Raw genomic sequence first — 144,179 nt, 5'->3', positions numbered from 1 at the left:
AGTCCAACCCCCTGCACAATGCAGGAACTTCACAACTACCTCCCCCCCCTACCCCCAGTGACCGCTACTCCATGCCCAGAAGATGGCCAAGATGCCCTCCCTCTCATGAACTGCCTAAGGTCATAGAATCAGCATTGCTGACAGATGGCCATCTAGCCTCTTCTTAAAAACCTCCAGGGAAGGAGAGCTCACCACCTCCCGAGGAAGCCTGTTCCATTGAGGAACCGCTGTTAGAAAATTCTTCCTGATGTCTAGATGGAACATCTCTGATTCAGCAGAGGAGTTTTAGCACCCCAAATTCTCGATTGCTGTCTCTGGCTTCCTTCTACAGCCTCAGCTGTTGGCTTTAGCAATGCCCATGACCTCTGCTGCAAAGAACAGGATAATTCCCTCCCCACCCCACCTCCAGCTGAGCTGTGGCCAGTTTCCAGGGCCTGATGCAGAAATCTCACCTCAGCATAATGGAGCAGCCAAGCCTCCTTCTCCCCTCCAGTAGCAAATTAAACACAACTTTGCGGCTTTGGTGGTTTGCTGCCAAGCATCAGTACAGATCTCCCTATTAATAGTCCATGACAGGGTTCCTCTAGAGTTTCCTTGGCAGCCGGGAACTCTTTGGCCTTAATTCCACTTGTAGCCGAGCAGAGGATGCAAAACAAAACAGAACTTCCCAATACGCCCACGGTAAAGTCCCCCGATGAACTGCGTGGCATTTGCATAGCCGGTTTACTACCCTTCATAACTGGAAGATGGGTTGGTCTTCAAGAGCCAGTGAATGTGGTACTAGCAGGGTTGCCAGCCTCCAGGTACTAAACCAAAATAGCAATCACCCGATGCCGTACTGAGAGATACTCAATCGAAACAACAACATTAATTATTAATCAAATACGGCGTATTAATAACAAAATTGCAAGAATGAAGAGAATACCTCACTAACTAGAGCATGCAGAAAGTACAGATACAAGATACAACAGATACTGAACAAAACCATCACTAGAAATATATACACTATATACAATAAGTATACAAACGTGGTCCCATGGTTCACTTGTGCAAATTCAGTAGGGAAAAAGTCTTTTCAACCCTACGGGGCTCTGCCCTGCTCTTCCACCATGGTAGGGTTGCCAACCTCCAGGTGCTAGCTGGAGATCTCCTGCTATTACAACCGGTCTCCAGCCGATAGAGATCAGTTCACCGGGAGAAAATGGCCGCTTTGGCAATAGGACTCTACGGCATTGCAGTCCCTCCCCTCCCCAAACCCCGCCCTCCTCAGGCTCCACTCAAAAAACCTCCCGCCAGTGGCAAAGAGGGACCTGGCAACCCTAGGTACTAGTCTAGAAAGGCTATAAGCATTTTAACTGTGGCAGATAAACAGCCACCCTTCCACAGGTGGGGTTGCTGTAGAGTTTCTGGTGATACCTAGAGAGACATGGTATCACTTTTTCCTGGAAGTGATGTCACATCATCACAGCCATCTTAAACAACATCACCACCAACAAATTTCTCCTGCCAGCTGCTGGGCACTGCCCACTGGGGGATGGAGATCTCCTGCTCCCAGCAAGCATACGACAACCCTAGCTGAGCTCCTGTACCTGAAGAAGCGAGCTCGGGTTTGGGAAAGCTTATGCTGAAATAAATTTTGCTTCTCTGAAGCATGACCCTTTTAAATCCTCATGGCAAAAAAATCTTAGATGAGAAACTGGCGTTGTTGGGCTTCTCGCAGGATATGTTATTAGATCTTGGGAAAACTGAAGCTTTTACCAAAATTAAAAAGCGCATTAAAGAGCTCGATTATAACAGCGCTACTTTTCGTGCTCGTCGCGTCTGTTCATCCCAGTTCTTCGGAATACCCCCTCCACGTGGTCTGCCTGCCTATACATATTATCTGACAACTCCTCGTCTCTGTAGAGCTTTTTGCTTGGCTAGATTGAATGCTAACCCTTCTATGGTAATGCAGGGCAGAATTCTGAATAGACCCTACTCAGACAGGACCTGCCCTTGCTCTTCTGGCTCTATTGACTCATTAGCCCATGCCCTTTAGGAATGCAGCTTTTACAAGGAACTTCGATCGCACTATATTTCCCCCCTTTTAATATACAAATCCAATGCCTCTGTGACTGACATAATGCCTTTTTTACTAAGCGACAGGGACCCCAAGGCTACATTGTCAGTGGCAAGATTTGTTTCAGTCCTTATATCCCTCCAACACTAGATATATGCTGCTCAAGATCAATTGATCAAGGAGCTTCTAAGGGATAAAAGGAAAGGAAATAAATTTTATTAGTCTTTAGGGTGCTGCTGGGTTTATTTAGCAGGAAACCTGCTGGATTTCCATGTTTGTTATGCTGTTCTGCAGGCATAACCCCCGGCTCAGAGGCTACACTGATTCTGAATCTGGGAACGGTCAGTAGGGTTGCCAGGCTCCTCTCCACCACTGGTGGGAGGTTTTTGGGGTGGAGCCTAAGGAGGGCGGGGTTTGGGGAGGGGAGGGGCTTCAATGCCATAGGGCCCAATTGCCAAAGCGGCCATTTTCCTCCAGGTGAACTGACCTCTATTGGCTGGAGATCAGTTGTAATAGCAGGAGATCTCCAGCTACTACCTGGAGGTTGGCAACCCTAACGGTCAGTTTGCTTACATGGGTGAGCTCTGAATATTGGTGTTTTAGGTATAGCTGCCATGAGTGTAAGGTGATAAGCTGGGATACGCATATTCTAAATATGATAAAATACAATAAAATTTTATTTACTGGGTTAGTTCCTTGGAGGCAGAGGCTGCAGATGGAGAGGTGTGGGGAAGGCGGGACCTTAGCAGAATATAATACCAGGGTGTCCTCTCTCCCCATGGCACAGAGTGGTAAACTGCAGTACTGCAGTCCAAAGCTCTGCTCACGACCTGAGTTCGATCCCGACGGAAGTCGGTTTCAGGTAGCCGGCTCAAGGTGCACTCAGCCTTCCATCCTTCCGAGGTCGGTAAAATGGGTACCCAGCTTGCTGGGGGTAAAGGGAAGAGGACTGGGGAAGGCACTGGCAAACCACCCCGTAAACAAAGTCTGCCTCGGAAACGTCGAGATGTGACGTCACCCCATGGGTCAGGAATGATCCGGTGCTTGCACAGGGGACCTTTACCTTTACCTTTTACCCCTCTCCAAAGCAGCCATTTAGGAGGTGGATGGAGCGACCCCCTGCACCATCTCCCAGGTCCAAAAACCCATCTCATATATGGTCCTCAAACAGAGGTTGTATCAGATATTAAATTGATAAGAACAGAATGGCTTTTATTTAGAGAACGTTTCAAATACAGGCACAAATGGTGGGAAATGGAGCGAATACAAACAGGTCCTGGAAAATACGGGCGCATGCATTGCTAGGGTTGCCAGCTCTTGGTTGGAAAATACCTGGAGATTGTGGGGGTGGAGCCTGAGGAGGGTGGGGTTTGTTGAGGGGAGGGACTTCAATGAGGTATCATGCCACAGAGTCCACCTCCCCAAGTGGCCATTTCCTCCAAGTGATCTCTGTCGCCTGACCATCAGTTGTAATAGCGGGAGATCTCCAGCCACCACCTGGAAGTTGGGAACCCAAAGCAGAACTGATTTCTGTAGTCTGGAGATCAGCTGGAATATTGGGTGATCTCCCAGCCCCACCTGGAGGTTGGCAACCTAGTGGCTTTGGTGTATAAAGGTTTGATGGTCTTTCCTTTAAAAAATGCCTCTAGAAATTATATATATATATATATATATATATATTAAAAAACCCTTTTCTTTGGGCCTGCTTTTTAGAAGTCACTAAACGATTTAGTTTCTCCTAGTGTCGCCTATTGATAAATCACAGTCGTTCCCAGAGCCGTTAGCTGAAAAGCCGGCGCTTTTGCTGTTGCCATTAGCTTGGTGGGAATAGGTCACCGAGGTCTCCCGAGAGGTTGCGTCTGGTAATCTTTCTTCTTATTGCTGTCATGGTTGGCCACATCCGATCACAAAGATGACAAGCGGAACCAAATGGGCTTTGACGATGGGCGAGGAGCGACGGGGGAGAAAAGAGCCTGGGTGAATGAACTGAGACAACACCCCGAGGAATAAGACCATTTGTTTCCTTTACTGCTGCTTGGTCAGTGAATCTCAGCTGCCATGCAGCTGGCTTTTCCCAAAAGCTGCGTTTGGGGCGCAGGTACAAACCTGCCTGGTGCTGAGCCCACCGTTGATCTGCCATCTACTCTGAATGGCTTGGATTCTCAGGCAGAGAAAGGCCTTTCCCGTCACCCGGAGATAATCTGCACTGCCAGGACCTTTTAGGAGGAGGAGGAGGAGGAGGAGGAAGAAGAGTTGGTTTTTACATGCCAACTTTCTCTACCACTTAAGGAAGAATCAAACCAAGGTCCTTCAAGTCCAGCAGTCTGATGTGGGGAGAGGAAGGGAAGGAGATTGTAAGCCAGTTTGAGACTCTTTAAAGGTATAGAAAACCAGGGTATAAAAAAACAACTTTTCTTCTTCTTCTTCTTCTTCTTCTTCTTCTTCTTCTTCTTCTTCTTCTTCTTCTTCTTCTCCGCTGTTGCGGAGCGGCACGGAAAGTATGGGGTTGCTTCTGCTGCGTGGGAACGTCAGTACGAGCGTGGGTTGCCCGGTCCTCGCTGGCCAATGGTGGGGTGTAATGCTCCGCATTACTTAAACGCCACCTCTGGTGTTTGCTCCGCAACAGCTGCCGTCAATTACGGGCAAGAACTTTAAATATCTTGTGGTCTGTGCCTTGGGATTAGCCACACCAGCTTCCTCAAGCGGTGAAGGGGGCCTTTTGTTGAAGAGCTCGCCTCCTCGGCCCGATGGTTGCAAATAGCTTTGGCAGAGCTGCAGGGGCGAGAGAAGTCAGCTTCTTGTTCGGAAGCCGACGACCGGCCCAAGCTGGAGTTCTTGCTTAGGGCGAGGCTGCATGAGCACATGAGGGTGCCTTAGACCGTTTCCCTCGCCGTCACCCCTCCGATGACTTCGGGTCTTTGTTCGGATTATGCACCCCGTTTCCGGCTGTCAGAGGTCACCTCGCTCTCCCCCTACGTTTTCCCCCACATTTCCCCCACGTTTTCAGGGACCTGTTTTATCTCTAGGGTTGCCAGGTCCCTGAGAGCCGGCGTGGTGTAGTGGTTAAGAGCAGTAGTTTGGAGCAGTGAACTCTGATCTGGAGAACCGGGCTTGATTCCCCACTCCTCTACATTGCTCTTTTCTGCACCTTGCTCTTTTCTGCACCTTGTCAAGCTGGAGAGCCAGTGTGGTGTCGTGGTTAAGAGCGGTGGTTTGGAGCAGTGAACTCTGATCTGGAGAACCGGGCTTGATTCCCCACTCCTCCACATGAGCGGCGGAGGCTAATCTGGTGAACTGGGTTTATTTCCCCACTCCTCCCCACGAAGCCAGCTGGGCGGCCTTGGGCTAGTCACAGCTCTCTCAGCCCAACCTACCTCACAGGGTGTCTGTTTGGGGGAGGGGGAGGGAAGGTGACTGTATGCTGGTTTGATTCTTCCTTAAATGGTAGAGCAAGCCGGCATATAAAAACCAACTCTTCTTCTTTGCCACCAGTGGGAGGTTTTTTGGGCAGAACCTGAGGAGGGCGGGGCTTGGGGAGGGGAGGGACTTCAACGCCACAGAGTCCAATCACACTCTATGGTGAGACCACCCTTGGAGTACTGTGTACAGTTCTGGTCACCACACCTTAAAAAGGATATTACAGAGCTTGAGAAGGTGTAGAAAAGAGCAACCAAAATGATTAGGAGACTAGAGCAACTGTCCTATGGGGAGCAGTTAAGACGCTTAGGGCTGCTTAGCTTGGAAAGAAGGCAGCTAAGGGGAGACATGATAGAAGTCTATAAAATTATGCATGGTTTGGAGAGAGTGGACAGGGAGAGGTTTTTCTCCCTCTCCCATAATACTAGAACACGGGGTCATCTGCAAAACTGGAGGGTGAGAGATTCAAAACAGATAAAAGGAAGTATTTTTTCACACAACGCATAGTTAAATTGTGGAACTCCCTGCCCCAGGATGTGGTGATGGCTGCCAGCTTGGAGGGCTTTAAGAGGGGAGTGGACATGTTCATGGAGGAGAGGGATATTCATAGCTGTTAGTTAGAATGGATACTAGTCATGCTGCATACCTATTCTCTCCAGGATCAGGGGAGCATGCCTATTATATTAGGTGCTGTGGGGCAAAGTCAGGATGGTGCTGCTGCAGTCGTCTTGTTTGTGGCTTCCTAGAGGCACCTGGTTGGCCACTATGTGAACAGACTGCTGGACTTAATGGGCCTTGGTCTGATCCATCAGGGCCTTTCTTATGTTCTTATGTTCTTACCAAAGCGGCCCTTTTCTCCAGACGAACTGATCTCTATCGGCTGGAGATCAGTTGTAATAGCAGGAGATCTTCTGCTATTACCTGGAGGTTATTTCTGTAACCTTCATACAGAAGGCTAACGTTTTGTTTACCAATTACCTGGAGGTTGGCAACCCTATGTGCAGAGAGGGAGAGAAACTAACCACTTCTTTCTCTGTCATGTTCTTGCTGGGGGGAAAGCCCTCCCCCCCAAAAAAAACTGCTTTTATTCCTTTTGAACAGGTACATAAAGGAACTCGTCTGTGGCTTTTTTTCAACAACAACAAATAGCCAGGGATGACATGGTTAAATTTTCCTTCTTTCTCCACACTATTCTCCTCCAGGGTAAAGCCAACCTGGCACCTAAACTCGCAAAAGCAAAGAATGCCATTTAAAATAAACACTTGAAGAAAGTTTTGAATATCAGTCTAATTTACAAATATGCAAGCTGAGCATCGTGGAAGCAAACGCACACTCGTAAGCAAGCAGCCCAGTCAATATCCGGTATAAGATTAGCAGAGAGCAACGGTGTGACCCCCCCCCCCGCTTGCAGCTCTCCAGTTCCTTCCAGCGCAGCTAGCTCCCAAATTCAAACTGTTCCTGTTTTTCTCCCCCCTGCAGAGCACTGATCTCAGATCCCTCATACTGCAGGTAAGTTGCCCATTTGGGAAAACACCTTCTAACCATTTTCTTCCATTCAGGGGGCATCGCTCTCTTGTCCCTGACTGTTAGCCAGCAATTGTCCTAAGCAATGATGGTCACTCAGCAGCCCTAGCCTTATGGAACACACAGGTCTCAACAGGGCCTAAAAGATGAAAAGCCAGGGAAGAGCACGCATGCCTCTGTCGGTGGCATTAGGAGAGAGAGAGAGAGAGAGGACAACTCTGGAGCCCAATTCTTCCCTGGTGAATAAAGGGAGAAGAGAAAAAGACAAGGAGTCACTGCAAAATAAATAGAGCGTTTTGCCAGCAAGCAAGCAAGCAAGGACGAAGAGAAAGAGGAAGAAGAAGAAGAGTTGGTTTTTATATGCCGCCTTTACCACTTAAGGAAGAATCAAACCTGCTTACAATCACCGCCACTCTTAACCACTACACCATGCTGGGAAAGAAAGAAAGAAAGAAAGAAAGAAAGAAAGAAAGAAAGAAAGAAAGAAAGAAAGAAAGAAAGAAAGAAAGAAAGAAAGAAAGAAAGAAAGAGAAAGAAAGAAAGAATAAAGAATCAAACCTGCTTACAATCACCGTCACTTTTAACCACTACACCATGCTGGGGAAGGAAGGAAGGAAGGAAGGAAGGAAGGAAGGAAGGAAGGAAGGAAGGAAGGAAGGAAGGAAGGAAGGAAGGAAGGAAGGAAGGATGGATCCATGTCCATTACATTTACTGGAGCCAAACTCACAACCACAAACAACCCAGTTGATGCTGCAGTAGGAGCATAACATGAAGGTTCCCAACATGAGAACCACCGAATCATGGGAGTTTCAGGGCATTTGTCCGATTGAGAAATAATGGTTCCAATTACATTGCACACATGTATGGTTTTATTTTGCCCCGACCTGGAAGGCCCAGGCTAGCCCAAACTTGTTAGATCTTGGAAGTTAAGCAGGGTGCCACCAAGGAAGTCCAGGGTTGCTGTGCAGAGGCAGGCAATGGCAAACCACCTCTGTTCGTCTCTTGCCTGGAAAACCCTACGGTGTCAACATAAATCGGTTGCAGCTTGATGTTACTTTCCACCAGCATGGTTTTATTTATTTCTTACATTTACAGATCACCCTTCCCCCTGTCATATTAAAGGCAGTTTGCAATTCAAAATAACACCTGCAATTTGATATGCACTAGACAAAAGACACGGGGAGTAGTAAACGGAAGGGGACAAACAAGCACAAACAGACCATAACTCTTAGATAACTTGTGTAGCTATTCCATTTATTTACTTGTTTACTTAATTTATAGCCTGCCTTTTTTTGTGAGCCTAAAGAAAGATTACAAATTTTATTAAAATGCAATAAAATAGTCTAATACACAAAGTCAGAATTCAATAAAAATTTTGCACAGATGTCATGACCAGATGGAACAGTTGATGCTACAGGATACTGTTCTGGGATAGAGCAGAGCCAAATGGCAGTTGGTTGCAGGCAGGCCAAAGGAAGGGGGGGGGTTTCACTGTCTCTTCTCTCCCTCTGTGGAGCAGCCAGGTGGAATGGCTGCTGATGGGAACAGATTGGCTGCCCAGGTCAGATGATCCCTGAATTTATCTGGGTAACAGAAATGAGGGACACGCTTACTGGATGGGGGATGCACTTCTGGGTAGCAGTGTGTGTGAACTAGATCTTGGGGTACGGGTGGACCACAAGTTAAATAGGAGCAGCCAGTGTGATGCAGCGACAAAAAAGGCTAATGCGATCTTGGGGCATATCGACAAAGGCATAACATCCAAATCGCAAGATGTCATAGTCCCCTTGTAGATAGCATGAGTCAGGCCACACCTGGAGTACTGTGTGCAGATCTAAAGGCCTTTTGGCCCGAGAAATTTTTACGCGACCCCCAGGTATATAGGTATATAAAATAGGTATACAAATCAAACATTTACTGATAAAAGGTTCAGAAACCTTTTACTGTTGCCAAATTTTTCGCAACCCCCACATTCAGTAATGTGACCCCACATGGGGTCACGACCCACAGTTTAAGAAGCTTTGATTTAGGCCACTGGAGAAGGCAGTATGGCCGAAATGCATATGGTCTGAGTTTGATTGTATGATTCTATGTCTAATGGTGAGATATGAGTATATTTATTTGGCAGGCTTTTGCAGGGCTGTATATGTGTTATATGCGTTATTAGCTTTAAGCTTGTAATAAATTTATATAGACATTGTGCACTGACATAACCTTTTAATTGTTTAACTTTTAATTGTACAACTTTTGGCCTTGAAGGTTTCTTTTTTCTTGACCTTCTGGGTACTTAATTCTGTTTTGGGGGGGTTAAGTTCCTCCCCACTTTTGTGGGTTCAATTTAAACCTGACCAGAACACGTCCAAACCAGCGTGGTGTAGTAGTTAACAGCGGTGGTTTGGAGCGGTGGACTCTGATCTGGAGAACCGGGTTTGATTCCCCACTCCTCTAAATAAGTGGCAGACGCTAGTATGGTGAACTGGATTTGTTTCCCCACTCTTACACATGAAGCCAGCTGGGTGACCTTGGGCTAGTCACAGCTCTCTTAGAGCTCTCTCAGGGTGCCTGTTGTGGGGAGGAGAAGGGAAGGTGACTGTAAGCCGGTTTGAGTCTCCCTTAAGTGGTAGAGAAAGTTGGCATATAAAAACCAACTCTTCTTCTTCTCCTTCTTCCTTCTTCCTTCTTTGCTTGGTAGGACTAGAAAGATGTATACAGTGTGATAGGGACGATTTAAAGTGGCCCTGAGCAGAGGGGCACCATGAACAAAGTAGCCATCCAAGCTTTGTTTGCATGCTGCTTTGCCTCTAACCAGGTCAATCTGTTGCCCATTCGCAAACCATGCGTCCTGGAACCCCCCCCCCCCCCAATCCATCTGCGGCGGGGATCCGAAAGGAACAGCTTGCCGCTCACCACTCGCAGGGCCTCGAGCCAACTCTCGCGGCTTGTAAATCTTGAAATGTTAAAAGCGTGCGGCCAATCAATCATGTGGGGAATTCGAGTCCGCTGAGAGGGGACTGCCAGCGACCAAACCACGGCAGCCACCCCGCCGTCCTTTCCCCCACGCAGAAACAAGTCCCCAATTATGCAAAGGTCACTGCCTACAGATGGAGCTGGAATCCTGACCAATTTTGCAATAATGTTTTGGCTTGCCTTCCTCATTGTTCTCAGTCCAGAATGCATATCTCGCTCTCCCTTCACCCCAATGTCTTTCCTAAACATTGAACACATGAAGCCGCCTTATACCGAATGAGACCCTTGGTCCATCACAGTCAGTATTGTCTACTCAGACTGGCAGCGGCTCTCCAGGATCTCAGGCAGAGGTCTTTCCCATCACCTATAAGGAGTCCCGTGGCACAGAGTGGTAAGCTGCAGTACTGCAGTCCAAGCTCTGCTCACAACCCGAGTTGAATCCCAGCGGAAGTCGGTTTCAGGTAGCCGGCTCGAGGTTGGCTCAGCCTTCCACCCTTCCGAGGTCGGTAAAATGAGGACCCAGCTTGCTGGGGGTAAAGGGAAGATGACTGGGGAAGGCAATGGCAAACCACCCCGTAAAACAAAGTCTGCCTAGTAAACATCAGGATGTGACATCACCCAAAGGGTCAGGAATGACCCGGTGCTTGCACAGGGGACCTTTACCTTTTACTTGGCTAGTCCCTTTAACAGGAGATGCCAGGGACTGAACCTGGGACTTTCTGCATGTCAAGCAGATGCTCTACAAACTGAGCCACAGCCCCTCCACTTTATCCATTATATATCAGGGACTGCCGCGGCCAAATTACCAGCAAAACTATATCTGTGCAGGACAACCAGAAAGTGCAAGTGGGAACCCACGAGAAACTTGCAGGGAGGGTGCATCCCATCCCATCCGATGCTTCTTTCCCTCTCCCCCCTTCTCTAATAACCTTCACCGTCTTTCTCACCCTCTCCCTTCTGTCAGACTTCTCTCCCTCTCTTTCTCCCCCTCCCCTTATCTGTCAACCTACCCCCTCTCTTTCCCCCACCTCTCTTTTCTCCATCTATCTCCCCTTTCCCTTCTCTGTTCCCTCCCCTTCTCTGAAAATCATCTCTCTTCCTCCCTTTTTCTCCCCTTTTATTCCCCTCATCATTCTTTCTTAGGGTTGTCAGGTCCCTCTTCACCACTGGCGGGAGGTTTTTGGGGTAGAGCCTGAGGAGGGAGGGTTTGGGGAGGGGAGGGACTTCAGTGCCGTAGAGTCCAATTGCCACCGAGGCCATTTTCTCCAGTTGAACTCATCTCTGTCGGCTGGAGATCAGTTGTAATAGCAGGAGATCTCCAGCTACTACCTGGAGGTTGGCAACCCTATTCTGAGCAGGTGCTTCGTGCAGCTTCCAGCAATAGGTTTGTAAGTATACAGCACAGGGAAACGATAAGGAACTAGAAAAATTGCATTCACGACTGAAAAAATTAACAGCAATTTCTTTTTCTTTTGTTGCTCGTAAAGAGATGGGGAGAACGAGGAGAATCTGGGTCAGGGAATTTCGTCCCCTTCCAAAGTGGAAGAAAGGGCTTTTGTCTTAAACACTGATGCATAATGTTTGAGGAAAGGGGAAACCAAAGGGGTTGATCAACCAATACACCTATTTTTATTATATATTATGCACAATTGTATTTAAAAACACGGGGCCTAAAATACAGGCTTCCTGAAAAGCACAAACACAGATACAAACATTACCAACACATAACAGTTGATGTTAGTACTTAAAATGACCAAAATCTTACCAGAAGCGCTTCAGCCTTTTAGAGGCCTTCCTCAGTGGTCATACACACACAGTTTGTGGTCATACACACACCCTGACATATACACAGACGTCATACATGGTAAATATATAAATATATATATAAATATTTTATATAAATATAAAAGCCTTTTATTCTGTGTGGCTTTATGTTAAAATACTCTTGTGTATCTTAAAACATGGCTTATGGCTCATACCTTGTATATGGTGTACAGTGTTTCAGGTAGAGTTGCCAGGTCCCTCTTTGCCACCGGCGGGTGGTTTGGGGGGCAGAGTCTGAGGAGCACAGGGTTTGGGGAGGGGAGGGGAGGGACTTCAATGCCATAGAGCCCAATGGCCAAAGTGGCCATTTTCTGCAGGTGAACTGATCTCTATCGGCTGGAGATCAGTTGTAATCCACTTTTGTCCCACCGAAATCCACTTTTGCCCCTGCTTCTTGCGGGCATTTAATCTCTACTTTTCAACATTTGGTTTTGAAAGATATACAGAAACTTGAACGGAAAAAGAAAACCTATCAGGACAATCTAACACCGGAGGATCGAGCCATAGTTTTAGATCTGATTTGATAATTAAGGAGGCTGACAAAGGAGGCGCCATTGTTCTTATGAATCGCAACGATTATGTCCAAGAGAACTTTAGATGATTAGCACACAACCGTGTGTACTAGAAATTAGCGGCCGATCCTACTAACCACATTATGACCGCCATTAAAACAGTAGTACAGGAAGGACTGGCCCTAGATTACATTAACAAACAGGAAGCAGATTTTCTAATTAATTCTTTCCCTACAATTCCTGTATTTTATACACTACCAAAGATACACAAGGGTATCAACCCGCCTCCAGGTCGCCCCATTGTGGCGGGTAACAACCCTTTAACTCTCTTCTTTTCTGTTAAAGTTGTGCTGATGTTTATGAATTTCAATGGCACAACTTTAACAGAAAAGAAGAGAGTTTAAGAATGAATAAGGCTTGGCTTCCTGTCCTGAAAATCTCCAGACTAACAAAGACTACAGTCCACAATAGCCATGCAGATTAGCTTTGGATTTCACACATTAACATCACTTCAGGATACAGTGGTTCCATATTAACATACCACACCCTCATTAGCACATTACCTTTGATACTTTTTGCAGAACAATGATTCAGCTCAAACCCAACCCCTTTCTGACTATATCTTACTCTTCCTACACACTTGACGCTGAGAGACACTGTCCTTCAGTGTTACTCCTCTGAGGATGCCTGCCACAGCTGCTGGCGAAATGTCAGGAAAGAAAATACCAAGACCACGGTCACACAGCCGGATAACCTACAAGAACCAATGAACTCTGACTGTGAAAGCCTTCGACAGTAAATGGGTCGTTTACATTATTCGTTGCCCTTATGGATTACTCTACGTAGGAAAGACAAAACGCCCTGTAAAACTTAGAATAGGAAAACACAGGTCTCGTGTGAGAAACAATAATTTAGAAGCTCCGCTCACCACCCATTACAAAGAGATGAAACATGCCGACCATGAGATGCAATTTTTTGTAGTGTGGCAGTACCGAGGTAGACTCTATCAGATTCAAAACTTTGACCGTATTTTAGCCCAACAGGAGGCTAGATTCATATTTTTATATGATACCTTAGTGCCAAACGGCTTGAATACCCATTTTGAATTATCCAGTTTCTTATAATTTCTTAGATGCATATCTTTGTTTAGACACTAAATATCTTGCTGTTACTCTTGTAGACTTTAACATATTATCTTATTGTTACTGTTAGAGTCTTTAACATATTTGATTTATGTATTATTATGGGAACACTAATGTTGTAAGTATAACAGCTGTTCCTAATTTGTGTGACTTTAAATATGGGAGGGAATATGTTCCTCAGCAGATGACGTAGATCCGCCATCCGCTTGTATTATATGGCTACATGCCTTGATCCTAGGTATGTATGTACTTACTTATGGGCTTGTTAGCTTTGATTTGTTATGCCCCTGTACATAACATTTTTCACTTATAATGATGTATATATGTATTCTATAGAACACAAGTTCTGAGGAATAATGATTGATCATCGTGGGATTGCCAGAACTGAAAAAGCCTGTGCGAAATAGGACTTAAAACCGGAAACCTATCTTATTCTTTGCATTCTTGGACCTTACCATTCCTATGTTGTTATAACAGGGACATTGTTCCTATGTTTTGTTCTTATACTCATGTTTCTATATTACATTGATATTTATGGTTAAAGCTTTGAGTAGTTCTCTGCTTTTTTTGCCATAAGCCGTTCTTTTTGCTAACTTCCTACTTCAGGCACTAGTTTGTAGTTTGATTTCCATACCACCTGGAGGATGGCAACCTTAGTTTCAGGATGTGTGTAACATCAACAAGCGTGAAGAAAAAAATGGCTGAGATGCGGTAATCAAGATCTTGGGAACTGAAAAGGTGTCTTCTGGTGCATTATACATTGGATGTAACTAGGGTTGCCAATCTCCAGGTGCCAGCTGGAGATCGTCTGTTTTTACAACTGATCTCCAGCTGATAGAGATCGGTCCACCTGGAGAAAATGGCCACTTTGGCTATGGGACTCTGTGGCATCAAAGTCCCTCCCCTCCCCAAACCCCACCCTCCTCAGGCTCCACCCCAAAACCTCCCGCCAGTGGCGAGGAGGGACCTGGGAACCCTAGATCTAACTCTCATAAAATACAGGGTGTTTTTTCTAATGGATACTAGTTGGCGTTAGAGAGACAGAGAGCTGCAAAGGTGGTGGCGGCGGTGGGGAGTTGTTCCCTATCCATGCAGGGTGTGGGGGGTGCTGAGGGGGCAGCGAGGGCTGAATAGGCCTGGCTTTATCGCCTTGGGTCCAGCACGGCCGTCCCTTTTGTCTCGCCCACCTCTTTGCTGACACTGTTCCTTGTGAACAGCGGAGCGTTTTCCAATCCAGGAGGAGGGGGAGGAAAATGAGCGGCTTTGTCTCTGCTGGTGCCAGCCATGAGCCGTGGGCACCAGGGGCGTGTAGGAGGAGGGAAAAGCTAACAGAAAAAAATGGACCCCTTCATCACTGAGTTCCTAGTGACCCATCCATCAACGCTAACAATGGGAAACCAGTTCGGAGGACGTGGGCAGCTGCTGCCGGGGAGCAGCAACGTTAATTTGATCTGGCAGATGTCCTTATCTGAAACGGCAGTCTGGTCTGCAAAGGCAACCATCAAAATTTGGATCCACGGTGCTCACCGTGTTCCAAGCTTTATGGGCAGGCATGGCAGGGTGCGACAAGAAACATGGGGCTGCTGCCCAAAAAACAGCAGCCCCGTGTCGGATTCCCACCCTCCGTTAAGCATATTGCACATGAACACATGAAGTTGCCTTATATGAATCAGTCCCTTGGTCCCTCAAAGTCAGTATTGTCTACTCAGATCGGCAGCGGCTCTCCAGGGTCTCAGGCAGGGGTCTTTCACATCACCTACTTGCCTGGTCCCTTTAACTGAAGATGCTGGGGATTGAACCTGGGAACCTTCTGCATGCCAAGCAGATGCTCTACCTGTCGAAGGCTTTCACGGTCAGAGTTCATTGGTTCTTGTAGGTTATCCGGGCTGTGTAACCATGGTCTTGGAATTTTCTTTCCTGACGTTTCGCCAGCAACTGTGGCAGGCATCTTCAGAGTAGTAACACTGAAGGACAGTGTCTCTCAGAGTGTCTTCAGTGTTACTACTCTGAAGATGCCTGCCACAGTTGCTGGCGAAACGTCAGGAAAGAAAACCAAAGATGCTCTACCACTGATCCAAAGCCCATCTCCATGGCTCTCCAGGGTCTCAGGCTGAGGTCTTTCACATCACCTACTTGCCTAGTCCCTTTAACTAGAGATGCCAGGGATTAAACCTGGGACTTTCTGCATGCCAAGCAGATGCTCTACCACTGAGCCATGGCCCCTCTCCTTAAATAAAGGTGAATTGTGGAGCATGCAGTTGAACACATGAACACATTAAGCTGCCTTATACTGAATCAGACCCTTGGTCCATCAAAGCCAGTATTGTCTACTCAGACCAGCAGCGGCTCTCCAGGGTCTCAGGCAGAGGTCTTTCACATCACCTACTTGCCTGGTCCCTTTAACTGGAGATGCTGGGAATTGAACCTGGGAACCTTCTGCATGCCAAGCAGATGCTCTACCACTGATCCAAAGCCCATCTCCATGGCTCTCCAGGGTCTCAGGCTGAGGTCTTTCACATCACCTACTTGCCTAGTCCCTTGAACTGGAGATGCCAAGGATTGAACCTGGGACCTTCTGCATTCCAAGCAGATGCTCTACCAATGAGCCACAGGCCCTCCCCAAATGGTCCCTGTCTCCTGGCATCCTTACAGTGTGGGTTTCCCTGCTTTCATGTCAGTGGTTGCTGCTGGTCGGGATGGGAAAATGCTCGGCACGAGGACGTTGAGACGTGATGAGGCTCGTTCCATTATGTGATGGACAGGGTCGCCACTTTCCTAGTGGGGAGAGCGTGCTTGGCCCAAGGTTACCCAGCGAGCTTCCATGACAGACTGGGGATCTGAACCTGAGTATTATTTTTATTTATTGAAGGAGGAGGAGGAGGAGGAGGAGGAGGAGGAGAAGAATCATCCCCTGCTGCGAAGAATCCCCTGAAGGAACCATGCAAAATAACAGCGTCGTGTTAGCTATGCACATGCTAATGGCTATGCGAACAGGAACAAAAGAGCAGGCGAGCGGTGGGGTGGGGGGGTGGAATTTCTCCTTTTGCGTCAGGACTGTGAATAGACATTTTTAATGTCTCATTTAAAAAAAGAGCTTTGAGGGAGCATCAAAACTGATGATGCATAAATGGCCTCTGCTTTAGGAGCCGTTTCAAGTCTTCACCATTTTCTGCCAGTCACGTGGTGTCGTCTGCATATCTCAAATTGTTAGTGTTCCTTCCGCTGATAGGAATTCAGTAGTGACAGTTGAACCTTTCTGGGGTAGAGCTTGTCTGCTGTTTCTGATTGCCTCATAGAGGAAGTCTTGGTGTGGTTTTGAGGAAGCCTGAGGTTCCTAGATCTGCAGGCAAGCTGTTTTTGTGCAGCTGTTTGTCCCACTTGGTTATGCAATATCAGGACCTTGGTTAAGGCCGCTTCTTCTTTCTCCAAGATCGAGGGTCAAACAGCTGCTATCATCCTGGCCTTGTAAAAATTTATGGTGAGACCACCCTTGGAATACTGTGTACAGTTCTGGTCACCACACCTAAAAAAGGATATTGCAGAGCTTGAGAAGGTGCAGAAAAGAGCAACCAAAACGATCAGAGGACTGGAGCAACTTCCCTATGAGGAGTGGTAAAAACGCTGAGAGCTGTTTAGCTTGGAAAGAAGGCAGTTGAGGGGAGACATGATAGAGGTCTATAAAATTATGCATAGTGTGGAGAGAGTGGACAGGGAGAAGCTTTTCTCCCTCTCTCATACTACTAGAACACGGGGTCATCTGCTGAAGCTGGAGAGAGACAGATTCAAAACAGATAAAAGGAAGTATTTCTTCACACAACGCATACTTTCACACATGCTGAATAATGCACTTTCAATACATGTTCAATGCACTTTGAAGCTGGAGTTTACTGTGTGAACTGGCAAAATCCACTTGCAAATGATCATTAAAGTGTGTGAAAGTGCCATAGTTAAATTGTGTAACGGCCCTGCCCCAGGATGTGGTGATGGGTGCCAACTTGGAAGGCTTGAAGAGGGGAGTGGACACGTTCATGGAGGAGAGGGCTATCCATGGCTACTAGTCAAACTTGATACTAGTCATGATGTATACCTACTCTCTCCAGGATCAGAGGAGCATGCCTATTATATTGGGTGCTGTGGAACCCAGACAGGTCAGTGCTGCTGCAGTCGTCTTGCTTGTGGGCTTCCTAAAGGCAACTGGTTGGCCACTGTGCGAACAGACTGCTGGACTTGATGGGCCTTGGTCTGATGCATCATGGCCTTTCTTATGTTTCTTATGTTAAGGCTTGAAGAGGCAAGTGGACATGTTCATGGAGGAGAGGGCTATCCATGGCTGCTAGTCAAAATGGATACTAGTCATGACTGCACACCTATTCTCTCCAGGATCAGAGAAGCATGTCTAAGCAGGAGGTTGGACCAGATGGCCTCTATGGCCCCTTCCAACTCCATGATTCTATGAAGTCGGATGCAACTTCACAACAAATGTATGTGTATGTGTGTGTGTGAGAGAGAGTGCATTGTCAACCAATAAAAGGACAAACACTCTCTTTGCTGTTAAATCATGTCACCAGATGCGCAGATGAATGAGGTTATGTGGATGAGTGCACACACCCTATGAAGTTCTGGACGAGAAGATCAGAAGCAGGGCAAGGTCCGACTTGGGATTATTTCAAAGGGACATCAGAGTAGAACCGCTTATCAAAACGCATGTCGCAAAGCATTAGCAGCTCTCCAAATACCCAACATCTAAAACTCCCCTTTTGCAGATCAGAGCTGAACGGGGCCCCTGCAAAAGGAAGAAGAGTGAACGGCTTTGTTTGTATTCCTCTGATTACTTGCGGGAGCCAACTTTGGGATAACCTCAGGGGCAGAGAAACTCAGCACAGGGTTAATGCGTTTTTTGTTTCTGAAAAATGTTTGTCTGCCGTGTTGACAGTGACTTATGCGGAACTATCTCAGCGGGCGCGCGAGGCCAGCAAAGAGGGTGAGCGGCAGTAATAGCCTCTTCATCTGGAAATTACATTTTCTCTATTTCTGACCCGAGAAAGGAGAGGGTGGAGGGAGAGGAGAGAAGGAAGGACCGGCATCTGGCATCTTCCTGTCCTCTAAACATTAAAAAGGCAAGGAACGGGTGGGTCTTGAACGAATAGAGGAGCCAGATTTTCCTTCTCTCATGTGGTTGTGATGATCTGTGACGATGATAATCAATAGTAATTAGGGTTGCCAACCTCCAGGTATTGTGTGTAGGAAAAAGGCACCTCTATGCTAGTACCTGAGGTTTGGAAATCAGCATAGATGCGAAAAGATTTAAACAAAGTGCAAAAAATTTATAATGCTACACAATAACACAAAACACAACAAATTATATACACAAGTGTGACACAAGCAACATAGACATGTGCATCATCAACAAGCAGTCCAAGAACAACATATATAGTCCAAAAGTTATACAGTCCTTCAAAAGGTAAGTGTTCAGCAAGCCCTTGAAAGGTAAGTGTATACAGTCAACAATGGTCCCACGAAGGTTTCCACGAAGTGAAGATATAGACTGATGGGGATACGGCCGTTTCGATTTCTTATATTAATCTCTTCTTCAGTCCCCAAAAACAGCTTATTCTCACTTCAAATATGACTGCCAGCAATATTTTTTTGATCAACGTCAACCAGCTCCACGCAGGGATACAAAAAGTGTAGCAGCAGTCTGCTGCATCAAAAATGCGCCATAAGGACTAAGGCATGGATAGGGGTTGCCAACCTCCAGGTACTAGCTGGAGATCTCCTGCTATTACAGCTGATCTCCAGCCGACAGAGATCAGTTCACCTGGAGAAAAAGGCCGCTTTGGCCATTGGACCCTATGGCATTGAAGCCCCTCCCCAACCCCGCCCTCCTCAGGCTCCGCCCCCAAAACCTCCAACCGGTGGCAAAAAGGGACCTAGCGACCCTAGGGAGGAGGCAGTTGTGAATTTCATGCATGGTGCAGTCGGTTGGACCAGATGACCCTGGAGGTCCTTTCCAACTCTACATTTGTGATTTGGATGTTATGCCCATTGGGTGATAACACACCAATGTCCCAAACTTTTTTGGGGCTATATAAAAGCCATATTTTCAGGACTCAACGCACCTTTCCCCCCCGTTTGGTTGTGGAGCCATTTCCAAAGCGCAAAAAAGTCGTACTTTCCGGAAACCCTTTCTCCGCGATCCCTCCCACTCCAACTCCATGACGTCTTCTCCGTAGGTGCGAAGGGTTCAGAGCGTTGCTGCGAATCCCAAACTCAACACCCACTTTTCCCATGTTACCCCTTGCTGACTCCGCTCCCCTTTCCAGTTCGAGTTTCCCGGCGGCCATTTCACCCACTTCTTCTTTTTTTAACCCAGTTATTTGAGTCTAGCGCTGGGAGGAAAGAACGTTGGGACAAAAGAACAAAAGGACGTAGCGCCTTTGGTACAAACGGTCCTGCTCCATAAATCGATTTCTTTTTCTTCGCATTCCACCAGAAGCCGGGGGGGAAAAGGTAAGTGAAACGTATGATGCTATGTTCCTTTTGGTACCCTGTCCCAGGTATCTAAAGATGCTGAAGGATGAGCGGAGGCCCTGGAGCTTCAGGCTTGTCTGAAATATATTGGTGCACCTATGGGAACGGGACATTCGTTTGATTTAGAAGGGCCGAACGTCGTCTGCAGACCCAAATCCCATCCGCATTGGGAGTAAAAGGCAGAAAATACGGGAAAGCGCGATGAAGGATGGCTTGCGGGTTCCACTTTATTTCTCACATGGTTTACCAAAAATGTGTTTGTGACTTACGGCCGAGCATGCCGAGCGGCTGCCTCGGCCTAATAAAGAAGATAAATCTGCAATAATTCAGCTCCCAGTTTTTAATAAAATCTCATCCTTCTTCTTTCTCCCTAAAGAAGATAGGGAAAACCCTTGGTGTTTGAAGATTAGCTGCTGCTTCTCCCCACCCCCTCACCCATCCACCCTTATCACAGGAAAATGACAGGGGCAATATCGGCACCGAGGTAATGAATGGCTGGGTATAGCTCCCGGCAGAGCAAAGCTATAAAACCTTTGGCGACGCAAGCCGAGCCATGGATTGCTTGCCGTGTTGGCGCTGGCTTGAACATCCCATCCTGAGGTTAAATCTTGAAAGCCAGTGTGCTGTGGTGTCAGACTAGGATCTGGGAAGACCCAGGTTCGAATCCCCGCTCTGCCATGGAAGCTTCTTGGGTGACCTTGGGCCGGTCAAGCACCTTCAGGCTATCCTATCGCACGAGGTAGGAGAAGGGGCGAAGGTTGTAAGTCAGTGGGTCCCCACTGGACAGGAAAACGAAGTATAAATGAAGTAAATATATAAAATCAAAAGGAGCATTGTGAAGGGTTGCCAGCTCCAGGCTGGGAAATACATGGAGGTTTTGGGGGTGGAGCCTGAGGAGGGCGGGGTTTGGAGAGGGGAGAGACTTCAGTGCCATAGAGCCCAATTGCCAAAGCAGCCAGACTATAAAGAAGTAGAAGAAGAAGAAGAAGAAGAGTTGGTTTTTATATGCCGGCTTTCTCTACCACTTAAGGAAGACTCAAGCCGGCTCACAATCACCTTCCCCTCCCCTCAACAGACACCCTGTGAGGCAGGTGGGGCTCAGAGCTCTAAGAGAGCTGTGAGTAGCCCAAGGTCACCCAGCTGGCTTCCTGTGTAGGAGTGGGGAAACAAATCCAGTTCACCAGATTAGCCTCCGCTGCTCATGTGGAGGAATGGGGAATCAAACTTGGTTCTCCAGATTAGAGTCCACCGCTCCAAACCACTGCTCTTAACCACCACACTACGCTGGGTATAAATAAATAAACCCTATTAGTAAACAAGCAATGCAAGTCTACAGTTCCTATCTCAGCAGTGCCATCCTGAAAGGAAAAATATACAACCCTTGGAGCTAGGGTTGCCAGCTCCGGGTTGGGAAATACTTGGAGATTTTGTGGGTGGAGCCTGAGGAGGGTGGGGTATGGAGAGTGAAGGGACCTCAATGCCATAGAGTCCAATGGCCAAAGCAGCCATTTTCTCCAGGGGAACTGATCCCTATTGGCAGGAGATCAGTTGTAATGATGGGAGATCTCCAGCCTGGTGGTTGGCAACCCTACTTGAAGTAATCTCTCCTTTGTCTTTTAGCCTCCAGGATCTTCACGGTTTGATCAGCTACTTTTATCCAGCAGGTGGAGAAAGACAAAGGGAAAAAAATGTTCCTTTAAACAAAAAGAAAGAATACAGACAGGAGGAAACAGCTCCCCAAAGAGAAGAAGCCAAAAAGCTCAGGATACTCATTAAAGCTGCCAAGATAAAACAGCATATAAATGACTCCAAAGTGGAAACATGGACTTTTAAAACATTTGCACTTTAAATTGTTCATAAAAAGAGTGTGACTTTTTTTGGGAGGGGGGATAAAATAATAAAACTCCCTGAAGAACAAAGAGCCCAGCAGTTTAAGATAATTTATTTTAGTCTTAGAAGAATGGAAATGGCTGAGACCACAGACTTTAAACTGTCATTTTCAATTGCAGATAAATTAAAGCCCAGAAAAAAAAAGTCTTTTACTTCAGCTAGAAGCTTAACAATTTGATCCAGCCCCCCTCAACAGGTTCAGCTGGATTTAATGTGGCACCTCTTTTCTACCTTTAATGCTTGACTGTGAGGAGCTAAACTTTCCTTTCCCCTGATTTTTTTTTCTTGTTGAAAAGCAGCCTCCGAGGGCATTACTAGGGTTGCCAGGAGGGTTGTGGGAGGAACTTCAATGCCATAGAGTCCAATGGTCAAAGCGGCCATGTTCTCCAGGTGAACTGATCTCTGTCGGCTGGAGATCAGTTGTAATAGCAGGAGATCTCCAGCTGGCACCTGGAGGCTTAGCAAAAATAAAGCACCGATACTAAACAGACAAGCTGTGTGAAATAATAGTATCAAGCTCACTAAGTTATATGCAGAAGTGTGATTATATTATATACAAGTGCAAGGAGCCAACAATGATAAGGATACATACATGAACATATATACAAAGATAAAATGTAGCTAGCAAGCTACCAAACAAGATGGTCAGTTTCAACAATTTCAACAGTTTCATTCATGTATGTATCCTTATCATTGTTGGCTCCTTGCACTTGTATATAATATAATCACACTTTTGCATATAACTTAGTGAGCTTGATACTATTATTTCACACGGCACCTGGAGGTTGGCAACCCTAGTTGCCAGCTCCTGGTTGGGAAATACCTGGAAATGTTGGAGGTGGAGCCTGAAGAGGGCGAGGTTTGGGGTGGGGAGGGACTTCAATGGGGTATAATGCCATAGATCTAGGATTATCAACCTCCAGGTGGTGGCTGGAGATCTCCCGCTATTACAACTGATCTCCCTCCCAAAACCCCACCCTCCTCGGGCTCCTCCCCAATAACCTGCCACCGGTGGCGAAGAGGGACCTGAGAACCCTACTTTTCACCCAGACTTTTAACTGAGAGGTTCCATTTTTTAAAGCTGTTTTTAGGGTCCATTTGTATCCCGAGGGCTGTTTTTTGGATATCACTGTAGGCTAATGAATTGTTTTTATAGCTTGGTGTAGCCCTGTCTCATCAGATCTCGGAGGCTAAGCAGGGTCAGTACTTGGAAGGGAGACCTCCAAGGAAGACTCTGCAGAGGAAGGCAATGGCAAACCACCTCTGCTCCTCGCTTGCCTGGAAAGGCCCTCGCTGGGGTCGCCATAAATCGGCTGTGACTTGACGGCACTTTACATGCACGCATGCAAACGTTAATATGGATACTTTTATGCTTGCTGTTATGACTTTATTTATTTATTTATACTTGTCAGCAGCCTCAAGCAGGTCTCTGGAGAGGGAGCATAGACATCTTGCCGAAGAGGGCTCTCTGCAAACCATTACCTGGCATCTACTATTCAGAGGTAGACTGTCCCTGAACATGGAGCCTCTCTAGTATTGAAAAAGCATGCTGGTGTTTTGGCATTAGAATAGGGTTGCCAGGTGCCCGCTGGTGGCGGGCAAACCCTCGGCAATTTACCCCTCTGCCCGCCGACCACCTGAGGGTCGGCGGGCAAACGTGCATGTGCATACCGCGTGCGTCACTTCCGGTTTAGAACTGGAAGCTCCGCCTCACGAGGGGCCTTATACTTCTTAGTTTGAGTGGTAAAAGGCCGCTTTACCACTCAAACTAAGAGGTAAAGGCCCTTTGCGAGGCGGCACTTCCGGTTCTAAACTGGTTCTAAACTGGAAGTGATGTGCGTGTGTTGGCGCGTTTGTGCGCTTTCCGAGAACAGCCTCCCGCCGGAGGAGAGGAGGGACCTGGCAACCCTACATTAGAAGAAGAAGAGTTGGTTTTTATATGCCGACTCTCTCTACCGCTTAAGGAAGAATCAAACCGGCTTACAATCCCCTTCCCTTCCCCTCCCCACAACAGACACCCTGTGCACTAGGTGGGGCTGAGAGAGTGTGACTTGCCCAAGGTCACCCAGCTGGCTTGGTGCGTAGGAGTGGGGAAACAAATCCGGTTCACCAGGTTAGCCTCCGCCGCTCATGTGGAGGAGTGGGGAATCGAACCTGGTTCTCCAGATCAGACTCTGTTCTTAACCATTACACCACACTGATGTAGTACATATATTGGCACTCATACAATAACTTGATTTTTTTATTCACTCAAAAAAATCTTCCAGGCTTGTGGAATGCAGTGCAAATGCTGCTGTTTTTATAGAGGTTTATTTTTATAGTCTGGCAAGCAAGCCAGGCTGCCAGCTCTGCGAGGCAGATTATTTCTTCAGAGTACAATGCTGAGGCCTATGAAAACAGGATGAACTTGGTCAAGGGAGGAGACGAAAGGACAAAAGCCCAGCCTAGGGTGTGAATAGTTGTCCCCAGCCCAGTCTCTCTAGGGTTGTCAGCCTCCTGGTGGCCGCCCGGAAATTTCCCACAATGACACTTTCCCAGAATTACTGTGAGGTTCTCCAGCCAACCTCGGCAATCCCAAAAAGTCACTCGCTCAGACAGGCAGGTCTAAAGCAGGTAAACGTTTATTCAGGAGCCGCAGATACAGCATAAGCAACCCACAGGTTCAAAGCTGCTAATGGCAAACCGAACTACAAAGCATAACTTTAAGCACAGAATCATCCCAGGTGCAAAACCAAGCGGCCTGGGAATTAGGAGATAATGGTGCCTGGTAGGAAGTAGGGAGTGAGCAAGCCATAACACTGAAGTTGCCTGCTAGAGGCTCAAGGTCAGAGCAGGGGGGGAGGAAAGGAGCGGGGACAGCTTGAACAGCTCAGAGAAACCAAACCAAAGGATAACACTTGAACAGAAATGGGCCTAACTCATGTCAAGAGCCTGCCTGGGCAGCATGACTCCTGACACCTTGAACATCTCAGAGAAACAAAACCACTAGATACACTTGAACAGCAAAACCAATAGCTCATACCCTACCAGAAAATATTTTTGTTAGTCTTTAAGGTGCTACTGGACTCTGGCCCTTTTTGACTACTGCAAACAGACTAACACGGCTACCCACTGTGAATTAGCAAAACCAATAGATACACTTGAACAGAAATAAGCATGACTCTTGGCAGCATGACTCTTGACAATTACAGGATTACAACTGCAGTCTCCAGTCTGCAGAGATCAGTTCCCCTGCAGAAAACGGCTGCTTTGGAGGTAGGGTTGCCAGCTCTGGGTTGGGAAATACCTGGAGATTTTTGGGGCGGAGCTGAGGAGGGCAGGGTTTGGAGAGGGGGAGGGACTTCAATGCCATAGAGTCCAATTGCCAAAGCGGCCCTTTTCTCCAGGCGAACTGCCATAGTGTCCAATTGGGAGGGGACGTGGCTCAGCGGTAGAGCATCTGCTTGGCATGCAGAAGGTCCCAGGTGCAATCCCCCTCCGCCGGCATCTCCAGTTCAAGGGACTAGGCAAGTAGGTGATGTGAAAGACCTCAGCCTGAGACCCTGGAGAGCCGCTGCCGGTCTGACTAGACAATACGGACTTTGATGGATGGAGGGTCTGATTCAGTATAAGGCAGGATGTGGTGATGGCTGCCAACTTGGAAGGCTTTAAGAGGGGAGGAGACATGTTCATGGAGGAGAGGGGTATTCATGGCTACTAGTAAAAAGGGTTACTAGTCATGATGCATACCTGCTCTCTCCAGGATCAGAGAAGCATGCCTATTATCTTAGGTGCCATCTTAATCTGATGCTCTAACCACTAGGCCATACTGTGAAATAGGCAACTCTAGCCTTAAAATATTGTCGAAGGCTTTCACGGTCAGAATTCATTGGTTCTCGTAGGTTATCCGGGCTGCGTAACCGTGGTCTTGGTATTTTCTTTCCTGACATTTCGCCAGCAACTGTGGCCGGCATCTTCGGAGGAGTAACACTGAAGGACAGTGTCTCTCAGTGTCAAGTGTGTAGGAAGATAGCCTTAAATTTCCAATGCAGCCTATGCAAGTTGATGCAGAAGTAAAAACCCCTTTTAAAATATCTTTTAATTCTTTTTTTTTTTTTTAATGACCCTGTATGATAGGAAAGAGGTAAAGGAAGACCTCAGAATGTCAGAAAAACAAAGGTACACAGTACCAGAGGTCAACCACAAGGATCTAAAAAAAAAGAATTTTACAAAAATTGTGTATAAAATTTATGAAATACAAGAATAATTAAATTTGTGTCACAATACGACAGACAATTCCTCAGTACATCGGACACAAATAATTTAATTATTCTTGTATTTCACTTTTTATCCAAAAAAAATCAAAAGAATCCAAAATCCAAAGGACCTAAAGAAAAAGTATTTTACAAGAACTGTGCATAAAATTTATGCAATACAAGATTAAATTTGTGTCTCATCAGAGACAATTCCTCAGCACGTCAGAAACAAATAATGCAATTATTCTTGTATTTCACTTTTCACCCAAAGAAAATCCAAAGAAAAAGAATTTTACAAAAACTGTATAAAATTTTTGAAATACAAGAATAATTAAATTTGTGTCACTGTACAACAGACAATTCCTCAGTACATCCGACACAAATAATTTAATTATTCTTCTATTTCACTTTTCATCCAAAGAAAATCCAAAGGATCCAAAGAAACAGAATTTTACAAAAACTGTGTATAAATTTTTTGAAATACAAGAATTAAATTTGCATCACAATATCACAGACGATTCCTCAGCGCATCAGACACAAATAATTTAATTATTATAATATTGCACTTTTCATCCCAAAAAACCCCAAAGGACCCAAAGAGAATTTTACAAAAATTGTGCATACAATTTATGAAATACAAGAATAATTAAATTTGCATCACAATATCACAGACGATTCCACAGCACATCAGACACAAATAATTTAATTATTATAATATTGCACTTTTCAACCCAAAAACCCCCAAAGGACCCAAAGAGAATTTTACAAAAATTGTGTATGAAATTTATGAAATACAAGAATAATTAAATTTGCATCACTACATCGCAGACGATTCCTCAGCCCATCAGACACAAATAATTAAATTATTCTTGTATTTCACTTTTTATAAACTTTATGCACAATTTTTGCAAAATCCTTCTTTAGGGTAGGAGGCACGGATCCATCTCTTGCGGGGGCCCTTTAAGAGCCGCCCCTCCCGCCTCCCCTTTACTCCATGTTTACATAACAGGCCGGACCGTACCATCGCTCTCTTAAAGCGAAGCCCGGGGGGGGGCCGTGTCGCGAAAGAAGCCGGGGAAGGGAGGGCGGAGCTTTCCACGCCTCCCCTATGACGAAGCCTCCTCCCCGCGTCCGAGGCGCAGATTGGTCTCTCCGGCGGGCAGTTGCGGCCGTTGCCGTCGAGCGAGCGCTGGCTGGCTGGCGCGCGCGGCGGACGTTGAGTCGGGGAAGGAGCAGCAGCAGCAGCAGCAACGGGAGGAGGGGGATTCCGCGCCGGCGGGCGCAGGAAGCCGAAAGGCGCATCGAGCGGCGGAAACAACAAGAAAGAAGGAAACAGCCCGCCCGACCGCCCGCTCGCTCTTTCGACGCGCGGCGGCCGTGCAGCGCGCGGACTTTTCCCCTCCCTTATTGACTTTATTTATCGGGCGTCGTCTCGCCTCTCCCCCCCCCTCCAAAATCTCCGTCCCCCCCCTCCCTCCTTATGGGATTATAGCGGCGTTTGGCGGCGGCGGCCCCATGTTTTCTCCCGGCCAGGAGGAGCACTGCGCGCCCAACAAGGAGCCCGTCAAATACGGCGAGCTGGTGGTGCTGGGGTGAGTGGGGGGCTGCTTTTTTTGGGGGGGGGATAGACGTGCTAATGGGGGGGTGAAGGAGGGAACGAGGGGGGGGAAGTTGCCTGCATGGGGAGGGGGCGCCCTGGGGGGTCCCTTAACGAGGGTGGTTTTGATTGGGGAGGGGGCTGGCCGAGAAATCGTGACTGGTGTGTGTGTGGGGGGTCGGCTTGCCTTTTCTTTATTTTGCACAATTCTTTATTTTGCAGAATTCTTTTGCACAATTCTGTATTTTGCACAATTCTGTATTTTGCACAATTCTTTTGCAGAATTCTGTATTTTGCACAATTCTGTATTTTGCAGAATTCTGTATTTTGCAGAATTCTTTTGCAGAATTCTGTATTTTGCACAATTCTTTATTTTGCAGAATTCTGTATTTTGCACACTTCTTTATTTTGCAGAATTCTGTATTTTGCACACTTCTTTATTTTGCAGAATTCTGTATTTTGCAGAATTCTTTATTTTGCACACTTCTTTATTTTGCATACTCGGGGACGCATAATTGGAGGGAGGGGGTTCGAAGGGGGCTCTCCCCCTTCCCAAAAAGGGGGGGGTCCCCGAAATCAGGACCTCCCCAGAAGGAGGGGGGAAGCCCCGAGCGCTCCCCCTTGCAGAATATCCCTTTTGAATGAACGCCCTTCCTTGAGGAGAACAGGGATCTCCCCCCCAAAACTCCCCCCGATTCTCCCAGTATTTTCCTTGCAATCAAAAAAAAAAAAAAAAAAAAGGACCCCCCCCCCCAAAAAATGGTACCTGAAAACTGGCCACGTTGATCTCTCCAGGAAACCTTTTCGGAGTCGCACAGCTGGCTTCTGCACGCGCTCAGAGAATCTGGGACTTTGCTGTGGGGCATGGCTCTCTCTCTCTGTGTGTGTGTGTGTGGGGGGGGGGTGATTGGCAAAAAGAGATCCCCTTTTAGAGAGTGGGGTGATAATTTGCAAAGGGGGGGCCTCTTCTGTGAGTGATAATTCAGGAAGAGGACTCCATTTTTTGTGGGGGTAGGATGGTAATTTGCAAAGGGGGTGCTTTTTGGACAGATAACTTGAGAAGGGGAGCTGGAGCGGTGATGGTTGGCAAAGGGGGATAGGTCTCTTTTGGGGTCCAGGTGTGATGGCTTGTGAAGGGTGGCCTCTTCTTGGTTGAGAAGGGGACCCCATTTTTTGGAGGAGGAGGGAATTAAAATTTGCAAAAGGCTGGACTAATTTTTGTACTGATAACTTGAGAAGGGGGACCCCATCTGGAGGGGAAATGGGGGGCTGATAGGCAAGGGGTATGGACCTCTTTTGGGGACGGGGTGTGACGATTTGCAAAGGGGGGCCTAGTTTTGAAGGGATAATTTGAGAAGAGGGTTGCTTTGGGAGCTCTTTTTGCGTGGGACTTGGAGGGGGCATGATGTTTTGCAGAGGGGGACTTTGTGTTGGGAGTGAGTCTGGTGATTTGGGGAAACACACATGAAGCTGCCGTATACTGGATCAGCCCCTTGGTCCATCAAAGTCAGTATTGTCCACTCAGACCAGCAGTAGCTCTCCAGGGTCTCAGACTGAGGACTTTCACATCACCTACTTGCCTGGTCCCTTTAACTGGAGATGCCTGGGATTGAACCTAGGGCCCTTCTGCATGCCAAGCCACGGCCCCTCCCCAGAGAACAACCTTTTTAGCCCAGGGGAGGGGGAGAACTGTTTGGAGTCAGGGATATGGTTCAAGTAGGAGGGGAAGGCCCTTGGGAGTCGGGCTGGCAAGGAAGGGATTGGGTGAGTTAAGAGGGGCATCCAGGGGCAGGTAGCAAAGGAAGCAGCTAGGGTTTGGGAAGCAGAGAGGGTCCAGGGAGCTGGGGCTTGCAGGGGTGTGTGTGTGATGGGGAGGGAATTAAACTGAAAGAATTGAGTGCTTTTTGGCATGGAGCCTGAAGACACTGGCATGGTGAGGGTGGGAGAAGATGCCCCCTGGCAGATGCCTAATAGGAATTTTGGACTGGGGAAGGGATTTTTGGGGTGCGAGGGGGAGCAGTGACTTGGACAAAGCCCCTGATGAGGCTGGGGAGAAACAGGAAGAATTTATTGTCCTTTCCAGGAGGAATCCTGGGGGTGGTTGAGGGTGAGGGGTTTCTCGAACACGTCAAGCTGCCTTATACTGAATCAGACCCTCGGTCCATCCAAGTCAGTATTGTCTGCTCAGACCGGCAGCGGCTCTCCGGGGTCTCAGGCAGGGGTCTTTCCCATCACCTACTTGCCTAGTCCCTTTAACTGGAGATGGCCGGGGGGTTGAACCTGGGACCTCCTGCATGCCAAGCAGATGCTCTACCACTGAGCTATGGCCCTTCTTGTTGGTGGGGATGAAGAGAGCGCAGGGTTGTTGGGCAGGCGGAGCGGTGCTGGCGAGAACGGCTTTGTGTGGGAGCTGGATGGCTTCAGAAGGCGGAAAGCGAGGCGGGTGGGCTCGCCTGGGCAAGACATCTGGCAGGGCCGTGGGGGGTGGAGAACCCGCAGGGTCAGCTGGGGAGGAGGAAGGCCTCAGAGGTGTTGGCAGGGGAGGTCCCTGGAGGAGGGGTGGAGGGGCTTTGGTAGGAGGGATGTGTGGGTTGAGCAGAGTGGGTTTCCCCCTCCCCCCCAAAAAATGCCCCCCTCCAACTGTAGGAGGATCAGTGGATTGTACTGGTGGGGAGGGAGTGCTTTTGTACTGGGAGAAGTTGGAGGGAGGGAAGGGTACACAAGCAGGTGATAGCTAGCCGGTGTGCCTTGACTTGCAAGTTAACAAAACCAGATGGAGCATAAAGGCAGTCTGCTCCCTGGGAACTTTGGTTCACGTTTACTTTAGGAGACGAAGAAGAAGAGTTGGTTTTTATATGCCGACTTTAATGGAATCAAACCGGCTTACAGTCTCCTTCCCCTCCCCACAACAGGCATCCTGTGAGGGAGGTGGGCCTGAGAGAGCTCTAAGAGAGCTGTGACTAGCCCAAAAAGAGAGCTGTGACTAGCCTAGGAGAGGGATCTCTCTCTTTGTGAGCACTGGGTGCTTACCTTCCGCTTGCTTCCTCTTAGGAGTTGATCCTTTGGGGGAGAGTTAGAGGGAGAAGGAACGGGGGAGCGCAAGGAGCTTTCTAAACCTGGGGCACACTGGGGCGGCAGTGGGGTTCTGGGGTCAGGGACTGGCTGTGCGGCCCTGTTGTTGTCTCGGTGCCTTGCTTTTTCCAGATGTTGGGCACAGCTTGGAGGGCACGTGCTCGGGCTAATCCCTGCTCAGCGGCCGAGCCGGTTTCCTTGGAGCCTCGCGTTTGCCTGCAGGCTGATACGTATCTCAGAGCTGGTTTTCCTCCTCCTATTTGGGCTGAGTCGTGGGGTTACCAGGCAAAATAGTCGTGCTTGTTGCATGGGGGGCACTCTAGAAAGGGGTGGGGTGGGGTGGGCCGGGCTCCCTGAGCCGTGGACGTCAGATTGGTGCCCTTAAGCCGTAGAAGTGTCTTCCCACTGAGCCGGCTCTTTGTTTACCCGTCCACGGTATTTCCAACCGTGCATTGGAACATCGGCGGAGATGTACGCAAACAACTTTTCTAACTTGGTATTCACATTGAACACATTAAGCTGCCTTATCCTGAATCAGATCCTCGGTCCTTCAAAGTCAGTACTGTCTACTCCAGTGGTTCCCAACCTTTTTTTGGCCAGGGACCACTAGGACTTTTTTGGTTCGGAGCAGGGACCCCAAGGTTCAAAATAAAAATTCCGAGGATTTGAAAATAAACTTTAATCAGCCTTTCAGCAAATGGTTTCCGATCTTATGCGCCACCTATGGTTTTAACAGGATTTCTGTGCTGTGTTTTAGTATTTGTTTTATTGACATATTTATTTGATTTTATTGCTGTTGTCGCCCTGAGCCTGGCCTTGGCCGAGGAGGGCGAGCTATGAATTGAAATAATAAACAAACCAAATTTTAACCAAGTTTAATTTAAACATTAAACTTAGAATAATATTTGAATATATGTTTTTATAATAGGGAACTTTTAATTGAAAATAATAATTTATTATGGGTTTATAACTTTGTTTCGTGGACCTTAATTTAGTTCTCGCGGACCCCTGGGGGTCCACGGACCCCCGGTTGGGAACCAGTGGTCTACTCAGACCGGCAGCGGCTCTCCAGGGTCTCAGGCAGAGGTCTTTCCCATAGCTTACTTGCCTGGTCCCTCTAACTGGAGATGCGGGGGATTGAACCGGGGACCTTCTGCATGCCAAGCAGAGGCTCTACCACTGAGCCACGGCCCCTCACAGGAGTGTGGGAGGAGATTACCCTTCTCCGCACAGATCCTGGTCTGCAGATGGCTGGCTGCCTGCCTTTGTGGTGCTTTTTCTAATTAAAGACTTCATGCCCTTCACTTCCCAATTTCTCTGGCAGCATATTATTCACTGTGATGGATGTTCTGTTCCCCCCAGATGTCAAGGGGTGGGGGGTGGGTGAATGCAGAGCGGGGAATGGGATGTGTGCAAGGCTTCGAGGCATGCTCTGTTTAGTGCCAGTTCATAGCAGAGTGGTTATCTCTGTAATCGGCTTGGTGTTATGCTTCTGCCCTGCTGTTCTAGCTTGGAGCCTCTCTGCTGAGCGCCGGAGAAGCCGGATGATGAGCGTACGGCGTTTAAGCCCTTGTTCACCGAGCCCCGGCAAGCCCTGCAAACTTGTTAAATCTTGATAGTCGAACGTGCATAAGATGTAACAGCAGAGAACGCACTCGATCAGATAAACAAAGCACGGAAACTAGCCGGAGTCTGGCTGCATTGAAAACCTGTCTCCCTCGCATGCCTTCTATGCAGTTGTGCTATCTGGTACATTACAGTAAGCGTTCGCTGTTTTGGGACATATTGGTAAGGAAAAGAAGATCAGTGGATTTGAATCGAAACCAGTAGGAGAAAACCGCTCTTTACTTTAGCTTTGTGTTCTTAGGGAAACCTTTGTCGCCTGCGGTGTGGATGACACTGTGTTTGGCAGCGAGGAGAATCTGTCAAAATCGGGTTGCTGGAGAATGGATTATTTTAGCTGTTGCTGTGAGAATGTAGCACGACTTCACATGCTCGAAAGGCTTGAGTTTGGGCGAAGCTGTTTATCTCAGCACTTTCAGGTGGAAAAAATCCATGTTCGGTTGCTAACAGCCGAGAGTGGTTTGGAGTGGTGGCATGCTGAAAACAGAGGGGGACCTCAGCTGTGCCGCTCTGGCTGTTATCATTTGTAGAACCCCCCTCCTTATTTAATGTTTAAACCTTTAATTTAATTAGGTGCGAGGAATTCATTTTGTGCTGCAGCTGCTAGCTTGCTTGGAACTGGAGTATCATTCCTTTTTATGATGCTGTGTTGGTTTTTAATAGTAGCAGTGAAATGTTCTGACTGCTTCTAATACTTTTTTCCCCATTTTTAAATATTTGCTTTGGGGCATCCTTACTGATTGCCTTGCGTTAAGTTCTCGTGTCCTAACACCATAGACGCTCAGTATTTCCCTGTGAAATGTTTCCCCCCCTTCTCCCCCCGTTAGCCTGCAGTCTCCAGAATTTTGCTTTGTTCTGCATATGCTTATGACCTTTGACTTCTCCCAAGTGAATAAAGTGTGTTTAACGGAAGCACATGGGGCTTTTCATACTGCAGCTATATAATGGCTTATTTTTAGACAGTTTGGAGATTGCTTTGAAATGTGGTGTTGGAGGAGAGTGTTACGGATACTGTGGACTGCCAAAAAAAAAGAATCAGTGGGTTACAGATCAAATCAAGCCTGAACTGACCCTAGAAGCTAAAATGACTAAAATGAGGGTGTCGAACTTTGTTCGCATTATGAGGAGACAAGAGTCACTGGAAAAGACAATCATGCTAGGAAAAGTTGAAGGCAGCAGGAAAAGAGGAAGACCCAACAAGGGATGGATTGACTCAATCAAAGAAGCCACAGCCCTCAATTTGCAAGACCTGAGCGAGGCTGTTAAAGATAGGATGTTTTGGAGGAGATTGATTCATAGGGTCTCCATGAGTTGGAAGTGACTTGATGGCACTTAACACACACACACACACACACACACACACACACACACACACACACACATATGGAATGTATGAACAAACAGCGTTCATAAGACATACCATGATAACATGGGGATTGTAGTTCTGCTATGCTAGTGATGCATCTAGTCTTATTTTGGGTAGATTGCAGCAAGATGCATCTGAAAACTCAGTGAGGGTTGCCATTCTCTGTTAAAATTATATCTAGTAAGAGTTGGGTGTGTGTGTAAAGTGCCGTCAAGTCGCAGCCGACTTATGGCAACCCCTTTTTGGGGTTTTCATGGCAAGAGACTATCAGAGGTGGTTTGCCAGTGCCTTCCTCTGCACAGCAACCCTGGTATTCCTTGGTGGTCTCCCATCCAAATACTAAGCAGGGCTGACCCTGCTTAGCTTCTGAGATCTGACGAGATCAGGCTAGCCTGGGCCATCCAGGTCAGGGGGCAAGAGTTGGGCACTGAGCCCAAAATAGCTGAAGGTAGCCTTCTTCAGGGAAATGGTTTACTTGAAGGCAGAGGTTCTTTTATTCTCAGTCTTTCCTCAGACCCCCCCCTCAAGGAGTCAGTTTATCATTCAGTAGTGTCACAGATAACATAATGCTATTCCCCCCCCCCCAAAGAACTGGATCATTAGTAGGGAATCATCACAGAACAGTTTGAGCAACTGTTTTGCATTCATAAAATAAAACAATTGACAGAATAAGTAATCTTTGTGTAATATTAAGCTATTACCAGTGCATGGAAATGAAGATCTCCTGGTAACAAGGTTTTGAATGAGATAATCACATCCTTGGAGGATAAGTTGAATGGTTTGAAGTTTGGGAGTGTTAATGTGACAACTAGATGCACTGTTATAATACAATTGCTGAATTATGGGCATAGTAAAATGACCTGTTCAGTCATTTGTATTAGCTAATTTTCCTTCTGTTGAGAGCTTTTGAAAGACTGCCTCGCAAGGCTTAAACAGCCAATATTTGGTGTGCATCAGTGACAAACTGTAAAACTGAACAATTAAATACTGATACCAAAGGAAATTGTGCTAGATCTAATATGTGGGCGAATGTTTCTTTTCTTTCATTTGCTTATTCACACTTTACTGTTCTGATGTATCCATTTCTGGATAGCTCCCTGTGTGCATTGAGGCCTTGAAAAAATGATTTGTGCTGAAGGGAATATCGTCACTTGCAAAGAAGACGAATCTTACTGAATCTATGACTGTCTTCTGTCACAATGTGCTCATCTGCAGTGTCTAAAGCATTATAATTCTGCCGCAACTCCAAATGCATTTTAATTACCTTTCACTGATAGTCCAAGTTGTATTCTTTGGGAATGTAAGCGGTGTGGCACTTCATGCTTGGGGAAGGTTTTCTTTTGTACGTTCATGTGGCCGATATTGCGGTGAACAAAATGAGCATTTCTATAGATTAAACCAGATAGGTTAAAAATCACTAAGAAAGGTGGGTTTTGTGATTGGAAGGAGCACCCCACAGAGTTGCCTGACCCTCAGGGCCCTGGAGGTTCTTCATGAAGGGCAGTACCAGAAAAGCCATGCTGGATCAGACCAAGATCCATCAAGTCCAGCAGTCTTATTATCAACCTGGTAAAACACATTGTTTTACCAGGTTGATAATTGCACACATATTATATGGAAGACATATGGATTTAGCTTGCTTGTTCTGCCTTAGAGAGCCAGCGCATTGTAGCGGTTAAGAGCGGTGGTTTGGAGTGGTGGACTCTGATCTGGAGAACCGGGTTTGATTCCCTGCTCCTCCACATGAGCGGCAGACGCTAATTTGGTGATTTGTTTCCCCATTCCTGTACATGAAGCCAGCTGGGTGTCCTTGGGATAGACACAGTTCTCTCAGTGCTCTCTCAGCCCCACCTACCTTACAAGGTGTCTTTTGTGGGGAGGGGAAGGGCAGGTGATTGTAGGCCGGTTTGATTGTTCCTTAAGTGGTAGAGAAATTCAGCATATAAAAACCAACTCTTCTTCTTCTTCTTAGCCACCTAAGCACAGCCTCAAAGTACTGTTCAGATGCAAGACCGACACATCTGGAGGCTCGAATAATGAAATGCAGAGCTGGGTGTCATCTGCTTATTGGTGACGCCCAACCTCAAAGCTCTAAACAATCTAATTCAGCGGCCTCATATGTATATTAAAGAGCATGGGTGAGAGAACAGAGCCCTGCGACGCCCCACAAGATAAATTCCACCCGGTTGATCCTGCATCTCCCGTGGTGACCTGTGTCCAGCCAGACAGAAAAGAGAGGAACCACTGAAGGGCTGTGCCCTTAGTACCAACTCCATATTCATGTTGGATAAGAACAATCAACTTTCAAAGGCTGCTGAGAGGTTTTTTGAGCAGAGGGCTAATAACTGCCTCCTTCCAAGGCCTGGAGAGGGCCCCCTCGATCAGGGAGGAGTTGATGGTTTTCACTAACAGCTCCAGAATCTTTTCCCGGCAAGATTTCAAAAGCAACGATGGGCATGGGTCCAGAGCGTAAGTGGAGGCCGTCACGCTCCCAAGGACCCTGTCAGCTCGGGTTGCCACCCTCCAGGTACTAGCTGGAGATCTTCTGCTATTACAACTGATCTCCAGCCAACAGAGATCTGTTCCCCTGGAGAAAATGGCCGCTTTGGCCATTGGACTCTATGGCATTGAAGTCCCTCCCCAAACCCCGCCCTCCTCAGCCTCCGCCCCCAAAAAATCTCCAGGTATTTCCCAGCCCGGAGCTGGCAACCCTACTGTGGCCACACCCTGCAGCAGGCTACCAGAGGAGCAGCCATGGAGGTCTGCTGCATCAAAAATGCACCGTAAGGACTAAGGCATGGATAGGGTAGCCAACCTCCAGGTACTAGCTGGAGATCTCCCGCTATTACAACTGATCTCCAGCCAATAGAGATCAGTACCCCTGGAGAAAATGGCCGCTTTGGCAATTGGACTCTATGGCATTGAAGTCCCTCCCCAGACCCTGCCCTCCTCAGGCTCCACCCCCAAAATCTCCAGGTATTTCCCAACCCTACTGGCAACTCTCTTGTCAGCATCTATAGGTAGAATCAGTCTGAAACTATCCATAACAAAGGGACAGGCACTCAGCTTGGCCTCCACCAGCCATTATTTTGCCCGTAGGGTAAATTCATTTTTATAATAGACAGTATTTCCTGGTATGGCTTTGGGTGATGTTTTATTTAAAGCTGAAATATTGACAGTGGCCTGCTGCCCTGAAATTATTTTCCTCCTTTGGGGCTACTTAAATATTCAGGTGACAGATACTTGGTAGAGACGAGAGCCCTTAATGAGCGTCCTCGTCTTCAAAGTGTCTGTTGTTTCTGAAGATGTTAAAGGGGCACTGCCTTTGGCGTGGACTCGGTTATTCAGGCATCAGCTTATCCTTTGGCGTGGACTCGGTTATTCAGGCATGATGCTTTGATGCGGAGCTCGTAAACTTCAGAGGGATTTAAAATCTGGCAGTCGGATTCGGTGGTCCTGCTGAAAGGGCAGCTCCTATGGCCGCACTTTCTGCCGTTCAGTCTAATTATTCTCATATGACCAGCCAACAAAAACGGTTGTTCTGGTTAGAGTTGTAGCCTGCCCCTTAGAGGCCATAGTAGTGACACATTATCTGGGTGAGGGTCATACGCAAGGCTGCTTCAGAGCATGGCTTGGCATTCAAGCCCCTCCCCTCTCTTAGGCAAATTCCTCTTATAGGCTTAAAGGGGGGGGGAATCTAGCTGTGTCACATGAATACATGAAGCTGCCTTATCCTGAATCAGACCCTTGGTCCATTAAAGTCAGTATTGTCTACTCAGACTGGCAGCGGCTCTCCAGGGTCTCAGGCAGGGGGTCTTTCACATCACCTACTTGCCTGGTCCCTTTAACTGGAGATGCCAGGGATTGAACCTGGGACCTACTGCATGCCAAGCAGATGCTCTACCACTGAGCCACAAAGTCAGTATTGTCTACTCAGACCAGCAGCAGCTCTCCATGGTCTCAAGCAGAATCTTTCAGATCATCTACCTGCATGGTCCCTTTAACTGGAGATGCCAGGGATTGAACCTGGGACCTTCTGCATGCCAAGCAGGGGCTCTACCACTGAGCCACCGCCCATCCCCAATATTACAGTATTACAACTGGAGATCAGTTGTAATAGCAGGAGATCTCCAGCCACCACCTGGAGGTTGGCAACTGGAGTCCGCAGCCAACACTGTTGGAAGGGGCCATACTGGCCATCTAGTCCAACAACCTGCTCAATGCAGGATCACATGAAGCTGCCTTATACTAAATCAGACTCGGTCCATCAGAGTCAGTATTTTCTACTCAGACTGGCAGCAGCTCTCCAGGGTCTCAGACAGGGGTCTTTCACATCACTTACTTGCCTGGTCCCTTGAACTGGAGATGCCGGGGATTGAACCTGGGACCCTCTGCATGCCAAGCAGATGCTCTGCCATTGAGCCATGGCCCCTCCCCTGTCCTGCTCACAAGGAATGCCCAGCGCTGCCTGTGCCTGACTGCAGGAAGAGCAAGGTGTATTCCAGCCTCAGAAGCGCTCCAAGCTGCCCAAAGGATGGATGGTGCCTTTCAATCCAGCTGTGCGATTCTGTGCCACTCCCCTCACTGTGCCACTCCCCAGGCAGCATCGATGGTTCGAGCTGCCTGGGCTCTTCCCAGGCAGCACGCATAACCTGTCCACCTCTCTTCTTGGCTTGAGTCTGCCTCTTAGCACATACTGAAGCGTTGCAGTTGATGTAGCAGATGCAGCATCTTGGCTGGCACGGTGTAGTGGTTATGAACCAGCGTAGGGTAGTAGTTAAGAGCAGCGGACTCTAATCTGGTGAACCGGGTTTGAAATCTCCGTGCATAAGGCACAGTGCGGGACATGCAAGCTTAGTTTCGCTCACAGCCAGTTACAAAGCAGCATGTCTAGAGGGAGGGATTCAAATGCTTCCCACTTCCTTCTTTCTCTGAGCTCTTTCTGAGCAGAAGGAAGGCTTTTTAAAACCAAGGCTTGGATTTCTCCCCCCCCCTTTCTTTTCAGATAGCTCCGTTTTTTGTTTTATGTTCTTAAAATGCTTTTTTATGCAGCGACTGGGTTTAGGGGGAAGAAGGGAATTTCTCTCTCCCTACAGCCAGTTACAAAGCAGCATTTCAAGGGGCAGGGACTTGATTTGAGTTTGCAGACTGCTGGTGTATGGATTCCCAACAGGAAAGTGTGGGTCCAGGGAGCAATGAACCTCAGGTAAAACTCCCATGCATAAATGACCTATGTGATAATTTCATTTGTTCCCCAATATGGTTTGAACTGTGCATCTTCTCTTTGGTTTTGTGAACCTGATTCATCAAGCTGGAAGGGGCCAGAGTTCATTCAGTCCAGCCTTCTGCCCCATAGATGGGACCATTTAATCACTAGCCCCCATTGACCACCCGGTGCTGCAAGTCATAAAACAGCAGGAGGGTGCTTGCGGAATTGAAGCTTCGAAGTTATTTATACCTAAGTCGATGCTTCAGGTTTGTTCAAAAACTTTTTTGTTGGTCTGTAGAAAAATTCCAGAAACAGTGGTGGTACCTTCTTTAATCTCTCTGTCTCACACATGCATGTGCAGACACATGCACAAACACAAATAGTGAAAGCTTTTGAGTTCCCTAGATCTGTTAATTCTGCTAGATCTTGTTCAAAAAAAAGGTTAGAGGCTGAGAAGAATATTTGAAGGCTTTTTAGAAAAGAGTAGGCTTTTTCTCATGCACTAAAATATTATGTTATTTTCAAATACGCTGAGCAACTTTCCCTTCTGTTTCTTTCTGTCTGAGGTGTTAGGAAAGAGCTCTGCCGAGTTCATTGATGAAAGAAATGGGGTACATCTGCAGGAGCCAGAAGGTAGATGGGGGTTGCTATGCCTGTACCTGACTCTAAGGAAAGAACCTGTATACAGCAGGACTTCAGAAGCAGCTCCAGAATCCACAACTATTTGCACTTGAGATGACCATGTGTTGTATTTCTGGCATGACTTGAAAATGCTGTTTCTGACACTGCGTGGTTTTGTAGGGTTTTCAGGGTTGGTTTGCCATTCCCTTCCTCTGCACAGCGGCCCTGGACTTCTTTGGGTGGTACCTCTTCGAAATGTGAGGAGTGACCCTGTGCAGACTAAGGGGGAGGGCTGGGCTTTTCCAAGGAGACTTGATTTGTCTGTATCCCCCTTCAGTAGACTATGCAAGAATATTGCTTTGACCGCTTTCCTTCCTCTCCCTCTTCCCAATATTCTGTAAAGTAAGCTGGGTTCATCATGTGGCAAGATCATTGTTTTTGAATTTTGTGCAAAATGATATGAAGCTCTGAGCGTGATTCCGAGTACAATCTATCACTTGCCTTTGCTCCCTCATTCTTTGAAGTAAAATGGTGTGTCTTTTACCCTGTTAACCTGTCTGTGCTGGGCAAAATAAATATTAAATGAAGCAGAGGCTTTTAAATATTATTCCAGCAGTTCGGTCTTCTTGATCTGTAATTTAGAGTTTGAAAAAGAAGGAAGTATGAAATGAAGGGTTTGACTGTGTATCTTTTGCCTTGGGGCAGAAAACTGCAGTGTGGTTTTCGCATATTCTTGGCTCTTGAGCAATTTTGTACAAGTTTTGTAGCCCTGAGGCTGGAATTTGGGTACCTAGAGTCCTCAGGCTTCTGCTTCACTTCAATTTCTGCATTGCCCTGCCCTTCTGAAAAACTCCATGTAGGGCAGTTACAGTTAAACTGAGTCACAAATTTGCAGTGTCTTGGCAGTGTTGAAGTATTCCGTTGTTTCCTGTTAAAACCAAACTTTAGAATAACACATTAATTCATGAAGCAGCCTTATACTGCATCAGATCATTGGTCCATCAAGATCAGTATTGTCTAGTCAGACTGGCAGTGGCTCTCCATGGTCTCAGGTGGAGGACTTTCACATCATCTCTCACCTGATCCTTTTAACTGGAAATGCCAGGGTTGAACCTGGGACTTTCTAAATGCCAAGCAGATACTCTGCTGCTGAGCTGCAGCCCCGCCATAACAAGATGAGGCGGAACAACCTCACTCACCAACAGACCCTGTTCCATCTTGCCTTCTGAGGTGTTTGGTCACCAGCAGCTGTCCAAGTCTCTGCCTGTTCACAACCAATTGAGCAAAGAATCCAAGAACAACAACCAATTGAGCAAAGAATCCAAAAGAAAAGTGTAAACACACAGTTCCTCTGACCCTCACTATTAGGATACCAATAACTGTGAATAACATGCTGCAGAGGTGGAGAGGTATATATGGGGTTAATTTATTTGCAAAGTTATTCAGTTGAGGGTGTGTGTGTGAGACGTTGCCTAGTAGCTCATTGGGCCTTAGAAGTTTCTTCTAGTTTCTGTTTTGCTTGTTCCTTCCTTTGGTGCTTGCTGGATCTGCTGCAGATGAGGAGAGAGGTCTGCACTACCTGTTAATTATTTGTTAAGTAAAGGCTTTACTTCTTGAAAGAATGTTTAGCCTGGACTCATTTGTATTTCCAAACTGCAACATCTGTCACTCGTTATGCACATGCCCTACCTGGTCTTACTCTAAGGCAGGCTCTTTCACTTAGAAGTTGTAGTGTTTTAAAAGTTTCTCATTACCTTGGGTTCTTTGTTCAGCCATACAGCCCTTTGCATGGCAATGGTAGCCAGCAGGAGCACAGATGCAAGAGCTCCTTCCTCCTAGATAGAACCAGCCAAAGAGAACTTGCCCCTCTGAGCCAAAGATTTTATTTTCTCCGTTTTCCAACCCCTCGCGGGTCGAAGAAACCTTTCCTCAAGTCTTCAGGAGGAGACTTTCTAGTATTTTAAACCTCCAAAATTTCGCTTCCTTGTCTTCTAGCTGGAGGTGTGACTTGCCCATCTCATTGTCTCCAGCAAGGGAGCCGTTAGTGTTTCCGAAACATTGGGCTGGATGAGGCTTGACTCCCGACCCCTGCTTGTTCTCTGCTAAGAAAGAGAGAATTTTAACACTCAAGGTGAAGGTTTCGTGCAAACCAAACCTCCAATGTAAAAAGCATTTCTCCACACATGGTATACTAAAAAGCACGTGTTGATTATAGTTAACTGCCTTTTCTGAACTGTCTTCCAAATCTTCTGGTTATTAACATAGAGCATGTGTTGTGTATAGCGCTGTGTTTGTGTGTGGTGAACGGCGTGTCGGCCAGTGTGGGCATTGTCCCTCTGGTGTGTTGCATCTAGGTGGTACAGTGACTGGCCCAGATTCCTCAACTGAGCTATTTGGCTGAGTGGGGATTTGAACCCCTTGGGCTGGCCTACGGCTTAGTGATAGAGCATCTGCTAGGCATGCAGAAGGCCCTAGGTTCAGCCCCCCAACACCTCCAGTAAAAAAGGTTCAGGCTAGAGGTGATGTGAGACACCTCTGTCTGAGACCCCAGACAGCCGCTGCCAGTCTGAGTTGGCAATACAGACGTGGAATCAGTATATTGCACCCAGGCCCTCAGAAGTCTTAGTCCAACACTCCATCCACTACTGTATTCTGGCTCTCATATTTGCAGATTACATAAGTGATAACCTTGTGTTAAGATCTTAGGTGTTACGTCTAGTAAAGTGATACACACTGGGAATGAAAAGTTTCCCACTTGCTGTATTTGCCGATTAGGATTTTTATTATGTGCTTACTTGGATGTCGGTATTAGAATAATAGAGTTTGGAGGGGCCATAGAGGCCATCTAGTCCAACCCTCTGCTTAATGCTGGATCAGCCTAGAGCCGTGTTGGTGAACCTATGGCATGCGTGCCAAGTCCGGCACGCCGAGCCCTCTCTGTGGGCACGCGCAGGGGCGGCGGGGGCTTTGAAGGGAGCGCGGAGCCGTTCAAAGCCCCCCCTTCCCTGCAGTGGCACTTTGCGATAAATAAGTGGGTTTTGGGTTGCAGTTTGGGCACTCGGTCTCTAAAAGGTTCACCATCACTGGCCTAGAGCATCCCTGACAAGTGCTTGTCCATCCTCTGCTTAAAGACTGCCGGTGAGGGGGAGCTCACCACCTCCCTAGGTAGCCGATTCCACTGTCGAGCAACTCTTACTATAATTCCCCCCCCCTAATATCCAGCTGGTACCTCTCTGCCCGCAGTTTAACCCCATTATTGCGAGTCCTATCCTCTTCTGCCAACAGGAACAGCTCCCTGCTCTCTTCCAAGTGACAGCCCTTCAAATAGTGTCCTGAAGCTGTGAACTCTCTACATCTGCGCCTGTAAAAAGAAAATCATGCAAATTATGCAAATTCAAACATGCATACATTTCCTTATTTAGATCTCCTAGTTGTGGGGGAAAGAGCAACAGGCTGGGCATTGAAACTAGTATCTCCTATTCAGTAGAAAACCTTCACAGGCCTCTGTTTTTCTTTTGGGAATTTTATCAGTCATTACCTACACACAAGACTGATTTTTGCAGCCATGAAGGCTATAAACTTTTTTTAAAATAGGGAAGCTTAGATTTTTCAGTATGTTACATTCTGTAGCAATTTTGCACAGAATTTCGAAACACAAGGTCGTTGTTACGTTCAGCACCACAAAAAGGGTGGTGGGGGTTTATTTTCAGAGTTTTGTAATTGTCAGTTAAGCCCCAAACAAAAGCGGAACATTTGGGCATTGTAAGTTCTAGGCTGCTACTGATAAATGTAAATTACGGCCATGTGGCGGAAAACGTCTGAGCACAACTTATTTGGGGTTTTTTTCTTTTGGCTTCTCTGATTTCAAAGGGCAAAAAACCTCCCAAGCTTTCTCATCAAAGTTTTATCTTTGCTTTCTGATCTACGAGATAGCTGGTGATGCAACATGCCTCTAAGGAAAGAGGGCCGTGCTTAGTCAGTTAATGCCTCTGGAGTGTGCAGTCACCTTGTTAAGAGAGCTTTAGGAACGACAGCAGGATTATGGAGATGCAGTATGGGAAAGCGTGATCTGCTGGAATTCTTGCCTCTTGGAGTCTGCCAGGAGAAGCCTGCAATGCTAACCTTAAGGCGTCTTTGTCATTCTCATTTAATAGTCGCTACAGCCTGTTACAGAAGGTTAACGAGAGTGCACAGACTATTTATACTTGCCACTGACCCTTCTCCCTCCCTCTCTCCCGCCCTTTGCATGCACAGAGGAGAAGCGATTGGCAGTGAAAGGCTCTTGTGGGCAGAAGCAGCACGGGGCTGGCATCCAAAGCTTAGCGCGACAGGAGCGGCCACCTGCAAATTCTCTGCAGTTCTGAGATCTCTGTGCCGCTCTGTACCCTAACCAGGCCGTGAGCCATCGCTCTAGTGGCCAGATTTGTGAGAGCTGGTTAAAAGAACACCATAAGCAGTTTAGACCTCTGCAAATGCCATGTCAGTATTGCAAAGAGGGTGGTGGCAAATGCTTCCTCTGACTGTCCTGCTAGCAAACCTTGTTATGACCATCAGGGGAGCCCTGCTGGATCAGAGCAGTGGTCCACCTAGTCCAACATCCTGTCTCACACAGTGGCCAACCGGTTCCTCTGGAGGGCCAGCCACAGGACACAGAGGCAGTGGCCTTCATAAGAACATCAGAAGAGCCCTGCTGGATCAGACCAGTGGTCCACCTAGTCCAGCATCCTGTCTCACAGAGTGGCCAACCGGTTCCTCTGGAGGGCCAGCCACAGGACACAGAGGCAGTGGCCTTCATAAGAACATCAGAAGAACCCCGCTGGATCAGAGCAGTGGTCCACCTAGTCCAGCATCCTGTCTCGCATAGTGGCCAACCGGTTCCTCTGGAGGGCCAACAACAGTAGAGGCCAGGGCCTTCCCCTGATGTCACTTCCTGGCACTTGCTCTTGAATACAAAGAAGAAAAATTTCCAAGTTTGCTCAGTTTGAACATACAGGCCTACCTCAGATATTGCGGGCTCGCAATAAGGCAAGTTACTGAATGTTTTGGTTTCCCAGTGCCTATAAAAGTGATGTTTACACTTTACTGTAGTCTATTAAGTGTCTAAAAAAACCCCAGTGTACATACCTTAATTAAAAATGCTAACCATCATTTGAGCCTTCAGCGAATCGTAATTTTTTTTGCTGGCATAGGGTTTTGCCTCAATGTTGATGGCTGCTGACTGTAAAGAAACACAATATCTGCGAAGCGCAATAAAGAAAAGCAAAGCCCCTCTTTGGCAAAGCCCCAGAGTTGTGAGAGGTTGCCTATATTTAGGAAGGTACTGAAATATGGGTAGTTAAAACATTGATTTGAGGGTTGATTTTCACGTTGGCTGTGAATTTCTTGTCTGCCCCTGCCTCCCTGGTTATGGGAATCTTTGCTGCTCACCCCTTTGATGCCTCATTTTTTCCCCCTTGGGTGACGCGAGGGTTGGTTTCTTTGGCCAGCAGTGTGGTGGTTCAGGTGCAGACATGGAAATAGGCTGAGGAGTGCAGGTTAGGAGGCAAGGTTCAAGTCGAGGTAGATTGCACTGGTTGCTGAGGTGCCAGATTAAGGAAATGGAGAAACTGTGGCTGGGTGAGAGGTGGCGGCGACAGGACCCAGGGAGCTTAAGAACAGCACGGTTAATGCCTTGCTGCTCGAGGTGCATGAGGTGAGAACCTTGGGTTGTGGCTTCCATCAGTGGAGTCGCCTGGAGCAACAAGGCTAATCTGAGTTATGAATGAAGCTATGTTGAAATGAAAGATCTAAGTAAGCCCCTTCACCCTGAGCACCGTCTACCTAGGACTGAGTTCTGCCCAGTCCAGCTTCGCACTTCTGCTGGCTGTCCCTTTTTAAAATAACAAGCATGTGAGAGAAGAAGAGTTGGTTTTTATACCCCACTTTTATCTACCTTTAAGGAGTCTCAAAGCGGCTTACAATTGCTTTCCTTCCTCCCCCCCCCCCACAACTGGCACCTTGTGAAGTAGGTGGGACTGAGAGGGTTCTGAGATAACTGTGACTGGCCCAAGGTCACCCAGCAAGCTTCATGTGGAGGAGTGGGGTTTCAAACTCGGTTCTCCAGATTAGAGTCCACCACTCCTAACCCCTACACACTGGCTCTTGAGAGAGTTGTCGGGGCGGGGGGGAAGCTGTGCGTTTACTGGGGAAGTGAGCAGAAGCACGCAGTGGAGACAAGTAGTAGCTTGACTCCGCCTTCCCACTTATTTCACTGGTCATGGCATGCATAGCAGTGCCTGGGGACCGCATGAACTTCTGGCACCACAACCATTCCTCCTCCACCACCACTTCCATGATTGCTTGAATCTCCACTGGAAGGGGGAGAACTTTTCAGGAAGCCCCTAGCACTGGGGTGCCAAGGCCGCATTAAGGAAGATGGCTAGGGAAACACCACCAGGGGCAGACAATGATGGCTCTGCTGTGGAAAAGGGGACAGGCCTTCTTCCCCCACACTAGAAGTCCTCTACAGTCACATGAACACATGAAGCTGCCTTATACTGACTCAGACCCTTGGTCCATCAAAGTCAGTATTGTCTACTCAGACTGGCAGCTGCTCTCTAGGGTCTCAGGCAGAGAGAGGTCTTTTACATCACTTACTTGCCTGGTCCCTTTAACTGGAGATGCCGGGGATTGAACCTGGGACCTTCTGCATGCCAAGCAGATGCTCTACAACTGAGCCACAGCCCCTCATCACCACAGTCTACTCTCATCAGTCTTCTCCTGAGTGCTTGCCTGTTTGCATCTTTTCCCGGTTCTTCCGATTTAAATTTTCCGTGCTGTCTGTCTTGATAGTCAACAGCTACTGTTATGTCATCTGCCCATAAAGGGTTAAAAAAAAGGATTCCCTTAATTGTTAATACCATTCAAGACCCGTGAAGTGATTGTAGGGGTTAAAAACTTACTATGGCAAAAATATCAGCGGGTAGAACCTGCAGGGACTTTGCAAACTGTTCTTTTTATATGGGTTGATGCATCTGTTTGAAAATTTATGGTTCCTGATGTGGGGAATGGATTGAAGGGGGAGGTGACATCCTTGAGACAGTTTGAGAAGCGTTGTATGAATTCATTTAACTACTGGCCAAATAGCATATATGTGTGCACACCTTAGATTCTCTAACAGTATATATCCACCGTAGTGCCGATAGTGCCATTAGGAAGACGTTGTTTATTGGTGTAATCATTCAGTGAGTAAAGGTCTCTGGGCCGTAAGACCTGGTCTTCATCTTTACCATTACAGATGTTCTCCTTGGATCTGCAGCCATGTCCTTTTGTCCTGCGCCTGTTATCAGTGTAAGGGAAAGCTGTGTAAATATACGCTTATACCCTGCCTTTGGTTGTAAATCATGGGTCCTACGGCAGCTCTCAGCCCTCTTTTCACAGCCTGAGGTCTGCAGTAGGCAGCTCATTGGATCATAGAATCATAGAGTTGGAAGGGACCACCAGGGCCATCTAGGCCAACCCCCTGCACAATGCAGGAAATTCACAACTACCTCCCTTCCCACACCCCCAGTGACTCTTACTCCATGCCCAGAAGATGGCCAAGATGCCCCCCCATCATCTGCTTAAAGTCATAGAATCAGCATTGCTGACAGATGGCCATCTAACGTCTGCTTAAAAACCTCCAGGGAAGGAGAGCTTACAACCTCCCGATATGCGCTTGTTTTCTTTATCTTAATTATTTAAATGGTTATGTGAGCTGGAATTTGCTGTAAGCCACTTTGGGTTCTTTTGGAGAGAGAGAGGGAAAAAAAAGAAGAGTTGGTTTTTATATGCCAACTTTCTTTACCACGTAAGGAAGAATCAAACCGGCTGACAATCACCTTCCCTTCCCCTCCCCACAACAGACACCCTGTGAGGTAGGTGGGGCCGAGAGAGCTGTGACTAGCCCAAGGTCACCCAGCTGGCTTCGTGTGGAGGAGTGGGGAAACCAACCCGGTTCACCAGATTAGCGTCTGCCGCTCCAAACCACCTCTCTTAACCACTTCGCCACGCTGGTGTAGAAATGCTGCAGTAAACAGATACAGTGGCAGGACTGGAAACATTATTTTAAAAACTTGTATTCAGCACAGCTCAGCCACTGCGGGCGCTGCTTCGGGTGCTCTCGACCTCTGAGATTATGTGTGGGGCCAACCCAGGAGAGCTTCTTTTCGGTCATGACACCTAAACCCTGGAACTCTCCTCCCAGGGAGACTCCTCGGTTCCCTTCTGTGGCCATCTTCCACCAGTGGAAGCACAGTTGCTTTGTTTGGTGTTCCCTCAGTGATTCCCTCCTTCCTGGCCAATGTTTTAATTGTTTTAATGTTTTTGTATGTTATTTTAGCGCTGGTTCTAATTTTTTTTTTAAATGATGTGTTTTCGTTGGTTTTTAAAGTTTTTAAAATGCGTTATTATTACGTTTGCATTAATTTGTTAGCCACCTTAGTGGTCCTTGTGAAAGCAGAAAGAAATGTTTTTATTTAACAAAATGTAACAAAAAAAAAAAGAGCCACCTTGGAGTAGTGGTTAAGAGTGGTGGTTTGGAGCTGTGGACTCAGATCTGGAGAACTGGGTTGGATTCCTCACTCCTCCACATGAGTGGTGGAGGCTAATCTGGTGAATTGGGTTGGATTCCCTACGCATGAAGCCAGCTGGGTGACCTTGGGCTAGTCACAGTTCTCTTAGAGCTCTCTCAGCCCCACCTACCTCACCTACCTCACAGGGTGTCTGTTGTGGGAGGGGAAGGGAAGGTGGTTGTAAGCCGGTTTGATTCTTCCTTAAGTGGTGGAGAAAGTAGCATATAAAAACCAACTCTTCTTCTTTTAGCTCTTGAGGTAGTCACAGTAGGATATGAACATTGTGTACAACTAAGCCATCTGGCAGACGAGTTAAAAAATCAACAATAGAATAGCATAATGCTTAAAAATTAATCAGAAATAGCAACATGCAAATATAAAACAAATTTCTTCAGGCCAATGAGAAACATACATTAAAAGAATGCGGAATACAGCTTAAAAAGAAAGGTCTGACTTCCTGTAACTGACAAATCCTAAACATATGCAAAAGAGCAGCAATTGAGGTTCCTGTAACTGACAAGTTGAGGTTCCTGTAACTGACAAGCCCTAAAAATATGCAAAAGAGCAGCAAAAAAGATCCAACAATAAATTATGACGTTTGTTATATAATTAGTAATGTCTCATTTTACCTGGGGACTTTTGGGTATGTACTTTTAACAAGGTATTTTCATTGGGTCGGTAAGTTGCCATATTTTGTCACTAATAAGTGACGTGTAAGCAGAACCTTGAGATGGGACGGGAATAGAAGTGTGGATCTCAGCCAATGCAAAGACAAGAGACGGAGGTCGAAATCCTTTATTAATTTTTAAGTTGTTCAGTGCTAACCTCAGTCAATGTTACAAAATTCTAACTTGCCCGGGGCAAGCAAATGCTCCTACAGAAAGCGACCATGAAACCGAGGGTGCTGTCAGTGAACGTTAAGCTCGATTGAAATAGATTAGTGAACAATTGTTGTATGTCATGCGCAGGCTAGAATCAGTTTCAACTGTTTTCAGTATTTCAGTTTTTTCTTAAAATGTAAACATTGTAAAGGAAGTATGTATTAAGCTACTAGTGAATTTTCCTGAACATTCAAACCAAATTAAGGCTGCTTGGTTAATTTTTTTTAAATCTCCAAATATAATAGTGGGCCATAAGGACCTATAGTCTTTTTCCCACCTACCCTTGCTCCCAATTTGTTTCTGGGCCCAGTTCAGTGTGCTGGCTTTGGTCTTTAAAGCCGTCTACAGATTGGGATCACCATACCATAAGGACTGTCTACTCCTACATAAACTTACCTGACCATTATGGTCATCCTGAGGGGCCCAGCTTTGAGTACCCCCAAATGATCTGAGGCAAACTGGGGAAGGGCCTTCTTGGTTGTGGCACCAAAATGATGGAATTCCCTGTCCAGTAAAAGAAATACCTTCACCCACTGGCAGAAGACAGTGATAGAGCACCCTCTATCACTGTCTTCTGCCAGTGGGTGAAGGTATTTCTCTTTTGACTGGTGTTCCCTGTGTATCCTGCCTTATATTTTAATTTGCCATATTTTAAACTTTGGATTTAAATTGGGGTTTTGATGCATTTTATTATGCCTGTTTTGATTGTTGGCTCCCTCGCTGACCCTGATTGGGCAGCAAGGCAGGGTATGATTGTTGCAAACAAATGAGTTAAAACTTTTCATTGTCCCATGGTTATAACAAGTCTTTTGCGCCTTCTTGTGAACTTCTGTTATCATGCAAAGTCCTGGGGGGGGGGGAAATGAATCAATAGTTGCAGCGATGTACAAACATCTTGATTGTTGGCATTCATAATATTTCCATCACTTGGTTTGCTCACCACAAGATTCTCCTCTCTGCGTTCCCTGGGATTGGTTTGGCCATCAGTTTTGCTACCAGAGACCTTCAGTGCTGTAGTTCTTTCAGTGGTTTCTTGCATCCATACATGAGAAGCAGACCTTTGCTCTTAACCTCTGATGCTTTTTCCTGAAGCATCTCCTTCAGCCTTTGTTTGGTCCAGTTTTCTGTGTTATTATTATTATTTTTTGTAGTTTTGAAAAGGTGTTATATAAGCCATAAATAAGTACTGTAGAATTCCGACGACAGCTGACTTTGGGGTTCGGGGCTGGCGTATACACAAAATTAAAAGAATGCTAATGATCTTTCTGCTGAGATATGTATGGCAGAAGGTTGGGAAAGCATTGTAATAGCTTGAAGAGGGGTACACTCTTGACATCCTGTTGAACAAGAATTCCTGTAGATTTTTTCTGACTCAACCAGGCCGTGCTTTTCAGAAGGAGTTGCGTGGCAGGAGGGTTAAGGATTTGTTTTTAAAAATATATCCCACAACGTCGAGCATACCTGCTCCCATGAGTGCTGCCAACAGTCAGTTATTTTAGTATCTAAAATGATGAGAACAAACATTGGAAAAACCAGCGGAAGATCAGATGAACGGTAACAGCATTGGGACCAAGGGTGGATACAAAATCCAGTCAAGGAAAGGTGAAGAAACAATCGTGTGTGTGTGTGTGTAGGGGGGGGGCTCTCATCTGGCTTTTTACCAGTCGAATCACCGAGGAGACAGAATTCAATCATTAAGAAGCCAGAATTTAATCATTAAGATGCCACAACAGAAAAGATTGAGTCCGATGTGCAGTCATTTTTTTTTCCTGATGGTGGTACACAATGCAGAGCATATGAAGCTGACCTTAGAGGAGGGGCCGTGGCTCAGTGGTAGAGCATCTGCTTGGCATGCAGAAGGTCCCAGGTTCGATCCCCGGCATCTCCAGTTAAAGGGACTAGGCAAGTAGGTGATGTGAGAGACCCCTGCCTGAGGCCCTGGAGAGCCGCTGCCGGTCTGAGTAGACGATACTGACTTCGGTGGACCAAGGGTCTGATTCCATATAAGGCAGCTTCATGTGTTCATGTTTGTTCAATTGGCAGGCAGGCGGGCTTGTGTGGGTGAATCTAGCCCCTGTAACCAATCAGCACTTGGAATTTTGCCAGAAAGCAGTTTGGGGACACGGGTAGATCCTTCAGGACTGGTAAGGCATGTTCCTCATAATTTGTGCCTGCAAGTGTCCTTGCTGCTTTGTTTTGCTCTGGTTGAAACTTCTAAGTTGTATTCAGAGGCAAATCCTTATAGGATCCCATACAGTGATTTAACGTGGGTGTGATCAGAGCATGGAGACCTGTAGCCAAATTATGCTTTTAAGGAAGGGCTGCCGGCAATGCGCTTGCTGGAGTGAGTGAAAGAATAGAAAGAAAACATGAAACCTCCCCCTCTTCTAGAGAGCCAGGGTGGTGTAGTGGTTAAGAGCGGTGGTTTGGAGCGGTGGACTCCGATCTGGAGAACCGGGTTCGATTCCCCCACTCCTCCACATGAGTGGCAGAGGCTAATCTGGTGAACTGGATTTGTTTCCCCACTCCTCCACATAGAGCCAGCTGGGTGACCTTAGGCCAGTCACAGCTCTCTTAGAGCTCTCTCAGCCCCACCTACCTCACAGGGTGTCTGTTGTGGGGAGGGGAGGGGAAGGTGATTGTAAGCGGGTTTGATTCTTCCTTAAGTGGTAGAAAAAGTCAACATATAAAATCCAACTCTTCTTCTTTTTAACTAGTAGTGTCCTTGGTTCTTTTAACCAGTAAGTTATTGCATGCTCAGGAGAATCCTGTACCTCTAAGCTTTAAATTATCTTACATTTAGCCAATCACCTAAGAGACAGTTGATTTAAAATGCCTGTAATCAATTGGCAGCCCTCCCTTGATAACAGAAGTGGAAATGCCGAACTATTTTAATCTGACCATTAGAAAAAGATGGTGATAGGTAGAGTGATAGGTACTTGGTGATAGGTAGGGTATGTTGAAGTGTATATAACTTAGCTCCAAGCCCGCGGGGGTGGGTGGGTGGGAGCTGGCTCGCCATCTTTTTCTTCAACCTTCTCCTGTAGTTTGGCTGAAGAGAAATCTTTCTACTTGTAGCCAAGTACTTGCTCTGGGTTGGCCTGCTGGCCCTTGTGAAAGCCGGGAAGATGCCTTCCCTCCAGAGCAGTTGCGAAAAATTTGTACAACCCCCCCCCCCTCCATTGAAGAAGAAGACGACGACTTGGTTTTAATATGCCAACTTTCTCTACCACTTAAGGCAGAATCAAACCGGCTTACAATCACCTTCCCCTCCCCACAACAGACACCCTGTGAGGTAGGTGGGGCTGAGAGAGCTGTGACTAGCCCAAGGTCACCCAGCTGGCTTCGTGTGGAGGAGTGGGGAAACAAATCCAGTTCACCAGATTCGCCTCCGCCCCTCATGTGGAGGAGTGGGGAATCAACCCCCTGGTTCTCCAGATCAGAGTCCGCCGCTCCAAGCTCTCCTCCCCAGCAGAGTGGAAAGTTCACCTGAAGCAGGGTACAGGTTGCATAGAAGTAATCAGCGTTCAATCTGCAGGTTGTTCATACGGTGTCTGGAAAGTGCTGGGGGAAACAGTTTATCCCACATCAGAAAAATCTGTACCTTCTCCCATTTTCAGCCTCCTCCTAAGGTGTACCCACCTTAGACTTTAGTTGATAAATCTAATTGCTGAGCTTCAGTGTATAGTAAAAGAAGTCCTCCAGATTTCCCAATTATCAGTTTCCATCAGGATAACAATCTTGTGCTTACTACAAGTATGTCCTTAAAACTCTCTGCTCTTCAGTGGAGTGGACTGCTGTTTTTGGTTTCCCTAAACCACCCCTGCATATCTGTGTAGAGAGCTAGTTTCAGAAACCAGATTTTCCTTCACAAAAGCGCTAAACTAAAAGTACGAGTGTGTTTCACTCAAATACCTTTGTCTTGTTACCGAATGATAGGTTCTGGTTTTAAATGTATCTTGTGTAACTTACATGTCTCTGTTTCTTGTGCTTCTGTGGGGTTTTGTGTTTTCGGTTTTGTGACTGGCAGTATTTTGAAACGGAGCCCATAATACAAATATTATCTGACCTTTTAAAGTTGAAGCATGTGTGTAAAACACACACCAAAAAACAAAGGCTATTTATTTATCTGTATGTCAACAGTGAATGGTATTGATAAGGTACATTTTTGTAAATGGCTAAGGTAGGTTCCCCCCCCACCCAGCACCCCCAGACATCTTCACTTTGTGGAATGGCACACATGCTGTGTGTGTGTAAAGTGCCTTCAAGTCGCAGCTGACTTATGGCGACCTCTTTTTTGGGGTTTTAATGGCAAGAGACTATCAGAGGTGGTTTGCCAGTGCCTTCCTCTGCAAAGCAATCCTGGACTTCCTTGTTGGTCTCCCATCCAAATACTAACCAAGGCTGACCCTGCTTAGCTTCTGAGATCTGACGAGATCCGGCTAGCCTGGGCCACCCAGGTCAGGGCAGGTGAGCATGCTACCTTCCAGAAAAACAAAGCGCTTATTTGGAGAGATACAGCCTCCCCTCACACATGCTGTACTCTTCCATGGTGGTGTCAGCCCTTGGCCCACAGAACCAGAAATCACCACAAAGTCATATAGAGTCCAAACAGATGGCTTTTACTGATCAAATAGGCATACAGCGCAAACGAATAAAATGACAGCTATGAAAGGCTCACTAGCTGGGAGATATTATAAGGCAGGAAAGGCGGGAGATTACACGCATGCATACAGTTTCCCAGGAGCTGAATTCCCAGGCCTAGGTATGTGACCTTGGGGAGCAGACAATACAGCACAGAGACAGAGGCAATAACGAAACCGAGATAGCAGCCTGACATTCTGCTCCCCTCAAGGCCCCCTCCCAGTCCGCAAGGGGGCTGGCCTGTCCGGGTAAGCAATGTGAAAGGCGTCGACGAGGTCGGGGGCGGAGACATCCCGTGCGCGCACCCATTCGTCATAGGCAGGGGGGAAATGTTTCCAACGAATTAGATATTGCAGAATGCCATGGTGAATACGGGAGTCAAGAATCTTGGAGACTTCGAAGTGTTCTTCCCCCCCCACCATGATGGGTTGCGCAGGCGGTGGGTCCGGATGCCACCGTGGAGAAGCAACATGGGGTTTGAGGAGGCTTATGTGGAAAACAGGATGCACACGCCTTAAGGATTTGGGGAGAGCCAGTTCCACTGTGACAGGGTTTATGACCCGAGTAATGGGGAAAGGGCCAATGAATTTGGCGCTGAGCTTATGGCACGGTTGGGTGGAACGGAGATTTTTGGTGGAAAGGTAAACCAAAGCGCCTACTTGCAGATCACCCCCGGGGGAGCGATGTTTGTCAGCTTGCGCTTTGTATTTACGTTTGGCCCGGTCGAGGTTGCTAACGAGCCAGGGCCAAGTGGTACGGAGGGCGTGTGCCCAGGAGGCAATGTCGGGGTTCCCCTCCCCCTCTACATCATCTGGAGGAGCGATGGGACTGAAATCTTGTCCATACACAGCAAAAAACGGGCTAAAACCTGTGGATTGATGCATGGCATTATTGTAGGCATATTCTGCTAAAGGTAACAGTTCCACCCAGTTATCCTGGTGGTAGTTAACATAACAACGCAAATAACATTCAAGTACAGCATTGACACGTTCAGTTTGACCATCAGTTTGAGGATGGTATGCACTAGACAATCCCTGTTCCACCCCCACCAGCTTGAGGAAAGCTTTCCAAAACTTAGAAACGAAACCACTTCCGCGGTCACAAATTATTTTACGCGGAAACGAATGTAAACGAAAGATATGCGTCACGAAGAGGCGGGCCAGTTTCTGAGCAGAGGGGATCCCTGCGCATGGAATCAAATGTATTTGCTTAGAAAACAAATCAGTAACAACCCACAACACAGTTTTACCCCCACTGAGAGGGAGATCAGTCATGAAGTCCATAGCAATCACTTCCCAAGGTCTGCTGGGGGTTTCAAGAGGTTGTAGCAGTCCCGGGGGTTTGCCCTGCGATCGTTTCGCAGCGGCACAAACGGGACAGCTGCGGATGAAGGAGTCAATGTCGGAACGCATTCCCCCCCACCAGAACTGTCTGCGCAATAAGTGAAGGGTCTTCAGAAACCCAAAGTGCCCAGCTGTTTTGGCTCCATGAGCTAAATGTAAAACGTCCTTCCGGAGAGTTTTGGGTACATACAATTTTGAGTCTTTGTACCAGGACCCCCCTTGTTCCAAAACACCAGGAGGTAGGGTATGAGCGGAACGTTCTAAAAGGCACTGGTCCCGAAGGACAGTTAAAAAGGATTCGGAGATGGGGATTTTGGAGGGAGCCCCCCCATCGGTCATGGAGATCTGAGAAACAGTTATAGGGCTAGTGCTTACGTGCGGCGGCGCGCAGACTGCAGGCGGCTGAGCGGTCGGAGGGGTAGGAGGGGCGGGAACTCCAGTCTGTTGCGGTGGCGGCTGGGCAGCCGGTTGGGCTGGCGGAGCTTGCGAGTTAGGGAAGGTGTGTTGATGCTGGGATCGGGTTTGCACAGCCAGCATAGGTAGGGCCCCACGTTGCATAGGGGTGAACAGAGAGTTGGTGGGTCTTTCGAGTTTTACCGGATATTGTGGTAAACGGGAGAGGGCATCCGCGAGAACGTTCTGCTTCCCAGGGACGTGCTTCAGGGTGAAACGGAACTGAGCAAAGAACTCCGCCCACCGTTGTTGTTTCGCCGATAGCTTATGGGACCCCGTGAGGGCAGCTAGATTTTTGTGATCGGTCCAAACTTCAAAGGGTACTTTAGACCCTTCTAAGAATTGCCGCCACAAAGTCAGTGCATGATGAACTGCAGAGGCCTCTTTCTCCCAGATGGGCCAGTTTAATTGAGCGTGCGCAAATTTTTTTGAAAAGTAAGCGCAAGGGTGAAGAAGACCGTCCGGTCCTTGTTGGAGGAGAGCCCCTCCCATGGCTACATCGGAAGCATCGACTTGCACAATGAACATTTGATTTGGGTCTGGGTGCCGTAGCACCGGCTCCGAAGTGAAAAGGCGTTTGAGGGCCAGAAAGGCGGCTTGGCATTGCTCAGTCCATAGGATTTTTGCGGAGGGCAAGGCAGCCGAGCTTACTTTTCCCTTAGTTTTCAGCAGGTCCGTAATGGGTAGAGCCACTTGGGCGAAGTTAGGGATGAATCCCCGATAGAAGTTTGCAAATCCCAGAAATTGCTGTACTTGCTTACGGTTGGTGGGGGGAGTCCAATCGAGGACGGCTTGGACTTTGGCGGGGTCCATGCGGAGACCTTGGTGGGAGATGATGTATCCCAAAAACGTGAGTTTGCTTTGGTGAAATTCACACTTAGCTAGTTTAGCGAACAGTTGATGGTTACGCAGGCGTTGTAGAACTTCCCTGACCAGAGTCACATGCTCGTCCACAGTTTTCGAATAAATGAGAATGTCATCTAAGTAGACTACCACCCCACGATATAGAAGGTCATGTAGGATTTCATTGATGAGTTGCATGAAGACCCCCGGGGCCCCTTTTAATCCGAATGGCATTACAAGGAATTCATACATTCCGAAACAGCTAGAGAAGGCAGTGAGGTGTTCATCTCCTTCGCGGATACGGACTCGGTAGTAGGCTTCCACCAAGTCTAATTTAGAGAACACACGACCTTCCTGTAATTGTCCCAAAATATCCGATATTAATGGGATAGGATAGGCGTTGGTTTGGGTAACCGCATTGAGCTTTCTGAAGTCAATGCACAGGCGAAGGTCGCCCTCTTTTTTCCGGACGAAAAACGCGGGGGCCGAGTTTGGGGCATTCGAAGGGCGAATGAACCCTCTGGCGAGGTTTTTGTCCAAAAAGTCCCGGAGGACAGTGCGCTCGGAAGCGCTCATAGGGTAAATCTTACTTTTGGTTAATGTGCAGTCCTTTACTACTTCAATCGCACAGTCTGAGGCCCGGTGGGGGGGTAAGGCATCACATTCCTTAAGGTCGAAGACATCTTCAAAGTCCCGGTATACAGCGGGTAGAGCCGGTGGTACTGGGGTAGTGGAGGTTAATGCTGGAACGGGCGGAAATGGCAGAGCAAAGTTTTGCCGATGCTGGTCGCAGGTGGGACTAGCGAAAGAGATAGTGTTTGTTTCCCAATCAATACTGGGACTATGTCCTTTAATCCAGTTAATTCCCAAGACCACTTCAAATCGGATAGGGGCTATAGTGAAGTCTATTTGTTCCCAGTGGGAACCAATTCCCATTGCCACCCCTATGGTGCGGTGATCAACTGGACCCCCCTTGAATTGGCTCCCGTCCATTTGAGCAAATTGGACGGGGGCGGGTAAAGTTTCTGAGTCGGCTCTGAGTGCAGCAAACGTGGTTTCGCTTATGAGAGTGCGACAGCAACCGGAGTCAATTAGTGCTTTGACGGGGATTTGTGGACCTCCGTTAAGTTGTTGTAAAACTGCATCCACGTAGACGGTGGAGTCCACTTCTTTGATTTTGGTAGGAGCATTCGGTTTGCTAGGAAGATCCTGAGAGGTCTGTGGAGATGCTCCATTCACCACAGACCGGAGCCGTTTTTTGACAAGTCGAGGGGAGATTCCAGGTTTAAGGCTGGAGAAATCCAAGGGTTGTCCTCATCCGAAGAGGGAAAGCTGTCCCCCAATGGGGCACTTGTAATCCGAGACCCGGCGGGGTCGTTGGAAGCGGGTAGGGAGGCTGGGTCCCCGGCATGGAGTGCAGAGGGTGTGGGCCTTCCCGGAGCTGCGCTGCGGGTGGCCGCGGTGCCTCTGCGTGGGGGACGACCTCGGGCGCGGGTTGTCGTGCTGGGACGAAATAATTCCTGGCGGCGTGGGCAAACGGCTGCAAAGTGGCCCATTCCTCCGCATGTAAGACAGGCACCCCTCTGAAATCGGGCTTCACGTTCCTGGAGCGGACGTGGGGGATTTCGTGGGACTAGCAGTGGTGCCTTGGGTTGAGGCTTTTGGGTGCCCTTCTCCTTGTGCTTTTGACGGACGAGAGAAATAAAGCGGCGGCGGCTTTCCACTTCCTCGGCTAATAGGATCCAGCCTTCAAGGGTATCGGGATCGCCCCGCATGTAAGACCAGTTCAGAATGTCAGGATGCAAGGCTTCCCTGAAATGATGGATTAGGGTGGTCTCGGGCCAACCTACAATTTTACTTGCCAGTCGCTGAAATTCATCGGCAAATTCCCGAACTGTAGCAGAGCCTTGTTTCAATTGTAAGAGTTCCGTTTTGGCTCTTTCCCCCAGGAAGGGGTCCTCAAACCTCCTTCTCAGGGCAGTCATGAAGTTGTTAAGGGAACGAATCGCACGAGAGCGGGTGTCAAACTGGAGGACCATCCAGTCAGCCGCTTTGCCTGTTAGGAGGGAAGCTACGTACCGCACCCGGCTATCTTCCGTTGGGAAAAATTGACCTTGTTCTCGCATATAACTGTCCACTTGATGCAAGAAACAAGGCAAAGTCTCGAGAGATCCGTCATACGTAGTCCTCAATTTGAGCTGCTTCCAAGGGCCGGGCGCGGGTTGACCCGGTTGCACGGGTGGTCCGGGCGGAGGAACAACAGGAGCTCCAGGAGGTACGGGCGGAGCAGGCACATTAGGAGGTGGTTGCACGGGTGGTCCGGGCGGAGGAGCAACAGGAGCTCCAGGAGGTAAGGGTGGAGCAGGCACATTAGCGGGTGGTTGTGCGGGTACCCCTTGACCCGGTATCGGAACGGGCTGTGTCTGAGCTATCAGGGTTTGTTGTAATTGCCGGTTTTCTTGAAGCATAAGTTCCATTACTTCCTGGAGTTGATCAACACGGTCGGAGAGCTCCCGATTCTGGGCTCGTAAAAGATGAACCTCCTCACTTGGGCCACCAGTAAGATGAGGCTTACTGGTTCGGAAGCTCGTGGCCCATTGAGAGCTATCCCCATATAAATCCTCGTCTTCAGACTCATCTGAGTCTCGACGTCGGTCAGCCAAACGACGTGCGCGTTGGGTCGCACGCGACGGGACAAACGCCGGGGAAAAAGTTAGACCTGATAGTCCCAGTACATAGTCCTTGGGGCGCGTGTCCACGTTCGCCTGATTCCTAATCCTTGCTGCAGCCGCCCTGGCTGCTTCCGCCGCCTCTCTCTCTCTTGCGACCCTAGCCGCTTCGGCAGCTTGCTGATCCGCAAGAACTTTGGCGTTCTCAAGTCTTAAGGCAGCCTCTGCCGTAATGCGCGGTAAAAGTTCTGTCTCGAGGAGCAAGAGTATGGGGTCAGGTTCCCCGCCCAGCAGAGGTTGTACTCGAACCGCCAGTGCGGACGCCTCGGCTCCAAACGTCGGGGTCAAAACTTGAGCCAAGGTGGCTACCGGGGTGTCCTTTGTACATTCCACAAGGAGGAGAGCAGTGCTAATAGCGACTCGCTTGGCCTCAGCCTGGCAGCTGGCCGCATCCGGGATCAGGGAAAAACCCTCCGGCGGGGCTCCCGCCATGGTAGAAAGAGTTTGTCGAGAAATAAGATTATCCAAAAGTCCAGTTAATATTTGTAAATCCTCAGTCGCCAATCGGGCATCGTCCAGTAATTGATCCAAGTCCTGAAGATCTAAACGAGCATCAGTATCCTCCGATGTTAACATCCAGAGACGTCCTGTAAGAGATTGCCACTGCGTCTGTACCAGTCCCCTCAAGCGGCAAACCTCTCGGGTCGTCCGGAAAAGTTCAGCGATTAAGTCTTGTAACAGAGTAGGGTCCTCTGAGAAGGGCTCCAGGGTAGTAGATCACCTGGAGAGCTGCACAGCTCCCATCCAAGTGGCAGGCGAACCCCCCTGGGCTCCAGCCTGGCTAGGAGAACGGTGAAGATGAGTGATAGCTGTCATAATGTCAGCCCTTGGCCCACAGAACCAGAAATCACCACAAAGTCATATAGAGTCCAAACAGATGGCTTTTACTGATCAAATAGGCATACAGCGCAAACGAATAAAATGACAGCTATGAAAGGCTCACTAGCTGGGAGATATTATAAGGCAGGAAAGGCGGGAGATTACACGCATGCATACAGTTTCCCAGGAGCTGAATTCCCAGGCCTAGGTATGTGACCTTGGGGAGCAGACAATACAGCACAGAGACAGAGGCAATAACGAAACCGAGATAGCAGCCTGACAGGTGGCTAACTAGTTAGAACTGTTGAAATAAGGGAGTACATAAGAACATAAGAAAGGCCCTGCTGAATCAGACCAAGGTCCATCAAGTCCAGCAGTCTGCTCACACAGTGGCCAACCAGGTGCCTCTAGGAAGCCCACAAGCAAGACGACTGCAGCAGCATTATCCTGCCCGTGTTCCACAGCACCCAAAATAATAGGCATGCTCCTCTGATACTAGAGAAAACAGGTATGCAGCATGACCAGCATCCATTCCAACTAATAGCCATGAATACCCCTTTCCTCCATGAACATGTCCACTCCCCTCTTAAAGCCCTCCAAGCTGGCAGCCATCACCACATCCTGGGGCAGGGAGTTCCACAATTTAACTATGTGTTGTGTGAAAAAATACTTCCTTTTATGTGTTTTGAATCTCTCACCCTCCAGCTTCAGCAGATGACCCCGTTTTCTGGTATTATGGGAGAGGGAGAAAACCTTCTCCCTGTCCACTCTCTGTAACAGTGTTGAATATGATTAACCCCCTAGTTGAGAACTTCTTCTTTTTCTTGAAGTGGACCATGCGTTAGTCTGTCATGCATAGCCGCGTTAGTCTGTCAATAGCAGTAGAAAAGAGCAAGAGTCCAGTAGCGCACCTTAAAGACTAACAAAATTTCTGGCGGGGTATGAGCTTTCGTGAGCTACGGCTCACGAAAGCTCGTACCCTGCCAGAAATTTTGTTAGTCTTTAAGGTGCTATTGGACTCTTGCTTTTTATGTTGAAGTGCTATCTCAATTTTTTTGGTAGCATTTTTGTGGGGTCAAAGAGGGGGATATAGTTAAATTGTGGAACTCCCTGCAACTGGATGTGGTGAGGGCTGTCAACTTGGAAGGCTTTAAGAGGGGAGTGGACATGTTCACGGGGGAGAGGGCTATTCATGGCTGCTAGTAAAAATGGATACTAGTCATGATGCATGCCTATTCTCTCCAGGATCAGAGGAGCATGCCTATTATATCAGGTGCTGCGGAACACAGGCAGGATAATGCTGCTGCAGTTTGTGGACTTGTTTGTGGACTTCCTAGAGCAGTGATGGCGAACCTTTTAGAGACCGAGTGCCCAAACTGCAACCCAAAACCCACTTATTTATCGCCAAGTGCCAATACAGCAATTTAACCTGAATACTGGACATTATTGCTAGGGTTGCCTGGTCTCCAGCCACCACCTGGAGGTTGGCAGCCCTAGTAGGGGAAGGGGGAGGGATGGAGAAAGGAAGGAACTGGGAGAGGAAAGAGAATGAAGGAACTGGGGAAGTAAGGAAGAAAGAAAGGGGGGAGGGACAGAGAAAGAAAGGAAGGAAGGAAGGAAGAGAGGAAGGAAGGTAGGAAGGAACTGGAAAAGGAAATAGAAGGAAGGAACTGGGGAAGAAAGGATGTAAGGAAGGAAGGAAGTGTCCTGGGTCGGGCCTCAAGCCCCACCCAGGACTTGCTCCAGGATGCACACCCGAAGTTCTCCCCCCCCCCCCTTACCAGCAGCTCTGGGGAGGCGGCGAGGCGACGGCGCGGGACGGTGGAGACGTTGGGCTCTGGCTGGCGGGGGGGCATTGGGCACCTGCTGTCGGGGGCAGGGGAGGAGGGGGCAGCGAGGGCGAGCATGCCAACACTTGCGACCCCGCCAGCCTGCGGCCGACCTTAGGGGGCGGGGAGGGAGATGGCAGAGGCCACGCAGCCACGCCCAAGCCGGAGGACTCGAGGGTGGCTCCGGCTACCCCACAAGCTTACCGCAGGAGTCAGGGATAAGCGTGAATGGGGGAGAGGGGGAGGACGGCGGGAGATGACAGGCCTTTCTCCAGCGGACGCGTGGCTGTTGAGGGGCCGCCTGGCCCTCCACAAGCGCCCGGAGGAGGAGGCGGGCGAAAATGGCCGGGGGAGAGGCGCCTGAGGAGGACGACGATGGTGGCGGCAGCCTGGAGCTGGACTGCTGGGAGCCGCCTGAGGGGGACAAGGAGGAGGAAGGCGGTGAGGAGGAGCTGCTGCTGGAGCCTAGAGGAGGAGGCCCCGCCTTGTTGCTGCTGGCCTCCCCGCCGCCTATCAGCTGTTGCGGGGGAAGAGGGGGGGAAGAGGAAGAACACAGCCGCCTGCGTGCGAGGCAGGAAGCTGACCCGCCGACGCACGCACGGTGGGGGGGGGGAGCTCAGCTGAGAGAGGGAGGGGCACAGACGACCCAGGAGGCCTTTTGGAGCTCACCCACGTGTGCCGGCAAAGAGGGCTACACGTGCCGGAAGTGGCACGCGTGCCATAGGTTCGCCAACACGGTCCTAGAGGCACCCGGCTGGCCACTGTGTGAACAGGCTGCTGGACTTGATGGGCCTTGGTCTCTCTTATGTTCTTAAAATATGCTGGTATGTCCCTAATTCCATCGACTCCTATACAGAAGCAATGTGGGTGATGGCATCTGAAACCTTTCCGAGTAGGCACAATAGCTTCTCTTTCTCAAACACTGTTTCTCTTTCTCAATCATTGTTTCTTGTTCTCTGCACTTTGCATCGGCATTTAGTATGGACGTTTAGACTTTCCCCCTGCTCCTCCCTAACAGACGGGACTCCAAGCATCGTGAAGATGATCTGGCAAACAACACTTGTTCCCATTTTAGGCTTCTGTGGGTTTCCAAGATGAACAGAAGCAGAGGGCGGCTGCATGTAGGGAGCCAAAGAGCGCCCTCCCCAGCCAAGCTTGGCCTTACTGCAGTGTTAAAAACATCTGGCTGTGTGGTTCAGGTGGCTATTCCTGCCCTTTGGAACTCATCGCTGTAGGACATTGGTTAGAAATGGGTATAAAGCACAGCTGTACCAAAACAACAATTGGTTAATGTAACCACTGTTCACTCTGGATCTCCAGGATGTTTCTGGACCCCGCTACCTGCAGTGGAAGAGCTGCTGACAAATCTAGTTGTGGGTCTCCAGTGTTATGTAGGCAGAGTGGTGTAGTGGTTAAGAGCGGTGGTTTGGAGCAGTGGACTAATCTGGAGAACCGGGTTTGATTCCCCACTCCTCCACATGAGCAGCTGACAATCTGGTGAACTGGGTTGGTTTCCCCATTTCTCCACATGAAGCCTGCTGGGTGACCTTGGGCTAGTCACAACTCCCTTAGAGCTCTCTCAGCCTCACCTACCTCACAGGGTGTCTGTTGTGGGGAAGGGAAGGTGATTGCAAGCCAGTTTGATTCTTCCTAAAGTGGTCGCGAAAATCGGCATATAAAAACCAACTCATCTTCTACATATATTGTGGATGGAGAAGCATTTTTACTCATTTATACCCCTCCTTTCTCCATAATAGGGACTCAAAGTGGCTAATATCATTCTCCTGCTACCTGCAGTGGAAGGGGTGTTGAGAAATCTACTTGTGGGTCTCTCCAGTGTTATGTAGACAGTGTGGTGTAGTGGTTAAGAGCGGAGGTTTGGAGTGGTGGACTCTGATCTGGAGAACCGGGTTTGGTTCCCCACTTCACATGAGTGGTGGACGCTAATCTGGTGAACTGGATTTGTTTTTCCACTCCTGCACACAAAGCCAGCTGGGTGACCTTGGGCTAGTCACAGCTCTCTCAGCCCCACTTACCTCACAGGGTGTATGTTTTGGGGAAGGGAAGAAGAAGAAGAGTTGGTTTTTATATGCCGACTTTCTCTGCCACTTAAGGAAGAATCAAACTGGCTCACACTCAACTTGTAAGCCGGTTTGATTCTTCCTTAAGTTGTATAGAAAGTCGGCATATAAAAAAACAACTCTTCTCTTAAAAAAAACAAATGAACAAAACAAACCCAACTCCTCTCCTCCATTTTATCCTCACCATTTACCCTGTTCTGTAGATGGGGCTGAGAGTGTGTGACTGGCCCAAGGTCACCCTGCAAGCGTCCATGGCCAAGGGGGGATTTGAAACTGGTCTTCCAGATCTTAATGCGGTACTCTGACATTTATACCCCACTGGCTTTTCTTCATGTTACGTGATTTATTTTAGTTTTCCAACGGGCTGTCATTTTTTTCTGTCATATTTTTGCAGTAGCAAGGAGCAAGAGTCCAGTAGCACCTTAAAAGATGTAACAAAATTTCTGGCAAGGGTGTGAGCTTTTTGTGAGTCACAGCTCACTTCTTCAGATACCTGATACTTTTGCAGTGAGGTCTCATCGAATTATCAGCATTTGTACTTGCTATTTATATAAAGGGCTGCGGCACTGTTTCAGCTTTTGATCACAAATGCAGGTGTGGCTGGCAAATACGGCTTCCAGAAGAAATTATCGGCTAAAACGGGTGGAGAACCTTTTTTCCGCTAAGGGCCATGTGGATATTTATGACATCATTCACGGGCCATACAAGATTCTCAACTTAAAAATGAGCCGACCAAGCCCCAAGCAGGCATCCAACTAGTGGCGCACTCGCCCACCTGGTGGCACAGGATGGTCTGTTGCACCAGCCAGGCTTAGTCGTCCAGACGCACGCCGGAGTTGCTCCTGCTCCGCATGGTCGGGGCCGGATTCTACAGCTGGCTCCTGCTACCTCCGCCTGCAAGGATGAAATGAGGACATACTGGCTAAGTACTCTCCCCCCCCCCCCGGGCGCATTCTGGCCCTGCCTCTTTAACCCCTCCATTGTTGCTACTTCCGCCCATCCCTCTTGTAGTACAGAGGAAATATGTTTCTCCACAGCCCGGGTGGGAAAGGGTTAACCCAGTTTCTTGGGCAGTCCTAGAAGCTCCATAGCTAATGACTCTTCTGCAAGGGGGAAAAAAGGTTCCTTTTCTCAGCAAAACAAACTCACATCCGCCTTGAATAGAGGCTATTCCTGTCCGCGGGAGGGGGCGGATCGCCAGTCTTAGATTCTTCTGAGCTAGAGATCTGCCAGGACCCACAAAGGGCCAGACCAAATGATTTTGCGGGTCTTAGACGTTCCCCACCCCTGGGCTAAAACAATGTAACAGTATTGGCTTGTGGGCAGCTGTATGGTTCGCTAACACACTGGCTTCCAGCCATGATCTAACTTTTTAAGTCTGATCCATGGAAGGGTTGTTTGCCGTCTATTGTCTTCCCACCATGCAAGCGAATTGCTGTTGGGGAAAAGAATGTTACCTTGTGCAGATTTGGAATACGGTTTTTAAATGAAATGTGGTCCTGTGTGTGAAAGTGGCATTTGCAATATAGATGGTAAACTCTAGGATTGGACCTGGTATGCTTTTACCTTTACGCTCTGCAGATTTGACTTGAGAGATTCCTGCATAGATTGTTTTCTTTATGTGGTGTAATGGTTAAGAGTGGTGGTTTGGAACCGTGGACTCTGATCTGGAGAACCGGGGTTGATTCCCCACTCCTCCACATGAGCGGCTGAGGCTAAGCTGGTGAACTGGGTTGGTTTCCCCACTCCTACACACGAAGCCAGCTGGGCAACCTTGAGCTAGTCACAGTTTGCTCTGCTCTCTCTTGGCCCCACCTGCTTCACAAGGTGTCTGTTGTGGGGAGGGGAACGGAGGGTTATTGTAAGCTGATTTGATTCTTCCTTAAGTGGTAGAGAAAGTTGGCATATAAAAACCAACTCTCCTCCTCCTCCTCTCCCCTGGCCACATAAAAGCTTGTGAAAGGGCAAAAATAATGAGTTTTTCATTAATGGCCCAACTTGTTAAATTTCAGTCTAGGACGGGCAAACTTCACAATGGATCATATTTTCTGAACCTTAAACTTTGAAGGTACCAGACGCTGCTGCAGTTTAGTCTGTTCTCTTTCAGGTGTCATTGAAATAAACTGAGAGTGCTCAGCCGCAGCGCCTGGCGAATGATGGGCTCTGCGTTTAAATCCAGCACCGTGTTCATTGTGGCATGTAAAATGGAATTGTTGCTTCCTTTAATAGTCATGCTGCACGCTGTATTTACTTACAGCTCTCAGGCGAAATTGTTCCAAAACGTACATGGGAATCATCTGACTAACCTGTAAGTTAACACCACGGGAAACCTGTCCTGCCCTAACTTTCCATTCCTGCCGATAAGACTTCAGCCCTCCATGTTGACTTTAGCTCCTATCTGGATGTGGTATTGTAATGGATGGAAACCATTATCCTGAACACTGTGGCTAATGGGATTTAGAGACTGTGTGCCATGCTCTCTGCTTGGAGGTTTTCCATGCACTGCTTAAATGCATTCCCTTGAGCACTCTGATCTTTTTCGTGGCCATGCCGGCAGATAACTTGTTGATAGGAAAACACGTAGTAGCTCCCTTGGGAGCTCACAGCGCCAGCATACAGCTTTTTTATTTAAGCAGGCTTAAATACTCAAAGGGTTGGGGGATGTCCTTTTCTGGATGGGGCTGCCCTCTCCCTCAAGAAGCAGGTTTGCGCCTTGGGGTGCTGCTGGACCCGAGCCTCCTGTTGGATAAGCAGGAAGGCAGCGGTGGCCAGGAACACCTTTCACCAGCTTCAACTGGTGAGCCAGCTGCTGCCTTTCCTGGGTGTAAAAGATGTTGCCACTGTGGTCCATGCCCCGATTGGGAGGGGCTGTGGCTCAGTGGTAAAGCATCACCTTGGCATGCAGAAGGTCCCAGGTACAATCCCCGGCATCTCCAGTTAAAGGGACTAGGCAAATAGGTGGTGTGAAAGACCTCTGAGACCCTGGAGAGCCACTGCCAGTCTGAGTAGACAATACTGAATTTGATGGATCAAGGGTCTGATTCAGTATAAGGCAGCTTCATGTGTTTATATTGCAGTGTGCTTTATGAGGGCCTGCCCTTGAAGAGCAGCTAGAAGAAGAAGGAGAGTTGGCTTTTATATGCCAACCAGTTGGGTTGCGTCAGTGTTTGGCTCTTGTGGCCCTTTCTTATATGCCCAGGGTAATGCTGATCTCCACTTTGGGGTCAGGAAGCAATTTTTCTCCTAGCCAGGTTGGCTAGGGATCCTGGAGGATTTCTCTCCCCTCATCTTCTGGGCGTGGGGTTGGGGTCACTGAGGGTGTGGGTGGGAGGTAGTTGTGAATGTCCTCCATTGTGCAGGGGGTTGGACTGGATGACCCTGGTGGTTCCTTCCAACTCTATCATTGTATTCTATGATTCTATGTTCTGCTTTGGGTAGAACTTTGTTGAGTGAGGACGTACAAACTTACTTCAGTTTTTTTAAAAAAAACCTCCCATGTTTTCAAATTTCCTGGGGCAATTTTTTAAGCCCCCCCCCCCCAGATTTATGTGACCTGTCCTAGTCCAGGCTTGGCATAGGCAGTAATGTTTCTAAATACCTGCGGCAGCAGGGGAATACAAATGCAACTGAAATCAGGCCACATGGATTCTTGGCAGCTGCGTACATTTCTCGCCATCTTATATTGCTTCCGGACTGTGACCAGGCTCAGGTTCAACAGAAGTTTTGGAAAAAAACAGTTCTAGAGTTGAAAAAAATTGAGCTCTGAGCATATCATCGTGTGTCAGCATCGTTTATACGTGGTGCTGAGACACTGTTGAGAGATTGCCATCAGGAGGGCCTGCTCGTCTTACCTTTTAAAGAGGCAGGGTAATGTATTGTAACATACTCTGGGTTTGAAGCCATCGGAAAATGTAATACGAGGCACTGAAGATTGGACCAGAACCAACAGGTTGAAATTAAATCAAAAGAGTTTCCGTCTAGACATTAGGAAGAATTTTCTAATAGAGCGGTTCCTCAGTGGAACAGGCTTCCTAGGGAGCTGGCGAGCTCCCCTTCCCTGGAGGTTTTTAAGGAGAGGTCCTGTAATATTAGGTGCTGTGGAACGCAGGCAGGATAATGCTGCTGCAGTCGTCTTGTTTGTGAACTTCCTGGAGGCACCTGGTTGGCCACAAGACTGCTGGACCTGATGGACCTTGGTCTGATCCAGCATAGCCTTTCTTAGGTTCTTATGACCAATGGTTGACTGCTTTTATACAAATAAAAGGGCTTCTCCCCATTACTCACTGGAGAAGGATCTGGGATCCTGCAAACAAGCCTCATGTTCAGTTGTGAGGGAGTGTGTGTGTGTGTGTGTGTGTGTGTGTGTGTGTGTGTGTGTGTGTGTGTGGGGCTGACCCCAGTGTGATGGTGGTGGCACCCCAGTTGGCTGTTCAGTGCAGGGCAAGGGAATACCAGGACAGCGGCAGTGGTTGCGTCCCAGTCAGTTGTATAGTGGGGACAGGAGGGACATGCACACTGTGCGTCATGGAGTAAACCGAAGTGTTTTACTCCCTGCTTTGGCATCTCTCTGACTTGCAGTCCCTGGCATCAAATGGGACGCAGCAAAAGCAAGTAGGGTGCTTCTCTGCTTGACTCCTTCCCCTTCTTATGGATGTGGAGTAGGGGTCACTGTGGTTGTGGGAAGAAGGTAGTTGTGAATTTCCTGCATTGTGCAGGGGGTTGGACTAGATGACCCTGTGGTCCCTTCCAACTCTATGTTTCTATGATCTGTGAAGCATAACACTTATAGTACCGTCCCTTTAGGTCCAATCGTGAATTCATGTCAGCCTTTTGTCTTCCTGCTATCACTAGAACATAGTTTATCCTCTAATGCAGAGTTTCCCAAACTTTTTGAGTCATGCAAGAGAAATTTGTGTCAGGAGAGAAATTTGTCAAGGAGCACTAATTTTCACTTAGCACCTATATACCAAACCAAATGACAGTCATATTTTTCTTTCCAATCTCTTCATGGAACACTAGGAGATGTTTTGCGGAGCACAGTTTGTGAACCTCTGCTCTAATGGGTACCTGCTATGATAATTATTGGTGGAAAAGACAGATTACTGCTGTAAACTTCAGGATCGTCAGTTTTTGCGCAGGCATTTGGGATCTCACGGTATACCTTCTGCTGGATGATAATGTAAAATGCTATGAGTACGGTGGACCATTCCAGTGATTGGCTTGATCTGAGTGACAAAAAGTGACTAGTTAGTTTATTCATAGTTTGCCTTTCTCACTGAGACACAAGGCAGATTGCACAGTGTAAGTGGATGCAGTCAACAGGATGAGACATCTGATAAGAAATGTGATAGGACCAGGAGTATAAGAGATCTAGAACAAAGCACGAAGTATTAAGCAAGGCATAACATATGTCCAAGTATAAAAAACAATGCAGGGAGAGCAGGGATCCTCAACGTATTGGGGTGATCCTCAGCTTTCATTCTAAAAGTGTAGCTGTTTTCATTTCCGAGTTAATTTGACAGTAATTTTGTTTCACCCTCTTTTTGGGAGGATGTTCTATGTATTTTGAAAACATGACACTGCCTTATTTTGAATCAGACCCTTGGTCCATCAAAGTCAGTAAGGTCTACTCAGACTGGCAGCGGCTCTCCAGGGTTTCAGGTTGAGGTTTTTCACATCACCTTTCGCACAGTGGTAAGCTGCAGTACTGCAGTCCAAGCTCTGCTCAAGAACTGAGTTTGATCCCAACGGAAGTTGGTTTCAGGTAGCCGGTTCAAGGTTGACTCAGCCTTCCATCCTTCTGAGGCTGGTATAATAAGTACCCAGCTTGCTGGGGGTAAAGCATAGATTACTGGGGAAGGTACTGGCAAACTACCCCGTAAACAAAGTCTGCCTAGAAAACGTCGGGATGTGACGTCACCCCATGGGTCAGGAATGACCCGGTGCTTGCACAGGGGACCTTTACCTTTTTACTTGCTTAGTCTCTTGTACTGGAAATGCCGGGGATTGAACTTGGGACCTTCTGCATGCCAAGCAGATGCTCTGCCACTGATCCACAGCCCCTCCCCTTTTCTTCATGCACTGGTTAAATGCTTTCTCCTCCGAGGCAAGGGCATCTTTATCTGTGGGTGTTTTCTCGCTTTTTCCAGGAGGCAGGACCAAACTTTACTTCCTGTCTCCTTGGCGGGAAGACCGCCCTTGATCCCCAGTTTCCGTCCTGCCTTTAACAGGAGAGCAGTGACTGCTTTCAGCTCCAGCTTTAGAATTAGTTCTAGAGTATTTGTTGTCGTCTTTAAGTATATTTGTCGTTGACCTCAAGTATATTTGTTGTTCCGTTCTCCTAGTGTCGTTCCTCAGTCTGTTTATCCCTCCCGACCTCCCCCCCACTTCCTCGCTGTCGTCTCTAGCCAACCCGGCTTTAGAGTAGACAAGATGGCCAACGCCGCGGCCGGGAGAGAGGACGATCTCCTCTCGGTGGAGGATTACCAGAGTGGGCTGGTCCATTCCGCCCTGCGGGAAAGCCCTCCCAATGGTCGCGCCTGCGGACCATCAGGGAAGGGGAAAGATGCGGCGGCACAAGCCGCAAAGGAAACGGTAACTCCGCTGCCGACGCAGCAGAAGGAAAAGCCGTCAAAAGCCACGCCGCTACCGGCACACAAAAAGCGCAACAAATTTTTCTCCAGCCCGAGAGCCGGCGCCGTACGACCCGCCTACTCAGCGCCTCCCGAAAGAGCGATCCCAGTTCAGCCTGTGACCAACGCGCAGCCTTTGAACTCAGCAGGTTTACCGGTAGGATCGCTCCCGGCGGGAGATGGCATCCCCCCCTCCTCCAACCAAGCGATGGGCGGGCGGGTTTATTCTAGCAAGGAGGCCAGTGACTTAGTGAACTTGGCCATGAGTCTTCGCCAGCTTCCTCCTCCTCTCATTCCCTCAGCATGGGACGGGAGGATGCCATGCCCCCTACAGCCCCTGTTATGCAATGGGCCACCAAAGCAGCCAAAAAAGCCACAATTCAGGTTCCCATGGTACAATCAGATTCCCTCTCCTCTGAGCAGGAATCTGATACAGAGGAACGCGAAGAGGGCGAATTTGACTCCGATGAGGAGCTCATCCCTTCAGATGACCAGCAGCCCAGGCTGTTTGCGGGGGAAGACTTCCAGGGTCTGCTGGCCAAGGCGCTCTTAGCTCTGGACCTTAATGAGGAACAGGAACCTTCTGAGGAACCCACCCCTAAGTGCAAGCAAGGGGTTCAGGAATGCTTCCCTAGGAAGCAAACTCAAAGTAATACTGTCCCTTTCCCTGAGTTCTTCTTAAGGGCAGTCAAAGAGGAGTGGGGAAACCCGTCCTCTGGCAAGCAAATTCCCACCAGTGTTAAGAAGCTCTACACCTTAGCACCTTATGCCATGAACCTGCTCAAGGTACCATTAAAGGAGGCCCCGATAATTGACCTCCAGACCCCTGGGCTGGTACCTGAGGATGGAGCAGGCTCCATAAGGGACCAGTTAGATTTGTTTCCCCACTCCTGCACATGAAACCAGCTGGGTGGCCTTGGGCTAGTCACAGCTGTCTTCGAGCTCTCTCAGCCTCACCTACCTCAGGGGGTGTCTTTTGTGGGGAGGGGGAGGGAAGGTGATTGTAAGCCAGTTTGATTCTTCCTTAAGTGTTGGAGAAAGTCGGCATATAAAAACCAACTCCTCCTTCTGAGGTAGCTGAGGGAGCCATCCCCCCCCCCAAACTCTCAATCTCGGCCGGCAAGTGACATTTATGTTATATCCAGCTCTCATAACAAATGAGTTCGACACCTCTGATCTGTGGGGTCGCACAACCAACTTACAACCTACCTTCTTTCTCACTTCTGCTGCCTCCTGTATCCCTATGGCAGTGAAGGCACACAACCTTCTGCTTTTGATCCATGATCAAAACAGAGATCCCCCCCCCGAAGAGCTGCACTGGTGACCCCCTTCAAAGAATATCACTGTCAGAGAATCACCTTGTCCTCTCAGGTCCTTTCCACTGACTGAAACCCCAGATAGAAGGATATTCTGAATTAGCTATAAAAAATTAGCTGGCATCCAACAGGTTGAAATTAAATCAAAAGAGTTTCCATCTAGATATTAGGAAGAATTTTCTGACAGTTAGAGCGGTTCCTCAGTGGAACAGGCCTCCTCGGGAGGTGGTCAGCTCTCCTTCCCTGGAGGTTTTGAAGCAGAGGCTAGATGGCCATCTGTCAGCAATGCTGATTCTATGACCGTAAGCAGATGATGAGAGGCAGGGCCCCTTGGCAATCTTCTGGGCATGGAGTAGGGGTCACTAGGGGTGTGTGTGTGGGGGGGAGGTAGTTGTGAATTTCCTGCATTGTTCAGGGGGTTGAGCTAGATGACCCTGGCGGACCCTTCCAACTCTATGATTCTGTCTGGTTAGTACCAGGGAATGCCTCTCCTAGGAGTCTTCATAACATTAGAGAGTTTTTTTTTATAAATGTAGGCCTTTGATGGTAACAAAGCCGGCGACTGGATGCATTTAGACCTCTCTAATATGCAAATGGACTACCTCTTGGGATTTGCTAAATGACCTGGGCATGCTTTAGCAGCTGCCTCAGAAATAAGGGGTGGGGGAGAGACCATAAAGTGCCTTTTCCTGGGATACAGATACTCATCCACGTGACTTAGCGGAATACCGTGTGTGTCTGGCTACATGGGTCGGTCTGTCATGGTTCTTTAGATGTCAGGGTGAATTACAGGTTCAGAAGAGTGTTGTGATCTTCCATCACTTTTTATTTGCTTGCCTAAGTAGGATTTAATCTCCAGAAATGCCGAGCGGGGCATCCCCTTGCTATGAAGACAAATAGCTAGGCATTGCTTCAAATAGTGGGGGACTTTTTTTTTTTTTTTAAAGCTTCGCGTAATTGAACTGCAGTGCGATTAGGTAATATTTTTAAACCACGCACGAGATGTCGTTCCAATATTAATGGCGTATTGAAAGCCAGCGTGAGGATGTTTTGTTGTTCAGCTTTTATTTTATATTTTTTATCCATCCCCAGAGGAAGAAATGTTACGAGCTTTCTAGCAGCTGCAGGCCTTGCTGGGCGACCAGCTTTTGAAGTAGCAAAATAAAGCGACAAACTGGAATAAAGACTTTTCAAGCAGATTCCAGAGGCTAATGGGAAGCAATAGGAATTCCAAGGGGCTGCGATGATAAATGACTGTGGAGAACAGAAACATTTCTGTTTAGTTACTTAGTACAAAGGATGCTTGTCAGCAAAGCAGGCGTAGTCACAAGGTAGCCTTAGAACGCGTTAATGAGGGATAAAAACATTTTTCTCAAACCTCCATGTTAATGCACTCAGAAAGTTTGTGAAACTCTTGAGAGCCGGTGTGGTGGTTAAGGGCGGTGGACTCTAATCTGGTGCACCGGGTTTGATTCCCCACTCCTCCACATGAGTAGGTGGACTCTGATCTGGTGAACCGGGTTGGTTTCCCCACTCCTGCACTTGAGGCCAGCTGGGGGGACCTTGGGCTAATCACATTTCTCTTTGAGCTCTCTCAGCCCCACCTACCTCACAGGGTGTCTGTTGTGGGGAGGGGAAGGGAAGGTGATTGTAAGCTGGTTTGAGATTCCTTTTGATAGAGAAAATTGGAGTGTAAAAACCGACTCTTCTTCTTCGGCCCCAGTGTATAGAGCGAGTGGCACTTGGCAAGACAGAGTCATACCATATCAGGATCGGGTTACGAAGAAGAATTGGCTTTTATATGCCGACTTTCTCTGCCACTTAAGGGAGAATCAAACCAGCTTACAATCACCTTCCCTTCCCCTCCCCACCACAGACACCCTGTGAGGTAGGTGGGGCTGAGAGAGCTCTTAAGAGAACTGTGAGTAGCCCAGGGTCACCCAACTGGCTTTGTGTGGAGGAGTGGGGAAACCAATCCAGTTCACCAGATTAGCCTCTGCCGCTCATGTGGAGGAGTGGGGGAATCAAACCCGGTCCTCCAGATTAGAGTCCACTGCTCCAAACCGCCGCTCTTAACCACAATACCATGCTGGCTCTCCGATATGGAATATACGATATGGAAATGGAGGTCCTCACCTTTCTGGGAAAAACCTGTCATTGCCCATTATTGAACTGAATAACTGCAGGGGAATTGCTTTTTAAAAGTTCTCTAGGGGCCTGGTTCATCATGGCACGGAGGGGCACCTGCCTCTTCTGTGCCGTTTTCCTGAGCCAAAATGCCTGGGATGGGGGGGGGTGTTCTTAGGCGCACTTTGGAGCTGCATGTTCTGTATCCTGTGCATGTACCAATCCAAAATGGTGGCAGATATCTGCTCTGCTGGGCCTTTTGGCTCAAAACAGTGGGTGGGGGGCCGGAGGTCCCCCCCACAGTCCCCAGCCCCTGTGGTCCTTTAAAAACCATTTCCCTGTGGCTGCAGGGAAGGCAAATTAGGTTCTGGAAACCTGGACCCTACTTGTTAAAACTACATGCATAGTTTGATTTGAAGTCTTGGAGGAATTGTGCCGTTGGTGTATGTTATTTGTACAGCATGACTGTAAAATATTTGAGCTAAACACCCATATGGCTAAGGGATGCGTGTGTGTCTGTGTGACAGATAAAACTTTAGGATACTTCAGGAGTTGTTGGGTGTTGTAGCACAACACAGATCATGTGCGTGAACTGATTTGGACTGCCGCTCTGATGTCTTTCTGCAAGCCGCTGAGCGTGAATCGTTACTCTTATGTTTTTTTTTTTGGCGAAGCTGAAGCATCAAATTGATTCTGGCATGCTGAAGCTAGCCTGCATACTTCTTGGAGATTGCTGTGTTTTATAGGGCAATTGAAGAGTTTTCCATCAAAGCCGTCGGCAGAAGAGTTTTCCATCAAAGCAGTTGTGGATAGTTTCATAAGGGTTTTTCACTGCTCAAAGGACTTTCTTGAACAATTGAAGTGGTAGTCTGAGTAGCGTGACATCTTTTCCCATTTTGAATTTCAGAGATCATGAACAGTAGCTTCACTTGCAGTGTTTTTGCCACCTCAACGAACAGTACCATCTTGTTCAGCTTCTTAGAGAGTCTCATTTCTGAGTTCCTGGTGAAACATAACTGATGGGCCATGGTCCTTCGATTGGTGACTTGGATGCCTGCCTGCCTGCCTGCCTGTCTAATTATGGGCCCCCCGTGGCGCAGAGTGGTAAGCTGCAGTACTGCAGTCCAAGCTCTGCTCACGACCTGAGTTGGATCCCAAGGGAAGTTGGTTTCAGGTAGCCGGCTCAAGGTTGGCTCAGCCGGGGTCGGTAAAATGGTTGGCTTAGCCGAGGTCGGTAAATGAGTACCCAGCTTGCTGGAGGTAAAGGGAAGAAGACTGGGGAAGGCACTGGCAACCACCCCGTAAACAAAGTCTGCATAGGAAACGTCGGGATGTGACGTCACGCCATGGGTCAGGAATGACCCGGTGCTTGCACAGGGGACCTTTACCTTTTTTAATTACAGGGGCAGGGGGCGGAGAAGAAATATCAGGTCTGTGATTAATTTATGAGGGGAAAAAGATGCAATGAAAACCAGGGCAGGCTGGTCCACAAAGAGTGCTTGCTTGCATGTAGCAGCAATTTATTTAAATACTTGCAAGTAGTATTGGGATGTGAGAGGTGTGGAGGCGCATAGCACATGGCAGCCAGTGGTTAAGACTGATGGGCGACAGCCCTCCTTACAGCGGGGAACGGTGAACCGGCCATTTGTCATGCTAGGAAGTTTCCCAGTGTGCCATTGGCAGCGAGGGGGGAGCAGAGGCCAGCCCCAGCAAGTCTGCCCGTCTGCCTTGGAAGCCCCTTGGCTCATGCCACTCAGTGGCACTGAAGAAGAGTTAGATTTTATACGCCGACTTTCTCTACCACTTAAGGGAGACTCAAACCGGCTTACAAATCCCCTTCCCTTCCTTTCCCCACAACAGACACCCTGTGAGGTGGGCGGGGCTGAGAAAGCTGTGACCAGCTCAAGGTGACCCAGCTGCTGCTGGGGCAGAATGCTGCCATCACGTTAGCACAGTATGGGCAGAAGGGTATTTTCGGACTTTTGGATGTTGCAGTATCTCTGGGCCCACGTCTGGTGCCAGCTCCCATCATACCTGTTCTCCTCCTGTGATTGCTGCCTCCTCTTTTGTGGGTGGGACAAGGCCTGCTGGCTTTTATTTTATTTTTAAAAAAGCAACACAATTTCTATGCGCAGGGACTACTTTCAAGACCCACCGCTAGAATGCGATAATTTCTACAGCTGTGTTTGCATTTGGTGATTGCAGTTGATTGTAATGTGAGCATGACGAATGAAAGTGACTTTGCTGCTGCGGTGCTTTACCGTCGCTCCTGTGTTAATCTAGTTAAAAGAACCGTGGATCCCCGTAGCAGCTGAGGAAATGTGTAGCTTTAAAGGCTCCAGTGTGGAGTTACGGTTTCTGTGCAAAGGACCAGATCTTCAGCGCAGTGCAGCCAAGGTAGATCCTCCTCGGTTATGTTCTTTGAGCAGTTCCTGAACTGCTCAGCCTCTCTTCTCCCCCTCCCGAGGCATGAGGGTCTATTGGGTCATGTAGGTTGCAATAGTAAAAAGTGCTCTGAATTCCCAGTGATCACTGACTTGCTGCGGAGTGTATCATGAGAACTAATCCATAGACTGAGAGCCAGCGTGGTGGTTTGGAGCGGTGGAGTCTGACCTGGAGAACCGGGTTTGATTCCCCCACTCCTACACACGAGCGGCGGAGGCTAATCTGGTGAACTGGATTTGTTTCCCCGCTCCTACACACAAAGCCATCTGGGTGACCTTGTGCAAGTCACAGCTCTCTCAGCCCCACCTACCTCACAGGGTGTCTGTTGTGGGGAGAAGGGAAGGCGCTTGTAAGCCGGTTTGAGTCTCCCTTAAATGGTAGAGAAAGTCGGCATATAAAAACCAACTCTTCTTCTTATTTACACCCTGTGCTCTGGTAGAGTAAGCTACTCATGCTCGGTAATGTGAGGTAGTCAGAGAAAACTCTAAAATCCTACAAAGAAAGAGCACAGACTGATTTCGTATCTGAAGAAGTGACTCACAAAAGCTCATACCCTGCCAGAAATTTTGTTAGTCTTAAAGGTGCTACTGGACTCTTGCTTTTTTCTACTGATTTGGTATGCTTTTTTAAAAACATTAGTAAATTCTAAAAGTACCTCATGTTAATAGCAACAAATACTTGAACTGAAATATTTGATTAGCAAAATGATCAAGTGTAGTGTAAATGTTATATTCAAAGTGTGTGAAAATTATGTTGACAGAATGTAACCCTTGTCCATTGAAGTCACTGGGACATGTTATCGCTACTTCTCACGGCCATGTCAGATTGTTGATGACAATATCCCTTCCATCCTGTGAGAGGCGACACATAAATAAGGATCTTACGTTAAGTTTTGATTTGACCTGCAAAGCCAATCACATGCATTCACAACTTGATTTTATATTTGAATTGTGTTTCTGGCTTCAATTCCCTGCCCCATCCCACTTTACAAATCAATGAAATATGTTTCTCTGTTCTCCAGAATCACTTGGAATACTGTGTACGGTTTTGGTCACCACATCTGAAAAAGGATATTGCAGAGCTTGAGAAGGTGCAGAAAAGAACAACCAAAATGATCAGGGGACTGGAGCGACTGCCCTATGGGGAGCGGTTAAAATGCTGAGGGCTGTTTAACTTGGAAAGAAGGCGGTTAAGGGGAGACATGATAGAGGTCTATAAAATTATGCATGATTTGGAGAAAGTGGACAGGGAGAAGCTTTTCTCCCTCTCTCATAATACTAGAACATGGGGTCATCTGCTGAAGCTGGAGGGTGAGAGATTCAAAACAGATAAAAGGAAGTATTTCTTCACACAACACGTAGTTAAATTGTGTAACTCCCTGCCCCAGGTTTGGTGATGGCTGCCAACTTGGAGAGCTTTAAGAGGGGAGTGGACATGTTCATGGAGGAGAGGGCTATCCATGGATACTAGTCAAAATGGATACTAGTCATGATGCACACCTATTCTCTCTAGTATCAGAGGAGCATCCCCATTATATTTGGTGCTGTGGAACACAGGCTGGACAATGCTGCTGCAATCGTCTTGCTTGTGGGCTTCCTAGAGGCACCTGGTTGGCCACTGTGTGAACAGACTGCTGGACTTGATGGGCCTGGGTCTGATCCAGCATTGCTTTCCTTATGTTCACTTTCTGGTTCTGGTCAGCCAAATGGGAACAGAACCGCAGTAGATGGCATTGAAAGCTTCTGCCAGGTCCTAGAGACTCCATACATTCATACTCCTGTGCTTCTGCTTCTGTTCTGGTGAAGGATATCCGTCATGGTAGCCAACAGTTTCAATCTCAAAAGATGCTTGAAGCTGGATTGAAATGAGTACAGATTTAAAAAGTTGTATCATTAAAAAAAAACACAACCAAATAATTGTTCACTCATTCTTAAAAGGACGTGTTTGCTGTCTGATGATAGTTAAACATTGGCTGGTTTCAAGATGGCTTCCTGAGGGGGACTATCGTGTGTGTGTGTGTTAAAGTGCCATCAAGTCGCTTCCAACTCATGGCGACCCTATGAAAAATATCCTATCATTAACAGCCTTGCTCAGGTCTTGCAAACTGAGGGCTGTGGTTTCCTTTATAGAGTCAATCCATCTCACGTTGGGTTTTTCTCTTTTCCTGCTGCCCTCAACTTTTCCTAGCATGATTGTCTTTTCCAGTGACTCTTGTCTTCTCATTATGTGACCAAAGTACGATAGCCTCAGTTTAGTCACTTTAGCTTCTAGGGAGCATTCAGGCTTGATTTGATTTCTTTCTCTTTTTTTTTTTGGCAGTCCACGGTATCCGTAACACTCTCCTCCAGCACCACATTTCAAAGGAATCTACTTTCTTCCTGTCAGCTTTCTTCATTGTCCAGCTTTCACACCCATACATAGTAATAGGGAATACGATGGCATGAATTAATCTAGTCTTGGTGGCCAGTGACACCTCCTTACACTTCAGAATCTTTTGTAGCTCCTTCATGGAGCTTCCCAGTCTCAGTCTCCTGATTGCTTGGCTGCAGTCTCCCTTTTGGTTGAGGATAGGACCAAGCAATAGAAAGTCTGGAACAATTTTAATTTCCTCATTGTCTACCTTAAAGTTTAGTAATTCTCCTGTAGTCATTACTTTTGTCTTCTTGATGTTCAGCTGTAGTCCTGCTTTGGCACTTTCTCCTTTAACAGATTGCTCATCAAAACAGTCAAATGCTATGGCACACCCATTTCTTTTAAAACCAACCATAGTTTTCCATGATTCACACAGTCAGAAGCTTTGCTGTAATCTATACAACACAAGCTGGTTTTCTTCTGAAATTCTCTCATATGCTCCAGTAACCAAAGTAAATTTGCGATATGATCTCTAGTGCCTCTGCCTTTTCTGAATCCAGCTTGAACATCAGACATTTCTTGTTCCATAAATGGTAAGTCTTTGTTGTAAGATTTTGAGCATCATTTTACTTTCATGAGAAATTAATGCAATGGTCCAATAGTTGCTGCAATCTTTGACGTCTCCTTTTTTGGGAATTGGAATGTAAATTGACCACTTCCAGTCTGTGGGCCATTGTTTTGTTTTCCATATTTGTTGGCATATTCTTGTCAAGATTTTGATGGGCTCTCTTTCTAAAATACAGCTTGAAATAGCTGTATAGATATCCCATCTGCTCCTGGTGATTTGTTTCTCCCAGTTGCTCTCTGTGCAGCTTTCTCGTCACTTTCTAAAACTGTACGTTCTTCTTCAAAAGGCCAAAAAAAAAAAAAAAAAGACCAACTCTTTTAAAGTGAAAGGCGGACTATAAAGAAAGTAAGGAAATAAATAAAATAGGACCTCCTTTTTCTATCAGTTGTTTACTACAGCCTGGACCCACCTGGATAATCCTCGTTGGCTAGAAATACCTAACACTAGCCCCTTTCTGTTGGATTAGCAGAAATTCTGGTTGTGCTACTGGAGAAGTACACAGAATCTTTTTGCTGTTCCATCGAGAAGTTTATTAGAGAGTAACCTGCTGAGCCAGGAATCCTAGCCAGATCTTCAAATGCTTTGGAATAAAAGCAGTATTTATTGGCTGGGTCTCAGAAGTGAGCTTTTTATTGCTGCAGAACATAAAACCTTATGCACGCTTTATGGTTCCTCGATAGATCCGCTTCCAACTCTTTCTTCCACTTTTACCAAAGGGCCCGAAATAACACCTGTATTTGTGTTTCTCCTAGGTACAATGGCTCCCTTCCTAATGGCGACAGAGGGCGTAGGAAAAGCAGGTTTGCTCTCTATAAACGGCCCAAAGCAAATGGCGTCAAACCCAGCACTGTTCATGTGATTTCAACACCTCAAGCATCCAAGGTATGTGGCTGATTCTCTGGGTTTGGAAGATAACGCTGACCTTGCAGGTGGTGACTTGGCTGCGTTTGTTGGGTTTGCCGTCTTCTCGTTCTTCTGTGTATTTCATTATTCTTCTGATGTTGAAAGATTTGCCTGAAGACGGTCTTGGCTTGTCAGTTTACATTGGTGATAGTATTTTGTAAGCATGGAGCCTGCAAAGAATGGGGATTGGGGGTGGGTGGGAATTGTTTTAATAATATTTTTATATAAGAAGTCCTACATGAGGCAAGGGAGACCCCTCCTCACCCAAATCTTCTCCAGTATTCTTCAGTTTTGGGGGGCTTAAGCAGAGAAATGTCTTCATCTACCTCTGGCTCTCTCCATTCCCCCCTTCAAAGAGAAGAAGCATGCTCGCTCTCTGGTCCCTTTAGAGGTGATAGAATCATAGAGTTGGAAGGGACCTCCAGGATCGGCTCAACTCGTAGTAGGAATAATAATAATAAATAAATAAATTTTATTTGCGGCTAATATGCCAGATAAAACAGATAAAACAGAAACTGACCATACAGAGTAGATGTTTACAACCAAGGCCAACAAAATTAGGAATCACCCAATTTTACACTTCCACAGATTAGGGAACATTGAGGCGACGTAGCTTCATTGCTGCGGCACAATATTTTGCAACCTGGGTGGTGATTGGTGAGCTGTCTCCCAACAGAAACCTTTTGGCCCATTCACCCTCTTCAACAGAGCCCTTTCCCCTAATCAAAGGGTCAATAATATTGAAGCGGGCTGACTTGTAGAGGGGACATCTAAAAAAATACATGCTCAAAACTTGAAGTAGGAATGCCAAGCGTCTGTTAGCTGCCGCCTGAACATTGGCCGCCCCCCAAAAGCCAGAGATTACCGCGACGGCTCAGTCGTTGCCCTAGAGCGGTCAGGAGGCCGCAGCGGCTGTTGCCGTTCTGCCTTCTCAAAATACCTGTCTTTATCTGTTGGTGGCCCATTTTCTAACTGGCATGAACCTCCCAGTTTACTGCTGGATAATAATAATTGAAATGAAATGGGTTTAAGAGGGGTTTTGTCACAGAAGACGGTATCCTGTTTTATCACTGAGCAGAACAGAAAATTCTGTTTATAGCTGTTTTCCCCCCCAAATATCAAGTGTATTTGCTTTTCTCTCTCATATTATCTAATTGAGCTGTTCTCTTGCATTAAGGATTGAATTTGCCCTCTTCCCAGAGGAAGAGGCAGCTTTGCTTTCTTCCAATACAAAAAGACTTACAAAGAGCCCAAATAATGGCAAAAGGAATTATGAAAAATATATAAAACAAATATAAAGGACTGTGTATGTGTGTATGTGTGAAGAGCATGCAAATAATTCCTGCTTAGGAAGAAAAGAGCTATTGGAGGTCTGAAGTCTGCCAGAATTTCATGAATTCAGGTGGAAGGGTAGCCAAATTTTCATAACCAGCAGCGCTTTCTTTGTAGAAAAATAAGTCTTTGTGGCATAATAGGAAATGATAGGGTATTTTTTTTTTAGTGGTTCTAATGCATGGTGAGCACTCCAGCGTTCGTAGCTAGTCCAGCTGTATTTTTGTTGCATTTTTGCTGTTATCAATTTGGTGTTAGTGAATATATTATGTGTAAATGAGACTGATTATTAATATATAGCCATTGTGCTGTATTGGTTAGTGGAATGATTTTGCTTCACAGCACAAATTCCGAGACGTGGGCATTTCTCGTCATATGACGTCAGAGGCGTGGGCCACCTCTCCTCTTCATATGACTCTTCAAGTTGAAACTTTTCCCCTTCGGTTGCTTGACACTATAGATTCAGCCTCTTGGGCATCACATATAACATTTCAAGGCCTTGCTTTGTGTATCTGGCCAGACTGCCGGATCTTAGAAATAAAGGCTGACATTTACATTTGTGTGTGCATTTCTTTCTCACACAGTTTTTCCTCATGATATTAGGGAGGACGAGACACTGGAAACGCATCCAGTACGATATTTTCTGACATCTGGATTTTGTAACGCCTCGAGACTTGCCAAAGGCTTATCGAGCTTGCCTGAGGCACCTTGTTACCTGAAAAAACAGCTTCGTCCTCATCCCATTTTATGTACCTTGAATTTAATATGCAGCGTGTTGGCTTTTGTTACTAGACAATAAAAGCAGAATGTGAGGCGGTGATTAAAATCCTTCAGTGTTCTGCATTTCAGAACTTGGAACCGGGAAGAGATGCCGGGTTCAACGTTGCTCTTTTGCACTTTCTTTGAACCCTCATGAAAGAGCTTTTGTGCTTTTTAAATCGCTACGTAAGGTACAGCATCTGGATGCTTGCCCAGAGAGCCGCAATGAAATGGGTTGCAGCTAGTGCTCTTTCCCCGCATTGAAAGGATTTTTTTTTAAAAAAAACTTTTTGGACAGCTTTTCTAAGAGCTTAAGCAGCCTGAAACAAAATGATGATGGGCTAGGAATGATTTTTGCATGTTTGGGAGTGCCGTGGCTTCCAAATTCCCACTGCAAAGGTGTGAGAATTCGTGCTTTGTTCTTGAAAATAATTTTCAGCTTGATATTAAAAACAAACACACACAACAAAAGATCTTGGTTCTCCTAGAGCATTAGACTTCAGAATCAATAAAAGACCGAGATCCGGTGGCATTCTGCCCTTGCATCCCCCCGTGGTCTTGAGGGCACATGAGGCAGAAGCTAAGACCTGGTCAGTGCGTGGATGGGAAAAACTCTGGAACCTCAACGCTGCTGAATTGAATTCCTTGATGGATGAAAGGCTAGATAAGAATATAAGAACATAAGAAAGGCCATGCTGGATCAGACCAAGGCCCATCAAGTCCAGCAGTCTTGGTTTGGAGCTGTGGACTCTAATCTGGAGAACCGGGTTCGATTTCCCACTCCTCCACATGAATGGCAGACTCTAATCTGGAAAACTGGGTTTGATTCTCTGTTCCTCCATATCAGCGGCGGACACTAATGAACCGGGTTGGTTTCTCCACTCCTCCACAAGAAGCCAGCTGGGCAACCTTGGGCTAGTCACACTCTCTCAGCCCCACCTACCTCACAGGGCGTCTGTTGTGGGGAGGGGAAGGGAAGGTGATTGTAAGCCGGTTTGATTCTTCAACAAGGGGGGTTCTCAACAAGGGGGGAATTTTAGGGTTCCAGGGGGGGAACTGGGACCACTATTCAGCAAAGTGTGATGCCCTGTAGATTATGTACAATCTTTAAAACTGATTTGTTTTTAATAACTGTTAGACTATCTTGGGAAGTGGGGAATTATATTCGAAACAATGGTGAAAGGGGGTAATGGAGCATAAAAGGTTGAGAACTACTATCAGGTAGAGAAAGTCGGCATCCAAAAACCAACTCTTCTTGTATAGGAAAAGTCAAGCGGTTGAATTCAAGTGACTCTGTCAACCTGGGGTTGCTTTGCATTATGGCTCGGACACTTTTATTTAAAGCGGTTGGTAAAGCCTTTAATAGCCAATAATATACGCTGGTGGCAGCCGTTCTGTGAAGGCAACTGCACTCCAGGATCTTTATAAATAGCGAATGGATAAATAGTGAGAGGTGCCGGGTGGTGTTTCATAATAGGTTATGTAAAAGCTTTACAGTCGCTGAGCGGAGAGCAGCTTGTTACTCGCCGATGAAGCAGAAACGAGCCCTGCTCTCCGGAAAAGGAAATTCTTTCTTTCTCACCAAGGCCTTGTTGTACAAGCACCTGCTGTAGGTGACGCCATGTTTGGTTAATGTCGCTTTCTTGGTCCTCTTCCGAGCAGCGCGCGAAGTAACTTTGACCTCATTCCTCCTCCCCCACCCTTTTGAAAAAGAAGAGCAATTTGGCTTCTCCAGTTACTTTTCTACTTAGTCATAGAATCATAGAGTTGGAAGGGACCACCAGGGTCATCTAGTCCAACCCCCTGCACAATGCAGGAAGTTCACAACCACCTTCCCCACACACCCCCAGTGACTCCCTACTCCATGCCCAGAAGATGGCCAAGATGCCCTCCCTCTTACGAACTGCCTAAGGTAATAGAATCAGCATTGCAGACAGATGGCCATCTAGCCTCTGCTTAAAAGGCTCCAGGGAAGGAGAGCTCACACCTCCCGAGGAAGCCTGTTCCACTGAGGAACCTCTCTGTTAGAAAATTCTTCCTGACATCTAGACGGAAACTCTTTTGATGTAATTTCAACCCATTGGTTCTGGTCCGATCTTCTGGGGCAACAGAAAACAACTTGGCACCCTCTTCTCTATGATAGCCCTTCAAGTACTTGAAGATGGTTATCATATCCCCTCTCAGTCTTCTCCTCTTCAGGCTAAACATACTCAGCTCCTTCAACCTTTCCTCATAGGACTTGGTCTCCAGACCCCCCACCATCTTCGTTGCCCTCCTCTGGACACGTTCCAGCTTGTCAACATTCTTCTTAAATTGTGGTGCCCAAAACTGAACACAGTACTCTAGGTGGGGTCTAACCAGAGCAGAGTAAAGCAACACCATCACTTTGCGTGATCTGGACACTGTACATCTGTTGATGCAACCCAAGATCGCATTTGACGGCACTTAACGGCACTTGCTTTTTAGCTACTGCAACACCTCTGACTCATGTTCAGTGTTTGGTCTACTAAGACCCCTAGATTCTTTTTGCACACACTACTGCTAAGACAAGTCTCTCCCATCCTATAATTATGCATTTGATTTTTCCTACCTAAATGCAGGACTTTACACTTATCTCTGTTTAAGTGCTTTTTTATTAGTTTTAGCCCAATTCTCCAGCCTGTCAAGATCATCCTGTATCCTGGCTCTGTCTTCTACCATATTTGCCACCCCTCCCGATTAGTATCGTCTGCAAATTTAATAAGCATCCCCTTTATTCCTTCATCCAGATCATTTATAAAGATGTTGAACATTGTACTTCAACTGTTAGACTGATATCCTGCCATTCCTGTTGCATATTCAAAATGTGACTTAACAAAATCATGGTTATGCAGCAGGGGGTGGGGAGCAAGACAGGTTAATTTGTTCCAGTTTTTGTACCGCCTGACTCACACTTCCTTTTGAAGTCCCTAACCTATGTATGCGCACACATTTGACCGAAGCTTCTCTTGATACCCGGTGTTGCTTGCTGACTGGCCAAATTCCAGGAGGTTAGAGCAGATAAGAACATTTCCTGCATTGTGCAGGGGGTTAGACTAGATGACCCTGGTGGTCCCTTCCAACTCTGTGATGCTATGATTAATGGGGTGGATTTGGGGGCCCTTCTTTGTTGGCATGGCCAGATACAAAGGTTACAATGCCTCCTCTACTTCTTGACAAGTTTGTGCAGAAAAAAGAATGGGGGCAGATGCAGCTGATTTTGTGGCGATATGAAAAGCTGTCCCCACTAAAATACAGTTTTTGCACACAGCAGTCCAAGGTTTGGGAGCTCTGTTCTTTTTTTGAGGTCACCTTGTTTTCCAGAACATGGAAAGGGAATGTGAAACACCTTATTTGAAACCAGAACTTTAAAAGAAACTGTGTACCTTTTCTTTTGTTCACATCTGAACGCTGTGTTTTCTTAAAGGCATTTGTGACAAATTATGGCATTTCTCATGTTGTCAGTGGAGAGATGACTTTGATTGTAGGTGCTGGAGGTAGTAATGCTTAGGGTGTTTGTTGCCTTTTAGTGTCCGCTTCTGTACTCTTATAAAATGTCAGTTGTTGGAAAATGCTGTGAACAAGGTGAATAATAGACTGTTTTCAGTTCTTACTTCCGTTGCTGTTCCATTCATTATTTCCCTTTGCCCAACTACCACTCAGTGAACATGTAAAATTTGTCATCTTTAATAGACGAGAAGCACAGTTACTCATTTCCAGATATTCATTTCGGATGACATAGTACCAAAATAGTCTAGATGGCCTTCAATGTTTGTTCCCATTTTCAGAGACCCTCCAGAAAACGTTGCTGATAAGGGCTTGTCTCGAACCACACAGGTCACACGTGAAGCTGCCTTCTACTGAACCAGATCCTTGGTCCATCAAAGTCAGTATTGTCCACTCAGACTGGCAGCGGCTCTCCAGGGTCTCGGGCTGAGGTCTTTCACTTCACTTACTTGCCCAGTCCCTTTAACTGGAGATGCCAGGGATTGAACCTGGGACCTTCTGCACGCCAAACAGATGCTCTGCCACTGAGCCACGGCCCCTCCCAAAAACGTAATGGCACATCCATCTTTTGGAGAGGGGCCAGTGATTTCCCAGATTACTTCCTCCCACTTCAGGCCACTACTGGGCCCTTAGTGTTATTCTGAACATAAGAACATAAGAAAGGCCCTGCTGGATCAAACCAAGTCCCATCAAGTCCGGCAGTCTGTAATAGGCATTCTCCTCTGATACTAGAGAGAATAGGTATGCAGCATGACTAATATCCATTCTAACTAATAGCCATGAATACCCCTTTCCTCCATGAATATGTCCACTCCCCTCTTAAAGCCCTCCAAGCTGGCAGTCATCACCACATCCTGGGGCAGGGAGTTCCACAATTTAACACAATTCTGGAGTATTTACTGCCCTGCCCCCCAAGGACAGAGCCTACTGAAGTTGACGTGGGAGGGGGGAAAGTCCCACTTGGCAAGGCCTTTTCCAAGCTGATCTTGTTGGATGCAGGCCACAGAATCTTAATGAAAATGGACTGAACATTAAAAATTTCTTATGGTCAGGCTCAGAGAAAAATCAGTCAAGCTGAGATTTTTCAAGATTAGCGTGAGCTAGATTTACAAGCTAAAATTTTGTCGAAGGCTTTCATGGTCAGAGTTCATTGGTTCTTGTAGGTTATCCGGGCTGTGTAACCGTGGTCTTGGAAGACCAAGACCACGGTTACACAGCCCGGATAACCTACAAGAACCAATAAAATCTTGTGTTCTGCTCCTTTCAAAACAGAAGGCTAGGCCTAATGAAGAATACTGTTCTGGAAAAGATAATGAAGAGTAGCTTGGCGAAACAGGTTGTATTCGCTGAAAGGAAAAGGCTGGTAGAATAACAGAGTATGGTGGTAGCTCTGTTTGGGGATCTTACAATGTCTCTGTGTAAACAGTATACTGAAGGTGGTGGGAACGTGTAGCAAAGTTTTGTATTTGTTTTATATATCACCCGGCAAGCTCAGTTGGTAGAGCATGGGACTCTTCATCCCAGGGTCGTGGGTTCGAACCCCACGTTGGGCGGTTAATTTTAGGGGAGGGGCCGTGGCTCAGTGGTAGAACATCTTCTTGGCATGCAGAAGGTCCCAGGTTCAATCTCCAGCAGGTAGGTGATATGAAAGACCCCTGCCTAAGATCCTGGAGAGCCGCTGCCAGTCTGAGTAGACAATACTGACTTTGATGGACCAAGGGTCTGATTCCGTATAAGGCAGCTTCATGTGTTCAAGTGGTTCTTAACCTTTAATCCACTTCTGCCTACCCAGTTAACAACTTTATCATCAAATGTTCCCCGAACTACAAGTTTTTTTTAAAAAAGCACTCCAGAAAGGACAATTTGTTTTATATGGCTCAGGAGTCCAGGGGCACCTTAATGACTAACAGAATTTGTTAGACTGAAAAGATGCCACCCGGATCCAGTTTTATTTTGCTACCAACCGCTTAATGTTATCATCATCATCATCATCACCTTTATTAGGCATTTACATCAGTATACCATAAACAGAATTACAAAATCGGTTAAAACAGCTTTTTACTCCTGTTCTGTGCCAGATTTTGGAGGGGCTTGGGAAGAAACCGGGGGATTTTTAACCACAGGATGGGTGAGCAAGTCTAAACCAACTCTCCCAAGAAGCCTTTGCTGATAGAGAGAAAGGGCTGTCTATAATCCTGAATTTGTGTCCCCCAAAGTCCCGAATGCCCCCTTCCCTCCGGTCTGTAGCTTTCCCCAGGTGTCTGAAGGACCCCGGTTAAAAATTGCTGTGAAGCTTTTCTTACCCTGTTGGCATATGCTACAGACTTGGGAAAGAAGAAGAATTCCATTGGCCGTCACTAGACCGTGGTGTGGGGGGAAATCACATTTTTCTGGTGACGACATATTGCTCTTTGAATGCTGGCCAAATGCACCGCTGCTCACAGCAAACACAGCGCCGTGAGGGAAGACCTGGGCTTCCTGCGACAACGGCTGCAGTTTTTATTATTAAAATTCATAAAGCACACGCCCAAAACAATATGCTTGGTGCGCCCATTTCCTTCCAAATGGCTTTTAAAACGCCCCAAGAAAAGTCAGTAAAGCGTCAGGTCCAGGTGCTGTCAGCCGCTCCATCCACGTTTGCTGTTCTGCCAGGTGTGAGCCGGACTTGACATGTTCAGGGTTCGGGGAATTAGCAGATCCTGAAATCCCGGGATTTTAATAGCTTTAAAAGCTGGAGATAAACTAAGCAGGAAATTCTAGCCGCATTCCTGGGGTCCTTTCCATTTTGTTTTCTTGTGCTAAGGGAGCAGTCGTCAACCGGATGAAGTTAGTGGCAGAACTCCTATTGAGATTAATGGATGAAAGTTATATTCAGTACATTTTTCATGCAACTGCTTGAAAGAGTTGCTTTCATTACGTGCCACTTTTTGTGTGTCTACATGTAGGCATTCTGTTTTCTCTGGTGTGGGGCGCTGCAACCTACAGAGTCTCTTTCAGTCTTAAATAAAGCTGCCGGGAAGAATATTTAGGCCTTTGCGGATTTCCTTCTCTGCTTCACTCTGACTTCGCCCAAGATCAGCCTTTTTTTCCTTGCTGTTTAAAAAAATTGCCTGAGGTTGTGCTGGGTGGAAGATACCTCGATTGCAGAGGTTAAGTTGCAAACGATGCTGAGAAAGCCACTGTAAAATGTGTTGTGTGGCTCTTTGGTTGCGCCCACACCCTTTCGGTGCTCGCCAGGCGCTGTGCTAATAACGCATTGAGCTTTGGGAAGTGCTGGTAGCAGGACGATCAAAGCCAGAATCAAATACCAGCAGCATGAAATGATGTTCCTGGGTTTTGAGTTTTATATATTGCACTTCAATGTGTATAACAGGAAGAGGTGTGGAAATCAGGTTTTTGCAGGATGTCCTCATGGTGGTTCAGAACAGAGCCAGTGTGGTGTAGTGGTTAAGAGTGGTGGTTTGGAGCAGTGGACTCTGATCTGGTGAACTGGGTTGGCTTCCCCACTCCTACACATGAAGCCAGCTAGGTGACCCTGGGCAAGTTACAGCCCCACCTACCTCACAGGGTGTCTGTTGTGGGGAGGGGAAGGGAAGGTGATTGTAAGCTGGTTTGATTCTTCCTTAAGTGATAAAGTCAGCATATAAAAACCAATTCTCCTCCTCCTCCTGCTGCTGGGTCATAAACTTTAGGGAAGATTGTGCTTTTTGAATATGTACTTGAGGCAATTGCAGTTTACCATGTGAAATTATTACTTTATACAAATAAGCCAAGGACCGTTGCAGTAAAGTGGTTGGTGTTAGCCTCATGAGGCCTTGGCTCCCCTACTCTGCCGTAAAGATTCCTGGGTGGCCTGGGACAGTCACCCGCCCAACAGGGTTGTTGTCAAATAAAATGAGGGATGGAAGAACCATATAAACAGCCCTGAGTTCCTTACATGAAAAGTGGGATAAAAATAGAAATCAGGATTCCACGGCTGACAGTCAGGCCGTCAGAGGTGCGTTGCTGTCCAGATTAATTGTTGATACTTGTGTTTTCCTGTACTCGGCAGCAACAGAAGATGTAATGCTTTCCCGAGGCATGTAAATGATTCAGAAGACATTCCTGTGTGCGCTGTGCTCTTGTTGAGAGCTGCCAACCCCCTAAAGTTTGTGGTTCAGCAAATATGGTGTAAAAGAGCTGTAGGCATAGTGTTTGCTTGACTAATGAACTCATGTCGTTCCAAGAGTGTTTCTTGGATGAAACTGCTTTTCAGCAGTGCCCGTTCCATCTTTTGCTGCACATGTTTGTATAATCACATGACAATATCCAAGAGCTTTAAATCCCAGACAGCTATAGGGAGAGTGTGGGGTCCCCTGAGACATAATCCGTCTGGCTCCAGTTCTCCAGTGGGCTGTTCAGTTTGCGGGGTGGCTGGGACCTAAAGAGCTGTCGACCGCTAACATTGCATATTCATACACATACAGATTAAAACTTCTTCCACGTAAATCGGTGAACAATTGTAAATAAGCCAGTGAATAATCAAGAGTATTAATTTATACTATCAATTCAAATTCAAATCAATTTATTACTGTCATTGACCAGCAAAGAAAAGATACAAAAAGATTAACATTGATTAAAAGGATAAAAATATAGCACTATAGAACAGAACAGATTTGTATTACGGCATTGCTATTCTAAGAATACTTGATAAAATTGTCCACAGTTCACAATTGTGCATTAATTTAAAATACAAAAATACAAATCCATCAAGTTAGATTTTACTTATGCCCTAATTTAAAATTAGACCCATCCTTGAGGAAACCTTTGAAAGGCAAACTTTAAAAGCTATTGCGCAGAACCTAGCTGTGGCTAAGGTAACCTGTTCTTTTTCTCCCTCCAGAAGATCCTGCATTGCGGGGTGAGGGTTGGGGTCACTGGGGATGTAGTGGTGAGGTAGTTGTTAATTTCCTGCATTGTGCAGGGGGTTGGACTAGATGACCCTGGTGGTCCCTTCCAACTCTATGATTCTATGTGTCTGCAGTATTACTGATCCTATGGGCTCTCTAGGGCCCTTCAGCGAAGGGAGAATGAACTTAGTGCGCGGCCTCTTCATACCAAGGACATCTTAATAGCACATGAGCCACTGTTTCCATTTCTCCAATTTCACATGGGCAATGTCTGTCACTTACCGGGGTCCTTTTAAAGCGCCCCTCTGCTGTTGCTGAGGGGAGAGCTTGAAAGCGGGTCAGCGTGAAGACTCTCCTAAGACTTGGACGGTATACTATCATTCTGCTTAGTAATAAATAGGCTGTTCTAAAATGCATACAAGTCATATAGGCCTTTTCGTCTCTCCCTCTACCGTGCTTGTGATTAAACAAAGCTCTAAACATTGACATTACAAACCACATCTGATACTTGTACTTTTAATCTTACTTATCTCCCTACTATAATTCTTCAGTAGAAGATAGAAATTTTGTTAATAATAATAATGCTGACTGGCCTCTGGAATTCCTTGGCTACTTCTGACGCGTCCATTTAGAGTTCTGGATCCTGAAATTGGTGAACAGGTTTCCAGACTTGAAAAGAAAGGGAGATAATTGCTACTTACTTGGTTGTTCGGTAATGGAGCCGTGTTGGTGTAATTGCTCGGCGTCAGGTTTGTGGTACTCAGTATGTGAAACTGCGAGAGATATTTGGCATCATGAGAACTTCAGCTCTCGGCAGACAGCAGATTGTTGGCATATGTTATACAGAATCTGAAATGGGCTAGCTGCTTTGCTTTCCCCACTTGTCTTGGTACAGAATGTCCGATCTATGGTCAGTGCTACTATTTCAAATCATAGAATCATTGAGTTGGAAGGTACCACCAGGGTCATCTAGTCCAACCCTCCACAATGCAGGAAGTTCACAACCACCTTGCCCACACACCCCCAGTGACTCCCTACTCCATGCCCAGAAGATGGCCAAGGTGCCCTCCCTCTCATGATCTGCCTAAGGTCATAGAATCAGCATTGCTGACAGATGGCCATGTAGCCTCTGCTTCAAAACCTCCAGGGAAGGAGCACTTACCACCTCCCGAGGAAGCCTGTTCCACCGAGGAACCGCTCTAACTGTTAGAAAATTCTTCCTAATGCCTAGATGGAAATTCTTCTGATCAAATGGGGCTACACATTTTCTAGCACTTCCATCTAGCCAAATTTTCAGAGGTCTTTTAAAAATATATTTATTAATGCTTGTTTGGGGGACTATTTATTTTTAAATAAGATCATGTCGTTTAATAGAGTTCCAGCCAGAGGACACAATTATTATGATTTTTCCCAGTAATAGAAATGCAACAGATGCCAGGGAAGAACATCTTTCTGATTCTTGCCTGAAGCCCTTGGTGGCACTTCGATTAAAACAGCTTATTTCTCGGGGATCCATGCAGCACAGAAACTGATGCCGTTGTTTAATTTGATGGAAAAAATCATCCTTGGATATTTTAAACAGTAACATTTCCCACTCTGAGCAAAGGGCATCTTGCAGCTTGGGTTTTCCCGCCCTTTGCTGGGGGAGGCAGGACCAAATCTTCACTTCAGGGTGGGGATGATTTAGCTAACATCTGACATTTTACAGTCAATCCCCTTGTGGTCCTTGGTGTTACAAGAAGAAGAAGAGTTGGTTTTTATATGCCAACTTTCTCTACCATTTAAGGAAGAATCAAACCAGCTTATAATCATCTACCCTTCCCCTCTCTACAACAGATACCCTGTGAGGTAGGTGGGGCTGAGAGAGCTCTGAGACTAGCCCGAGGTCATCCAGCTGGCTTTACGTGTAGGAGTGGAGAAACCAACCCAGTTCACCAGATTAGCCTCTGCTGCACACGTGGAGGAGTGGGAGGAATCAAACCCAGTTCTCCAGATTAGAGTCCACTGCTCCAAACCACTGCTCTTAACCACTACACCTTGCTGGGAACATAAAATAAAAACAGTTCCCTCCCCCCATGGCGACTCATGACGACCCTATGAATCAGTGTCCTCCAAAATGTCCTATCTTTGACAGCCTTGCTCAGATCTTGCAAATTGAGGGCTGTGGCTTCCTTGATGGAGTCCATCCATCTCTTGTTGGGTCTTCCTCTTTTCCTGCTGCCCTCAACCTTTCCTAGCATGACTGTCTTTTCCAGTGACTCTTGTCTTCTCATCATATGACCAAAGTACAATAGCCTCAGTTTAGTCATTTTAGCTTCTAGGGTCAGTTCAGGCTTGATTTGATCTAGAACCCACTGATTTGTTTTTTTGGGGCAGTCCATGGTATCCGTAACACTGTCCTCCAACACCTCATTTCAAAGGAATCTACTTTCTTCCTATCAGCTTTCTTCGGTGTCCAGCTTTCACACCAACACATACAGTAGTAATAGGGAATACGATGGCATGAATTAACTTGATCTTGGTGGCCAGTGACACATCCTTACACTTCAGAATCTTTTCTAGCCCCTTCATGGCTGCCCTTCTCTGTCTCAGTCTCCTTCTGATTTCTTGGCTGCAGTCTCCCTTTTGGTTGATGATGGAGCCTGATCATTCTCTGCCTAGGGACCACGTATCTAAAGGACCATCTTGTCCTACGTGCCAACTCTGGTCCTCAAGCTGCAGCCTATTGGTTGATAGAATCATAGAGTTGGGACCACCAGGGTCATCCAGTCCAACCCCCTGCACAATGCAGAAAATTCAAAACTACCTCCTTCTCACACCCCCTGTGACCCCTATTCCCCGGCCAGAAGATCCCCCTCCCCCAAAAAAAAACACCCTTCAGGATCCCTGGCCAATCTGGCCTGAAGGAAAATTGCTTCCAGTCTCCCGAAGTAGCGATTGGCACTACCCTGGGTATGTTCCCCACTGGTAGCCCTACTAGCATTAACCAGAACCTGTGCCTTTTTATGGTAGCTCCCCGCTTTGTGGGATGGATTTCCCACACAGATTAGGGACGGGGAAGCATCTTTAGAAACTTTCAGGAGGCGCTACAAGACCGTCTTAGTTTCTAGGGGTGTCAATGAGGTATGAACTGCAGGTATCTTTTGTAGGCCAGGAGGGTTTTTTTTGGGGGAGGGGTAGTATTTTGTTGGTATTAAATTGTGGGGTTTAAAATTATGATTTGTATTACATTGGGTTTTACATTATGATTTGTAAGGCTTTATGGTCACTTGGAAATAAACCAGGCTGAATTTTCTGAGAGAACACGCTTAGGATTGGGTTAAATTTAAATGTGAAGAAACTATACATCGGAGGCAATTTCAGACGTTTCCCCACTTACTATCCCCTGTCTTCGCTAAGATTGTTTAGGTTTGGATTTTGCTTCAGTTAAGGAGAAAAGTGTAGGATGCTTGCTGTGTGTTATAGCTGCCATTGCTCAAAGCTATCATTTTCTCTGTCACTTTTTCTTCTAATAATAGCTTCCAGCCGGATAAGTCATCTGTGTGACAAATGGTAGAACGCTCCCCTTACTGATTCACATTGCTACAAATAAACCGATCTGTTCTTGGAGCCAGAGAAAATCCTACCCATTATTTACACTGCATTTTTTTTTACTGATGCTATAAAATGTCTTTGGCCTGGTCTGTAGCGATCTTTTACGGAGCTGTTCTGTTGTTTTGCTTTGGTCTGCTACTTTAAAGGCTTCACAGTAAATACCAGAAAGCCTTTCCAAGCTAGCAAGCAAAATCCAATGGATGAAAATAAATATTGAGATCTGAATTTATTTATGTAGGTATTTTCTCAGACCCCAAGACGTTTTATACTTCCTTGGTAGAATCCCTTTGATCGGGGACTGAGGGCGGGATACAAATCTAATTAAATAAATGAATTAAATAAATAAATTTAGGGTACTGCAGTAAAGTCTCTCATTATAGGTATTGGGGGGAGTCTTGGGAAAGTGGGAAGCGAACAAGGAAAGAGGTGTGGGTGGGCAGAAGTTGTTTATTCTGTTAACTGCTCTGAATAGAAGCCGATTATGTGTGTTTATAATGAAGAGGACTAAAAGCCTGCTTTTAAAAGCAAATATTAATAATTTTTGCACGCCCTTGTTTCGGAGGTTATATTTGGTGCTGCACTTTCAGGACTTTTAAAACTGGGAGCAATAGCTGGAGAAAGAATATGAGGGGGACTTTGGTTAGACATATTAAACATGGATGTGCTGAAGGAGAAGGTGGGTAATTGATTCAAACATATTTATGATGTATGCTTACAACACAAAGATCTCAAGCGTACGTTCGATGAGATCATTGCGCCTGCCAGCCATCAGCCGACTCCTTAATGTTAAGTTTGATTCCTGACTGCTGTCTGCTACTTTCTAGGGCCTGTGGAACAAACTGAGACTCTGGAATTTTATCCTCCGTACAGGGTTAGCAGCGTAAAACAACACATGAAGCTGCCTTACACTGAATGGGACCCTCGGTCCATCGAAGGCAGTATTGCCTGCTCAGACTGGCAGCAGCTCTCCAGGGTCTTGGGTGGAGAGGTCTTTCACATCACCTACCTGCCTAGTCCCTTTAACTGGAGATGCCAGGGATTGAACCTGGGGCCTTCTGCATGCCAAGCAGAGGCTCTACCACTGAGCCATGGCCCCTGTTCTTCATTTGTTCTTGGACGCCATTGCAAATGGGGAAAGGCTGGCCATCATAAGTTCATCATAAGACCCCCATTATCTGCCCCCCAATTAAGAATCACCGGCCTTGAAGAATATTCCAATCATGCCAAATTTCTCCTTATTTTTTCTCCCCCCCGCCCCGCTGCTTACTTGTGATTGGTGATGGCACCTGCTTGTGAATAAGCCTGTTTCATCTTTGCTTTTTCTTAGTGAATTTGTAAGACCTTAATTGTAATTGAAAAGGCTTACTTAAACAATTTATCTACAAGCAGTTTTTATAATACCTGTATCCTGTGTGCGTTGCCTATGAGATACTTGTTCTCAGAAGCTATCTAAATGGGGAGGGGGGAATTGCTTGGGTATATCTTTGGAGCAAATGGTTTCAGTGGAACAATACTGTACGAGACATGAATAGTCGTTTGGAAGCACAAGGGTACCTGTTATTTGTCATCCTAAACTAAGGACATCCCGAATCTATGTGGGAGGCAGAACATTTGTATAAATCCACCTAGTGGAAAATAGAAAACAGAGTGCCAATAGAAGTCAGCATGCCAGTTCATGATGGCAGAGATTGGCCTGTAGTCTTTCTGGAATCTGGCTTTTTTCCGGTATTTAAAACACATCCTTAACTTTTCCAGTGGAATATGACTAGCTTTTGTCTCTACCTGGTTCCACACAGATGTGTCTCCAGTAGATACATTATGTCATGGTTATCTGGGAAACTTCAAACCGATAGGATGTGGCATGTTCAACTTTTTAAATTTAAAAACATGTGCCATAGGCTGGACGTGATGTATAAACATTGTAAATATTTTTCTAATTAAAAAGCAGGTTGAATTTTATCTATTTTTAATGTAAAACCTTTTTTGCAGCTTTTCCACTCAACTTAAGGCCTCCAAGGTAGCTAACAATCAAAACATTAAAACGAGAGTTTGCACACTGTTTATATATTCATACACAGATAACATACACATACAATTAAAAACAACAATTGAACACCTAAATGTGAAGGAGGGTAAGTGAGGGAGCGCCAATCAAAACAGAAAAGTCTTTACCCCCCTGGTGGAAAACAACGCTAGAGGGTGACAGATGGATCTTCCTGGGGAGTGAATTCCATAATGTTGGTGCCACAACTGAGAAGACCCTTTCCTGGGTTGTCTCAGATTGCAAGGCCACCCAGAGCAGTGTCCCCATAGATGGTGAGGTAGGCTCATGTGGAAGTAGATGGTTCTAAAGGGATGGTAGTCTCAAGCTGTGTAGGGCTTGTGAAGGCCAATGCCAGCACCTTGAGTATTGAGCGCAGAGGCAAACTGGGAGCCAGTGTAGGTGGAACAAGACTGAGGTGATATGTCCCCCACCCATCTTTTGCTATCTGGGGACTAAAAAAATAGCCAAGAGCTTGGGGTGCGGGGAGGGTTGAATGTTCAGGAAAATTAGTTTCACTGATAACTGAATAATGTGTTTGGGTTAAGTTACGTCAAGTTGTTTCCGACTCGTTGCGACCCTATGAATCAATGTGCTTTAAAACGTCCTATCTTTAACAACCTTGCTCAGGTCTCGCAAACTGAGGGCTGTGGCTTCTTTTATAGAATCAATCCATCTCTTGTTGGGTCTTCCTCTTTTCCTGCTGCCTTCAACTTTTCCTAGCATGATTGTCTTTTCCAGTGACTCTTGTCTTCTCATAACACGACCATTATGTACGACCGCTGAATAATACATGCTTCCTTTACACTGTTGCCATTTAGCTGGGCATGAGATCCAGCAATTGTCCACTCATCTATTCCAGGAGAGCTCAACCTTCATTGGCAGCCCCTTCAGTAGAGCTTAACACTCATTGGCAGTCCCTTCAGTTTCATGTTCGCTTTCTGTAGACGTGCTTCCAACATAGGCGGGCTCAAGTTCAGACTGAAGCGAATCCAGTTCGGAGCTGCTTGAGTCGCATTCTCTATCGCTGAACGACGGTTCTGCCTGCAGTGAGTCTGCGGGCCACGCGTCGCATTTCATTCGCTTTGCTTGGGGCGTGTAGGGCTGATTCTCTGAGGACAGGGAAAGATTTTGAGAAATGCAAAGCAGCTTAGCAGTGTGGCGATGGGTTAGCCTGTCCCGCTTTTGTGTATTGGCTGAGCTGAAAGCCTTCCAGTTGGGTTCATGCAGAATGACTGGTGGAATACTCAGGATCCTCGCTGCGATCGTGGACAGCTGTCGGGTGTTACAGTATCCTTTCCACCACGTGAGGGGAGACACGTTCTCTGCAACTCTCCAAACGATGTCTTTGCTCCAAAGTTTTTCTTTGGCGCGGTACTCCGCAAGGTCCGTCATCACAGTTATTTCGCTGAGGTTGGGGAGACTCTTAGCTACTTCCATAATTGTGTCGAGAGCAGTAGATAATTCGTCTTCTGATAAATCTTGTGCCCTTTGTCGAGGATCCAACAGGTTTGCGGCCAAGTGAACTGGATGAGAGCAAAATTCGGACCTTTCAGTAAACATTTGTTTGACCGCTGCTGCTTCGTTTTTGGACAGAGGCGAAGAAGGCAAAAGTTCAATTAGATTGGCATTCAGTTTTTTTAATATCCCGGTAACACTTGAAAGGTTTATTTCTCCTTCAAGTTTCTGGAGAGCTGCAGAAATGGGCCGCAGCAAATTGAACGCTCCTTCAACTTGAACCCAGAATACGTCGCTGTCAAGAATCTGCTTACGAATATTCACAGGAATAATGTGGGATAAAGCGTTGCCTGTCGACGCGCTTTGTAAACTGGCCTTTGAATGCAGCAAGCTATCTAAACACTTGGCGACTGAGCCCCATCTAGTTTCAGCAGGCCATGAAAGTGGACTTTCTTTCCCTTGCTGCTCCCGCTGGAATATCTTCAGTGCCTGATTAGCAACAGGGCTGTTGAATACCTTCACAACGGCTTTGCAGTTTGCCACGATCGTTCTCATCGTGCTAACATTTAGTATGTCTTCTGCCAGAAGGGTCAACCCATGAGCAACGCAGCCGAAAACAATTAAGTGAGGGTACCTTGCCTTCAACATTTGCCATGCCCCCTTTATGTTGGCGGAACCATCAGTTACCAGGGCCAGTACTTTGGAGGGACCTGCACTTTGAATCTCTTCACTCAGTAGATTGGCTATGTAGTCACTGGTAAGGCGAGAAGGTCTGCTGGCAATCGCTTTCAGGAATACTGGCTCGGGTGTCGCAAACATAATGTTCAGTAAAGACTTTCCTTGTGTGTCGGACCATCCGTCTGACATTAGCGTCAGTGATTCTGCTCGGCCGAGCCTCTGAACAACCATTGTCTGCACTCTGCCATGCTCTCGGTCTAAAAGTGAATGCGATAAGCGATAATGCGATGGCAATTTATACGATGGGCAAATTAGCTTGTAGTGCGCCTTCCAGTATGGATTTTCAGTTATGGAAAGCGGGGTGCCGCTTGCAAATATAGCGCGAGCCAATGTCTCATCGGCTTTTTCTTTCTCTTCTTTTGACATTTTGTCTGCACGGTTTGAGAAAATGCTTGGCTGTTTTGAACAGCTACCCACAGCTCGCAAATCTTCTGCGGACATGGATCTTGAAAAGGAAGGTCCTGCCTCTTTCTCCCTAGGCCCCGGAAGCTCAGCTCTTTCAACTTTCACATGTGGCAGATCTGCTGTTCTGCTGGAGATACTAAGTTCCTGGAACAGAAGAGAGGAGGAGAGGCCTTAAATGCTTGATAGCTGTATATCATAGTTTGATAGCTGTATTTTATTATTATTGTTGCTGTTGTCAGGTGTGAATTGATCATGTTTTATTCTAATTCCTGAGTAAGGATACTATCTTACGGATTGCAGCTTAAGATTCTGTATGTTTTATGTTCTGTATGTTCTGGAGAACTGGGTTTGATTCCCCACTCCTCTACATGAGCAGCGGATGCTAATCTGGGGAACCAGGTTGATTTCCCCACTCCTCCACATGAGGCCAGCTGGGTGACCTTGGGCTAGTCACAGCTCTCTTAGAGCTCTCTCAGTCTCACCTACCTCACAGGGTGTCTGGTGTGGGGAGGGGGAGGGATTGTAAGCCGGTTTGATTCTTCCTTAAGTGGTAGCGAAAGTTGGCATATAAAAACCTACTCTTCTTATCTGTATCGATATATTATTTATTGAATATTGTGAGCAACCCCAAGCCCTGTGGCCCAGGGGAGAGGAGGGGTAGGGCATAAGTCTAACATAGTGATAATAATAAGTAGCAGCAGCTTCATTTATAGCCCACCTTTCTCGCTGGGACTCAAGGCAATGGCAGAAATAAGAACTATTGAGTCATTCAGGAAGCGAATTGCAAAGTATGAAAAAAACCTTTGAATCTACCAGCAAAGGCTCCCAGTAAAAAAGAATTCTGCAGTGGGGCTGGGCAGATTACAGGTACGGGAAAAACTATTCAGTCAATCAGTGAGCGGAGTACAAAATATCATTAAACAGTTCAATCTAACAGCAAAGAATTCTCAATAAAACAACATGTGGGGCTGGGATTGAAGAATTGTTGTCTAAGGAAACAAAATAATGAACGCGGAAGTCACCTCCTGAGCTGCCCCAACTTCTGCTCCTGAACAATTCAGTTTTGCACATTTTGGGAAATGATAGAAGCATGGGGGCCTTCATGATAGCCTCCGGCAGGCCATCCCATAATGTGGGAGCCGCCACAGCCTGCTCTGTTTAATATATGAATGCGCTTACTTACTTGGGACTGCTGAAATAGCTTCTTCGCAGCTATTTTTTCTCCATTCGGCAGCAGCTTCCTGTACAAGGACTGGATTTCCTCTGGGCAGTTTCGGCAAGCTGTCAAGTGTTTCTTCATCCTCGTCGCATTGTTTGCGTATGTCTGTCCGCAGTATTTACATATGCCGACTATCTTCCTCCCGTCCGTGATTTCGGTGTAGTGATGCCACACGAAACTTTTCTGATTAGGCATTAGGACCGCTTCAAAACAATCCAGGCAAAAAGCGCCGAGTATTTGAGTACTTCCTCAAAAAGACTCAACAGGCTTTGGTGCCGACGCTTCCAGCCTCTGCAGCTCTAAAGCAGAGAAATGAGAGGCGTCTCTGTCTGTGTTCTCTTTTGGCTTTGCGGCGAGGCCGGACGGAAAACTTTCCATGGAAAAATACAGTCATGGAAAATTTTCCTCTGCACAGAAATTTCCACTCCCGCCCCTCCCATCGCTGGCTACTCATAGCGGCCTCAGCATCTGGGTAGATGCTCTTCCAAACGCCGTTCGAGGGAGACTTCCCAGCGCGACGGCGTTACATAACCAGCATGTAATTAGCACATTGACACACGAACAGCGGCGTGAGCAGCTGCAGCGAACATTCGAGCAGCCGAAGCAGCCGCGGTTTTCTTGAGAAACATGTTAAAACTTAATAATCTCCCCTCCCTTAACTGTGTGTGTGTGTGTGTAAAGTGCCTTCAAGTCGCAGCCGACTTATGGCGACCCCTTTTTGGGGGTTTCATGCCAAGAGACTAGCAGAGGTGGTTTGCCCGTGCCTTCCTCTGCACAGCAACCCTGGACTTCCTTGTTGGTCTCCCATCCAAATACTAACCAGGGCTGACCCTGCTTAGCTTCTGAGATCTGACGAGATCAGGCTAGCCTGGGCCATCCAGGTCAGGGCACCTCCCTTAACTAAGAGTTTTGAATACCACGGTCCTTTTTCTTTTCTGTTTTTAATTCCCCGGAGAGCTCTGCTACCGGTTCATTAGCACACAGTGGGCAGATTACTGATCTGATGTCAGCTTGTCTAGTCACAGGCTTGCCTGGAGTGCTGAGGCAGCTTTGGGAGAGTGTTAATTAAACCTGTTTGCTTAGGTTTGCCTCTTTGCTGACTGCTCAGATCTCCTCGCGTGCCTCTGACTCCTTCGCTGTTTCTGTCATGTTGCGTTCTGCTTTGTGGAAACCCCCACCCCACCCTCGGCTGCCTCAAACTGGCATATCAGAGGAGGCGAAAATTTGGTGGTGGGTGGATGCTCAATGTGTATTTACATGTAAAGCGTGGTGCGATGGTTAAGAGCGGCGGACTCTAATCTGGTGAACCAGGTTTGATTCCCCACTCCTCCACGTGAAAGCCTGCTGGGAGTATAATTTGATTAGAGATACCTTGACCGGACAAAGTCTGCAATGTGGTGTAGTGGTTAAGAGCGGTGGTTTGGAGTGGTGGTCTGGGTTTGATTCCCCCACTCCTCCACTTGAGCGGCGGACACTAATCTGGTGAACTGGATTTGTTTCCCCGCTCCTCCACATGAAGCCAGCTGGGTGACCTTGGGCTAGTCACAGCGCTCTCAGAGCTCTCTCAGCCCCACCTACCTCACAGGGTGTCTGTTGTGGAGAGGGGAAGGGAAGGTGATTGTAAGCCGGTTTGATTCTCCCTTAAGTGGTAGAGAAAGTCGGCATATAAAAACCACCCCCCCTTCTTCTACTACATATATTGTGGATGGAGATGCATTTTTACTCATTTATACTCCTCCTTTCTCCATAATAGGGACTCAAAGCGGGTAATATCATTCTCCTGTTACCTGCATTTTAAGGGGTGCTGACAAATCTAGTTGTAGGTCCTCACTGTTATGTAGCCAGCATATTGTAGTGGTTAAGAGTGGTGGTTTGGAGCGGTGGACTCTGATCTGGAGAACCGGGGTTGATTCCCCACTCCTCCACATGAGCGGCGGAGGCTAATCTGGTGAACTGGGTTTGATTCCCTACTCCTACACATGAAGCCTTCTGGGAGTATAATTTGATCAGAGATACTTTTTGAATGTATATAGATATATGGACGAAGTAATTCAAGGGGATATATACACAATAGTAGTAATGCAAATATAAAGCATATATATTTTGATATGATACTAGCTTGGACCAGTTGGTACTAATTTTATATTTAGTGTAGCCAAAGAAAGTAGTACGGCAGCGAAATCTGAGGTGCCTCAGAGTTTTTCTTGTCCTATTTTTTTTATTTATTCATAATCCACCTTCCTTGCTGAGAATGAAGGCAGTCGACAGCATATAAGCAGTGCTTTCAAGCAGCATCAGATAACCAGTGAACAACGCAATGGGACTAAGGTTACAATATTAAAGAACGATGCGAACAGCAAACTATCGAAGGTGAGGTGTACTATAACCCGTAGTGAAAGGGGATCACAGGGTAAAGACAATGCAGCAAAGGCAGGACTACTCATTTCAGTGGACTACTCAGTGCTACGGTGATCCAGCTCCAGACTTTGCAAGGAGCTCAAAATCTGAGGCTCTCTGCCCATGCAAATAGCTGAATCGGTTCTCCAAAACAGGCGGTGTTATAAAAGCCCCAAGAAATCCTTCTTTGTTGGTCAACAGTCTTACCACTGGTCCTAACATGCCGGAGAGCAAGCATGGCATAATGGTTAAGAGTGGTGGTTTGGAGTGGTGGACTCTAATCTGGAGAACCGAGTTTGATTCCCCACTCCTACACATGAGCGGTGGAGGCTAATCTGGTGAACTGAATTTGTTTCCCCACTCCTCCACATGAAGCCAGCTGGGTGACCTTGGGCAAGTCACAGCTCTCTTAGAGCTCTCTCAGCCCCACCCACCTCACAGGGTGTCTGTTGTGGGGAGGGGAAAGGAAGGTGATTGTAAGCCGGTTTCATTCTTCCTTAAGTGGTAGAGAAAGTCAGCATATAAAAACCAACTCTTCTTCTTCTGCCTTTCTGAGTTCTGGCCTTTGCATTCCTCGTGACCTTTGCTGTTAGCTTCTGGTATTTGATTTTAGGACCCCTTGGGTGGCCACAGCTTCTGCTTGTCCATTTCGTTTATGGTTGCTGTTTCTTGTGGTATGGATCCTTGAACCACTGCTTGACCCCATTCCCTATTCCTCACACAGGGCCTCCCCCTAGCTACCTCCTACAGCATTGGCAATAACTGTAGCCCTTTATACCATTTATATGAGGCAAAATCTATTTGACACTTCCGTGGTGGATTTATGGATAGGCAGCGCTTGAATGGTCACTGTATCAGCTCTTTGGTGCGCCAAGACACTTCAAAACAGCTGTAACATAAGTCAGTTTTGTAGAATTAACCCAGGGTACACATCTCACGTGTGTTAAAACTCAGATCAAGTTTTATAGCAGGTATCCAACTTGCCCTCCCTGGCAGATAGAGCACATGGCTATCTCTCAGTTGGTGCATTTTAGGCGAGCCAGCATAGTGTAGTAGTTAAGAGCAGTGGCTTGGAGTGGTGGACTTTAATCTGGAGAACCGGGTTTGATTCTCCACCCCTCCACATGAGCGAGGGATGCTAATCTGGTGAACTGGGTTGGTTTCCCCGCTCCTCCACGTGAAGCCAGCTGGGTGACCTTGGGTTAGTCACAGCTCTTGGAGCTCTCTCAGCCCCACCTACATTACAGGGTCCATCAAATCCAGCAGTCTTATTCTCAAACTGGTAAAACACATTGTTTTACCAGTTTGATAATTGCACACATCTTATATGGGAGACATATATGAATTTAGCTTGTTTGTTCTGCCTTAGAGAGCCAGCGCGGTGTAGTGGTTAAGAGCGGTGTTTGGGGTGGTGGACTCTCATCTAGAGAACCGGGTTTGATTCCCCACTCCTCCACATGAGTGGCAGATGTGAATTTGGTGAACTGGATTTGTTTCCCTACTCCCACACATGAAGCCAGCTGGGTGACCTTGGGCTAGACACAGTTCTCTCAGAGCTCTCAGCCCTACCTACCTCACAAGATGTCTGTTCTTGGGAGGGGGAGGGAAGGAGATTGTAAGCCGGTTTGATTCTCCCTTACTGGTAGAGAAAGTCCCCATATAAAAACCAATTTTCACCTTCTTCTTCACCTCCTTCTTCGCCTTCTTCTCCTCCTCTTCCTCCTCCTCTCTTCCCTGGGAAATCAAGTGGCTGTCAGGGAACTTCCAGGAACTCCCAAGTGTGCTCCAAAGCACCTTACATCTCCTGGGCATGACATTGACCTGCAGAACCCAATAAGATTCATTTTTACCCGTATCAACTGAGCACGAAGTTAAGGGGTTAAGACCATGGTGAGTGGTGATTTTATTTGTCCCCTTACATATTATGTTATTCCCCTTTACTATGTATGGATGTGAAAGTTGGACAGTGAAGAAAGCTGACAAGCAGAAAATTGGTTCCCTTTGAAATGTGGTGTTGGAAGAGACTTCTAAGGATACCCTGGACTGCCAAAAAGACAAATCAGTGGGTTCTGGATCAACTCAAGTCTGAATTATCTGTAGAAGCTAAAATGACTAAACAAAGGCCATCACATATTGGGTTCATCACGAGAAGACAAGAGTCACTGGAAAAGAGAGTAATGCTAGGACGAGGGGAAGGCATCAGGAAAAGAGGAAGACCCAACAGGAGATGGATTGACTCCATTAAGGAAGCCACAACCCCCCAGTTTGCAAGACCTGAGCAAGGCTGACAACGAAAGGAGAGTTTGGAGATCAATTCACAGGGTCACTATAAGTCACAAGTGATTTGCCAGCACATAACACAGAGAATGTAATCTTCCTGGAAAATTTCATGAGAACTCTGCTCTGAGGATATTTCAAAAAACGTCCAAATTTTTTGGGTTTGGCAGAGGTTTTATTTCTTTTAAAATATTTCTGTGCCACCGTTCTCCTGTCAAGCAAGCATCCAAGGCAGCTCCCTCCCCTCCGCCATTCACGCCTAACAGTGCAGTGCAAGAGACACAGTAGTAAAATAACTCTAGACCAGGGTGGGGTCACAGGCACAAAAGGAGGGCAGTGCCGGACAGCTGGGCCATTTATGCAGGGGTATTTAGCTTGCGATCCCTGCTGGACTGCTCCAAGGCTTCCTTTGCATTATTCATGATTTTACTGACCTTTAGAAGTCACTTCGCCCCCGCCTCGTTTCCCCCCCGCAGTTCTAGGATGCTGTTTTATAACGAATTTAGATTCTGCTTGGAGGCAAGAGCGAGGCAAATCCCCTCCTTTTCCATGCATAGTCCTAACTTCGCTGTTTCTCTCCCCATGCCCATTCTGGCTTCTCCCTCCCATGTGTCTGTCCCTCCCATCCAACCCCTTCCCTCAATGCGAAGCACAAAAGAGGGAATGAAACCTTCATGAAATATTCAGGAAGATGCCAACCGAAACGAGGGCGGAATACCAAGCTTTGCAAAAGCACAGGTACAGACAGGAAGCAGTCCCTTGAAGAGCTGACCCACCCCCTCCAAGAAAACTGCAACAAGGCTGCGTTTTCAGGGGGAGGGATTCAGAAGCTCCCTGATTCACTGGGGATGCCTAATTAATCACAAGGTGCTCCTGGAATTTCTTTTTGTGGGTGAGGGGAGCCCTCATGCATATGATGTTTGAGAATTCGGATCAGAAAACTGTGCAGCAAACCAAACACAAACTTCTCCTTCTTCCTCTGCCCCAGTGGAAACATGGTCTCTTCCCCTAGCCCAGGGGTCGGCAAACTAATTAGTCAAAAGAGCCAAATATCAACAGTGCAACGATTTAGATTTCTTTTGAGAGCCAAATTTCTTAAACTATGTAGGTAGGTACACTGTTTATTAACTTAATAAACTTTAAAGTTTTAAGTCTTAATTAAACTATAGGTACACTGAATAAAACTTGATATCATACTTAATAGTGATCTTATTTATTGATAAAAATTAAATTGTAAGTCCCTGCCATTTCCCCCTCCCCGTCCGGAGTCCTCGTCTGGAGGCCTGGTCTACCGCCATAAAAGCCTATTGGTAGACCTGGCCTCCGGCTGAGTCCCATTGGGAGGCCAGGTCTACCCATGGCTTTCTTGGCAGTAGACCTGGCCTCCAGAGGCCCATAGAAGCCAGTTGGTAGACCTGGCCTCTGAAGGGGGACTTTCCCCTCGGAGTCCACTGCCAAGAAAGCCAGTGGGTAGACATGGCCTCCCAATGGGACTCAGCCGGAGGCCAGGTCTACCAAAGGAAGACTGCCCTGCCCAACAGCTGATAGGCTGGGGGGGCAGGAACCGCCCAGCCGCCCGCCCAGCAATCGCGCGGCTAGAGGGGAGGGGAGGCTTTAGCCTCCCAACCATTGAGGGCAAGGGAAAGGGGGACCCGGCCATTCTCCACGGTGTGTGGGGGGGAAAGAAAGCGTGCCCGCTCGCCCGCTCTCTCTCTCTCTCAGGCGCACCGGCTCCACAGCCCGGCTGCCGGCACGAGCGGGCGCAAGAGCAGGGGCTCTGAACCAAGTTCGGAGAGCCGCACTCAACGGGCCAAAGAGCCGCATGCGGCTCTGGAGCCGCAGTTTTGAGACCCCTGCCCTAGCCGGGTGCATCTCAGTACTTGCAATGACTTGCCATTTTCTGACCCCTGATATTGAGCCCATATAAGGAATACAGTCCATAGCTGCCAGCACTTTCCTTTTAATGCTTGCCCTCAATAGGCAGATATTATTTTTCCAGTGCTAATATTTTTCTGTTCCAAGGCATAAGCAATGGCAGTTCTGTAAGCAATCGATGGGGACTTTTTTTTTTTTTGGGCAAGAAATTAAGTTTTTGTCCCTCTTCACTTCTCATGAGAGATATGCAGGGTGTGGGGAGAGATCTGTTCAAAGGTTTCTCTCAGGGAAGCTATCTAGAGAGTCTTTGGCCCGCAATACAAAATCAATTTGTGTCAGAATCAATTTATAATGTCTGGAAACTGTACAGTTATCTGATGGGCCTCATCTCATTAGTATACTGTGCCGATGCTGGCGGGTGATATTCATCTACTGGAACTCAACATTGTTTGCATTGAAAACAGAAGAAGAAGAAGAGTTGGTTTTTATATGCTGACTTTCTCTACCACTTAGGGAAGAATCAAACTGGCTTACAATCACCTTCCCTTCCCCTCCCCACCCTGTGAGGTAGGTGGGGCTGAGAGAGCTGTGATTAGTCCAAGGTCACCCAGCTGACAGGCGTAGGAGTGGGGAAACCCACCTGGTTCACCAGATTAGCCTCCCCCGCTCATGTGGAGGAGTGGGGAATCAAACCCAGTTCTCCAGATCAGAGCCCACCGCTCCAAATCACCGCTCTTAACCACTGTACCACGCTGGCTCTTGTTTGGTTGGTTTGGTTGGTATTTGCTTGGTATGGTTGGAATGGAGGCTGTATTGTAGAGCTTAGTCCAGGGGTCTCCCAACATGGTGCCTGTGGGTACCTGGGTGTTTGCCGACTGTTTTTAAGAAGTGGGCAGGGCCAGGTAGGGCTTTTACCCACAAGGTTTCTGACTGACTATTGGAGCTTTGATTTGGCTGTGCAGATTTTTTAAAACGTTGCTTCGACAGTTGCTGCCACCTCAGCACAAGGTTCTCCGCTGTGTTACTGAAGTGAAGCTGTGGCGATCGTATTGTGGCTGGCTCCGCCTCCATCAGCCGCCATTTTGCGGCTGTCATTTTGTTGCCGCGCTCACCATGCCGTGTCAGAATTCCAGATGCGCCCGCAGGCTCAAAAAGGTTGGGGACCTCTGGCTTTGTCGATTGCTTCCCTTTTCTTGCCTAGTTTCCAGCTTATGGATCCTGCAACCCATAGGCTCAAGATCAAGGAATGTTCCCTGCCCCCCACCCAACCCTTACTAATCTCAGGAAAGTTTATTTCTGGGATGCACGTATTGGGTTTTATATATGGTTAATATGGCAGAGCTCGCCCAGTCATGGAAGCTTGATATTGAGTGCAATAAAATCTTCCCGAAAGGTAAATTGCAAAAAAGTAGAACTTACATTTATTCAGGTTTAATCAATCAATCGACCTTTATTGGTAGATAAGGTTTAGTCTGTTAACATTCTTGTTGCAGTTGATAAAAGATAGAAAGCCTCATCTAAAGAATACATTTCCCTATACAAGTGGCTAGCTAATCCAGCGTCACGTGAGTGCAAGTATGATTGCATTGGTTTTTACAGGCGAGACCTGTAGAAATGTCTGCCTCCATGCAGACCATGTGGAAAAGAGGAAGACAAAATGGCTACTGAGAGAGAAGGAGGAGGGGTTAGAGGGCAGTCCCCAGGTTTGGTCAAAGAGGAACGTCCCATTCAAGAGATAACAACTACAAACTTAAATTAGCGCCCTCTGATGTCAAGGTGTGCTGAGTCGCTCTCACTCCAACAGCACGGACTTCCGTGTCCTAATAGGCACATGGGCTTGGGTGGCTAGAGGGCAAGGGGTGAAATTGCTCCTTCCTTTCCCTTCGCCCTCCCCACTGCATCAGCCTGGTTCATGCCGCTGTTAGCACAGGCAGGTTCTTCCACCGTATTCGAAAGGGTTCTGGGGTGGAGGGGACAGTGGGGAAGATCTCTGACTGTCAGCATCTCCCACTGGCAGCTTTTGGGATCCAAGCTTGGGGCTGTATAATAATGAATGCAACTGGTTAGGTAGTTCTCTTAATGCACACGGGTACACTCGGCTGCGTTCTCAGAATTACAGTATGATTCCCAGAAACCGATACAGGATGTTCTAGCTTCGATTGTTGATTCTGGAGTGTGCTATGAACAAATGCAAGAGTGAGCCATGTGTGCTGTGGGGAAATCCATCAGTCTAGACTTTCCTCCAAAAATTAATTTATGTTCAAGGAAAGGAATTTTCTGGATAGTTAAAACTTCCCTGGAAGTTTTCTCTGTATCAGTCCCCTCCCCCACCTCCCAAAGGCAACCTTGGTCTAGGAATGAGATTTACTTTTAATGCAAATTAAATATTTTATGGAGAAAGTAAGCGGGTGTGGTCTGGTGATTAGTGTTGGGCTAGGACTGGGGTGACCTTGATTCCAAACCCTATTCAGCCATGAAGCTCACTGGGTGAAGAAGAAGGGTTGTTTTTTATATCCCAGTTTTCTCGATCATAAACAGTCTCAAAGAGGCTTACAATCGCCTTCCCTCCTCCCTCCCACAACAAGTACCTTGTGAGGTAGGTGGGGCTGAGAGAGTTCTGAGAGAACTGCAACTAGCCCAAGGTCACCCATCTGACTTCATGTGGAGAAGTGGGGAATCAGACCAGGTTCTCCAGATTAGAGTCCACGGCTCTTAACCACTACATCACATGAACACATGAAGCTGCCTTATACTGAACCAGACCCTTGGTCCATCAGAGTCAGTATCATCTGCTCAGACTGGCCGTGGCTCTCCAAAGTCTCAGGCAGGGGTCTATTCACATCACCTGCTTGCCTAGTCCCTTTAACTGGAGATGCTGGGGATTGAACCTGGGACCTTCTGCATCCCAAGCAGATGCTGTACCACTGAGCCACAGCCCTTTCCCATCATGCTGGTGATGTTGGGCCAGTCGCTTTCTCTCAACCGAAAGTTTCTCAACTGAAAGAGAGCCAGCGTGGTGTAGTGGTTAAGAGCAGTGGTTTGGAGCGGTGGAGTCTGAACTGGAGAACCGGGTTCGATTCCCCACTCCTCCACATGATTGGCGAAGGCTAATCTGGTGAACTGGATTTGTTTCCCGCTCCTACATATGAAGTCAGCTGGGTGACTTTAGGCCAGTCACACTTTCTCAGCCCCACCTTACCTCACAGGGTGTCTGTTGTGGGGAGGGGAAGGGAAGGTGACTGTAAGCCGGTTTGAGTCTCCCTTAAGCTGTAGAGAAAGTTGGCATATAAAAACCAAGTCTTCTTCTTTGTCTTCCCTCCCAGTGGCTGTTGTGCTAGCATACTGCAAGTGAAGTTTCTTCTGTTTTTTGGCATGGTGAAGTTTAGATATTTTTTTTAGGGACTTGAGACCTCTGCAGGAGTGGGAAACTTGTTAGAATCGTCTCCCTCTGGAAATTGATGGAGCGTTTCCTGTTGACACATCTGCCGTTCATCAGAGACCAAACTAACTAAGAGCTGGGGAGTTAAAGAGGGATGAAGTTCGTCTTTATTCACACATACCGAAAACATCTGTTAATTATTTAAAAGCCAGAGCTTCCAGTTTTATTAAGGCAGTCAACAGACAGAACAGAAACAGATTATTAAAACTAGACCCATGCAGCTAAGTGCGTGTGCGACAGATGTTCCTACGTGTGCGTGTTTGTGTGAAGTGCCATCAAGTCGCTTCTGACTCATGGCGACCCTATGAATCAATGTCCTCCAAAATGTCCTATCTTTGATAGCCTTTCTCAGATCTTGCAAATTGAGGGCTGTGGCTTCCTTTACTGAGTCAGTCCATCTCTTGTTGGGTCTTCCTCTTTTCCTGCTGCCCTCAACTTTTCCTAGCATGACGGTCTTTTCCGGTGACTCTTGTCTTCTCATAATGTGACCAGAGTACGACAGCCTTCGTTTAGTCATTTTAGCTTCTAGGGTCAGTCCGTTATTTGCAATCCAAGTCCTGTGAGGGAAGGGACGGTTGTCCATTTGTGTGTGTTAAGCGCCGTCAAGTTGCTTCTGATTTAAGGCGACCCTATCAATTAGTGTTCTCCAAAACATCCTATCCTTAACAGCCTTGCTCAGGTCTTGCAAATTGAGGGCTGTGGCTTCCTTTATTGGGTCAATCCATCTCTTGTTGGGTCTCCCTCTTTTCCTGCTGCCCTCAACTTTTCCTAGCATGACTGTCTTTTCCAGTGACTCTCATCTTCTCATCATGTGGCCGAAATATATTAGCCTCAGATTAGTCATGTTCCTACTTACAAGTGTACAATTTCTGAAAAATTTCATGCTCTTTTGGGGGGGTTGGTTTTTGTTTTTTGCCGAAGGGGAACCCTAAACTTACCTTACTGCCTCAATAAGCAGAACATGTATCATTTGCACAATGTGGCATGTTTATAAAACTGCATAAGTAGAAATTCCTTATTTTTCTATGAACAGTACTGCAGTTTTAGCCAGTATTAGAGGGAGAACTGCAGACTGCTGCACTTATCCATCCTTAACACATGTATCTTAGTATTTTTTTGCCATCTGAAGCATAGGAAATAGTAAAAGCTTTAAAAAAAACCTGTAAATTTTGTAGTAAACAAAATAAAATGTATTATTTGGACAGTCTCATACAGTTAGACTAGGAATAGCAGCATATTTTAGGTATAGAGCTAAATTTTATAAGCCTTGACTATTTATATACATATCAATGGTGAATAAAATAAGTTGCATTTAAACAAACATATCCTTGAAAACAGAAGAAGAGTGGATTTTTATATGCCGACTTTCTACTTTTCAAGGAGAATCAAACTGGCTTACAATCTCCTTCCCTTCCTGTCCCCACAACGGATACCTTGTGAGGTAGGGGAGTCTGAGAGAGTTCAGAGAGAACTGTGACTAGCCCAAGGTCACCCAGCAGGCTTCATGTGTAGGAGTGGGGAAACCAACCCAGTTCACCAGATTAGAGTCCGCCGCTCATGTTGTGTATGACTATAATAGACACAGGAAGTGTCATTTTCTAATGCTGTAGATTGTCTTACGTTTAAAAAAACCCATACTTTCACAAGAGGACATTTCCTAGGCGGTTTTTGTCCCCACAGTATCTTTTCCCCATCTTGCTTGGCTCCATTGTTTGCTAACAAAATTTCTGGTAGGGTATGGCTCCATCATCAACCAAAAGGGAGACTGCAGCCAAGAAATCAGAAGGCGATTGAGACTGGGAAAGGCAGCCATGAAGGAGCTAGAAAAGATTCTGAAGTGTAAGGATGTGTCACTGGCCACCAAGACTAGATTAATTAATGCCATCGTATTCCCTATTACTATGTATGGGTGTGAAAACTGGACAGTGAAGAAAGCTGATAGGAAGAAAATAGATTCCTTTGAAATGTGGTGTTGGAGGGGAGTGTTATGGATACTGTGGAGTGCCAACCCCCCCCCAAAAAAAAACCCAGTGGGTTCTAGATCAAACCAAGACTGAACTGACCCTAGAAGCTAAAATGACTAAACTGAGGCTGTCATATTTTGGTCACATTATGTGAAGACAAGAGTCACTGGAAAAGACAGTCATGCTAGGAAAAGTTGACGGCAGCAGGAAAAGAGGAAGACCCACCAAGAGATGGATTGACTCAATCAAGGAAACCACAGCCCTCAGTTTTCAAAATCTGAACAAGGCTGTCAAAGATAGGACACTTTGGAGGACATTGATTCATAGGGTCGCCAACTCGCCATGAGTCAGAAGCAAATTGACGGCACTTAACACACACACACACATGAGCTTTCATGAGTCACAGCTCTCTTCTTCAGATACCCACAGAAGTGAACAGTGGCTCACGAAAGCCCATACCCTGCCAGAAATGTTGTTAGTCTTTAAGGTGCTACTGGACTCTTGCTCTTTTCTTCTGCTAGGGACAGACTATCACGGCTGCCCGTTGTGATCTGTTGGCACCGCCAGAAAGTTCACAGAACAGAATGAGTCATTTGCCTGACTTTACAGTAATTACCCACTCTTCTTGTTCTGCAAAGTGAAATTAGCTGTGGGTTGGGAAAGGGCCTGAAAAACATGCCTACTCAGCTGAGATTCTGCTGTAGACCTCAACCTGCTCATATAAATCATAATTTCTCTGTTTGCAAAAGAAGGACTGAAGGCCAGGTGTGTGATTCAACAAAGCATTGATGGGGAAACCTGGAGTTCTTTTTTTCATCTGAACTGTTTTTAATATTCTGCTTGAGAAGGGGCTACCTACTGAGCACTCATGACGCCCATGAGGTTTCCATGGCGACATTATTTTTTTTGCTAAAGGCTACTAGAAAATTGCACTTAATAGCTGTATTGGCAACACAGATCAGTTTCGCTTCCCAGGTTTACTGAAGTCATGTAATGTAGCAGTAATCTGGTAAATTAATTTTAGACACGCGTCCGTACAGTCAAATGAAATCAAGCCTAAATTCTCCCTAGAAGCTAAAATACTGAACTCAGGCTATTGTTCTTTGGTCTTATCACGACAAGAGAAGACTCTCTGGAAAAGACGGTTAGGGCTCAGAAAGGTTGAAGTCAGCAGGAAAAGAGGAAGACCCAACATGAGATGCGAGTCTGACTCAGTCCAGGAAGCCACAGCCTTCTGTTTTGCAAGACCTGAGCAAGGATACAAACAATAGGACATTTTGTAGGTCATTAATTCACAGGGTCGCCATAAGTTGGAAGCGACTTGGGCACACAACACACAAACATACACGCACACAGAAGTATGAGAGAGCCCAAATTGATGGGGGGGGGGGGTTGCTGACTTTGCTGGCTCGCAGGCTGCAGAAGAGGAAGAGAATCATACCGGCTAAAGGGAGAATCATACCGGCTTACAATCACCTTCCCCTCCCCACAACAGACAGCCTGTGAGGTAGGTGGTGGGGCTGAGAGAACTGTGACTAGCCCAAGGTCACCCAGCTGGCTTCATGTGTAGGGGTGGGGAAACCAACCCAGTTCACCAGATTAGCCTCCGCCGCTCATGTGGAGGAGTGGGGGATCAAACCCGGTTCTCCAGATCAGACTCCACCGTTCCAAACCACGGCTCTTAACCACTACACCTCGCTGGCTCTCTGTAAGAACTGTCAAGGGGCTGATTTCAGCCCATGGGCCTTATGTTTGACATCCCTGTTCTAGAGGGATGTTTTCAGAAAATTCTGTGGTGGGGCTGAGACAAGACCAAAACTGCTGCTCTAATAAATCCAAAGCATAAAACTTGTCTTTTAAAAATAACAGTTATAGCGTTTCCTGTGTAAGTAAGAACCACTGTGCCAGGAGAATGACCCCGTTCATTTTTACCTAGAGGGTCGCCAGTTTGCTTTTTTGGTGTAACAAATAATTCCAGAGGGGCCACGTGCATTAGCACATTGGAGCAAAAATAAACCGGAGTCTTGAGGCGCTTTAAAGACTTAAAGAAGTTTTGGTTTTAGTGCGAGCTGTTTCTAGCGTAACTGAAATAGGAGTTATCCTTCACTTAGGCACTTGGCTGTAAAATGGAATAATCAAATTGAAGCGTCCACTGGGAGGACTTAGCAGGGCTTGTAGAAACGTTTGCAAATGCTGTAGTAACAATAATGCTTTTTCCTTTTGACTGATGCATTGCCGAAATAAAACAGGAACTGTTTTATTCCCCAGGCCATCAGCTGTAAAGGGCAGCACAGTATCTCTTACACACTGTCCAGAAACCAGACAGTCATAGTGGAGTATACCCATGACAAAGATACCGATATGTTTCAGGTAAGTGCATTTATGTTACCTAAAAGCTGCGGCTGCAATCTGCTGCTGAAATGTGTTTTGTAGTAGCGTGTCCTCTGCGTGTATGGCTGAATTAAATGGGTAGTCCACTCTGACACTATAGCTGTGTGCAGAGAAATCATGGGGAGTGGCCGTGGCTCAGCGGTAGAACCTCTGCTTGGCTTGCAGAAGGTTCCAGGTTCAATCCCCGGCATCTCCATGTAAAGAGACCAGGCAAGTAGATAATGTGAAAGACCTCAGCCTGAGACCCTGGAGAGCTGCTGCTGGTCTGAGTAGACAGTACTGTCTTTGATCGACCAAGGGTCTGATTCGGGTTTAGGCAGCTTCATGTGTTCATGTGTCCTAGATATCTAGTGTATTCCTGGATGTTGTTCGTTTGATTGTAGAGCTTGTTACACGCACGAGATTCAGTATGCTCTGTGCATGAGAGTCACGTTTTCTGGTTTGCTGAAGTTTGTGGCTTCAGTGTAGCAAAAAGGCATGCAGTTCCACGTATAGATTTCAACATGGGCCCTTTTGCACCATTTATGCATGCTCGGAAGTGTGGTTCGACTGGCTTACTGGCTCATGTTCGTGCTGTGCAGCGGAATTGCGCACAGTTATCACACGTGACAACCTGCATTCAGTTTGAGCACTCCCCCCCCCAATAGGCGACTGCTTTCCATGTAGGAAATTTGAAGCATTCCTCATGTTACAGGCATTCTGAATAATGAATGCAGGTTTCTCCCTACAGTGTCTGCCCCACTTTGAGCTATTACATCCCCTTTTTTGTTCAGTCGGTTACGCTTTTGAAATTCAACGCCAGGTTTTGTTGTTGACGGAAGAGCAAAGACAACTTTGTGGACCGTCCGCAAACAATCTCATAGAATCATAGAGTTGGAAGGGACCACCAGGGCCATCAAGTCCAACCCCCTGCACAATGCAGGAAATTCACAACTACCTCCCCCCCACACCCCTAGTGACCAGAAGATGGCCAAGATGCCCTCCCTCTCATCATCTGCCTAAGGTCACAGAATCAGCATTGCTGACAGATGGCCATCTAACCTCTTCTTAAAAACCTCCAGGAAAGGAGAGCTTACTACCTCCCATGGAAGTCTGTTCCACTGAGGAACCGCTCTAACTTTTAGAAAATTCTTTCTAATGTCTAGACGGACACTCTTTTGATTTAATTTCAACCCGTTGGTTCTGGTCCGACCTTGAGCAACAGAAAACAACTCGGCACCCTCCTCTATATGACAGCCCTTCAAGTACTTGAACATGGTTATCATATCCCCTCTCAGTCTTCTCCTCTTCAGGCTTCTCCTCTTGACCAGGCTGTCCCGTTATTACTCTTTCGAAAGCTCTCACAGCGGGATCTAGCAGGGACTGCATTATTGACACCTTTCGTTCAGGTATAAATGTTTTCTCCATCTCTTTCAATAGTAAGTTAATTTAGTGGTAAATATATGGAGTTTCAGAGACACACAAATAGATTATTGGGTTTTCCCAGGAACCACCAAAAACAAGTAGGTTAATTCAGTTTTAGATCTTCATTCACGTAGGAATGGTTTTGCATTATTTATACAGGATATGGATTTCAGCTTTTCCCCCTTTTATATATTGGATGCAGTGGTGCTATCTTTGGCCACAACTATGTGTTGTTGAAGCACATATAACAGACTTCTGTCATTACCAATCTCCTGCTTGTCCTTTGTTATCATACTGCCCTTGTACAAATCTATGGTGAGATCACACTTGGAATACTGTGTACAGTTCTGGTCACCACACCTGAAAAAGGGATATTGCAGAGTTTGAGAAGGTGCAGAAAAAAAGCAACCAGAATGATCAGGGGACTAGAGCAACTGCCCTATGAGGAGCGGTTAAAATGCTTAGGCTGTTTAGCTTGGAAAGAAGGCGGTTAAGGGGAGACATGGTAGAGGTCTATAAAATTATGCATGGTTTGGAGAGAGTGGACAGGGAGAAGCTTTTCTCCCTCATAATGTGGAGTCATCTGTTGAAGCTGGAGGGTGAGAGATTCAAAACAGATAAAAGGAAGTATTTCTTCGCACAATGCCTAGTTAAGCTGTGACACTCCTTGCCCCAGGATGTGGGGATGGCTGCCAACTTGGAAGGTGTCAGGCTGTTATCTCGGTTTCTATGTTGCCTCTGTTCCTCTGCTGAACCGTCCAGACTTCAAGGACGGCTCCACATACCAAAGCCTGGGAACGCTACTCCTGGGAAAGTGTGCTCTGTTTATGCTTTGTGTGCTTTGTAATCTCCCGCCGTTTTCAAGCTTTATATTGCCAACTAACGAGCAAGTCACTCATAGCTGTCATCTTATTCTCAATGCACTGTATTGCCTATTTGACCAGTAAAAGCCATCTGCTTGGATTCTAAGTGTCTCTGTGGTGATTTCTGGTTCTTTGGGTCAAGAGCTTACATTATGACAGCTAACATAATTACAACCCTTCTTCAACGATCCCCTAGCCAGGTTGGAGCCCTGGAGGGTTCGCCTGCCACTCGGATGGGAGCTAGGAGATCGCTCTCCGAGTGAACCGTGACTACTCCTTCTTGGAACCCTGGAGTCCTCATTTGAGGATCCTACCCTTCTACAGGACATAGTCACTGAACTCTTTAGGACTAACCTAGAGGTTTGCCGCTTGAGGGGACTGGTACAGACACAGTGGCAATCTCTAGTGAGAGTTCTCTGGATGTTAACGTCGGAGGATACTAATACTCGTTTAGACCTCCAAGATTTTGATCAGTTGCTGGATGATGCCCGGCTGGCAACTGAGGACTTCCAAGTACTAACCGGATTATTGGACAAACTTATTGCCCGGGAGACTCTCCCATCCACGGCCCTAACGCGTCCTGTTGCCCTGGGAAAAGGTGCCATGGCAGGAACCGCGCCGGAAGGTTTTTCCCTGATACCCGATGCAGCCAGCTGTCAAGCTGAAGCCACGCGGGTCGCTATCCATACGGCTCTCCTCTTTGCAGATTGTACAAAGGATACCCCGGTAGCCACCTTGGCCCAACGTTTGGCCTCGACGTTTGGGGCCGATGCACCCGCGATTGCAGTTCGAATACAACCATTGCTGGGCGGGGAACCCGACCCCATACTCACACTCCTGGAAACGGAACTTTTACCGCATGTTACCGCAGCTGCAGCCCTGAGACTTGAAAACGAAAAGGTTCTCGCGGATAAAGAAGCTGCTGAAGCGGCTAAGGCGGCAGCCGAGGCTCAGGCCGCAAGGGATAAGGAGTTACAGTTGGCTGCGGATCGGGCGCGGACAGGCAGTCGCCCCAAGGACACTGTAAGGAGCGACCATCCGTTAGGTCTGTCTTTTTCCCTGGTATTTGCCCCGTCTCGCACGACCCAACGCGCACGCCGCCTTGCAGACCGACGCCAAGACTCCGGAGAGTCTGAGGAAGAGGACCTATATGGGGACAGTTCTCAATGGGCCACGAGTTTTCGGACAAGTAAACCTCATCGTACTGGTGGCCCAAGAGAAGATGTTCACCTCTTACGAGCCCAAAATCGAGAGCTATCCGACCGTGTTGATCAGCTCCAAGAGTTAATGGAACGTATGCTTTAGGACAACAGGCAGTTACAGCAAGCCCTGATAGCCCAGGCACAGCCCGTCCCAATACCGGGTCAGGGGGTGCCAGTCCAACCACCCGCTAATGTACCTGCGCCACCTCCGCCTCCCGGAGGTCCCGTTTTACCTGCACCCGGCCCACCCGTGCAACCGGGTCAGCCTATGCCCGGTCCTTGGAAACAACTCAAATTGAAAACTACGTACGATGGATCTCTTGAAACCCTACCCTGTTTCTTGCATCAAGTGGACAGCTATATGCGAGAACAAGGACAGTTTTTCCCTACAGAGGACAGCCGGGTGCGCTATGTGGCTTCCCTTTTGACAGGTAAAGCAGCCGACTGGATGGTCCTCCAATTCGACACCCGATCCCGCTCTATCCGTTCCCTCAACAATTTCATGACTGCTCTACGGAGGAGGTTTGAGGACCCCTTTTTGGGGGAACGAGCCAAAGCGGAACTGTTACAACTAAGACAAGGCTCTACTCCAGTTCGAGAATTTGCCGATGAATTTCAAAGACTGGCAAGCAAGATTGTGGGCTGGCCCGAAGCCACCCTAATTCACCATTTCAGGGAAGCCTTACTCCCTGACGTTCTGAACTGGTCGTACATGCGGGGTGATCCCGAAACTCTTGAGGATTGGATTCTATTAGCCGAAGAGGTGGAAAGCCGCCGACGCTTTATTTCCCTTGTCCGCCAAAAACACAAGGAGAAAAGCGTCCAAAAGCCCCAGCCCAAGGCACCACCCCCCAATCCACGAAAACCTGCGCGTCCACCCCAGGATCGCGAAACCCGATTTCAAAGAGGTGCCTGCCTCATTTGTGGGGAAATGGGCCACTTTGCAGCAGTCTGCCCATACCGCCCTGAACCCTTTCATCCCAGCACGACAACCCGAGCCAGAGGACGACCACAACGCAGAGGCACCGTGGCCACCCTCAGCGCAGCGCCGGGAAGACCCACACCCTCTGCACTTCACGCTGGAGACTCAGCCATCCTGCCTACATCGAATGACCCCGCCGGGTCTCGGATTACAAGTGCCCCATTGGGGGACAACTTTCCCTCTTCTGATGAAGAGAACCCATGGAATTCTCCGGCTTTAAACCTGGAATCCCCCCTTGATTTGTCAAAAAACGGCTCCGGTCTGTGGTGAGTGGAGCGTCTCCACAGACCGCTGCAGATTCTCCTGCTAAACCGAATGCTCCCACTAAAGTAAAGGAAGTAGAAACCACCGTTTATGTGGACGCAATTTTACAACACCATGAAGGTGGTCCCCAACTACCCGTTAAGGCACTCATTGACTCCGGTTGCAGTCGCACTCTCATAAACGAAGCCACATTTGCAGCACTCAAAGTCGAGTCCGAGGCTTTACCAGCCCCCGTCCAATTTGCCCAAATGGACGGGAGCCATTTCCAGGGGGGCCCAGTTGATCATCGCACCAAAGGGGTGGCGATGGGAATTGGCTCCCACTGGGAGCAAATAGACTTTACCATAGCCCCTATCTGATTTGAAGTGGTTCTGGGAATTAACTGGATTAAAGGTCATTGTCCCAGTATAGACTGGGAGACGAACACGATCTCCTTTGCCAACCCCAAATGCGACCAGCACCGGCAACAAGTTGCGCTACAATCTCCACCCGCTCCAGCATTAATCTCCGATGTCCCATCACCGCCATCCCTCCCTCCTGTATACCAGGACTTTGCGGATGTCTTCAACATTAAAGAATGTGATGCCTTACCCCCCCACCAGACCACTGACTGTGCAATTGAAGTGGTGAAGGACTGCACACTAACCAAGAGTAAAATCTACCCTATGAGCACTTCCGAGCGCACTGTACTACGGGACTTTTTAGACAAAAACCTTGCCAGAGGGTTCATTCGCCCCTCGAATGCTCCCAACTCAGCCCCCGCGTTTTTCATCTGAAAAAAGGAGGGCGACCTACGCCTCTGCATTGACTTCAGAAAACTCAATGCAGTTACTCAAGCCAACGCCTATCCTATACCACTAATTTCAGATATTTTGGGACAACTGCAAGAGGGACGTATTTTCTCTAAATTGGACCTAGTAGAAGCCTACTACCGCGTCCGTATCTGCGAGGGGGACGAACCCCTCACTGCCTTCTCTAGCTGCTTTGGAATGTTTGAATTCCTTGTGATGCCCTTCGGGTTAAAAGGGGCCCCGGGGGTCTTCATGCAACTCATCAACGAAATCCTTCATGATTTACTATACCGCGGGGTGGTGGTTTATTTAGACGACATTCTTATTTATTCAAAAACCATGGACGAGCACGTCACATTGGTCCGAGAAGTTCTACACCGCCTACGCAACCACCAGCTCTTTGCAAAACTGTCTAAATGCGAATTTCACCAGAGCAAAATAACTTTCTTGGGATATATAATCTCCCACCATGGCCTTAGCATGGACCCGGCCAAAGTCCGTTCCGTCCTCGATTGGACACCTCCCTCCAACCGCAAGCAAGTACAACAGTTTCTGGGCTTTGCTAATTTCTACCGCGGATTTATTCCTAACTTCGCCCAAATAGCACTGCCCATCACCGACCTTCTGAAAACCAAAGGTAAAGAGAACTCTGCCACATTGCCCTCCGCTAAGATACTAAGATAATGCCAGACCGCCTTTGTAGCCCCCAAACGCCTTTTCACATCAGAACCTGTGCTATGGCACCCAGACCCTAACCGAATGTTCATTGTGCAAGTCGATGCCTCCGACGTAGCTATGGGGGGGCCCCTACTGCAAAGAGGACCGGATGGTCTCCTTCACCCCTGCGCTTACTTCTCTAAAAAATTTGCGCACTCCCAATTGAACTGGCCCATTTGGGAGAAAGAAGCCTCAGCTGTTCACCATGCACTTACTCTATGGCGACAATTCCTGGAAGGGTCTAAAGTTCCCTTCGAAGTTTGGACCGATCACAAGAATCTAGCCGCCCTCACAGGGACCCATAAGTTATCCGCGAAACAACAGCGTTGGGCGGAATTCTTTGCTCAGTTTCGTTTTGTCCTGAAGCATGTTCCAGGAAAACAAAACGTTCTCGCGGACGCTCTCTCCCGATTGCCTCAATACCCGACGAAACTCGATCGGCCAACAGACTCTTTATTTACGCCCGCACAACGGGAAGCCCTACCCGTATTGGCTGTACAAACTCGATCCCAAACGCTGCCCCAGCGACAACACAGTCACCAGCGTGCAAACTCCTCCAACCTTACCGGCTGCCCAGCTGCCTCCGCAACGAAAAACCACGATGACCGACGCTCCAGCTCCTCCAACCCAGCTGGCCGCCCAGCCGCCTGCAGTCTGCGCACTGCAGCACGTAAGCCCCCCTAACTGCTCCTACTGCCCCTTTAAACAAGGGGGGGGGTTCCCGTCTCCGATTCTTTCTTAAAGTCCCTTCGGGAACACTGCCTTATGGAACACTCTAATCAAACCCTGCCTCCTGGTGTAATCGAACAAGGAGGCTCTTGGTACAAAGACTCGAAATTGTATGTACCCAAAGCTCTCCGAAAAGACGTCTTACACTCGGCCCATGGAGTAAAGACCGCTGGACACTTTGGGTTCCTAAAGACCCTTCACCTGTTGCACAGACAATTTTGGTGGGGGGGAATGCGTTCTGATATTGACTCTTTTATTCGCAGCTGTCCTGTTTGCGCCACAGTCAAGCGGTCTCAAGGCAAGCCCCCAGGACAACTGCAACCACTTGAAACACCCTCCAAACCCTGGGAAGTAATTGCTATGGATTTTATGACGGATCTCCCTCTCAGCGGGGGAAAAACTGTTTTATGGGTTATCACTGACTTATTTTCTAAGCAAATACATTTGGTTCCGTGTGCGGGGATCCCCTCCGCTCAGAAATTGGCCCGCCTCTTCGTGTCACATGTCTTTAGATTACATTCGTTTCCGCGCATGATAATCTGCAACCGCGGCAGTAGTTTTGTTGCAAAGTTTTGGAAAGCTTTTCTCAAATTGGTGGGGGTGGAGCAGGGATCATCTAGTGCGTACCATCCCCAAACGGATGGCCAAACCGAACGTGTTAATGCTGTACTTGAATGTTATTTGCGCTGTTATGTCAATTACCACCAAGATAACTGGGTAGAACTGTTACCTTTTGCAGAATATGCTTACAATAATGCTGTACATCAGTCCACTGGTTTCAGCCCGTTTTATGCAATATATGGACAGGACTTCGGTCCTATCACCCCAGTAGAAGATTTGGAGGGGGAGGGGGATACCGACATTGCCTCTTGGGCACACACCCTCTGCACCACATGGCCCTGGCTGATTAGCAACCTTGACCGAGCCAAGCGCAAATACAAAGCACAGGCTGATAAACATCGGTCCCCCGGTGGAGATCTACAAGTGGGTAACCTGGTATACCTATCCACTAAAAACCTGCGTTCCACCCGTCCGTGCCATAAGCTCAATGCTAAGTACATTGGCCCATTCCCCATCACTCGCATCATAAATCCTGTCACGGTGGAACTATCTCTCCCAAAAACCTTAAGGCGTGTGCACCCCGTTTTCCACATCAGCCTCCTGAAACCCCATTTTGCTTCTCAGCAATGGCATCCAGAACTGCCTCCTGAACAGCCCATAATGGTGGTGGGGGAAGAACATTTCGAGGTCTCCAAAATCCTAGACTCCCGTATTCACCGTGGGGTCTTGCAATACTTGGTCCGCTGGAAACACTTCCCCCCTGCCTATGACGAATGGGTTCGCGCACGAGATGTCTCCGCTCCCAAACTCGTCAACGCCTTTCACTTTGCCTACCCAGACAGGCCAGCCCCCTTGCAGGATGGGAGGGGGCCTTAAGGGGAGCAGGATTTCAGGCTGTTATCTCGGTTTCTATGTTGCCTCTGTTCCTCTGCTGAACCGTCCAGACTTCAAGGACGGCTCCACATACCAAAGCCTGGGAACGCTACTCCTGGGAAAGTGTGCTCTGTTTATGCTTTGTGTGCTTTGTAATCTCCCGCCGTTTTCAAGCTTTATATTGCCAACTAACGAGCAAGTCACTCATAGCTGTCATCTTATTCTCAATGCACTGTATTGCCTATTTGACCAGTAAAAGCCATCTGCTTGGATTCTAAGTGTCTCTGTGGTGATTTCTGGTTCTTTGGGTCAAGAGCTTACAGAAGGCTTGAAGAGGGGAGTAGACAGATTCATGGAGGAGAGGGCTATCCATGGCTACTAGTCAAAATGGCTACTAGTCATGATGCATACCTATTCTCTACAGTATCAGAGGAGCAAGCCTATAATACTAGGTGCTTTGGAACACAGGCAGGAGAATGCTGCTGCATTCGTCTTGTTTGTGGGCTTCCTAGAGGCACCTGGGTGGCCACTGTATGAAGAGACTGTTGGACTTGATGGACCTTGGTCTGATCCAGAATGGCTTTTCTTTGGTTCTTATGCTGCCTCATGTCCAGCCATGGTTGTAGGATCATTAGAACCATAGGGATGGAAGGGGCCATAGAGGCCATCTAGTCCAACCCCCTGCTCAATGCAGGATCAGCCTAAAGCATCCCTGACAAGTGTTTGCCCATCCTCTGCTTAAAGACTGCCAGTGAGGGGGAGCTCACCACCTCCCTAGTCAGCCGATTCCACTGTTGAACAACTCTTACTGTAAAAAACGTTTTCCCTGATACCTAGCCGGTACCTCTCCGCCTGCAATTTAAAGCCATTATTGTGAGTCCTAGCCCCTGCCCTCCTCTAAATGACAGCCCTTCAAATACTTAAAGAGAGCAATCATGCCCACCCTCAACCTCCAGACTGAACATTCCCAACTCCCTCAGCCTTTCCTCATAGGGCTTGGTCTCCAGGCCCCTGATCATCCTCGCCGCTCTCCTCTGCACCCGCTCCATTCTGTCCACGTCCTTTTTGAAGCGAGGCCTCCAGAACTGCACACAGGCCAGATTTGCACCTTCTTGGCATCGCCAATATGAGAGGCTTAGGAGCCTCCGGGGCTGCTCACAGGTATCCACAATATAGATGCAGGAGTCCTGCAGTAAGGAGGTTGGAATTCTGTACAGACTTGGGCTTTTAAAGAATGCCAGCTTCTACTGAAAATACAAAGTGATGTTCAAGACGTGGGAGGAAAGTTTGCAAAATGCGTTGACAGTAGCCCCAAGAGACTTTCAGTCAGGCTCTTGGTAGTTGTGGCCGGGAAGAAAAAGAGTTGGTTTTTATATGCCGACTTTCTCTACCGCGTAAGGAAGAATCAAACCAGCTTACAACCACCTTTCCTTCCCCGAAACATACACCCTGTGAGGTAGGTGAGGCTGAGAGAGTGTGACTAGCTCAAGGTCACCCAGCTGGCTTCATGTGTAGGAGCGGGGAAACAAATCCAGTTCACCAGATTAGCCTCCGCCGCTCATGGGTCGGAGTCAAACCCAGTTCTCCAGATCAGAGTCCACCGCTTCCAAACCACTGCTCTTAACCACTACACCACGCTACACTTAACCACTACACTACACACAGAATCCAGAGCCTCAAGCTTCTTGATTTCCTTGCTCTCCAGGAAACTCACAATATTGGGTCAGCTGCTGTTGGCACAGCTCCCAGAGATAAAGATTTGTTTCTTCAAGGGCAGGAGGAACGTATATATCATTGAGTAAAAGTTAAAAGCGGTAACAGGAGCTCAGCGCCTGCCATCTATTTGTTCCACTCTCTGGCCATCATGATCTTTCTCCCAGCTGAACAAAACGGATAATAGGGTTTATGCAATAACCTGCACTGGTGTGGCTGCTTTTATAAGAGAACCTTTACATGCAACTTTGACTTCTCCCTGCACCCGGGTGCCGAGTCATATTATTCAGAAGGAAAATATTTCACAGATGGCTGGATCCTTGAATATTTTGTGTGGCCATATTGTGGATATCTCTCTCACTGTTTTTTTTTTTTTTAATCCTTTCTTAACATTTATTAAAGGTCACGATGGTGCCGTATTGCACCTGGCTAGAATGTCAGTCTTAAAAGTAATCCAGGACCTTTTCAGTGCTAATTTTGTGGAGGCGATGCTTTTCAAATGCTCGGATTCGGAAAAATACATACTTTTGTAACCTTTAGGGAAGTGAAATTGCAATGTAAGAGCATCTATTCGGGGTGGGTGGGGGTGATGGAGAAGAAGAAGAGTTGGTTTTTATATGCCGATTTTCTCAACCTTTTTAAAGGAGGATCAAACCGGCTTATAATCTCCTTCTCTTCCTCTCCCCACAACAGACACCTTGTGAGGTAGGTGAGGCTCTAACAGAGCTGTGACTAGCTCAAGATCACCCAGCAGGTTTCATGTGGAGGAGTGGGGAATCGAACCCGGTTCTCCAAATTAGAGTCCGCCGCTCTTAACCGCTATGCCACGCTGGCTCTCTTGTACATGCTACTGCTTGAACTTCATGCAACTTTTGCCTATTTTTATTTATTTGAAAAATGAATATCCCTCGTCTTCCACACATAGAGAGTCCCTCATAAATTAATGTAAAGGACATAATCGTACATTCATTTGAAGCAGTTGTCTAGTCAAATACATTTCTTCATTCATTTCTCAACGTGATGTGAGTAATGCTTTGAATAGCTCATACCTAACTACTGGAACTCGCTACTGTTTTAGAATATAGGTTTTGTCCTTGGTGATGCAGCCTTGTGTGTGTTAAGTGCCCTCAAGTCGCTTCTAACTCATGGCAACCCTATGAATCAAAGTCCTCCAAAATGTCCTATCTTTGACAGCCTTGCTCAGATCTTGCAAATTGAGGGCTGTGGCTTCCTTTATTGGGTCAATCCATCTCTTGTTGGGTCTTCCTCTTTTCCTGCTGTCCTCAACTTTTCCTAGCATGACTGTCTTTCCCAGTGACTCTTGTCTTCTCATAAAGTGACCAAAGTACCTCCGTTTAGTCATTCTAGATTCTAGGGTCAGTTCAGGCTTGATTTGATCTAGAACCCACTGATTTGTTTTTTTCTTTTTGGCGGTCCATGGTATCCGTCACACTCTCCTCCAACACCACATTTCAAAGGAATCTACTTTTGTCCTATCAGCTTTCTTCATTGTCCAGCTTTCACACCCATAAATGTGTGTGTGTTAAGTGCCGTCAAGTCGCTTCCGACTCATGGCGACCCTATGAATCAGTGTCCTCCAAAATGTCCTATCTTTGACAGCCTTGCTCAGATCTTGCAAATTGAAGGCTGTGGCTTCCTTTATTGAGTCAATCCATCTCTTGTTGGGTCTTCCTCTTTTCCTGCTGCCCTCAATTTTTCCTAGCATGAATTACCCATAAATAGTAATAGGGAATACGATGGCATGAATTAACTTAATCTTGGTGGCCAGTGACAGATCCTTACACTTCAGAATCTTGCAGCCTTAGCCAAGGGAAATACCAGTTAGAGCAAAGGTAGACCAAGATGATTTGCTTGGTAGTACCCACTCCTGTCTCAGGCAGATGTGTGCAGGCAAAGGTGTGCAGTCATACAACACACCTAGGTAATGGAAAGTGAGGGCGAAAACTTGGAATAATCTCCGCTTGAGGCGAGGAACAGTTTTTGTGCATGCAGTCTGACTGGGCAAAGAATTGGTATCCAAAGTTTCCCACTCTGGGGAAGGGTCACGGAGGAATCCACCCCCTTGGATTTATATGCTTTTTTAGTTATCCCTCAGATGATTTTAGATAATGAGCTAAACGGGTACTGTCTGATGAAACTGGCTCATGAAATAAAAACCCCATAATGACAAAAGGTTATGAGTTAATACAGGAAAGAAGCAACATGTGGCTGGGTGCTAGCAGGCATACTCGGACCTGGAGAACTGGGTTTGATTCCCCACTCCTCCATGTGAGCGGCGGAGGCTAATCTGGTGAACAGGAAAAGAAGAAGACCCAACATGAGATGCGAGTCTTGACTCAGTCCAGGAAGCCACAGTCTTCTGTTCGCGAGACCTGAGCAAGGATGCTAACTACAGGACATTTTGCGGGTCATTAATTCACAGGGTCACCATAAGTTGGAAGCGACTTGAGTGCATAACACGCAAACATAAACACACACACAGGTATGAGACAGAGCAACGTTAACAAAGCGGCAGTTCTGATGACAATCCCAAGGTTCTCCTCCTCCACACTCACATGCTTCATGGATGATGTTTTTACATTTCCAGCTTCCAGAACTACTCGCGCTAGGCTTGTGAACAATATGTATGCTTCTCCATCTATTTGCGAGCCAGCGTAGCGTGGTGGTTCAGAGCGATGCTTTGGAGCGGTGGACTTTGACCTGGAGAACCGGGTTTGATTCCCCACCCCTCTACATGAGCAGCGGAGGCTAATCTGGTGAACTGGATTTGTTTCCCCACTCCTCCACACGAAGCCAGCTGGGTGACCTTGGGCTAGTCACAGCTCTCTTAGAGCTCTCTCAGCCCCCACCTACCTCACAGGGTGTCTGTTGTGGGCAGGGGAGGGAAGGTGATTGTAGGGCGGTTTAAGTCTCCCTTAAGTGGTAGAGAAAGTCAACATATAAAAACCAACTCTTCTTCTAGCACAGATGTGGATTTGCGCCCTAGGAAAGGTAGATGATCAGAAGCCCTAGGCCTTACTCTCTCTTGGGTTTGGAGTTCAGCGATTCTCTCTGCGAAACAGTTGCAGAGGTAGAATGACAAACTGGAAAGATTCAAGTGAGCTGCAGGGATAATGAAGGTTGAGGGCCGCAAGGCAAGATTTTACTTTGAGCAAAGAAGGCAGGGGACATGGTGGTTGTTCTTTTAAGGATGTTACAAAGGACCTCAGCTTGGTTCAAGGAACGTCAAAAAATGCCACGGAGGTGAACAAGCCTGCAGGCTCACTCGTGTTAATTCCCCCTCCCTGCTCCATGTGCGGTGAGCTACCGGTAATTTGTAAGTGCTGCTTAAGAGATTTCCACTTTAGACTAGAGGTGGCATGCACTGATTTTCTCCGTGTAGGCAAAGAACGGCAGATTGCGTGGGATGTGTCCGCTGTTGCAGGTGTAAAAGCTTTGTAAATAATTGCCTAACCTGAATATTTAAATTACCCATAGATCTTGAACCTAGCCTGCATCAGTAATGTTAAACATTTTCCTTGTTTGGCTAATTTTGAAGGAGTTTCTTCACAGGGCGTAAGAACTTTCCCTAAGAGGCATATTTTTCATGCTTTCAGGTTGGCAGATCAACAGAGAGCCCGATAGACTTTGTCGTGACAGATACGATTTCCGGCAGCCAGAACAGCGACGAAACGCAGATCACCCAAAGCACGATCTCCAGGTTTGCATGCCGAATTGTCTGTGATAGGAATGCGCCATATACGGCCAGAATCTTCGCAGCAGGATTTGACTCCTCGAAAAACATATTTCTCGGGGTAAGTGCGCAACGCGTTCAGAGCGAGCTGGGGAGCTATATGTGCGAATGCGTGACATATGACAGAGGGCTGCTTCACAGAATTATGTGTCCCAAGGTGACAGCTGCTTGCCTGTGTTCAATCTGGTGTATTTGTTTTTTCAGGGGGCTTTTGTGTTTAATGTGAGAAGGATCTGTGGTAGAAACGAATGGGAGGCTACAAAATAAGGAAATTAACTGTATACTAAATTTAAGCCCCGTGGCGCAGATTGGTAAACTGCAGTACTATAGTCAGAAGCTCTGCTCACAACCTGAGTTTGATCCTGATGGGAGTCAGTTTCAGGTAGCCAGCTCAAGGTTGACTCAGCCTTCCATCTTTCCGAGGATGGTAAAATGAGTACCCAGCTTGCTGGGGGTAAAGGGAAGATGACTGGGGAAGGCACTGGCAAACCACCCCGTAAACATAGTCTGCCTAGTAAACGCCGGGATGTGACGTCACCCCATGGGTCAGGAATGACCCAATGCTTGCACAGGGGACCTTTACCTTTACCTAAATATAAGCTATACTATAGCTTACATTTAGCTATAGTATACTGTAGCTTACTATACTATGGTATACTACAGCTGAGATATACTATATACCTAAATGTAAGCTATAATAGTGAAGATTTGAAACGACTACTGCTGAAAGTTAAAAGAGAAAGTGCGAAAGCAGGACTACAGCTGAACATCAAGAAAACAAAAGTAATGACTACAGGAGAATTACACAACTTTAAGGTTGACAATGAGGAAATTGAAATTGTTCAAGACTTTCTATTCCTTGGCTCCACCATCAACCAAAAGGGAGACTGCAGCCAAGAAATCAGAAGGAGATTGAGACTGGGAAGGGCAGCCATGAAGGAGCTAGAAAAGATTTTGAAGTGTAAGGATGTGTCACTGGCCACCAAGACTAGATTAATTCATGCCATCGTATTCCCTATTACTATGTATGGGTGTGAAAACTGGACAGTGAAGAAAGCTGATAGGAAGAAAATAGATTCCTTTGAAATGTGGTGTTGGAGGAGAGTGTTACGGATTCCGTGAACTGCCAAAAAACAAATCAGTGGGTTATAGATCAAATCAAGCCTGAACTGACCCTAGAAGCTAAAATGACTACACTGGGGCTATCGTATTTTGATCACGTCATGAGATGACAAGAGTTACTGGAAAAGACAGTCATGCTAGGAAAAGTTGAGGGCAGCAGGAAAAGAGGAAGACCCAACAAGAGATGGTTTGACTCAATAAAGGAAGCCACAGCCTTCAATTTGCAAGATCTGAGCAAGGCTGTCAAAGATAGGACATTTTGGAGGACTTTCATTCATAGGGTCGCCATGAAGCGACTTGATGGCAACACACACACACAAATGTAAGCTATAACTGAGGTGCTCTTCATACAGCACATAGTTAAATTTTGGAACTCTCTGCCCCAGGATGTGGTGATGGCTGCCAACTTGGTAGGCTTTAAGACGGGAATGGACATGTTCATGGAGGAAGAAGAAGAAGAGTTGGTCTTTATATGCTGACTTTCTCTATCACTTAAGGGAGACTCAAACCAGCTTACAGTCCCCTTCCCTTCCCCTCCCCACAACAGACACCCTGTGGGGTAGGTGGGGCTGAGAGAGCTCTAACAGCTGTAACTTTCCCAAGGTCACCCAGCTGGCTTTGTGTGTAGGAGTGGGGAAACAAATCCAGTTCACCAGATTAGCCTCTGCCGCTAACAAGGAGGAGTGGGGAATCAAACCCGGTTCTCCAGATCTGACCCCACCACTCCAAACCACCGCACTTAACCACTACACCACGCTTGGCTATCCATGGCTACTGGACAAAAGGGATACTAGTCATGATGCATGCCTATTCTCTCCAGGATCAGAGGAGCATGCCTATTATATTAGGTGCTGTGGAACACAGGCAGGATAATGCTGCTGCAGTTGTCTTATTTGTGAGCTTCCTAGAGGCACTCTAGGTTGTGCCTCTGTGTGAACAGACTGCTGGACTTGATCGGTCTTGGTCTCATCCAGCATGGTTAATTTGTTTTCTTAGTGTCAGATTATTGCCCCTCACCACCTCCAATTTACATGTCCCGTAGTTACCATAAGTGGGCACACATAGATGTTTTAGAAGAACCCATATCTCTAGGGGAGGTGCTGTGGCTCAGTGGTAGAGCCTCTGGCATGCAGAAGGTCCCAAGTTCAATCCCTGGCACCTCCATTTAAAAGGATCAGGGTAGTAAATGATGTGTAAACCTCTGCCTGAGCCCCTGGAGAGCCGCTGCCCGTCCCAAGTACAAGACATGAAGCTGCCTTATACTGAACCAGACCCTTGGAGAAAATGGCCGCTTTGGCCATTGGACTCTAAGGCATTGAAGTCCCTCCCCAAACCCCGTCCTCCTCAGGGTCCGCCCCAAAAATCTCCTGCCGGTGGCGAGGAGGGACCTGGCAACCCTAAGTATCGGTCTCCCTCCAGTCTTCTGCCCAACCATTCTCACTTGTCACTGCGGACCTTAAAGACAAGAAAAAGAAACAAAGAGGCCAGAGACCAAAAGAGGAAGAGCAGAGCAGAGATGGATGCGTTTGCCTGGAGAGGAGTGAACTGACTCACTCCCAGCCTCTTGGCCACTTCGCCTCTCCCATTCTTTCCCAGACAAAAACCTGCTTGCTCATTTCCCTTTGTGTCTATGCAACAAAAAGAGCTAGACTCTTTCAAAAAACAAACCAGGAACCAGCAAATTTTTGAGGGGGCAGTTACCCCTATATGCCCTTGTAGCTATAGGCCTGCACACAGCAGCCTTTGTGACCAATCTGTGACCGATTCCAGCTCTGGAGTTCAGTGGTCTGTGGAGGCCAAATTCCGTTGTTACCCCGATAAGTTCATGGGGGATACAGACAGGTTCATTCCCTTAAGTGGTTGTTGTGATCAGATGCCTTGCTCTGAGCTATTTTATGAAATGCTTTGCTGATTAGTAGGGTCACCATGAGTCGGAAGCGACTTGATGGCACTTAACACACACATAGGGTTGTTATGGTGGTAGGCCTCCCTCGGATCTTCTCCGTTGCCTGCCACCACTCTGAGCAGGGGCGGGAGAAAAATAAAGGAAAAAAAATCTCTACTGGCAGGTAGCTCTAGGAATTGCCATAAACTCTTTGGTAATCCAGCGATTCCTAGAACTACCCATTGTCACTTCTGGGTTATGCCCCGGAGTAACATAGAGACATCGGTGACATCACACACCCTCCCAGGTTCCCATTCCCCGACCTTACTAAATAGCGTAGCAAGCAAGAGCCACTCTTTCTTTGGAAAATGAACTTGTGTGGTTTGGAGGTTGAACAAAAGAACAGCCATGCTGGATCATAACGCGGCCCATCGTCCTGCAGTCTGTTCACACAGTGGCCAACCAGGTGCCTCTAGGAAGCCCACAAACAAGACAGCTGTAGTAGCATTGTCCTACCTGTGTTCCACAGCACCCAGTATATTCGGCATGCTCTTCTGATCCTGGAGATAATAGGTATGCATCTTGACTAGTATCCATTTTTACTGTGTGTGTGTTAAGTGCCGTCAAGTCGCTTCCGACACATGGCGACCCTATGAATCAGTGTCCTCCAAAATGTCCTATCTTTGACAGCCTTGCTCAGATCTTGCAAATTAAGGGCCATGGCTTCCTTTATTGAGTCAATCCATCTCTTGTTGGGTCTTCCTCTTTTCCTGCTGCCCTCAACTTTTCCTAGCATGACTGTCTTTTCCAGTGACTCTTGTCTTCTCATAATGTGACCAAAGTACGACAGCCTCAGTTTAGTCATTTTAGCTTCTAGGGTCAGTTCAAGCTTGATTTGATCTAGAACCCACTGATTTGGTTTTTTTGGCAGTCCACGGAATCCGTAACACTCTCCTCCAACACCACATTTCAAAGAAATCTACTTTCTTCCTATCAGCTTTTTTCAATGTCCATTTTTACTAGTAGCCATGAATAGCCTTCTACTCCATGTCCACTCTCCACAAGCCTTCCAAGTTGGTAGCCATCACCACATCCTGGGGCAGGAAGTCCCATAATTTATACGTTGTGTTATCCCTCTCTGAATTTTCCAACATTATGATGCTGTTATTTTAGGTGTGGGGCTTTATTTTATTTTATTTTGCTATGGTATTGCATCTAGGAAAAAGCAGCTAAGTGGAAGAATCCTGACGGGCACATGGATGGATTAACGACCAATGGCGTTCTAGTCATGCATCCAAGAGGGGGATTTACTGAAGAGTCCAAACCTGGAGTCTGGCGGGAAATTTCAGTCTGTGGCGATGTATACACTCTCCGGGAAACAAGATCCGCTCAGCAAAGAGGCAAGCTAGTAAGTTGGGGAGTTCTTTGTAAATTAGCCTTTTTCCAAAAGAGGACAAAAGCGTTGGCTGGGCTCTCAGTGGTTGGCTTTTCAGTTTGTCACAGGCTGGGCAATAGCGACTTAATACCCCTTCCCTTTCGACATCCATAAAAGGAAAACAAAGCCTACCTTGAACCAAAAAATCAGAGTTGCTCCTTGGACACAGGCAGAGAACGCTGCGTTGCTTTTTTCCCCACCATCTTCAGGTTTCTGTGATTGATGGGTCCAGTGATGTCTGGAGTTTGACCATTTGGCTTCATTTGAACCCGAACTTGTTGACGAATCGTTTGCGGAAGAGTGTGACATTTCAGCAAAGCTTAGTTTTGAACACGAAATGCATGCAACGTGAAGACATTCTGGCCTAATGCACTGAATTGGGTGCAAAGATGAGCATCAGCTAATTTTCACCTCCGAATGCTCACTTGTGAGAGCCCCGCGGCAGAGTGGTCAGCTGCATTACAGCAGTCCAAGCTCTGCTCATGAGCTGAGCTCGATCCTGACGGAAGTCGGTTTCAGGTAGCTGGCTCAAGGCTGACTCAGCCTTCCATCCCTCCGAGGTCGGTCAAATGAGTACCCAGATTGCTGAGGGTAAAGTGTAGCCGACTGGGTAAGGCAATGGTAAACCACCCCGTAAGCCTAGTCTCCCTAGTAAACGTCGGGATGTGACGTCACCCCATGAGTCAGGAATGACCAGGTACTTGCATAGGGGACTACCGTTACCTTTTTAATGCTCACTTGTTTTTAAACATTTTATTTTATTACAGCCAAAGGCCAGCATAAAACATAAAATATACATCCTGTGATAAAATTATACAGTTCCCGATTACAGCATCTTGTCTGTACTAATTAATCTGAAGGTTTGCCCTTAAGGTCTTTGTTCTTCATAAAGGCCTTCCGTTTCCAGCAAACATAAGAGCAAAATGCTCACTTGTATTTTTTGCCCTTCTCTGTCTCCTGAGTAAACAGTGATGTGTTCTTACTGGTTGTCTCCCTCCCTCCGTTAACTTAAGTTTAAAAAATACTGAAAATATGCCAATGCAAGGGATAAAAATTCGTCGTTGCTGAGTTGGGAAAGTGAGCCCAGGGTGTGGGTTTTCCACAGTCACGGTCCAGTCAGCAGAAAGCAGGTAGGAAGTGGGAGGAACCAACGAAAGCGCGGGAAACACGTCACGCACGAACAGACGTGACTCAAATCCTATTGCCAGAAAAAGGTTGGGGTAAAAGGGGTCCCCAAAGAACCACAACACCCCCCAGGAAAAATGCGAGTCAAACACTAATGGTCTCATAGACCAAGTCCTATGAGGAAAGGTTGAAGGAGTAGTGTGGAGAGGAGATGACTGTGAGGTGATATGATAACCATCTTTAAGTACTTGAAGGGCTGTTCCATAGAGGATGGTGCCGAGTTGTTTTCTGCTGCCCCAGAAGGTCGGACCAGAACCAGCAGGTTGAAATTAAATCAAAAGAGTTTCCGTCTAAACATGAGGAAGAACTTTCTAACAGTTGGAGCGGTTCCTCAGTGGAACAAGCTTCCTCGGGAGGTGGTAAGCTCTCCTTCCCTGGAGGTTTTTAAGAAGAGGCTAGATGGCCATCTGTCAGCCTTGCTGATTCTATTACCTTAGGCAGATGATGAGAGGGAGGGCATCTTGGCAGATCTATTGCTTTGGTCAGGGCAAGGTAGGGTGGAATGGCGACTTCCGACTGAATTGGCCGTCAAATCTAATACTTCCTGCTTACCTCTTTAAGGTAGAAAACGAAACCAATGTCCTGCAAGATGGCTCTCTCATCGACCTGTGCGGAGCCACGCTCCTGTGGAGAACGGCAGATGGCTTGTTCCACACGCCCACTCAGAAACACATCGAGGCCCTGCGGCAGGAGATCAATGCCGCGCGGCCCCAGTGCCCCGTCGGGCTGAACACTCTGGCCTTTCCCAGCATCAACCGCAAAGAAGTGGTGGAAGAAAAACAGCCCTGGGCTTACCTCAGCTGCGGCCACGTCCACGGCTACCATAACTGGGGGCACCGCAGCGACACGGAAGCAAACGAGCGTGAGTGTCCCATGTGCCGAACCGTTGGTCCCTACGTGCCTCTCTGGCTTGGCTGCGAGGCCGGCTTTTATGTCGACGCCGGTCCCCCGACTTATGCTTTCACCCCTTGCGGGCACGTGTGCTCGGAGAAGTCTGCCAAATACTGGTCCCAAATCCCACTGCCGCACGGTACTCACGCGTTCCACGCTGCCTGCCCCTTCTGCGCGACCCAGCTCTCCGGAGATCAGAACTGCGTCAAGCTTATTTTTCAGGGTCCAATTGACTGATGCCGTTTGACAGATGACTGCGGCAGAGCTCACTTTGTTAACAATTTACTGTGAAGATTAAGAATTTGCCACTAACGCTAGATTTTACCTTTTTTATAGGATTGTTATTAATGAGGGGCTGGGCGGGGGAGTAACAAGGGGCGTGGAGGTACACTGATACCAGGAACCAAACAGATATCAGTGGCGTTCCATGCTCAGTAGCAGCATGTTCACAATGACATCTTTTTGGTCGAATTGTAGTATATTTGTAATATTTTTTCTTAGTACCCTTTATCAGAAGAAGAAGAAAAAATACCAATGTCTTAATGATTTTTTAATCTTGGATTTTTTAACAGAAATGCTTTTCTTCTAAACTTTGACAAGCCTTTAAGACACATATTTTTTCAGACCTAAAAAGGAACGTACAGAATGTAATTTGTCTTTTTTTTCTTCTTCTTAATTTGCAATATAATTAACTTGAATAGCTTGTTCTCATGGAGGATGTATACCGAATGTGAGGGCAAACATGGATGAATGTTCCGTTCAGATACGTGTGTTAAAAAGAAGCCATGAACAAGAAAAGGGTCGGCTTCAGGAACAAGAGCACAAAAAAATATTAGGAAAACTCTGCCGGGCGGTCCAACGCAGCTGTTCAAACCAACGAAAAAGACAAAAAGAAAAAATTACTTGAAATTTGGGGACATCATTGTCTGTAGTCCACTTCCAGTGTTATGTTCTCGTGGCTCCGCAGTTACCCTCACATACCACTCCAGTTTTTAAAAAAATGGTAATTAAAAGAATAAAATGGGAAGGGTTAAAATACGGGTCAGTCGGTCCCACAGATGTGTAGGACATGCTTTTTGGTGCATGAACCAACAGTTCTTGAGTTTCGCTTCCGAGTTTTCTGGAAGCCGCTCAGCTGTCCTCCCTCCTCCCCGTCTGTTTTTACCGACTCCGCGCATCACGGGATCGATCCCGGAAAGTCCAGCGTCAGACCTGTTTGTTGCTAACTTTAGACCCCTTCATATGTTATCGCTGGTGGTGCGGCAGCGGTTGTTCGGTCGTTTTTATCCCAGGCCTCCACACCTTGCTTGAAAAGCCAGAGCCCTCAATGAGCGGGAGCCGGTGAGGCAGGTTCTTTCCTGCTCGGCTATCCTCGCTCTCGCAGTTCCATCCTGTCAAACGCTGCGGTTGCACCCTGTCACAAATCCACAGAACGGTTGCTCGGCCCGCCAACACGGCAGTGTGCAAAGGGGTCTTGCGTGATGTGTGAAAAGCACCTTTAATTGAAATCCAGTGTTAGCAAGGCGCTGGTTAGCCTCTCCCAGTTTTCGTTTGGTGTTTGAATTCCTTTTTTTTACACATATCCAGTCATCTTCAGTGGTGTTCTGTCTCTCTTCTCTCCCCTTTCCCCCCAGCTCTTCCTTTCAGCTTTCTTTCCACTCGGCATAGTTGCGCATGTGTGCATTGGACCAGTGGGCAAATGGGAAATGTAGCAACTCCTTGATAAATCCAGTTATTTAAGTGGCTGTGCTGCCTTGCTAGAGAGAAGTCTTTTATTTCTCTGTGTCTCTGCAGAACATGTGCACTTTGGCCCGGATCCCATTTGCTAATTCATCCACTCATGAGTCTTAATAATCTGCAGGATTCCTTGTGACTCATTGTGTTTTAAGTATTTGGTAGCTATTTTGAAATCGCCGATTAAAAACAAGCTATTTTGGCAGGCTTGCTTCTGTGACTCAAAACGTTCTCGTGTGGGCATCTTTCCGTAGCTGTAATGGTATGGGTTTGCTAACTTCTCCCTCTGTTGCTTTTTCTCACCGCCCGAGTAGAGTCCCGTTGTATTTCAGTTTGTTCAAAACGAGAAAAAACACACACACCAAATGTCACTGTTAAATACGCAGGAGTAATTTGTGCAACTTGAAATCCCGGATTATTTTGGGGGAGGGGGGAAGAAATCTTACTGCTCAGTCTTAAAATTAGTAAATTGAGATTTATGTGTAACTTTAACTCTACCCTATTAGCATTTTCATTTGCGGTAGCAGCATTTTATATGTCCTCTATCTGTGCATGTGGTATCAGAGGTATTTTTCCCGGGTGGGGCGGTGTGGTCAAGAAAGACCCTGTGGTGAGGAATCCCATCGCCCAACTGAGCTGAACCCGGCAATTGAGGTCTCTTTTCTGCTAAATCCACAGCAATTCCTACTATATTTGTGCCCTTTGTATAAATATATAATTTATATGATTTTAATATATTGTGTATATACTTGAATTGGCCTGTTCATATTTTGGATGTAATATTGTTTTATAGTTAACCTTTTAAACATTTTACAGTGTCCATTGCCTGTTTTGGGTGACAGGGCATGGTGTTTTTATCTGCTGCTGTTTAATACGATTTTTGCTGTATAAAAAAATTCAGCATTTTAAGTTGAAACACCTTTTACTCCAATGTCTTTTTGCTTTGAAAGGTCCCTCTCGCTCTGCAGTGTTTGTTTCGTCCAGGTTCCATACCCTGTAGCTCGTCTTACCCTTCACTAGGTCTGGAAACGGGGCTGGTTGTTTTCGTAACACTTCCTAGTGCCTTTTAAATTAGACTGCTCTTAGCCTTGGATTCCACCAGACAAACGTGTAGCTCAAGTACCAGTTATTTTGAGATCACTGTTAAAGGTACCCGACCTCATCTCCCATCTTTTTTAGTATAAGTACCTCGGATCCCTGCTGTATCCTTCAGTCAGTCCCTCATCTGTTGCTCCCGACTCACTTATCTTTTGACTGCCTGAATACCCATAAGTTTTAAAACCAGTTTTCATTATCTGCTTCAAGGGCAGAAAAAACCTTGGCAGCAAAAGCTCAGGAGCCTCTCGGTATAAAACGTTCCTACAATTTTGGTTTTCTTCCACATGCGGATGCACATGCGCTGGGGTGGAGACAAACACGGCGGGCGGGATGCGTGGCCGCGCCACAGAAACAAAAAGAGCAGCCGGGTGGGAGGCACGTTCACTAGCCAGGCCGCGGTTGGGCAGTTGGCCCATGCCCGTGCTCCCCATTCCTGTGCTGGCGCCCCCCTCTCCTTGCACCAGGGGCATGTCCCCCCGCCAGACACACATCCCAAAATTCGGCCCTGTCCAAAGGTGCCCAAAGGATGGAGAAGGTTGAGGACCCCTGGTTTAGAGATTCAAAGGCTGACATGGTTCCCCACGGTGGAATCAAGTGTCCCGCTTGATTAATGACAAATGTTTGACTTTATACTTGCCAAACGCGATCGTACCCTCTTCTCGCTTGAGATTTTCCTCTGAGGAGGAAACCGAGAAACCATTGTGTCAGAACAGACTGTGACAATTTATTAATATTTTTTGACAAAAGCAATTCGCAGCCGTCGCAACATTTAGACAGTGCTCTTCAGCCTTGAAACAGCTCAGCCTGCCAAAAGAACTTAATACCTACAATTTTTTTTCCAGTGTGTTGCATATCTGGAGACCAGTTTTTGTTATAGAAGTTAGACTCCTTAAAAATTTGCTCCCATGCTCAGGTTGCGCTTAGCACAAGAAACATAGATCTGGAAGGGTCCTCAAGAGTCAGCTAGTCCGTTACCTTCCCCCCCTCCCCCAGTGGCCCGCGCTCTATGCCCAGAGGAAGGCAAAAAACCCTCCCAAGATTACCCTGGGCGTGTAAGAAAGGGCCACGAGAGCCGAGCACTGGCTCAGCCCTTCCTGCCCTCCCTCTCACGATCTGCCTAAGTTCACAGAATCAGCCTTGCTGTCAGATGGCCATCTCGCCTCTGCTTCAAAACCTCCAGGGAAGGATGCTGCAAGCGGGAATGAAGTTGCGTCTGAAGGATTCAACCACAGGGCTTTGTTGTAGGGAAAGTCTCTCATATTCTGGAATATCCTTAAATTTGAGGGGGGAAATTCTGACTTGACTAGATTTGGTCTGTATCATCACACACACACTTCATCTGTTGATCTTCTCCCTCCCCCATGTGTAGAAACTTGATGGAAAAGCACTTGGCTGCTGTCTTTGTAAGAGCTCTGTTGCAGTATGGGGTGTGTGATAATTCTCCCAAACCAGTCGGCAATAATGTGTTCCATATGTGAGATTCTTGCAGCGACCACTGAGCCTATCCTATTTGCATAGAACTCATAGCCATGCTGATTCTATGAACCTAGGCAGTTCATGAGAGGGAGGGCATCTTCTGGGCACTGGGGGTGTGTGGGGGAGGTAGTTGTAAATTTCCTGCATTGTGCAGGGGTTGGACTAGATGACCCTGGTGGTCCCTTCCAACTCTATGATTCTATGAACGCCGAACTCCTGATTTGAGATGTGTGTTTTTTCTTCCAATTTTTCAACTCTTTATAGAATCATAGAGTTGGAAGAGACCACCAGGCTCATCTAGTCCAACCCCCTGCACAATGCAGGAAGTTCACAACTACCTCCCCCACACATCCCCAGTGACCCCTACTCCATGTCCAGAAGATGGCCCTCTTGTGATCTACCTAAGGTCATAGAATCCCTCTCGTGATCTACCTAAGGTCATAGAATCAGCATTGCTGACAGATGGCCATCTAGCCTCTGCTTAAAAGCCTCCAGGGAAGGAGAGCTCACCACCTCCCGAGGAAGCCTGTTCCACTGAGGAACTGCTCTGTTAGAAAATTCTTCCTAATGTCTAGACGGAAACTCTTTAATTTCAACCCTTTGGTTCTGGTCCGACCTTGTGGGGCAACAGAAAACAACTTGGCACCCTCCTCTATCTGACAGCCCTTCAAGTACTTGAAGATGGTTATCATATCACCTCTCTTTGCATGTTTGTTCACGTGTTACACAGCTTCGTGTGACCAAACCGGTGCATTTTCTCCTCTTTCCCAGACAGGAAACTACAGCCTGTGTTGGCTGCCCACATTTCTGCCCTTGAACTGTGGAATTTATTTAGCAAACACGTTTGAGTCCGTTTTAATGTTCATTGATTCTGCCTGTTATTAATCATGAAACGATGGCACCTTTGGGCCTCAGGATACACTGATAGCAGATGGCCGAGTTGGGAAATAAGCGAGCTTCTGATGGAGTGGCAAGCAAATTCTGATGCCAAAAAAGGGGGGGAATGCATGCCGTCATAGCTATTTTGTCTAGTTTTACATTTAATTTTATCTGTCAGAATGCCTCTCGAAGCTTTCCCCATTAAATGACCCGTCCTATGTAATGTTGATAAATCAATTTGCATCTAGGGCATGTGGATGCCCGCTGTTTCCCTGCCAGAAGGCTTTTGTGACCCAAACGCTCCGGTGGTATTTTCCTGGTCCAGTAAACCTTATGTGGCCCTTAAGGGTCCAGTAAACCCTTATGTGGGGGGGGGAGGGAGTGAGCCAGGGTGGTATAGTGGTTAAGAGCGGTGGTTTGAAGCGGTGGACTCTGATCTGGAGAACCAGGTTTGATTCCCCCATCCCTCCACATGAGCGGTGGAGGCTAATCTGGTGAACCGGGTTGGTTTCCCCACTCCTACACGTGAAGCCAGCTGGGTGACCTTGGGCTAATCACAGTTCTCTTAGAGCTCTCTCAGCCCCACCTACCTCACAGGGTGTCTTTGTGGGGAGGGGAAGGGAAGGTGATTGTAAGTTGGTTTGATTCTCCCTTAAGTAATAGAGAAAGTCAACATATAAAAACCAACTCTTCTTCCTCTTCCTCCTCTTCTTCTTCCTCTTCCTCCTCCTCCTCTTCCTCTTCTTGATTCTTTTTGGTAACAGTGATTGGTGGAATCCACCCCCATTTGTGGCTTTCCAACATCATTTTGAGAAATGCTGTCTGATTTTTGGCTGTGTGTCATTTTTTTGTTTTTTAATTGATATTCGACATGCTGTATGTGTTTGGCAGAAGAGGCGGCTCCACCCCGTTACGAGCATAACATTTGTGACACCCGCTTGTAGCCTTTCGGTTTTGGCGTCACGCAGATAGATGCAAAGGACCACAAACACCTAGCTGTGACTTCTGGTGTTTTGAACTTCCTCTCCTTGAAATTCAGCCATTTATCCCACATGGATGATGGCCAGTTATGTGTCAGGCAAGCACTTTTTGTGCTCCTCAGAATAAGTTTGCGTGTCCCCGATCCTTCTTCCCCCTGCCCCCATTGATAGCCATGACACTAGGAGGAAGGGGCCGTGGTTCAGTGGTCGAGCCTCTCCTTGGCGTGCAGAAGGTCCCAGGTTCAATCCCCGGCATCTCCAGTAAAAGGGACTAGGCAAGTAGGTGATGTGAAAGACCTCTTCCTGAGACCCTGGAGAACCGCTGCTGGTCTGAGTAGACAATATTGACTTGGCTGGATCGAGGGTCTGATTCAGTATAAGGCAGCTTCAGGTGTTCATGTGTTCAATTTCTTGTGTGGTAAAAGGTTCTCAATCTTCACACATGGCAGATGCACGCAAGTTTTTCATAGGAAAAAGATAGTGTGTGATGTGGGCTGAAGTTCCCTTGTAACTCAAGCACAAGATGAGTTCAATCTGTTAATTGCATTCCTACAGTGGTTTATTTTTGATCTGCCCCCCCAAAAAACCGCTTCCTTTCTACATGGATTTGTCTGCTGAGAACTTCCCCCAACCCCTTGCAAAGGGCTCCGCAGTGTGTTTTGGGGAATGCTTTCAAGTCACGCAGGGTGGTTTCTGCCAGACATATTGTCCCTTGTTCTAAAAAGCCGCCCTCCCAAGCGAGCCTATTGCCAGGAGGACTCAGTAGTGGTTTTTCAGCTTGTCCTTCAAGAGGCTCTGCCTTCCATTAGCGATCTTTGTGCGGAATCATAGTAGCATTGACACACAGCTCTCTAAAATATTTAACCCTGAATTACAATAGGTGGTTGAATTACAAGAGGCGGCTGACGAAAGCCGCCTTTGTGAGCTCGTGACGGGAGGGGTTTGAACCAAGGGCCTCCTGCTTGAAAGCCCGGTCATTTAGCTGCCCTGCTACGCTTGCTACCAAGGAGAGGAGACATGATTGCTCTCTTTAAGTATCTGAAGGGCGGTCACCTAGAGGAGGGCAGGGAGCTGTTCCTGTTGGCAGCAGAAGATAGGACTCGCAATAACGGGTTTAAATTGCAGGCGGAAAGGTACCGGTTGGATATTAGGGGGGAAATTTTTTTACAATTAGAGTTGTTCAACTGTGGAATCAGCTCCCTAGGAAGGTGGTGAGCAGTCTTTAAGCAGGCTGGACAAGAAGAGGAGAAGAAGAAGAGTTAGTTTTATATGCTGACTTTCTCTACCACTTAAGGGAGACTCAGACGGGCTTATGATCACCTTCCCTTCCCCTCCTCACAACAGACACCCTGTGAGGTAGGTGGGGCTGAGAGAGCTCTAAGAGAGCTGTGACTAGCCCAAGGTCACCCAGCTGGCTTCGTGTGGAGGAGTGGGGAAACCATCCCAGTTCACCAGATTAGCGTCCACCACTCTTGTGGAAGAGCGGGGAATCAAACTTGGTTCTCCAGATCAGAGTCTGCTGCTCCAAACCACCGCTCTTAACCATTACACCACAAGCACTTGTCAAGGGTGCTCTAGGCTGATCCTGCATTGAGCAGGGGGTTGGACTAGATGGCCTCTATGGACCTTCCAACTGATTCTATGAGACCTAGGTGTTGGCAAGCAGTTCACAAATTGTAACTGGGCTTGGTTGCCTAGTGTCATTTTTCTACCAGCCAACTGTAAGCTCTCTCTCCATCACAATATTACCTGTAACAGTAAGATTCCTAATTGCGGACTAGTGGTATTAATAGATGGGAGGGAGGAAGAATTCCGCTCTATTAGGAAAGCACCGCAACCAACAAGGAAGACGAGTGCAGCAGCACTATCCTGCCTGTGTTCCACAGCACCTAAGATAATAGGCATGTTCCTCTGATCCTGGAGAGAATAGGAATGCATCATGACTAGTATCCATTTTGACTAGTACCCATGGATAGTCCTCTCCTCCATGAACATGTCCACTCATAAGAACATAAGAAAGGCCATGCAGGATCAGACCAAGGCCCATCAAGTCCAGCAGTCTGTTCACACTGTGGCCAACCAGGTGCCTCTAGGAAGCCCAGACAAGATGACTGCAGCAGCATTGTCCTGCCTGTTTTCCAAAGCACCTAATATAATAGGTATGCTCCTCTGATACTGGAGAGAATAGGTATGTATCATTAGTGTTCATTTTGACTACTAGCCATGCATAGATAGCCCTCTCCTCCATGAACATGTCGACTCCCCTCTTCAACCCTTCCAAGTTGGCAGCCATCACCCCATCCTGGGGCAGGGAGTTCCACAATTTAACTGCGTTGTGTGACATAGCAAGCAGCCCAGAGGCACAGCTGGCTGGAACAAGAGGGACAGGGCAAACCCCCTCAAGTTTCCATTGAGCCTCCTTTAGCTGGCCACAGGTGCCCAAAACATTTGGGCAGATGTCACGGCCTGACGCTGCCCCTTCTGTTTGAGATCCCAGTAGGGCAGGTATCAGTGTAGAAAATGAGATTTCAGCATGAAGAATGGGGAAGCCAAGGCTGACGATAAAATCCACATGTGTCTGTGCTTGTGTACCTGAGGGGTGTCTAGGTCAGGGGTCTCAAAACTGCGGCTCCAGAGCCGCAGGCAGCTCTTTGGCCTGTTGAGTGCGGCTCTCCGAACTTGGTTCGGAGCCTCTGCTCTTGCGCCCGCTTGTGCCGGCAGCCGGGCTGCGGAGCCTCGCGCCTGAGAGAGAGAGAGAGCGGGCGAGTGGGCGCACTGTCTCTCTCCCCCCCCCCCCCGCCATGGAGAATGGCCGGGTCCCCTTTTCCCTTGCCCTCAATGGTTGGGAGGCTAAAGCCTCCCCTCCCCTCTAGCTGCACGATTGCTGGGCGGGCGGCTCGGCGGTTCCTGGCCCCCCGCCTATCAGCTGTTGGGCGGGGCGGGTTTCCTTTGGTAGACCTGGCCTCCGGCTGAGTCCCATTGGGAGGCCATACCTACCCACTGGCTTTCTTGGCAGTAGACCTGGACTCCGAGGAGGGGAAAAAGTCCCCCTTCAAAGGCCAAGTCTACCAATTGGCTTCTATGGGCCTCCGGAGGCCAGGTCTACTGCCAAGAAAGCCAATGGGTAGACCTG

The 144,179-nt window shown here is 47.2% G+C and overlaps 1 protein-coding gene and 1 non-coding gene across 2 annotated transcripts; both read left to right on the top strand.

Annotated features, from left to right (window-relative positions):
- The first annotated feature begins 27,566 nt into the window (after positions 1–27,566).
- PELI2 (pellino E3 ubiquitin protein ligase family member 2) lies at positions 27,567–135,233 on the top strand. The gene is made up of 6 exons (XM_056852164.1): positions 27,567–27,693; positions 80,055–80,184; positions 114,386–114,487; positions 128,225–128,422; positions 132,588–132,776; positions 134,550–135,233. Exons 1-6 carry the CDS (start codon positions 27,617–27,619, stop codon positions 135,114–135,116), a joined length of 1,263 nt encoding a protein of 420 aa, XP_056708142.1. The 5' UTR covers positions 27,567–27,616; the 3' UTR covers positions 135,117–135,233.
- On the top strand, positions 87,302–87,374 carry TRNAK-CUU (transfer RNA lysine (anticodon CUU)). Its single transcript has one exon. It is a non-coding gene; the product is annotated as a tRNA-Lys (tRNA).
- Positions 135,234–144,179: the final 8,946 nt, after the last annotated feature.

The sequence above is a fragment of the Euleptes europaea genome, chromosome 6, assembly GCF_029931775.1.
Source record: "Euleptes europaea isolate rEulEur1 chromosome 6, rEulEur1.hap1, whole genome shotgun sequence".
NCBI lineage: Eukaryota > Metazoa > Chordata > Lepidosauria > Squamata > Sphaerodactylidae > Euleptes > Euleptes europaea.
The sequence above is the reverse complement of the archived record's forward strand: the minus strand, read 5'-3'. Positions and strand labels throughout refer to the sequence as shown.

Bases quoted from the DNA above. Each gene is read 5' to 3' on its own strand.
- PELI2 (XM_056852164.1), top strand. From the start codon at position 27,617: ATGTTTTCTCCCGGCCAGGAGGAGCACTGCGCGCCCAACAAGGAGCCC. The intron at 27,694-80,054 runs GTGAGTGGGGGG...TGTTTCTCCTAG, and splicing joins GGCGAGCTGGTGGTGCTGGG to GTACAATGGCTCCCTTCCTA. The intron at 80,185-114,385 runs GTATGTGGCTGA...TTTATTCCCCAG, and splicing joins CAACACCTCAAGCATCCAAG to GCCATCAGCTGTAAAGGGCA.